Source organism: Ixodes scapularis, unplaced genomic scaffold, assembly GCF_016920785.2.
Source record: "Ixodes scapularis isolate PalLabHiFi unplaced genomic scaffold, ASM1692078v2 PGA_scaffold1__304_contigs__length_218370807, whole genome shotgun sequence".
NCBI lineage: Eukaryota > Metazoa > Arthropoda > Arachnida > Ixodida > Ixodidae > Ixodes > Ixodes scapularis.
In genome coordinates, this window is record NW_024609846.1 from 9895187 (window position 1) to 10038680 (window position 143494).

The 143494-nt window shown below is 46.6% G+C and overlaps 5 protein-coding genes across 8 annotated transcripts in view; 2 read left to right on the plus strand and 3 right to left on the minus strand.

The window, feature by feature from the left end:
• Positions 1-38635: 38635 nt before the first annotated feature.
• LOC8040410 (TAR DNA-binding protein 43) lies at positions 38636-69781 on the minus strand. Of its 2 annotated transcripts, none has more exons than XM_029970160.2 (4): positions 69443-69781; positions 49276-49466; positions 47117-47257; positions 38636-41956 (listed from the first exon to the last, which is right to left on the minus strand). In XM_029970160.2, the coding sequence occupies exons 1-4, from the start codon at positions 69678-69680 to the stop codon at positions 40985-40987; spliced, it is 1542 nt and encodes a 513-aa protein (XP_029826020.1). In that variant the 5' UTR covers positions 69681-69781; the 3' UTR covers positions 38636-40984. The 2 variants fall into 2 exon arrangements, with proteins under 2 accessions (XP_029826020.1, XP_040069869.1); XM_040213935.1 differs by having other exon boundaries at positions 47105-47257.
• A 150-nt stretch (positions 69782-69931) lies between these two features.
• On the plus strand, positions 69932-74902 carry LOC8040404. The gene has a single exon (XM_040213936.2). The coding sequence runs from the start codon at positions 70309-70311 to the stop codon at positions 72562-72564; it is 2256 nt and encodes a 751-aa protein (XP_040069870.1). The 5' UTR covers positions 69932-70308; the 3' UTR covers positions 72565-74902.
• Positions 74903-76235: 1333 nt separating this feature from the next.
• On the minus strand, positions 76236-111039 carry LOC115308186 (kelch-like protein 17). Of its 2 annotated transcripts, XM_040213938.2 has the most exons (13): positions 110577-111039; positions 109783-109900; positions 108560-108798; positions 106016-106137; positions 104387-104608; positions 102357-102473; positions 98137-98194; positions 92487-92642; positions 91433-91577; positions 89004-89260; positions 88511-88584; positions 83302-83483; positions 76236-81368 (listed from the first exon to the last, which is right to left on the minus strand). In XM_040213938.2, exons 2-13 carry the CDS (start codon positions 109896-109898, stop codon positions 81131-81133), a joined length of 1926 nt encoding a protein of 641 aa, XP_040069872.1. In that variant the 5' UTR covers positions 109899-109900; positions 110577-111039; the 3' UTR covers positions 76236-81130. The 2 variants fall into 2 exon arrangements, with proteins under 2 accessions (XP_040069872.1, XP_040069871.1); XM_040213937.2 differs by lacking the exon at positions 110577-111039 and having other exon boundaries at positions 109783-110123.
• An 876-nt stretch (positions 111040-111915) lies between these two features.
• LOC115311481 (39S ribosomal protein L47, mitochondrial) lies at positions 111916-121472 on the plus strand. Its single transcript, XM_029970156.4, has 6 exons — positions 111916-112098; positions 112246-112355; positions 113255-113315; positions 113881-113977; positions 117045-117175; positions 121138-121472. The coding sequence occupies exons 1-6, from the start codon at positions 112004-112006 to the stop codon at positions 121421-121423; spliced, it is 780 nt and encodes a 259-aa protein (XP_029826016.1). The 5' UTR covers positions 111916-112003; the 3' UTR covers positions 121424-121472.
• An 11212-nt stretch (positions 121473-132684) lies between these two features.
• LOC8040408 (tumor protein p63-regulated gene 1-like protein) overlaps positions 132685-143494 on the minus strand; it is an 11625-nt gene continuing 815 nt past the window's right edge. Inside the window, exons 3-7 of one of the 2 annotated variants that reach the window (XM_029970157.4) lie at positions 140531-140622; positions 139431-139607; positions 138232-138357; positions 137701-137764; positions 132685-136484 (exon numbers count right to left, since the gene is read on the minus strand). In XM_029970157.4, the coding sequence (XP_029826017.2) occupies positions 136191-136484; positions 137701-137764; positions 138232-138357; positions 139431-139607; positions 140531-140622 (753 nt within the window). In that variant the 3' untranslated portion in view covers positions 132685-136190. The remainder of the gene's footprint in view (positions 136485-137700; positions 137765-138231; positions 138358-139430; positions 139608-140530; positions 140623-143494) is intronic. The other variant, XM_029970158.4, reaches the window with a different exon arrangement.

The window sequence follows — 143494 nt, forward strand, 5'->3', positions numbered from 1 at the left end:
CATAAAAAAAGCTGCACCGATCAGTACTCAAGAACCAAACTAAACCCGATCGCATCGCCGCCATGTCTCCCGCAGCGACCACTCAGTGAATTCCAAGGCTGCACGTATTCGTTCAAACGGCCGGTAGCGCCTTCGCGCAGTTACCCAGAGTAGAGCTTCCTATCCGCAGCGAAGAATTTGGGAATCGCCGCCTCGTGGAATTTTTCCCAACCCAGAGTGAGGGTACTTTACTTCCTCTGCTGGTGCAAGCTCGTGCAACGCCAAGCTTCTATGCACTATGGAAATTCAAACATAACCGCGTGGGTAGCACGTGCACAACCCATAGTGAGGAAAACAGAAGCGTCCCTACCGAGCTTCCCACCGCGAATAGCGTCCGCAGTTCCTATGCATTTTTGGCTTTCATCGGCCATTTCAGCGCCGAAACGTATATCGCGAAGGGGTGTCAAGGCTGCCAACCCCCGCCTCCCAAGCGAACGAGCCGCGATTCAAGTCAGGACTCAGGACGCACCCAGGTCGGGACGTGCTACCTCAAGTCACCGGTGAGACATTGCTGCACAAAAACAATATGAGTTGCGCCGCAAAGCCCTGTAAACTAAAAGTTTATGCAAACATCGCGCTCCTGTTATTTTGTACTCATCTCCAATAAAATTTCCTACAAAGAGAGCTTTTCCCGTTTGTTTTTACGCAAAAGCATGCTCCCTAGGAGCGAGAAGTACCAGCGTTCCCACCGCCGACGAAATCTAAAGGAAAACTATGAGAGTGACGTGGAGGTTAACATTACCTTCTGAAAACGCATTTCAAGGGAACGGTAGTATGTCCCCCCTCGATGAGGTAATAACCAAGGAACCTTTACCAGATTGAGAGTGTAAAAGTTAGTTGTTCCACTTTTTTAATCACCTCTTAAAAACCTTTTTTTTTTTTTTCTTTTTTTTTTTTTTTTTAAGAGAATACAGGCTACAGCGTTCCGCAAACTAAACGACTACAAAACGAAAAACCGGACGCAGTGGACCCTTCGTTCGTCGACCGGAATTGCTCACGCCGGGCTTTTGCGCATGCGCCTGACCATCCTTTATTCTCGGCTTCTGATTGGTCAAACACTCCGCAACGCTTCGCAAAGTTGAGCGAGTCTGTAGGAAGTTTTAGAATAGCGCACGCCAAAGCTTTGCGTACGCAAAGAATAGCGTCGTCGACACTGCGCACGCGCGGAACGCTAAACACGTTTTGTGCTTTGCGTGCGCTCTTTTAGCGAACGCTATTTCTCAAAAATTGCGTGCGTACGCAGAGTCTTCGCGCTCCTCCAAGGCGGATTCGTAATGAGAAGTTGGCCAAGAAGAGCAGTTAAAGTGGCAACTCCGAGGACCATGGCTTCGGCTGCTTTGGCAGTGTCATGAGCGCGACGTCAGCGGCATCCTCGCGACTGCGATTTTCAATACGGGACGACATTGCACTCGGTTCGGAAGACCCAGTAAGGTGGGCAACGATCACCGGTAGCTTGATGCTTGCGACGCACGAACATTTTTCGGCGACGGTCAGTACACGAGACCTCTCTTGCCGAGGTGACGCAAGCGGACACGACCCGTCGACCTCTCGCGTCGTATTCTCACGTTTAAACAATTCTAAATTGTTACTCTGGACCAAAAGACTTGTTTGTTCTCAAGGGGCAGCATCTCATGTCTGAAATAAAAACCGTGACTGTAGCTTGGTGGCATTGCAAGCGCGAGATGTTTAGGCTTTTGCGTCGATGCGGAGAAACGCTATTCTAAAACTCGCTCGTGTCGCGTGCGCTAACGCAAGCGTCAAATTTAGCGCTCGCTTGCGCAAAAACGGAAAAACCTTATACGTTATTCAAAAACTTTCTTGTATTTCGCTTGCGTTGCGCTTCCGAGTGTTGCGGGACGGCGCGCGTCGTACCGCAAACTACCGCTCCTGACCGCAAGGACGTCGAAACGCACTCAAACGCGAATGTGTGTACGGGCCTTGAGACACGGGCCTACGCTTCAAAAACTGGGCACTAGCCGTTCCCGAGTTGTACCGCAGTAAGCGACTGTAGCACGCTCGCAGCACCCCACGTAGCATCCAATGTCGTGCGAACATTCCCTGGGTGTTCTGAATGTTCTAGGAACGTTCGTATGCGAACACTCTTTACAAGGTAAGCTACTCAACATCCTAGGAACGTTTGTTGGCGAACACTCGCATGCACAATATTCTTGCAACGTTCCCCTTCGAACATTTATATGCGCAAGATTTTTGGAACGTTCGCTTGCTAACATTCCTAGAAATTTCACAGGTGAAGCCAACTTTACGGAGCTCAAGCAACCTGGGGTTCGAAACACCATACCCTATATTCCGCTTTGTGCCAAAAAACATGCAAATTAAGCGGAGTTTCTTAAAACTTAGCATAAGGAATCAGTTTTGTTTTATATTAGTCTACCGAGGAATGTGATATAAGGTGTAGGAGAAAATCAATGGTTTTTGAAACTTGATGAGAAACTTGGCACTCACTGCGTATGTAGAGGGGCAGTTTTGAATAGACCCGATTTTAGCATCTGAGGTTCATAACTTTGAGAATGGTATTTCCCAGTTGTGTGGGGGACGCCATGTGTATCTGTTCTTGAGCTCGGAGTAATGGGTGATGCATTCAGCACATTTTGAATAAAAGAAGTTGACAAGTGACAGGTAGGAGTAAACTGTCGTTGGGACGTCTTCAAACTGGTGCATAAGGAAGGGGCTAGCTTGTGCTTGAGCCTTCTAAAATATATACTTCGATTAAACAATATTCGTCACCCTGTGAGGAGCTTTATCTCATCCACATACGTAGTACGACTCATTGGGGCTGAAGCCATTCGAATCCCGGCCGAGGTGCCCGCAATCTGACGGAGGCTTATTGCAGAGGAGGCGCCAAGTAACCGAGCTTTCGGTTGCACGTCAAAAAATCCCCAGGTGGTCCAAATTAATCCTCAGTCCTCCGCTGGGGCGTGCCAGATGCCCGTCGTTGGTTTGGCACGTAAGACCCCCAAATTTGACTTTGGGGGCTGTAGCCTAAGCAAGTCGTAATTGTGGAATCTTTGTAAACAGTCCTCAGAGAATGTTCCCTGAATGTAGCAATGTACCAGTGTTGGAGGTAACGCGTTACTAGTAACGACGTTACTGGTAACGCGTTACATTTTTCGCTAACGCAGTAACGTACTCGTTACTATTCTGAATGACTAACGAGTCAAGTATTTTCGTTATTTTTTTACGGTATCGGCTGTCAAATTACGTTACTCGTTACTCGTTAGTTTTGACCAAAGCTGGTGAAATACATTAGGTATTTGGGAAAAGGTCACGACGCCTGATCTAACGTTTAGAATAGCAATCTTGTGCATAAAACTGGAGACGTTAGGGCAACTAAATTTAGGCCACTAAGCTCAATGAAGGATCTAGCTTCTCTGCTCGAGGGGCAACTACTTGCGCTCGAGCACGCAATGCACAGGCAATGCCGTATCTTGCTGCTATAACTTCTGAACCTTCGATTTCCTAAAACGGTGGGTTTTCCACTTGTCAGTCTATCTATTCACCCATCCTTCTCAAAATCCTGTACAAGCTTATCGCTGCACGGAACCAGCATCCATCACAGTAAACTAAAAAAAAAAAAGAAAACCTTACTGACCAGAAGAGACATCCGTTAAAAGGCGACATTATCTCGCTTCTGGAAGGCGAAACAAACCTTCGGCTACCAGCTAATTCCGTTCGTCCTCCTTTTTTTTTTTTTTTTCATAGAGTCACCACCCACAAGGCTTGAACGAATGACTGCGTCACAGCCCCCTCCCCTCCCCACCCTCCTCTTCCCCGTCTGTTTTGCGCAGCAGAGGTTGACAGTAGGGAAGAGGGGGGGGGGGGGGGAGAGAGAGAAAGACATCCGTTTAAAACAGGGGGCAACTATAGTCAGTTACAGGTTAAGAAGGTAGCGGCAAATGCCCCTCGAAGGGAATGGGATATCCCTCCGCCACCTCCGCATCCAATAGCGTCCCACCGTTTCCGTGACGTCGCGGCCAACGCGCGAGGAGGGTCTTGCCTTTCTCTACATATTTGCTTTACCTTTTGACTTTGACTTAGCATTGTGGAAGCCACGAGAGGGAGATCCTCCCCCACCGACAGAAACAAATACTACTTTCGGGGATTAGCTTCCCCCCCGATGGATACAAAGGCTGCTTTTAGGGGCTCGGTTCCCTCTCCGATGAATACAAAGGTCGCTTTCATAAAAAATGGGATCGGAGACAATTGGGAATCCATAGAAACGGAACAAGGAGCGTTTCCAGTGAACTCTTCTTTCGACTGCGGAGAGATTTCAAACGGGCGCATCACACTTGTGGGAGGAGCTTCTCCTACCTTCTTGACTGATTCGCTCGTTTCTCTAGTTACAAAAACACACACACACACACACACACACACACACACACACACACACACACACACACCTTTTGTGGAATTTTTTACCCTCGCTCTCCTCCTTGCTCCCTGAATGTTCCTGACCCACTTTTGTACACAGAAGAATCTTTCGCTTGATTAGTCTTTACTTCACCAAGGTCATAATAAAAATTAAAAAAAGAAAGTTTTAAATCTGGAAAGAGAATTTACAAACACGAAACCTTTCTTCTTTTTTTACTGCGAAAAACTGACAGCTACTGCTGGTAAGAGGGAGCAAGTAATTATAACCAGTGTGCTGGTAACCGGTGTCCTGTTCCACATAGTGAAGTAAATCAGTCTCTGGTATAGACCATCCCATTTAGCGCTCTCTGGGCGGCACCGTTTTGTTCGACAGCAGCGCCCTCTCCATACATCCGGGAAATTCAGTGGATTCGGCGGGTTAAAACGAGAGAGAGGGCACGCACCCGACTCCGCTAGCAGACGACAAAACGGGAGGTTGCCGTTCTCCATCTTTGAGCTGTATCGGCGGGCTGTACGGAACATCGAACTCTCGCTCGTGGCTGCCGTTGTGAAGTGGTTCGCGTTCTTAGAATAGTTATGGCTACTCGAACATCAGCCTATAGCTCTTTGTTGTTCTATTTCGGTAAAAGATCAACCTAGCATATCTTTTTTCCGTAACTTAAATAGCAGTTGAGTCACCCTGCAGTACTACCCTCAACTTCTGCGTTTATTGAGGCAGGAGAGCACGTTTTATTTATTATTTCAGACTTCCAGCCATGCTCGCTAAAGGCCTACACCAGTACGAACTTTGTATAGTAAAAAAAGGTACAGCAACCGGATTTACTTTTCGCCGGAGAGACCGGCCAATCTGACACAGTTTTCTTTTTTTCTTTTTTTATTTGCACGCAGGTAACGACCGCAACGGGACCTTGTTAGTCTTTTTATCTAGCATAGTACTACACGACAACTGGCATGCCAAAATCTGCACATCTACGCTTGAAATTTCAAAAATGACGCGATTTTAAACAGAGTTTGCACCCCAGCCAGATGCCAGGTACTGCCCACTCGGCAGAGCAGACGACGTGCGGGGCGAGAGGGAGAGGGCATTTTTTCTCTCCATTACCCTCTCTGCTATGATCCTAATGGAACGGTCTCCGACTCATTCTACGTGTGAGATGAACATGAATAACCAAACTCTGTTGCTATGGCCAGGATTGAAGGAAATGTATCAACTAAAGGAGACGGAATGCGATAATTTACAGTTTCAATGCCTACACTGCACGCCGAAAATCAAGCTGCTTCGCGCATCAAACAAGTCTAGTTCTAAGTGTAAAAAAGTACATCAAGCTGAGTACGTTTCTCGATTATAGTTAGTTTTCTCTTCAGCCCGCTTTTCAGAATGTTCACAGATCGCGGGTATTCTTTTAGAACTTCCTGATGTTTCACTGCCCTCGTTGCTTTATGCCAGTGCTAGCGCTCCCAGAACTTCTTAATAAGTTCATTAACGCATTCCGCAAACATGTCGACCATGGTTATAATCTAACATATTAAGAAGATGGGCTAATATTGAATAGTTTTCTCTTTCACGAGACCGAAGGCATGTTTGTAAGCGAACACATCTCTGCCAAACATATGTACTCTAACACAAAAGTAACGTAAAAGTAACTTCGTTATTTTTGAAAAGTAACGGTAACGGTATATCGTTACGTTTGTAAAAGAGTAACGTAGCTCAATAACGCGTTAATTTTTACAAAACTAACGAGTAACGCTATTTCGTTACTTTTTTCGGTAACGGGCACAACACTGCGATGTACCCACGCCACGTTCCGAGGAGATTGAATTGATGTCCCTGCATAAATTTGCAACATTTCAAGAAAGTTGCAGTTCTTTGCATGTTCTGAGAACGTTCTTAGAACCTTGTTAAGATATTTGAACGTTGATTGAATCTCCTGGTAATGTTCTATGTCGTTCTAAAAATATCCCTTAGAAAACATTCCCCGAATGTAGCGATAAGTGCCTGCGTCACATTCTGACAACGTTGATAGAATGTTCTTACGTAAAATTGCAACATTCAAAGAATGTTTCAGAAGTTCTTTGGGTGTTCTGAGAACGTTCTTCCCATGTAGCACAAAACATTACAATAACTTTAATTTTTTGTTGTGTAAGTTGAAATAATGTTTTGTGTTAGGTGTAAATGTCACAGCAACGTTCAAATAGAACACACAAGGTTTAGGTATGTACTCTATATTAGTGTAACGTTCAAATTAAGCATACAACGATATTGTTGTTTACAAAATGTTATAACAATATTCAATACATAACTGTAAAGCAATGTTATGAGCACTAGCATTAAAGTAACATTTAGTAACATTATGCTCCTAACAATATTTTGAAGTTTACAATGAAACATTATAGTAACAGTGAATGCAGAACCGTAAAATAATGTTGCAGGAAGTAACCTCACAATAACATTTTAACATATATTTCCAATGTTATTTTGAAGTTTACAAGGAAACATAACATTCAATGCAAAATAGTGAATAAATGTTATAAATAGATAATGTATTGGTTTGATGACATATCTGTTTTTCAAACTTCGAACAATTGTTCCAAATACAAACATTCATGAAATTATTTGACAATATTGTGTTTCTAACATTATTTTGAAGTTTACAATGAAACACCACGTACAGTAACAATTTATTGGTATAATGTTTCGAAAAGAGTGACATTTTTGCAAATGTTGTAAGAAAATGTAGTACACTATTTTAGTGTCAGATTTTATTGAAATTTAGCGTGAAAGTACAAAATTGACAAGGAAAATGAAAATTTATGCTATGCTACTTTTTTGCATTTTATGTCTTTTCGATTAAGCTTTTTTGTAGCAGCTGCTAACTCTGAAAAACGCAAAAATCTTGGAAACCTAAATGTAAATGTGATTCATAGAAAGACGACCATAAATAGAATGTACTTGTTTCACTTGTTTTTTGTTTCACATGAATGGATTCATTTCCCTTTACCAGGAAGGTCTGAGGGGAGAAATGGTGATTATGTCGACTATGGAGCTTGTGGATAAGTAAAGTGATGATGTGTATCACGACAGCTCTTTCGTCCCTTCATAAACGGTCAGTCTCTTGGCTTGCCAGCTTGACCCTTCTAAGGTGTTCACTATATTTCCTTGGCCCTCTTGAAGTGACCTGCATCACGCTACGATTTGCTACAGAGATGCCCGAAGGTGGTGGATTAATTGACTGAAAGTACAGAAACATGCGCCTCCTTGAATAAAAAAAATAGCTTTTTTTTTTCTTATAAAGAAATTTACGTCATGCTTTTTTTTCAAAATGATCAAAAATGATTCTGGGCATATCTGGTGTTTATTACGACTAAATAACGTGTGGAATGGGAAAAAATAAAATTGGCAAATATAATATTCGTTTCATTCGGCCAGAATAAACGTCTCAGTGTCCCAAAATATTTTTTTTTCTTTTCCCTTGTTTGAATTAGATATATGTATGATATATTGACTGCACTTTGTATGTAGGGAATGTACATAGGGTTGCTGGTGCAGTGGGAAGGCTGGCATCCATGCAACTATGTGTCCGAGGGTCCTTTGGTATGTGAACTGAAGCGGCACAATCAGGGGAACTCCGCCCCCTCTTGACGAGTCCTTGCACTGTAAAAAATTTCCGTAATTTTACAAACACTTTGTTGTAATTCTGATGGAATCTGTGTCCGTTTCTTAGTTAACAGACATAAAACCCGTTTTTTTTTTTTTGTTAGGTTGAATAAAGTAGTACACAGTTGTGTGCCTAAGAGTAGCATAGTAGAGAATAAAAGCATTGAAAGTGATTTTATCTTTTAATCCTGCTAAAAGCAATTCCTTATAGTAAAGAGGCCAAAGACTACCAAGAAACCTACGGTACCCTGCAAAAGGAACAAATTAAAGGGATGGGGGGGAAACACTGAAGAGAAATTAAGTAAAAGTCCATAATTCACAGTAAGCAAATTGCCTGTCTACAGATGTTTTCGAGCTTGTGACGATTGTTAGGGGGGTTCTGTGTTAGTGCACATAAATGGATTGCCAGAACAGTGAAGACCACACCAAGGAGGAGTGCTGTTGCTCTACGGAAGGAAACGGTTGAAAGGCACCGGCACAATTCTTGCAAACAACTCCCTTCAGTGCTGTCTCGTGACCTTGCAGTTCCGCAACGTTGTCTAGGAGGCATAATAAGACGACCCACTAAAGAGCCACACTTGAGATCACCTCTGGCCTGCCAGTGAAGGGCCAGAATTCTGGCCAATGTCAAAGCAGTGAGTGATCGGGAGCGAGCATGGCTGCCGAAGAATAGCGTAAGCCTCCCCCTTTGCAGATCACTTTCAACTGATCTTGTAAGATCAACCTCATAGGAGTCTCATATGGAGCTGCGATACTCTAGGGGTGGCAGGCCCAGGGCTATCAGAGGCACCTAAGTGTGCTATGGATTGTTTCACTGGACACGCAAAGTACAAAACCCAGTGTTCCGCACATTTTGGACAAAACTGACGACATGCTGCGTGAAGAAACATAGCTGGTTGTTTACAGCAGCCCTTGTCGATGTTCTGCAAATCTTCGTGGTTTCTGGGGTCACTTGATAAGCGGCACCAGCATCAGGTCATCCATAACAGCAGTGGAGTCGTTTAGAGGGAGGCATTATCACGATTAATAAGCATGTTGCGAACAACTGGACTGGGCACACTGTCCCGTCACACTGGTGAGCGCTTGAGCCACTGGAAATAGTTCCATGGTATACACTGCACTCTGAGTGACTCAACTTGAAAGCTTCTAGTAGGCACACATTTAATTAATTCTAGTGTTAATGAGCACCAGTGGCTCGCTGGACAAGTCGTAGGACTCGGTCACGGAAGCCGGGCAGCACGCACAGTATAGCAGCACCTTGCTAAGCTTGTGGGAGGTTCCAGCTCCAGGTTACAGCGTCGCCAAAAGGGTAATCGGAAAAATACCACGACCAGCACAAATCGAGAGTTCTTCGCACGATCCTTTCCGTAAGTAGCGTGCTCCACGGTATCAATCGACAGGGTGACCGCCATAAACCGAATCCTGCATCCTTATTTTACATACCGATAGAACTGACGTGGGATGCGTCTCGGGGAGTGAGTGAAGGTGCAGCAGCTCATTTGGGACCAAGTGCCCATTTTGAGAATCATACTGCGAGTTGACACAACGCAGAAGGCTCGCGTCTCGCAGCGTCGCTTGTAGAAGGCCCATTCGGAGAGTCTGCACACTGTGAAGGTAAGAGCGTTCACATCGAAGAGCTCATCATTGAAGGTGGCTACTGAGATTTTAAGAGACACTGATCGTAGTAATCGCATTCCAAAGACGCCGCGTTGTCGTAGATTGTTTTTTAGCCAGCTAGGTCATGTAAGGCTGAGGCCAGGGCTGGGGGATCCGTCGCCGGAAACGTGAAGGAACCAAGCAAACGACTTGAAATTCACTGACTCGGTTCGTGGGTGCCGACGACGTCCGAGCAACCCTAGTGAAGTCCTTTCTTCCAAGAAGACTGGAGATTCTTTCTGGCGGGCCCATAATATCCAGACAGCATGCTTGTGGCTGATGCGGATCGCAGGAGGTGGATAACAGGACAACCAACGCACGAGTAAGTCGAGCACGGCCGGCACTCGAGAAAATGGTGCTCGCCGCCATGTTAAAATGATACGAAGCCAAGCTGGCCAAGCTTAAGTTTAGTACACAATGCACTACAACCTAGTTTATTGCAAATATTTATATGAATGTTAAAACAGCTCTCTGTATTTGAAAGTTTGAATTTCAGTCGACTAAAATAAGCACGTTCACGTTGCGTCAAATGAGCGTGGTCGGAACCGTCGGAACTACGGTCCAACGAGCAATGACAACGACTATCGCCGCATTTCCATCGCCATCGTATCAAAACACAAAAACAAAGTGCACGGGCGCTTCCAGACTTCCGGAAAAAACATCGAAGAACGTTCTTATGACGAATTCGCGGGTTCTTTCTGCGCGCTCTCGAGCGCTCTTTTCAGGGCGCTCGAAATCAAGTGGTTGAAAGAGAGTGCTGTGGCCTGAGCGGGTGGTTCATTCCGAGGGCGCCTCTCCCTCTCAGAGCGCTCCCTGGCACTCCGTCTGTAGCCGTCGGAGTGCGGAGCGGCGCAGGCGTCACGTGGGACTTGGACGGTGATCACGTGGTTTTGTTGACGATGGCCGGCAGTGGTCTGTGGTGGTGTGCGGGGTACGGCATGACGGCGATTGATATGTGGTTCATAAAAGTGCTTGTGCATTCGACGGTGCGAGGATTACAACGGACGGGGCGACATTCGTTTGCGACCGTAACCGGAAACGTCGACGTGTGAAGTATTCCTAGTGCCTTCACGAGATCGTTCATCTCACGGAGGTGAATCCGCTAAGCCTAACCGACGACGAAACAGCTGGACAGCTCGCCGCTGCTTTACTGGGTTTTGTGGTCGCTGCAAGAAATTTTGAGGTTTGGTAAAAGTGCGTTCAAAGGTTTGTGTTGTAAAATAAAGGGAGAGCCGAAGATAATGCACTGTGATTTGTGTCCTATTGCGATGCTTTCACGATATTTCGCCGTGAGAAAAATGCGGTTTATTAACCATTTTATATTTGCCTGCTCTGTCGTACCATAGCCGTCTGTATACAGAAGGCTTTGGTCGTACGCATGACCGCTATCGCAGCGCGATCACTGTCGAAAACGCGATGAGTTGAAAACTGTTTTCAAGCATTGGATTTCGTTCCGTTCTGCAAAAATCAATTCGCCTACTGCTGTTTTCTTTTTCTTTTTTTTTTTACGTGCCGATGCGTTATTTCACAATATGAAATAACAACAGTTATTTCATCCCGTTGCGAGCGTAAATTTTGCTCAATTGTCCACCGTACACTGTAAGGTCGTGTGTTTTTAATGCGTTACCAATGTCAAGAAATTTTCATTCCGTGACTGGTCTGAGAGTCTCGGAGCGCTCCGGAGCCAGCAGTTGTGATCGGCTGAAAAGGATCCCGAGTAGCCCTGGCGGCGAGGAGGGGGCGCTCTGCTGAATCAAGGTCAGAGGAGATAGGCGACCACCCGAATTCACCATTAGAAAAAGGAAGTGTCCTAGGTGCCGGCGTGCCCATGAAATCAGCTGTGGATTTGAGTCTAATTGATGAGTGCTCGCCCATTCGTTTTACTTTTTCTGTCCTTTCTGTTCGGAGCGTTTATGACGTGTTCTTGTGTGTGCAGTCGGCGTGAAAGCGAACGTGTCCGGTTCCTTGTCGCACACGTGCTTTCCGCATTGGATGACCCCTGAGCTTTTGCCAAGGAAGTCCCGGAACCGACCTGTCACTGAGCGAGCAGTCAGATTGCGGGAACTCGCCCAGAGGCGAAGGTCCCACCGGAGGCAGGCGGGCGGGCAAGCGAGGCACTTGGTGAGTGTATCTGGGAGCTTTATCTCGTAGATCGGTGGACAAGGCTTGATTTCTGCAAATCGTGTGGCGGCTTGGTACCACCCAGCTAGGCGGTGTGTTTTGCGGAACCCATGACCGCTAAAGGTACCCGTTAGCGTGCTGGCGCTCGTATTCGCTTCCACTGTGGGAGTTTGGATTCAAGTTCGAATTTCTTCCTCGGAAACTACTCGAAACATTGCGTGACGCGCGCCTTTAGAAGTAGAGTCTGTATTAATTATGTTGCTTGCGAAGAGTATAGAGAGTTCTTTTTCGACTGAGGCAGTGACTTTTTATACAAAATCCTGTATATGTTGCGCTTCCAACCTTCATTGTGAAGGATGAAAAAAAAGCGCACATTGAGTCGAGACAAAAGAAACACGAAAAGCGTTGAAAACTGCCTGAGGACCTATGTAGCTTCCATGGAATCCGGCAAGGTGAGTGCAGTTGTTTCCACATGACCCCGATCTCCGGCGGAAATGGGTTGCGTCCGTAAACCAAAAAGACTTTTGCCCAACGCCATCCTCTCAACTGTGCTCGGAACATTTTGTGGATGAAACGTGCACCAAACTTAACACTGTACTGTCAATGAACATTGCAAGGTGCATGCAAGTTTTCTTGTGATAATTGATGTTTCAGCTTGGAAATTTTTGTAACTGAATTTATCTTAATATTGGTATTTTGAAGTGTTGACAATGACTCAATTTTATCAGCTACAACATTTAGTTAAAAGCTGATTTCCGAAGCCGGGTGTGGCTGGCAATTGTCGAAAAGCTAGTTCGACCGGTTTTCCTGAATGGCAATCTCCTGCGCGATACCAGAGAGCTATGAACCTATGTTGATTGTCACAATGCGACTAGATTCTTCTTATATTCAAAATTAGTACATAATGCAGACGGCAAAAACCTTTAATATCTGTTGCTGAAAGTTAAAACATGCTCGTGCATCGATTTTGAATTGTTGAATCACTGATCGACTCGCTCCGGCAATCGGCCCATCTCTACTTTGCTCTTTTCAGTTCTCGACAAAAGGCACACTCGCAGCACGGAATCCTCAAATGAGACGCTTATAAACACCGATGCATGAGCATGTTTCAACGCTTATAAACATCGATGCATGAGCATGTTTCAACTTTCAGCAACATAAATTGAAGGTTTCTTTCCAGCTACATTATGTGCTAATTTTGAAAATAAGAAGAATCTAGTCGCGTTGTGACGGTCAGTTTCGCTCAGGAGATCGGGATTCAGGCAAAGCGATCGAACTATTCGACAATTTCCAGCCACACCCATCGGCGGAAATCAGACTTCAACCAAGTGCTGTAGATAATAAAATCGAGTCATTGTCACCGCTTAAAAATATTGATATGAAAATAAATTTAGTTCGAAAAAGTTACAAGCCTATAAAGGAATTATCAGGAGAACACTTGCACGCACCTTGCGAGCGTACCCCGCGTTCATCGACGGTATAGCGTTAAGTACGGTGCGCGCTCCATTCACAAAATGTTCCGAGCACAGTCGAGACGATGGCGTTGGGGAAAAGTCTTTTCGATTTAGCGATGCAAGCCACTGCCGCCGGAAATTGGGGTCATGTGGAAAGTGATGGACCTTAAAGATATTACAGCCGCACTCACCTTGCCGGATTCCGTGCAAGCTACAGGGGTCCTCAAAAAGTATTCTACACTTTCTGTCGTTATTCGTGCTCCTTATAACCGAGCAACGGTGTCCGGATGACCGGGGGACCGTCGTCATCCAAGCCCGTGCTTCTAATTAGGTTTGGGAGTTTAGAACAGAGAAGAAAACGCGAACGAAGCTCGGGCAATGCCTACACCCAACACCGGTAAAGCCTATCATCCGGGACTTTTACTCTTTCTAACGCTCCAGCAAGAAGGAAAGCGCCGGAAGCCATTTTTTCTCCCTCGCCCTCTTTCAGTAAAACGGTCTATATATGACTCTGCTCTGCTTTAGCCCTGTTGAGCACGCTTCTTACCGAGCCCTGGTGCATTGCGAAAAAGCAACACCAGCGGGAGCAAGCTCCACGGGTGTTGCTTCTCCGCAGTGCACCGGTGCTCGGAAAGAAGTGCGCTCAATGGTGCCGCGAGAACAAAAAATAAGAATTACACGAAAACGCTGTTCGAGTGAAGCGGCCTACGAATACATTGAAAAAGTAGCGGGACAATCCAGGTTTTGAAAATTGCTCGACTTACCGAGAAGTATTAAATATCCGAGTTTGAATTATAGCGAGCCTACTGTATACACGAAGGGAGATTTGGCTCAGTTTAATGTGCTTAATATCGCTGAATAGTTGTGCAATTCTAATTTGCTAGTTTTATTTCTCAAGCAATTGTTGTATGTGGTATTCAAATCAATGCAAATTTTTACTTTGGTTCAATTTATGAAAGGTGTGTTTTATATGTCATGTACAGTAGAAAGCTGGGGAGCTAGGCTAGTTGGTAAGCACGTTGCTCATTCACTTTAATCAGGTATGCCACAATTTATTGTGATTGTGTATTGATTTCACATCCTCTTCTGCTCTTTATTTCAATCTGCACTTACATGCACCATGAAGATACCGAAGAAGTCTTCAACTGAAGGACAACTATAAGCACAAGCATGGAGGGGCATCTAGATGGCCAGCGCAAAGGCAACTATTATGTAAATTTTCTCCAAAGTTAAAGCCCCAAGGCATGCCTTCTTCCAATAAAGGTATTATGGCAAGTAGGTATGCCTCAGCTTCAAGCCGTCACAATATATACCCTTGTTTGTTCATTTCTAATCACCTGCTCTAATCACCACTTCTAGTCAGTTTTAAGCTTGTTGCAGTAGTACACACAGATTTTTTTCAAATTATTGGTGAGTCATTTTAACAGCTGAGTCTAGCAGCATCCTTGCTCGTATGTATACGATTCTTATGGTTTAATTTGAAACCACAATAAATCTGTCTTCATACATGTACCTGACTGATTTCATGTTTCCAAGGGTAGTAAATTGCAATTAATTTTGTCTCATTATGTGCTGTGATGAAAAGGAGCTTGGTAATGGTCGTGCATTCTAGCGTCGTTAATAGTGTGCAGTATTGTGTCTTTCACAAACATTCTTTTCCTCAGTTAACGGACATGCTACTATCAAGCTTCTTCAAAAAGTGCATACAGTCAATTCTCTGCAGTTATGTATATAGTGCACTGGAGTCCGGTGGTTCACATCTTATGGAAAACATTGCTATGAATGCGAAAAAGGACCTCCTCGAAGACCCAGGACAGAATATTTTGCTGCAAGTCGTAGCCTTTTCAGTCCTTGGAAAAGCCATGTTTGTAGCGAAACGCTGCCTGTCGTTGGGTTTCAAGGATGTTCCTTTCCAACACCTTTCTTTCAACTTTGACTACCTACGGTTTTTTTGGTACGCAAGCTTGTAAAACATTAAATTTACATCAAAGAAAATGGTACTGCTACACTAGCAGAATGTTCGCAAAGTGTTAGAAAGAACTTTTCAGTTGACGACGACAAAATTATTGTAATCAGACGCAATTGCTACCCATGCAGTTCGCCTTGTTCACAGCAGAGGCGTAACTGCATGGGTAGCGGTTGCGTCTGATTACAATACTTTTGTCTTCGTCAACTGAAAAGTTCTTTCTAACATTTTGTGGATATTCTGCTGGTGTAGCAGTACCATTTTCTTTGATGCGAATTTAATGTTTTACAAACGTTGCATACCGCTTGTAAAAGTGCTTCTCGAATGTTAATATAATGTTTCCTTCAATGTTAGTTTAATATTTTGCAAACATTAAATTTATGTTGTAGGAACGTTTCCTGCGTGTTCAAATAACGTTTGGAAAAACATTTATCTAACGTACACATACACGTCGTGAAAACATTAAATTAAATGACATTAAGGACATTTTTCAAACGTTTGAGACAAACAAAAAAAATAACATTATAATAATGTTTTGGTGCTACCTGGGTTGGAACCTTGTTAGGATATATGAACGTTGATCGAATGTCCTGGTAATGTTCTATGTCGTTCTTAGGACGTTCTGAGAGTATCTCTTTGAAAACATTGCCCGAATGTAGCGATAAGTAGATGGGCCACATTCTAACAACGTTAATAGAATGTTCTTGCGTAAATTTGCAATATTCCAAGAATGTGGCCTATGTTCTTACATCCCCGGAATGTCTTCAGAACGTTCTCGTGCTACGTGGTACTTCTAAGTACTCCTGCCTAATCATGGTACCTCCTCCTACGAGTTGCGCATGCACCTGATGACATCATTCAGCATCGCAGTCTAGCTGCTCCACCTTTCGGCGCTTTCCGGACAAAGCCATAGACTGCAAGGCTACTTTGAAGCCGTCCCATTGGGTGGCATCGAGGAACAGTAGAGACAGTGTCCGTGCAATGCTTTCGCGCAGCTCGGCTACAGCTGCGGTCCAGAGCTGAAACTCTGGAACCGCCAGTGCCACAGTGACTGCGCTGTGATCTGTAGAGTACAGTGCGCGCGGCGGGAGAGGCAGGATATCGCAACGGGATACCGTGAAAGGAAAATCGGCGGAAAAGTAAACTTTCAAAGCGGCTAGAAGTACCGCGGCGAGACCACGTATATCCGCAGATGTTAGGGTGCAAAACCCGCCAGGCAACCCCTAGGTGAAACACCTGAATAAGGCGTTTAAGTTTCCTGGCGTCCATTAAGATCGGCTTTGCCCACACCCTTGCATATCTACATCAGAATCGACGACGCAGTTAAAGTTCCCAAGAACAAAAAACGGTTGCCGCTCGAGAAAAAAGAGGCGTCCAATGAACGAAAGAAAGAATTAGAGAATGCTGGTTCTGCAAGCGCGTACAGATAAACCGCGCAAACGCGTTGCACCTCCTCCCCCCCCCCCCCCTCAAATTGAAATGAAACGCGACAACACGCCCGTCGAGGCCAGACGTACAAAAACTGCCAGATAAGAGACACTGCCGAAAGACGATGACACAACGCTCGCGCAACGGGAGTGACGAGCTATGGGCACCCTGCAGATCTAATTTAGGGAGCCATAGTTGCGCGTTTTCCAAGTGCCGCCACGCCGAGATCCGATTACGTGAGGAGCCGGATCAAGTGTCGTGCTTCTGCCTACAGCTGCTTGCATCCGGGTTCGAGCAAACGTGGTTCTTATCGTCTTTTTGAGTCACGACATGCATGTTGCGACTTTTTAGAGCGAAGCTCTTAGGGGCCCGTTTCCAGCCTGAGCGGCGTCGCCGTCGGCGTCGGCGTAACCGGGGGAAGGTCACGTGACCCCCCCCCCCCCCCGAGGTCACGTGACCCGCCGGGGTCACGTGACTACCCGCAGGTGACGTGACCCCCCTCAGTACCCTTCCCTACTCCTCCTCAAGAGCTGCGCTCCAATTCGGCGTTACAGGGATTCGTAAACGGCTTTCATTTTTTCGGTCGTGCACCAGTCGCCTAGCTTTGGAGATTTGTGTTTGTCCTTTGTCCCCTTCTCCGCGGATTATTTTCGTCATGTAAAACTCAATGTTTAAGAAACTGGAAGTACTCTAACCAACTGGTTTAAATTGTCCGACGTTTCGCGGCCTGCAAGGAAACGCTCTAGCGGAACATGCAGAAAAAAACATCCACGTCATCGACTTCGACAGCAGTTCCGTCCTGGACACCGAAAGAAATTGGAAAAAAACGACTCTATTTAGAGTCCTGGCATATCCAGCGTACCAAGAACCTGAACCGGTCGATCGGTACCCTCCCAAGCAGCTATATTCACGAACTTCGAGGAGTCACAAAGAGAAGACGATTTTAACGGCAGCGACAAGGAGAATAGAAAGACGAACACCCAGCCAAATAAGTCACCCGTGAACAAGCGACCGAGCAGGCCGCGAAACGACGGGCAATTCAAACCAGTTGGTTAGAGTACTTCCAGTTTATTTTCTTAATACTCACCTAACCAGGCAGATTTTGCAGAAAAGTTTACTTTTCAACTCAATGTTTGGACTAAATGTACAATAATGTCTTAAACATCATTTTGGTCTATCTTCAGTCCTTTGTGCATCTAAAGGCTTGAAGGGCTGAGGGGGTGTGAAAGGTTGAAGGGTCTGATGGGCTGAGGAGTTTGAAAGTCTGAAAGGACATGTAGGACTGAGGTTTGACGGGCTTTGAAGCGCAAAGAGAATCCCATAACAGATCAGGGCTGAAGTGTTATTTTAAATATGGGAGCACCGTTTGTCATGTGATTATTTCACTTACACATAGCCTGCAAGTGTCGGCATTGCTGGGTACCGAGTTGTTTCTACTTACCTATTTCTTCTAACTACATCGGTGGTGTGCAAGTGGCACAGCGAAGCGAACGCTCGCGGCGATTAAAATATTGACATGGCCGCGAATTACGTCACATGCAAGCAGGGTTGTAAAAGTTACTTCAAAAATGGACCTAAGATAGTTACACTTACTTATACGAAAAGGTACCTAGGTACGTACATAGGTATTCACTTAAAATGTACCTAGGTACAGGTACAGATACTTAAAAGATTATTTATTTTCCCTAAATTTGTCAGAATATAATGGAAGTAAAGCTTTTTATACTAAGAATACACACAAAAACGAGTTCGATAAATGTGGTTTATTGGCGTCAATGCGTTGTCCACATCGGTGTTGAGTCCTCACGTCCCTTATCTCCACGCTCCAATTGGTTCACCGAGGCCACAGCTTCTACTGTTTAGCATGTCACACCGAAACCGCCGAAACTAGCTTGTTGACGTTCTTGTCGTCAGAGCAGGTGCTGTTGTCGACGGGCCCAGACGACGTCGGCCGTATGAAGAAACGCATGAGTCGAGTGCATAACCTTCGCGACTACGAGCGAAACGCTTCAAACTTCCTCGTTGTTTTTTTTTTTTTTTTTTGCTAGTGGGAAGAAAAACACCCCTTTTCTTTTTTCTTTCTGAACTTTTTTTGTTTTGATAACTGCAAAATTTGAGTCCGATTTATTGACTGGAAACTGTATAATATACGGGGAGCGATGTTACATTGTTTGGGATTGTAATTATAATTAATTTTCAATTATAATTTATATTGTACTTATCACAGAAGACAAGGTACAGGCAACAGAAACTGCGCACATCATCCAAGTTATCTCCTCCCTTGTATAGCTGTCAGGGGAGCTTCAAACACGCAATGAAGTCGATTTCGGTTTGAGATGAAGGACGTAGGTTGCTACTTTTTCTAAACGGTGTTCGGAAGCGATTCGATAAATTGGTGTCGCTAGAACGGCATCGCTAATCCACCGTTCGCTCAAATAAACACATGCCATTCGCTAAAGTGTCGTTCGATGAAACATCATGGACGGGGCTTTGTTCGATAAAACTTCACTCGATCAAGTCAGTGCCTCCCGGTCGTACGTTTATCACGGGACATGGTAGTGTGTTAATACTTCAAGATTAATAGTTTCTACCATTTTGACGAAGTGAATAGAAAAGTACCTGTAAAAAGTAACTTTACTTAGTTACAAGTTACTGGAAAATGTACCATGTACCTAAGATACAGCTACAGATACCGAGCAATGAAAGTACCTAGGTTTGTACCTGAGGTACAATAAAAGTAGCTAGATACCGATTTCCAGTTACTTGTACCTAGGTACTTTACAACCCTGCAAGCAAGCTATGTATATCCCTTTCACTCGGTGTTCTGCACTTAAGATCGATTAGCTGGTATTACGAACGACAGTTCTGAAGCAGCGGTCCCAAGTCTGTCGCAACAATGATCCATTGAGCGCTGTCGAGTCGTCCAGCCCGCGGTACATCGCCATGAGAATGACACAGCACATGTACTTCCTACGATCTGTTGAACAATTGCTTTTAACGTACCTGCAACCTTGAATCAAAAAAAAAATGGGTTCATAATTTCTATTTTTAATATTGAATGTGTGCCTCGGATGACCCACGGCTTTGAATATGTTTGGTACATCTTAGTTTGAACAGCACAACCATGGAAATGAGTGAGCATGCCTGAAACCGGTCAATACTCGACCAGCGGTTTTCAGGCGGAAAGAAAACTAATTTCGAGCTGCAAATTGTGTTCTGGGTAGTTGGAATAGGTCATGTTCAAATAAAAACATTGGAATGCATAAATACAATCCGTGTCCCTTTAACACAATCAACTTGCAAGGCACTTATTTGTTGGCAAATCATTTTGATATAAACTTAACAAGACAAAATTTCGGGAACATACTTTGAAGTCGGTAGTTGTACTTTCTGTAATAAGTGTGGGAAAAAAATAAACAGACGTCTGAACGTGCCAACAGTCTACATCACACTGACTTCTTTTTCCTTTAAAGGGTGTGGGGTCCTTTACTACTAATAATCGCCACCCGATCGGTATGCGCTCCGCTCGTCACCCAGGGAGTTACACACTGCAACGAGAAGACAGCGAATGGGTTAACTGTACCTCTCGGTTGCCCGTCGTCGAGAGCCGGTAGTCCAGGCCCGCCGACCTTTGTTGTCGCCCGTCGATCAGAGCTCACAGTCGGGGTCCGTGTCCAGGCCTGCGGATCGCCTTTCCCACGCCAGCACTGCGTAGGCTGGCTGTCCCGGGCTATCAATGCCCGAGTCTCGCTGCGGAACCACCCCGGGATCGTCATAGCCCAGGTCATATGGCCCGGGCTCGCCGTTTCCACCGGTCTTGCTCCAGACCTCGCTGGTGGACCGCTCCGGGGTTCGTTATGGGCCAGGCTAGGCAGCCCCGGCTCCGTCATTCTTTGTCCAGCTTCCAGCCTCGCTCAGCTCGCAATGTCTCGCGCCAGCTCGTGTCTTCTCCGCCGACCGCCTGTCACGTGCCCTCTGCCTCGTCTTTCACCCCCGGCTCCCACACTCTCCCCCCCTCAAGGCCCGGACTTCGGGGGACTTCATGAGCCTCAGGGAGCTGCTGGGCTTCATGGGCGGCCGCTGTTGCTGTTGCCGAAGTGGCCACGTTGCAGCGTCCGAAAGCGGCGTAGGTGGTGGTGGCTAGCGAAGCCGGCAGACAATGCCGACCTGTCTGTCGCTCGCTGTCCCACTCACCGCGATGCAGCAGGGGGCTTGCTCTAAGCTGGTCCGGCCGACGCAGACGGACTTACCCCGTTCCGCTTAGAGGTCACAGCGGGCTTAGAACTGCCCGCCTGAACCGTTCGTCAGGCCGAACAACTGTCAGCCACCCTGAGCACTTGGGAAAACAAATGGTCCCGTCTTCCCTCCCGGTGGGCTTCCTGGGTTACGCCGTCTGTATACGGCCGTCTTTCCAAGAAGCTATTCTGCACAGAACAAACTGTAAAAACAACACACAGCGAACAAATACTCTGCCGCAGATTGTGGCAGTGGCCATAGCCTCTACCGCCACATAGCTTGCCGACGGGTTCGTGTACCATGCGGCCAACTCAGCAAGTCTGCATTCCAGAGCTCGCTTGTGGGTCGCCAAGAACAGGGGATTTCTTGAGTCCTACCGCAACCTCATGCTATATGTCTTCCCCATCGCGACGACGGTAGTATCCTTTCAAGTCAGCGATGTGAACCGGGCAAGCCTCCTCGTTTGTATCTCGCCGCGTAAGCCTAGAAATAAGACACGAAGCTCGCGTCTTTATACCTCGGGTGCCCTTCTCACCTCGGAGCAAGCGATGCGGCAAAACCACTAGCTGCGTTGCTCAAAGCGTGAGTTTCCTTCAGAGCAGGTCACGAGGACGTAAACCTAGTCCATCTTTTGTGCAAGCGAAGGGATCCAAAGCCTGTGGCGGGATGACCAAATACCATACCCGCAATTCCGCAACGGCTACATATACCATGTGCTACTCGATGTAAGCGTCAGCGTCCCATTCCGTCCACGTGCATACGACCTCTAGGGACTGCTCGGTCCTCGGAGGGGGCGGCAGCTTAGCGAGCAAGCCCGCTTTAACCGTTCATGACTCAAGGCAAGCTAGACAGCCACAAGCCACTCGAATGTCTACTGCCTCATCCCCGGCCAGGTCGTGACGCGACATAACTTATCAAAAGTCTTGCTGTCACTGTCACGACCGGCCAGAGTGAAGCCGAAAAAGTATCCTATAAAACATTTCGTAGCTTTCTCGGAACGACCCCCCTCAAGGGAGAGTCGTCCCTCTGCCCTTCGTCGGTTGTTGGAGTGACGCGAAACAACTAGCAGTCTTGGCCCAGCGGTTACAAATCATACTGCTCCTTAACTCGCCTGCCAGCGTTCCCGGTGTCAACTGCAATTTACGCCAGTTTATCCAACACCCGCTGACAATCTCGTCCGCCAGTGTTCCCGGTGCCGACTGCAATTCCCGCAATCTTTCCGACACCCACTGACAAAACCCCATCTGCATCCCGGGCCTCGACAAGCGCTTGCTTGCCTACCGCATCACTCCAAGCCTAAATCCTAAATATGGAATAAGTCCTGGCTGTGTTCCCTCCTGCCAGTCGCTATCCTGCCTTCCAGCGAACATGCCGTGGCTCTCCTCTGCCTCCGAAGACGACTTTCTTACATCTTAACCGCGCTCCTCGTGTTCCCCCCGGTTGGGTCACCTTCTGCCAACCACTATTCTGGGGTACCCGAGAAAGCGCGTCCGCAACCTCGTCCTTCGAAACCTTTAAGTACTCGATTCGAGGAGACACCTGCTGAGCTCTGCTGTGAGACAAGTCACCAAAATTCCGAAATACTTTGTCTCAACGGGCATCGTTAGCGTTAGTGAACAACCCGCTCAACGAGTCCATGGGACTCTCTGGGGACGACTAGAAGCAGAGGCATACCGAACGGGCCCCACGTTGGATGCGCCATTTTAATGTGGGGGTTCTTTATGGGGGAGGTCCCTCTATACTAATAATCGCCACCCGATCGGTATGCGCTCCGCTCGTCACCCAGGGAGTTACACACTGCAACGAGAAGACAGCGAATGGGTTAACTGTACCTCTCGGTTGCCCGTCGTCGAGAGCCGGTAGTCCAGGCCCGCCGACCTTTGTTGTCGCCCGTCGATCAGAGCTCACAGTCGGGGTCCGTGTCCAGGCCTGCGGATCGCCTTTCCCACGCCAGCACTGCGTAGGCAGGCTCTCCCGGGCTATCAATGCCCGAGTCTCGCTGCGGAACCACCCCGGGATCGTCATAGCCCAGGTCATATGGCCCGGGCTCGCCGTTTCCACCGGTCTTGCTCCAGACCTCGCTGGTGGACCGCTCCGGGGTTCGTTATGGGCCAGGCTAGGCAGCCCCGGCTCCGTCATTCTTTGTCCAGCTTCCAGCCTCGCTCAGCTCGCAATGTCTCGCGCCAGCTCGTGTCTTCTCCGCCGACCGCCTGTCACGTGCCCTCTGCCTCGTCTTTCACCCCCGGCTCCCACAAGGGGTACGGAAACAAAAATTAAAATATTCAAATTTCGTTGGGAAATGAGTCAAGCATGACGGATAATAACCGTAAATGATAATCGCACGTTTGTATTTTGAACGATTGGCTATATTTTTCGTTCCAAACGGTGCACTCGAGCAAGCGCTCCAAGAGAAGCGAGCGGAGAGCCCGATGCGTCATGGGATGTCCGGCGCAAACAAAAACAGAAAGAAAAGATTCCCCGCGTTCGTGGAGTAGCAAGGCAGGCGTGCTTATGAGCTTTGCCCTTGGTGGCGTTGTCAGCGTTGCGCGTTACAACCGAGCCGTTCGAAGTACCCGTGGGGTGACGAGCGTTTGGCTGGCCCAAGGAGCACGTAGCTTCCACAACACTGTCAGCTTAGGGCTGAACGGCGTAGGGAAAGCAACTTTTGTTCCGAGTTTTGAGGGACGGGCTAATCTTCTAGGGGGAGAATGGCTGGGGTAGAGAAACATAAAAGTCGAAGAAACAGAACGGGACAGGACGACGTCTCGATGTTTTTCTACCCCAGTCTCAGGTATATTCAACATGGTTAACATCCACCAGCTCGCCTGCACCCTTACTATTGTATCTCTGGAGAATGGCTGTTTCGGGTTGCACGAACGAGGGTCCGAGAAAGAGGGGAGCCCTTCTTTTCCGTCTTCTTGGACCGTTTGGTACAATGCACGATTTGTGATTTGAGCTAGGAGGAAAGCTAAAAAGCGAAAATTTGAAATTCCAAAAGGCGGCGCTGCTCCGAAGGAATCTGCTACGTCACGACCACGTAGCAGATTCCACAACGTTGCTAGACTACCTCCCAAATAGGCTCCGCATGCATCCACCAGGTGCACATTGAAAGATCGTTTATTTAGCTTTAAAATTAGTTTTCTTGTGCTTTTCAACGGAAGACTGGTGTTTTTGAGGTTAGGGTGCAACATGCAACATATTAAAGCTAAAAAATGAGCGCTGAAATTTCGTTTCCCTACCCCTTTAATAATGTACTCCACCACGTTACTTACCGATGCCTAGGTGGCGGTAGCAAACTGTTAACACATCTCCCCCTTAAAATGTTGGCTCCTTGCTCACAGAGAGCGACGCTTAACAGGGGCCCTATGTTGCACTTTCTGGACTCCCACGGCGACTAGGGAGAATGAAGTGACGTCAACAACACAGCAAACCAACGTTACTAGATTACCTCAGTTGTGGAACTCCCGCGGAGGGGGTACCCACCTCACTCTCTTCAGTCCGCCTAGTGTCGTTCGAAGCGCCATCTATATTAGAGCGCAGCTCTTAGGGGCCCGTTTCCGGCTTGAGCGGCGTCGGCGTCGCCGTCGCCGTCGGCGTCGCCGTCGGCGTCGGCGTCGGCGTAACCGCGCGGTGCATCATGGGAAATGTCCCATAATGCACCGCGCGAGCCCCCCACCGGGGTCACGTGACCTCGTGGGGGGTCACGTGACCCCCCGAAGTCACGTGACTCCCCTGAGGTCACGTGGCCCCCTCCTCGAGGTCACGTGACCCCCGCCGATGTCGCGTGACCCCCCGATGACGTCATCGTCACTGATGACGTCACCGGCATCCACATCGTCATCGTCATCATCACTGATGACGTCACCGGCATCCACATCGTCATCGTCATCATCACTGATGACGTCACCGGCATCCACATCGTCATCGTCATCACTGATGACGTCACCGGCATCCGCATCGTCATCGTCATCAACACTGATGACGTCACCGGCATCCACATCGTCATCGTCATCATCACTGATGTCACCGGCATCCACATCGTCATCGTCATCATCACTGATGACGTCACCGGCATCCGCATCGTCATCGTCATCATCACTGATGACGTCACCGGCATCCACATCGTCATCGTCATCATCACTGATGACGTCACCGGCATCCACATCGTCATCGTCATCATCACTGATGACGTCACCCGCATCCACATCGTCATCATCACTGAGGACGTCACCGGCATCCACATCGTCATCGTCATCATCACTGATGACGATGACATCCGCATTGTCATCGTCATCATCACTGATGACGTCATCAGTGACGTCACTGATGTCGTCACCGGCATCCGCATCGTCATCATCACTGATGACGTCATCAGCGACGTCACTGATGACGTCACCGACATTCGCATCGTCATCGTCATCATCACTGGTGAAGTCATCAGTGACGTCACTAATGACGTCATCGGTACCCGCATCGTCATCGTCACTGATGACGTCATCAGTGACGTCAGTGATGACATCATCGGCATTGGGGGTCACGTGACCCCCAAGGTCACGTGACCCCCCCTGGTTAGTTTAACCCCCCCCGCCCCAGTGCCCTTCCCTCCTCCTCCTCAAGTGCTGCGCTCTAATTCGGCGTTACAGGGAGTTGTAAGCGGCTTTCATTTTTTTCGTTTCATAATTATGCGTTCCAAAGAGCTAAAGCGCCAAATGGCGATCACAACGCCGCCATTTATGCTGCAGCGGTCACTCAAGGAACTGAACGTAACATCTATTTTGGCTTCAATCGGCCATTTCGGAGCCGAAACAGATACAGTGGAATGGGTCACAGAAATGACCGTGCTCCCAGCGGGCGCGCCGCGAATATGCCCCGAAGATGAGCCTAGGTCGGGACGCGCTACCTAAAATCGCCGCTGAGGCATGGTTGTATGAAAACAATATTAATTGTACCGCAAAACCATGCAAACTAAAGATTTTAGAAAACATCATGCGCCCCCCATTTTGTACTAAACTCCAATAAAAGTTACTACAAAGTGTTTTATGTAATTCCTCTTATTTACATCAGCATAATTGGTCGCTGGTTCTTTTTTTTTTTCTTTTTTCGTTTTTCTCACAAAGCCTTCGAGAGAGCCAAACCCTGTAATATACGGATGGAACTCACAGAATGATGCGACTGGCAGTTTGAAACATTCGGCACTGTAACAGTAATAATGACATGTCACTTGCTTATGTAATGCTCGTTGTCGCAGATCAAACTGCTTTTTCTGTCTACACTCATTTTCTGTAGACTCATTCAGCGAACTCGCACCCTAGACTGCAGCGCTGGGTTCTGCGAAGTAATTTGTATGAATATAGATGCAACAGGTTTCTTTGAGTGTGCGTCTAACACGTATTTTTCATATTGAATCTGCTAACTGTATTCATGACCATATCCATAATTGTACCTGTATCCACATTCCACCCTATTTTTATTTTGATATTTTAGTTTTCTTCAGTACTTTTCTCAACATCTGTGCTTGTTGAGCCGTACTCAAATCCATACATCTTGTCTTTCGCTATTACATCAATATATAAAACTGTTGATGCCGAGTGAGAATTCAAGGTACCGAATCTGTCGTGCGAGTTAAATAAGAACCAATAAAAAGCTCTGCAAAGGAAATTTTGCTAAAGGAGGCTGTATGGGCATTAGAATAGCACATGCCATGCTAAAAAAAAAAAAATTCTTGTTAGGTACGCAAGGATGACAGTGCTGTGCCGTTTCCGATGTGTCACAAAGAAAAAAAAATATGTGCCATACAGTGTTCCTTATGGAAGTACAAACTGTCGAATTCGAAGCCTAGAAGTTTTATTCAAGAATGTTCTTCAATACAAATGTATTTAGAGATCTGAGCCACTGACTCATACATGACTATGTGGCAAACATTCATTTTCATGTGCATTATAGTTTACAGGGTCTAGTCTGCATTGATTTATTGCATTCATGCTGAAACTGGGAGGGGTTCTCTGGGTATGAATAAAGAGATAAACATTTCTTGAAATCAAAACATTTGAGAATGGACAAAAGGAAGGATCTGAGAACGGTATCTTAGATTCTCTTTTCTTTTTCTTATCTCTAATTTTCACTTTATTTCACTTGATGCATTTAGTTTTTAGCGCAGCTCTTAGCACCCGTTTCCGCGTTTCGCGGCGTCGCTGTCGGCGTAACCGCCCAACTAAACTTGGTAGGAAATTTAATTAATGTTGCGGTCATGTGACGTTAATATTTCCGCTAAGTCTAGCTGAGAAACTGAATTTTTTTATGTGTGACGTGACACGGTCATGCGACGTCATTTTCCCCGCTACTTTTAGCGGGGAAAATGGTCATGTGACATCAATTTCCGCGCTCAATTTAGTGGGAAACTTAACCCGCTAAATTTAGTGGGGAAATTTTCCCGCTAAATTCAGGGAAATTTCCCGCTAAATGGGAGGGCGAAGAAGAGGAGGAGGGGAGGGGGAGGAGGGGCATACCCTCCCATCCTCCTCTTCAAGATCTGCGCTCTAATTTCACATTACAGAGAATTGTAAACGTCTCATATTTCATTTCATGTTTATTCAAATTTTATATTGCAGGTACGCTTGCAGCACAAATCTGGGTTGTGCTGATCCTCTACGCACAAGTTAGGAACTCCTGAGTGGCGAGAGTGGGAGTTTGGTCTGACAGCTCAAGAGACACCATTGTTCAGTATTGAATTTTTGATTATCTTCTTTTGAGCAAACTTAAGCTTTGCTGCATGCAATTCTTCTAAAAATAAATACCTGCAACCAAATTTACCAGGTCACGACATTTTACCTCTGCTCTTAGTGCTCCTGGTGAGCCTTGGATAAAGCGCGAGACACATGCGCGAAAAATCCATCCGATCCGACGTCCGATCCGGCAATACGACTGCCTGATCCGAAAAATTTGGTCTCTAAAGCGCGAGACACATGGACGGCAGAATCGTCCGATCCGACGTCCGATCCGACAGTACGAACGCCGCTCCGAATCGCCACACGCGACAGTTTGAGACACACACTTCCGAACTTGCATGCGACACGACTATCCGTTCGGCTCCGCCCAGGAGATCCAAGCACTCCAGCGGAAGTCCGCGTTCACAGATCTCTGGTCCTAGATTGACGGTTTCGCTCACACGAGCGAAGTTAGAAGCTCGTTCTCGTTAGCGCGTGCATTCTTTGCCGAAGCCATATTTCTCGAATGGGTCAGCGGGATCCACGCTTCCGGCTTCCCCTCGCCGTTCGCTTCGTCCCGCCAGACTCAGTGCGTCATCATGACGTTCGCTCTAGCTGTGCTGTCATTGGCTGGACGCATCCGACAATCCGTCCGCCGTGCGAAACTATCTGGCGCGTTGGACGCACGTCGGATCGCCGATCCGGCGTCTGAAGCGACCAAATTTTTCGGATCAGGCAGTCGCATTGCCGGATCGGACGTCGGATCGGATGGATTTTTCGCGCATGTGTCTCGCGCTTTCAGGCGTCGGATCTGCGATCCGACGTGCGTCCAACGCGCCAGATAGTTTCGCACGGCGGACGGATTGTCGGATGCGTCTAACCAATGACAGCACAGCTAGCGCGAACTTCATGATGACGCACTGAGTCTGGCGGGACGAAGGGAACCAGCGAACGCGATAACGGGACAGGCGAGGGGAAGCCGGACGCGTGAATCCCGCTGACCAAAGCCGCTTGCGCTGACCCATTCGAGAAAGATGGCCCAGCAAAGAATGCACGCGCTATTGAAAACGAGCTCGTAATTTCGCTCGTGCGACTTGAACCGTCAATCTCGGACCAGAGATGACCTCCGGAGTCCGCTGGAGTGCTTGGATCTCCTAGGCGGAGCCGAACGGATCGTCGTGTCGCATGCAAGGTCGGAAGCGTGTGTCTCAAACTGTCGCGTGCGGGAATTCGGAGCGGCGTTCGGACTGTCGGTTCGGACGTCGGATCGGACGATTTTGCCATCCATGTGTCTCGCGCTTGACGCGACAAAATTTTTCGGATCAGGCAGTCGTATTGCCGGATCGGACGTTGGATCGGATGGATTTTTCGCGCATGTGTCTCGCGCTTAAGAGCTTCCTGGTGTGCAAACATCATGCTTGTTTGAAACTACTCACTGATGTAGAGACTCGCTGACATCCAGCATTCCAATGAAATGCTGGATGTCCACAAGTCTTTCTTGAACGATGCAAGCGGGGAAGGAATGGGAAAATGGAGCCTATTTTTGCCCGTTTTCGGTTTCTGGTTGTGGCCGCCATTTTCCCATTGAAATTTTCAGAAAATCACTTATAACGTTTGATTAAGTTATCGGATCGGGTTGTAACTTTGGCATCTGGTTGTGACCTCTAGCTCTACCTTTGGGCGGAGAATGAGCGTTCAGCGATGCCTAGTTTATTTTTGCGGTAAAAAAGACCGTGTAAATTTTCTTCTGTGACACCCTGTAGATGTTCTGCTCGGACACTCGGTCCTTGTAGGACATTGCGAGGCGTACCACACCTTGTATTGCTAGCGCCTTTCCGTCTGGTCCACGAAGTTGGCGAGGTGGATTCTGCAGTAGCGGCTGTGATTCAAGCTTGTTGAACACCGCTGGTGGGATTCCCGTTTCGTCGGCGCCTGTGTCGATCATAAATCTCACTGGCTCGGACTGGATTAACACATCAACCTCCCAACTATTACCTTGCGGAGATGTCACTATTCCAAGGAAACCGACGTTGGGACTTGGAGCTTCTACGAAATCCACTCTTTTTGGCAGGCATACCTCGGAGAAGTGTCCTTTCTTGTAGCAATTTGTGCATACTTTGGACCGCGCTGGACATGAAGTGCGTGGATGCGTGTCTCTCCCACACCACCTGCATCGTGTTCGGTTGTCTGATGGCATGGTCAGCGGACGTTATGGAGTATTTTCGCTCTGTCTTCTATCGTCAGGACCCTCGCGTTTGCTTGTACTGAGGGCCGTAGAAGCAGTTTTTTCTCTGTCCGATGACGAAATCTTGTGGACGTTCGAATTTCGATCCTGGTTCCTCCTGTTGTTTGCGCACGCTTTCTACTTGTAGGGACAGTTCCTCCTGTTGTTTGCGCACGCTTTCTACTTGTAGGGCTGTTTCCAGCGCTGTCTGAAGCGTTAGTTCGGCGTTAAGCTGTAGCTTTGCAGAGAGTTTTGAGTCTTGAATGCCGACAACGAAGCGATCCCTCACCAGTTGTTCTCGCAGATTGCTGTAGTCGCAGACCTTTGACAGGGTATGAAGTGTCGTTGCGAACTCTTCAATGGACTCTCCGTCTTGTTGGGATCTCATGTTGACGCGTGCCCGCTCGAAAATTACGTTCCGCTTTGGGATGAAGTAGCTGTCAAACCTTTGCAGTACGACGTCAAAGTTTTTGGAATCCTCCGCGGACAACTGGAAAGTGCTGAGAACGTCCTCTAACTGATCTCCCATTATATAAAGGAAGGCGTCAATTTGGTGCCCCCCAGGCTTTGCGCAAAGTCCTGATGCGGTTCGGAATTGTTCGAAGCGCTTCTTCCACTTGGGCCACTCATTTGGTGACGTAAAGCAGAAAGGTTCAGGTGGCTGAATCATAAACGATGCCATCGAAGCAGAAGGTTTGAGGCTGGCTTCAGCCATTGCTCACCTTTCTGTGCAGCAGGCAAAGAATGCTCATTGTTCCTCTATTCTGACACCATGTTTTATGTAATTCCTCTTATTTACATCAGCATAACTGGTCCCTGCTTCGATCGAGTCCAGACCCTGTCTCGTGCGAGTCCAGCTCTGTCTCTTGCCACGTGCAAGCAGTAGCACACAAAGGGTTTTTTTCCGTTGGTTTTTACGTTTCTACTAACGTTGAAACGTACGTATCCTGATTCAGTTACCAAAGCAGCCGTCTGGCGGCGCGTCGAGCGACGCTTGGCGAGTCGTGGTGAGTGAGGGGGGTACTGTTCGTGCATGCGGCGCCTATGAGCAGTTCCGAAACTGAGCTAATCTAATAACATTGCAGCAAACGCAGATCGGATGTTGATTGATGAGAGTCGCTGATCACGAATTTCTGCAGAAGAAAACAAAGCTCACTTTGTTTTTTTTTCTGCGGAAATTCGTCATCGGCGACTCTCACCAATCTGCGTTTGCTGCATTATTGACGTCACTTCCTTCTCCCTAGTTATGGGAGTCCAAAAAGTGCAACATAGGGCCCCAGGGCGTGTCTTTGTACTCAGTCTTGGAGCAACGGGACTTGAATCAACCATGGCGGCTTCTTCAACCATGGTGGATTTCTCTGGAGGGTATTTTTTCTCCGTGTGTCTAGTGTTTCTCAGGTATTGCCTGGCTCTTTGAAGTCGGCTCCGTCGGCTGGATCATGGCAGGTGGTTCTGGAGGAAGGATCTCCACCCGCGGTGACTGTTGCATAATGTTCGGTCGAAGATGGTCACCGTGCCGATGCCAAGATGTTTTGTCTGCCAGTCTGAGCTCGACAGAAGATGCACTCACTGGACCAACTGAAGCGGTCAAGGTCGGAAGTTCTAACAGTAGTGACACCCCACGGCAACCTTTATCAGCAGGCAGTTTCTGCTCGAGTTGCTTCAGCTGAACAGTAGTTTTCAGGCTTGGATGCATTATGTTCAAAGGAGTCCTGCCCATAGGAAACTCACAGGGTGCGTGGCCTGTCAGGTCATGTGGAGTCAGTCTGTACTGAAACTCTACTCTGGCCACCCGATTTTTGAAGTACCACCCGAGTTTTGAAGTCACTTGGCGCACTTTTCTTTAGCTTGTCTGATGGTTGGCACCAATCACTCTGCTGCTCCATTGAAGGCGGGGTGGAACGGTGGAACCAGCATTCGACAAATTCCGTTGCGACTTGAAAAATCAGCATATTGGCTGCTGACAAAGGCTGGCCCAGGGCCAAAACTGTCCTAAATACAGAAATGGTAGCATCTGTCGAATGATGGAACAGGATGAACCTCCACCCACTTGGAGAAAGCATACACCATGACAAGAAAGTAATGGCCCATGAAGGGGCCTCCAGTCTACCTGAAGCCTAGACCAGCTCTTGTTGGGAAGGGCCAAGGAGTAATAGGAATGAAACGGGGAGACTTTGTGATATGCTTGGCAAGTACCACTGTTCCTTACTTGGTCAGCGATGGCATTGTCAATTCCAGGCCACCATACATGCCATCTGGCAATCATCTTGGTTTTTTCCACTCCAGGGTGTCCAGCATGCAAGAGCTGAAGGACTTGCATTTGTAGAGCCTTGGGGACAACCACACGTGATCTCCACAAAAGAGTCCTCGTGCAGGCTGAGTTCATTGTACCTTGCAGCAAAGGGAGTGTAGTACCTTCCTACTGGAAGCGGAGTTCCGGTAAGGAAAGCATGGATAACCTGCGAAAGGGGTCTCCTCGTCATTCGGGAAACAGCAGCCGGTGATAATGCATCAGGATAGGCCCTCTCCAGCATGAGTACCTCAGCTGAAATTGAATTGGGCACATCGCTCATTGGAAGGGACAGCCTGCTGGGGCCATCAGCATGGCCTACCAGCATTCCAGGCCTGTAGAATGGTAGATTTTTTAAAAGGGTCAGCACCCACCTTGTAACTCATGAAAATGCTTATTTTTTTGCTTTGGCATGCCTCTGTCCAAGCTAAGCAGTCCAAGCAATAGCTTGTGGTCGGTCACTGCTGTGAACGATCTTCCCCAGATGTATTGGTGAAACACCAAAAACCAAAGCCAGGGCTTCTTGGTCGACTTGAATAGTTCTTTCAGCAGAAACTAACAGTCTTGAAGCGAATTCTACTGGTTGCTCCACTTCATCACTCCCAACGTGTGCCAGCACAGCACAAACTCCATAAGCAAAGCATCACAGGTAGGTGGTCATTCTTTGAATCGTAACGCACAAGGACCGGTGCACTTGTCAGTTTATTGTTTTCAACGAAAGCTTGCACTTTTTCCTTTTCCCACGTCCATTTCTTGCCTGCCATCAGAAGATGCACTGGCCGTAACTTTGATCAAATGTTTCGCAAAAAACGTGAATAAAAGTTGAAAAGGCCCGAGGTAGCTTTGAAGCTCTTTCACGTTGCAAGGAGCGGGAGTATGGAAGATCGCATTCAATTTGTGTTTGGAGCGAGTCCTTGTTTACTAATGATATGGCCAAGGTACTCTACTTCAGGCTTGAAAGAACTGCACTTCTCCAGCGCTTCACCTTAAAGCCATTTTGAAGCCTCTGGAAAAGGGACTTGAGGTTCTTCCAAGTGGTCTTAATCGTCAGCACCTGAGAGTGATGTCGTCGAAGTAAACAGCTACACTTGGAAGGCCAGAGACAGGCACGGATCGAAGGGGGGGGGGGGGGCCGACGGGGGCGGCCGCCCCCCCCCCCCCCCCCCAGCTAAGTCGGCCCCCTCTCCCTTTCTCGGAGGGCAATTTGACATGGGTGGACCACCCAGTGCAAACGAAAGAATAGGAGAATATCATATCTTTACAAATTTTCCGCCCCCCCCCCCCCCCCCCCCCCCACAACGGAGTTCTGAATCCGCCCCCGGCCAGAGAAACTTTCTGTTTCAAAGTTGAAGCTCCAAACAGACGTCTTATATACTGAAAAAGACCCATGTGGGTGTTGATGGCCACATACTTCCGACACTTTTCAGCCAGGGGCACTTGCTGGTAGGCATCACACACATCCAACTTTGTAAACTTGTCTCCTTCTGACAAAACAGCCCACAGTTATTCGACAAGTGGGACTGGGTGAGTCTCAAGAAGAGACAAAGGACTGACTCTCACTTTAAAATCTTCAGATATGCACTCAACCATCCTTTTGAACAGAAACAATGAAAGCTGCCCAGTCTGACGTCTTCACTGCCTCAATAACACCGTCACACTGAAGCCGCTGGAGCTCTTGGGTGACCATCACATAATGCAAATGGAAGTGGACAGGGCTTGCAGAATTTGGGAACAGCATCTGGCACCACAAGGATTTTTGCAGAAATTCCCTTGAACGTCTCCAAACTTTTTTCGGAAACAGCAGAATACCAACCTATAAGGTCCGTAACGTTAGAAAGGATATTCACTGGCCTAAGTCCTTCGAGGCTCAGGCCCAAAGCTTGAAACCAGTTGCAGCCAAGTAGCGTAGGTAAAGTTCCAGAGGTGACGAAAAGCGGAAGTACTTCATTGCGACCTTTGTACTTAACGTTGACATCTGCCTTGCCTCCGACTTGCTCGAGGCCTCCAGAAAGTTGTCGCAGAAGGATAATCGAAGAATCCAGCCTGACATTAGGAAATTCTGCTTGAAATTTGTTTGCAGGCATCACCGAAATGCTCGCTCCGGTGCCCAGCTCCATGGTAGTTGGCTTTCCGCAGAGTTCAACGGTGACCAGAAAAAGCAGTACTGTCAATGCTATACCAAGGTGCCACGTCGTACGCGCCAGTTTCCCCAACCTAACATGTGGAGTATGTTCACCTGAGCTCATGAAGGCGACTTTGGCGAACCTTGATGAGCTTTTCCAGAAACTTATGAACGGGGGTGGGTTCCCACTTTTTTCCGAGTTGCACACAGCAGACATGCGACCCCACCTTTGACAGTAATGACACGTGGAATGGATGTGTCGGCACTGCGATGCCAAGTGGCTTTTTTTTTTTTTTTGTCTGCAGCGATAACACAATGTGCCTTTGGCCGCATGCACTACCTCGTGCGTGGAGAGGACACTTGTACTAGCTTGACAGAGGTCACGAGCATCCTTCTTTGCAGATTCCATGGCGAATGCAGTTTGAACAGCAACCTCGAAGGTGAGGTCTGGAATTTCAAGAAGTCGAGTTTGAGTCGCACCATATCATTTATGCCACAAACTATTCTGTCCAAAGCATTTTCTCGAGCTCACCACCATAGTCACAGTGCTCCGATAAGCTCTTCAGTGCCGCAACGAAGTCACTGGCAGATTCGGTTTCGTAACGTGCCCTTGAATTGGCGCATGCAGTTTGAACAGCAACCTCGAAGGTGAGGTCCGGAATTTCAAGAAGTCGAGTTTAAGTCGCAGCGTCATTTATGCCACAAATATATTCTGTCCAAAGCATTCTCTCTAGCTCACCACCATAGTCACAGTGCTCCGATAAGCTTTCAGTGCCGCAATGAAGTCACCGACAGATTCGGTTTCGTAACATGCCCTTGAATTGAAATAGAAGCATTGAACACTAAATAATGGTGTAGGGGTGCAACGCTGGCCAAGAATGGCCAGGGTCTTGCTCAGTGTCTTGTCTCGTGGCGCTTCACCAGGTTCCGAAACAAGGAGTACGTCTTTGGGCCGCAGGAGCTCAGGAAGATAGATCTCTTTGCAGCGGGAACGTCGTTGGCAGAGAAAAATTCGCGAAACCGTTCCACGTATGCAGACCATTCGTCACCTCCGCCCTCGAACGCTTCAATCCTGCCGTCTGTTAGGCATGGTGTTTTTCTATGTCGCCGCCATTTTGTTAAGTGTGGGAAAAAAATGAACAGACGTCTGAACATGCTGACGGTCTACATCACACAGACTCCTTTTTCCTTTATTAATAAGTATTGTCCTCCGCCACGTTACTTATTGACGCCTAGGCGGCAGCAGCAAACTGTTAAAGGGGCACTCGTGGATTTCGAGATTGTCTAATTACCGTCCTAACTCAATCTATATGTTCTAAGCATCCTAAAAATTCCGAAATTACATTCAAGGGTGGCCGATTTCCCTATAAAAAATCCAATGAAAGATCATGCCATGTCCCGTGGTGCAGACACCAGGGGTTGCCACAGACAGGAAGCCAGCAGGGGAGGGCGTGCGACAACCAATCACGGGTGACGGCTTTCCGGCAGACTAATCTTTCGGAGACGCGTGTATTCAAAAATTTAGGCCGCCGGGAAGCCGTCACCCGTGATTGGCTGCTGTGTGCCCTCCCCTGCTGTCTTCCCATCTAGTAGCACCCACTGGTGTCTGCACCATGGCGCGGAAAAGGGGGCATGGCAGAATCTTTGGTTGGATTTTTAATAGGAAAATCGGCCGCCCTTGAATGTAACTTTGGTTTTTTTAGGATGCTTAGAGCCCATGGATTGATCTATGACGGTAAATAGACAATCTCAGAATCTACTTGAGTGCCCCTTAAACACTTTCCGCATAAAGTACCAGAAAAAAATACTTCAAGTAAAGCAGAAGTACATACTCGGAGAATGTACTTAAAGTACACGATTTCCAAACATACTTGAAGCAGTATTTTAGGTGCAATGTAATTAGGGTACTTCCCAACACTGGTAAAACCAAAGACCATGGTGGTATCTTGGCGCAATATATTACTTACATTTCCGTCGACGGAAACAGTATCAGTCCCTAAAGATATCATACCGAGTGTTAGGCCACAGCGGATGGTCGATCACAGCAAAGCTTTTGGCCAAGTACGTCGCTCTTAAGAGCACTGCAGAGAAGCTGCCATCCAGAAAGAGGCACATATGATTGAGGTGAAGCCAAATTTGGCGATAAAACCTTGCGAGCACAATGTGCATAGCACAATGTGTAGCACAAACTGCACAAAACTAAACTTCTGCTTATTGGAACGATTGGAAACACTGCAAAGCCAAAACCACTGCTAACTTCAGATATATCAAGCAATCTTGTAGTTTGAATCTGTATTACAGTCCTTGGAATTCTTTTTATTCAAAAATAGTACAAAAGATTTCTCACTATCCAAGGATTACATAAAATCTTGATGAGAAATTAAAGTTCATTTAATGCTTTAGAGAAGCACAGGCATGCAAAACTTGCTACTCATCACGTATCCAATGGGGAGTTTTAAATGCGGTAGTCTTTCACCTAGGGTAAGAAAAAATTATTTCAATTCAATATCACATCTGCTCTAGTAAGGGCTAAGTGGAGAGCAATACCACATTTTAAAGTCACAGGCGAGCAGAGTGGAAAGCAACCTGGATATCAAGAATAAAGGCAATGGTCCTCCAAACTGTACATACGTATGAACCCTGCTCTTCAGATATCAAGCAAAAACCGCAAATAAGATGTCTACAAGACGTTTTGTGCTTATGCTGCTCAAGACATTCATGCACATTCAATTTGGCATCAAAATATTTTTTTTTTCTTTCTGTACATTCCAACTGTTAACTTCTGGGCTAATTTCACATTACTTTTTATCGAATTACAAAAATACAAACAAAAATTAATGCAATTAGTTTTCTTTTCCCGAGGGGATAACACAAAATCTACCAGTTGCTGCCAAACTTATTAGCTTGGACAAGAAGGTAAGGGCATAAACTATGTGAAATCAGATATCTCCACCAGCAAGGTTGAAAAATGTTTCTCGATTTAATTGCTGGCACCAGTTTCTTCACACAAAAATAAAGGACCTGTGCTTATCTGACAATCACTGTCACTGGGCTGCAATTTCCAATCTGGAGTACACCGATACATTCAAACTGTTAATTTCTGGGCCAAATTTACACTAACTTTATTGAATTATAAAAATACAAGCATAAAAATAAATGCAATTAGTTTTCTTCCCCCAGGGAATAATACAAAAACTATGATTACCCCTGTGAGTCGATACTACAAAACTTATTAGCTTGGACCTGCAAGAAAACAAGGGCATAAACTATATACACAAACATAAGGGACCTGTGCTTACCTGAGAGTCATTGTCACTGGGCTGCAACCTCCTATCTGGGAGTAGACTGATGTCTCCAGGAAAATGACCAAACGTTCTTTGAGCACACTATGACAGTATAATGCAATTACCTGTAAAGGATCTCACTGGTATCACTAGAAATTGTACCAAGTGCATTAGCAACATCAGCATTCAGTCTCAAGATTTTCAAATAAGTTACATGGAAAACAGATCTGCAGAGCACATAATGGGCTTGTATTATATGCACTTACTTAGGTAATACACTTGCAAGGTACACGAGATTCTATACACACGTAACGACAGTCAGGTTAAAACCAATTTTTTCCGAAAAGTAAATGGCGCTTGCCAAATGGTTTAGCCATTCAGCACCCGAGCAGTACTGTTCAGTACAGGTCTCAGAAGAGTTTTGCGTAAAAAAATTATCTTTCTGTGCAATACACTTAACGTACAACAATCAGCCCACTCGTAACGAAATTTTCATTACACCTTTTAGAGGCAGTTAAGGAGCAGCTTTCAAAGATGCTGTTTTGGAAGGAGCACTCCCAATTTGTGATCATACTTTGTACACCATTGCAGCAGTTTGACAATGTTCTGAATCCAAAATTACCGTAGAATACCGTACATCTGCCCATACCACATTACGCGCCTATTCCCAAATTTGTAAGGTCTGAGAAATAATGCACAGTGCATTTATATGTGGAGTTGATGACCGGACAAGTGCCCATCCCCCATTTTTTCATAATTATCTCGAAATTTTGAGTGGGCGCTTGCCCGTTATTTCACGATATGTTTTCCATCTAGTATCCTTTTAACTCATATCTTTGTGAAAAAGCTCCCCCAATGCCGAATGCCCCAACCAGAGCGACCCATTTTTATCTGAGAGAGAAGCTGAACGTGAATGCTAAAAAGGTAAACACAAAAACATCCAATCAAGTTTTTTTTTTTTTTTTTGCACAGAACCTCAAAGCAAGCTCTCAAACTGCAAAGCCAAAAGAACGCGTTTATGATCATTCAGGCCACAACCGCAACATCCACACAGCACACTGCAAGAGTCAGATACAGAAACGGCTTTTATTCGTTTCCTTGTTCGCCGCAACACACATACAAGTCATACACAACACTCACACACTCCACCCACAGCAACAAACTAAAGATAGTATGTGGTTACTTTCACTTTACAGCAAGAGCAGCAGCGAGCCCTACGTGACTCCAGTCGGAAAGGAAAAAAAAAAAGCAAAAACAACAGGTAACCCCGCCACTCGTATTCCAAGCCTCTCCCGGGAGGGTTCCTGCGCCGGGCGGGGCTCATAAAAAGAAGCCATTTCACAAGACCAGCACGCCAAAACAGCACCTTGAAACAGAGGCCGTAGCCGCAACATTCGAGACACGTCCGACCCGTGTGTGTCGGTTTAACGAGTGCCGGCCGAGGCGAGATCAGCCTCGACAACCACGCCATTCACTCGGCCGCCCGAAAAAAAAAAAAACGGCACACTTCCACTCCGCCCGCCCGGCGAAAGAACCCACCAAAAAGCAGAGGCCGCTAAAACACAACAGCTTATAAACCCCACAAGGAAAAAAAAAAACGCATAGGAGAAAAGCACACAGCTTGCACGACGCTCTCTCCACGTCTCACATAGTGTTTCGTCACCCCGTCCTCGAAAGAAAAAGTGCTAATGCCAGGTGTTACCAGACTCCAATGAAGATGATTACATCCATCTCGCTATGTACACACCCACACACTTGTTATGCATGCCAGAAAACAACACGGGTAGAAGACCATTATATAAAAACGGGACGACCGAGAGAAAACAAAGCGTACTACGCCGACGACGCTCTTGGACAGCGGTGCGAAAAGGCCTCCCCTTCCCCCCCTCCCCAGCTCGGGCAGACGCAGGTAAGCCGTCTGCCATGTACACCAGGCGGACGTGTGTCTTTCCTCGACGTAAACTATGCAGCTAAGCAGAAGTTCCTTCTCACCAACCCCCTCAGTTCAAAGATGCACCCCAGACAGTCCCCTCAGCCCGAGCACAAGCAAGCGCAGTGATGCGGCAACAATGATGCAACACACACCCCTCCCCACCCACTCCCAAGCCATCTCCCCCTTTCTGCACGCTTGGTTGACGGAGAGACTGACAATTCGACATGAGAAAATATCTCTCCAAATGAAAAGCGTGGTTTTCAGAGCCTAAGGTGACCAGTTTAAAACAGGAACCGTCCCCACAAAAGACCACCCTGGCACAACATCCAAAACACTGTAAGAACGACCGCTTTGCTATAACATCACCATCCAGCTGCAAGGGGAGCCGAGGGGAGGAAGGTATCCTCCAGAGGGAGAAGGGAGGGACTAGCGAGAAGCCGCCGGCTGGGGCCCTGGACTCGTCAAATGCAAGGTCGGAACGTAGGTCGAGGGAGCGCACCGACTGAACTCTCGCAACAAGGACACCATGCTTTAGTCGGCCAAGTCCAATAGGTGCACTCTGCAAACTTTCGGCTCCAACTTTGCGTTTGAAGAGTCAAGAGCCCTTAAACTGCAATGTGCAGACTCGTGACCGGGAGAAAGAGGACGTGTGCGGAGAGCCATCCTGTTCCCGCGGTTCCGCGAGAGGGGCCCCAGAAAGACAGTGTTGCGTCAGGTACGGTAAAACATGCCCCGCTCGGGCCGACCTCGGTACATTCCTTTAGATGGGCTCCTCCGACCCCACGAACCGGTCGAGGAAACTGCCTTTACTCCGATCTCCCGGAGGTAAAGGCGGAGGTAAAGGCGAAACCGCCTTTACCCCTGGCCCCAACCCCTTTTGTGTCCAAGCACACCCGCTTCAATTGCGCAACGACTCCCATGCACTCGCCTACGGACGCCCTTAGTCTACTTTGTGGAAACAAACAACTGGCCGAGACGGGCCGTCGACCAAACCAGCAGAAAGGGGAAAGAGTGCCAGAAACCAACGCACCCTCCAACTAAATATGTGTATGTACAGCAGAAGAGAGAAGAGACACCTCCAGACACACACACACGCCTTAAATACACGTGACACTCGCATGGGCTTCGAAGGGGCATGCCAGGCACACTCGGGAGGAAGGTGACGGGAAGGAGGCTCAGAACCAGCACACACCACCAAGCACACCACCCACATGCCGAACACACTGCAATCGCCCCGGCAAGTAAAAGCAGGAGTGGAGAAAGGGGAAGAGCCACCGGGGAAGCGCTCCCGCCCGGGGGCCGGCCAGGCCGCCTCTGGGGCTCCGGGCATGGGGCTCGGGACGGCGAGGAAGGCGCACCGTTGCGACGCGAGGTCCCGTCCCGATAGAGGTCGGACGTTTCTGGAGCCCCCCTCGAAGCCCCGGCGGGCGTGCACCCTTCGGCCGCCCTTCCGTGACGGAGGGGCGACGGATGCCCGGGCGACTCAGGGAGACACCGACATGCCGAAGCCCTGCTTACCCTCCCGCTGGGGCCAGGGGCCCCCTCCCCCCGCGCCCCCGTCCCCAGATCCGCCCCCCTGCCCCCCTCCCCCCTGCCCCATCCAGCCCAGGAAACCCCCCGAGCCCCCGGCCACCGGTCCCCCTCCCGAGTTGGGGGGTGGGGGTCCCCCCCCGGGGGGCTCTGCTCCCCCCGCGCCCCCCTGGAAGGAGCCCCCGAAGAGGCCGAACCCGGCCGCCTGCCCCAGCGCCGCCACCACCGCAGAGCTGAGGGGCAGCGTGGCCGCCCCCAGGTTGAGGGCCCCCATGCCCAGGGTGGGGGGCGTCGTGTTGACACCGCCCGGGTTCACCCCCCCGCCCTGGCCCCCCTGACCCCCGAGGGGCCCCATGCCCAGGCTGCTGCCCAGGGCTGCCAGGTTGGGCAGCTCGGCGCCCCTCGGGTGGGCGCCGGGATGTCCCCCCGCCCCACCCTGGCCCCAGCCCCCGTGGGCGGCCAGGTGGTGCGCCCCGGGGAAGGGGCCCGGGGCCGCGTAGCCACCCCCCTGGGCCCCCGGGGGGCGTCCCACGTCCAGGTGGCCCCCCCGGTGTCCCCCCGGGCGTCCGGCTCCCGCGCTGCCGGCCAGCGGGTGGGGCCCCAGTGGGTGGTGCGGATGGTGCCCCGGGTGGCCCCCCGACGGGGCCCCCCCTCCCTGGCCGCCCCCGGGGGGCGCCTCGCTCTTGGGCACGGCGTTGCTGACGTGGATGCTCGTGCCCCGGATGATGTGGTCCTCCCCGCACAGCGACTGGGCCACGTCCGGGTCCACGAAGGTGACGAAGGCGAAAGCCCGGAAGGGCTTGGGGATGAACACGTCCGTCACCTCCCCAAACTTGGAGAAGTAGTCCCGCAGGTCGTCGGAGGTCAGGTCCTCCGTGCACCGTCCCACAAACACCTTGCGGCTCAGCTCGGACGCCTGGCCGTCCTGCGCCCACACGCAGGGCATGAACACTGCCGCGGGAACCCGTCCCCAAAACTGGCCCATGAGGTTGCGGGCGACAAATTGGATGCGGACATGGCGGACCTCGGATATTGTTCGATGCAGCCTCCAGAGCTTTTGTCGTGGATGGGACCTTGCAACACTTAAATGGTCAGAGACTCCATTACGTCAAGCAGAGACCGCATCGTATTAAAAAGCACCGGTCGCATATCGTCGAGTGGTTGCGATACCTGACTCAAAAAGTCTAAGGCATGGCTAGAGTACTTTTTTCAAACAACTTGAGAGAAGTCAAAATTTTCGGGATTGTGTCTTCCGGCTCGGAGTATTACTCTTGGTAAAATCTTTCGCTGGCCCTTTAGTTTGCAATAGCACAGCTACCTCTTTACCAACTTTTTGACTAGTATATCAATTCAGCTTTTGGTATATGCTTACTAAGACACGCAATCTATTCAAGCTCACGTTTATATACTATTTGGGAAGAGATAAACGCTCACGATCCACAGCCTTACTGGAGGAGTTTCATTGGGGAGATTTCATTTGCACAAACACAGATGCACGGAAAATGCTAATCGAGCCTAAAAAAAAATTCCAGATTACAAAGAGAAATGCACATACACACACTATCTCCAGTTATGACACTTGCTCGTACAATTTTAACTTTAATCTCATTAATAAAGAAGGGTACATACAGCCTAGACTTCACACAGGCCAGCCAATCAGCACCACTTGATGCTTCTTGATATTTCTAGCTGCCGTAATTCAAGATTTTCTCCCTGTTATAGGGTTTTTATCAACTCAAAGGAAAGTTCTCTATTACTCAAAAATGACTGAGGCCGTGGTGAGCTGACGAACACAAGGCAACATAATAAACCGGAGACACGGAAACAGAAAAGTACACAACACCGTCTCGGTGTTGTGTACGTTGTTTTTTGTTTCCATGTCTCCAGTTTGTTATCTTCTCTGTTGCAGACGCTTATTATCTCAATGTAACGGATTGCTGCGACCACTAAAAAGGATTCTTGATACAGCTAGAAACTGAGGGAGAGGAGGAGATGACAGCGCAAGAGGCAATGTGGCGAACACAAAAATTTAAAAAAAAAAAACGCAAAAGGAATTTTGGAAAACTGCTAAACTTCAGGCATAGGCCAAAAACGACTGTTATGACACTGCTTCAGCGCCTGCCCCCGACATCTCAATGGCGTCACAAGCATCATCCTTGCAACAATCTTATTGTAAGTAAGCAAAAATGCCGACCCCATGACTCTAACTTACCACAGAAACTAGGCTCTTAGAGATTGACAAATGTAAGTTGCAGGACATTTCAGACTGACAGAAAATATGCTAATGTGACTTGATAACCGCTAAAAAGCCTTGGAAACACTGATGCAGGGCCGTCTGAACACCAGGCTCTGGCTGGAATGATTAGTGGGTAGATGCAAAGCTTAAATGGTCAGAGGCTCCTTTGTGTCTACCGCTGTGCGGACGCGTTTGAAGACTGAGTTGAGACAAAGGCAGCTAGCCTTGTGTCTACCTACCAATCATTCCAACCAGAGCTCGGTGTTCCGAACTCTCCGCATGCTTTCATCTCCTTCTCTTCCTCAGTTTCTTGGCACATAAGGAGACTGCTATCAACATATTCACTATGAGATCGACAACCCAGGGTGCTAGGCGTCATTAAAGGGGCAGTGCAACGATTTTCAGACTTTGGCCAGTTAAGTGCGGAAGTTAATCTGCGTCACCTATGGAACGAAAAACCGAAAGCCGCATTTTCTTGCGAGCGCTAGTTGTTATTTAAAAAAATGAAACAAATCGAAGGTCGAAGTGCCTCTCAACTCTCCACGCCGATTTTCGAGTGACGTCTCTGGGGGTTCACGTGGTTTCCCCTTGGGCCCTCTCTTCAGAGACCCCAGCCGCTTCCTCCGCGATTGTGGACTTTCAAAGGATTAGCCTCGTCGAAGGTCGCGGCAAGCGATGGACACAAAGGACGGTTCTCTATGGGGCTGACAGCGAGTGTAGCAGCGGAGGGGGACAGGGTTTGTTGACTTCCGCGTATCCCCCAGAGACGCCGTCATTTTAGTTCCCGTAGCCGCCACAGGCGGCCGCAGATTGGCAAATAATTCGTTTTTTGCCTTGCGATTACGCAGCAGAATAGCCGTTTTTTTGGGAAAGGTGACGCGTTTTTGGTCACTTGGGCTTGTATGAACAATATAAAAAATGCAAACTGGCAATTCTTTCAACATTAAAACCGTTGCACTGCCCCTTTAAAGTGCAACACTGTTTGTTTCACCCATAGAGTTGAGTTCATTAACTTACACGCTGCTATACTCTACGTGCAAACTATGCCAACAATGGACAGCAGATAACAGTGTACAAAATGCCTCAACTTACTGGAGGTCACCATATTCTGTCTCACAGTAACTTGGCAAACGGCGAAGACCATAGCCCCAATGAGCCAGTCGGCCCGTCGGAAGGAGACACATGATTACATGAGCAACAGGCCGGCAAGAGGTGACAGCCCCTTTTGTATTGATTTTGACTGATGAACTAATCTTCTAAGGGCAGAAAAGCAATGTCTGGGACACATAAAAGAGGGTCTAGGTAAGAGGGGAGTTCTTTCCATCCCTCTTCATTCAAATCGGTGATATAGGGCACAATTAACGAGGGCAGGTGGGCAGTGGCATAGCCTCCTTTATTCCTAGAAAGGTTGTCAAATCGCGAAAGAATGTGGCCACTGTAAAGGGGAAAGGAGATCCGAGAGCAGGGCTTTCTCTGGTAACGCCAAACAAATGCCCCAGCGGTAAAATCCGGAAACATGAATGCGCTCCTTTTCGTTTTTTTTTATTTTGCGGGGAAAGGAGAATGTTTTGCGTCAACCCTCCTCTATTGCGCCCCTCTCCCGTTTCTCCATGTGCCAGTCAGCCTCCTTTCTATTTTCTCTGTTGCGGTTTGCCGCTGTTTCGCGAAAAGGCCACCACGCATATCATTGGCGCTGGCCGAAGGGTTATTCCAGCAGTGACTTTGCGCTACCACACGTGTAACCATTCGGCGCTGCTCCTCGCCTTTTTCTGGCGGCCGCACGCTCAATGCCTCCGTCGTGGAATTGACGGACTTCCTAGGATAAAGGAGGCTGTGGCGGTGGACGGGACAAGCGCTGGCCCGTCCTTGTCCGACACTCGTCCCATTTCCTGCCTGTCTCCGTCCTCGTTCGTTACGCCCTGTATAACGTGTGAGAATAAACCAACTCACCTGCATTGCCACTTTGTTTTCCCCTTCTTCCACTGCTTGGGTTACGCCCTCGCCCCTGTGCCTTTGGTAAAGGCCGTCACGTGCTTTGCCCCGATTGGCTAGAACGGGCCGTTGCGTTTGGTCTTTGCCAAGTCACGGTGAAACAAAGTATGCAACCAGTCGCAAGGGTCACATCTTTTGCTTCCCCAACACAACCCCACCGGGCTCTCCGCAGCAAGCTTCCGAATGCCGGTGCCTTCCTCCGCTCTCTCGCAGCCCCACCACCCTCTCTCCCCCCCTCTCTCACCGAAACATTCTTCTGGTACCTGGTCGGAACAACCTGATGGAAAAGGGCAGCGGGCAAAACGACCGGGGTGTCCATTTTACTCGGACGACAGGTTGGCAAGCGAAGCCCAAGTAAGGGACACGGGAGAGCCGAAAGAAGCTCGCACCAAACTTTGGTGCAGATTTTACTCCACACGTCCGCACGTGCATCCTCTCTTTGCTACGTCTATGGACCTGGCACGACCACCATTCACACGCATGTTGAAGAAAGATCGCGAGAGCCACGACGCAATGCAACAATTGGAAAAGATCTACCGAAGTGGCAGCCAGCTCAAGGTAAAGCCACACAAAGTTTTAAAATAACTCGGCAAATAATGAAGTAGAAGTTGTAGAACTTGCCGCCTTGTTGAGGAAAACGTACAACCAAAGAGTCTGACAAAACAGAACTTGGATACGAAACTCTCTTCTACTAAGAGAGCACACGTCGCAGTACTAATGGCAGCAACTGTCAAATCCAACATGCAGTAGAACTTTCCCTCTCTTCTCTTTCTACGCAGCCAAAGTTCGATTCAACTACAAAAATATTTTTGCGTAGGATGAATGCCCTAAGGAGTCCACGATTTTCCCTTGGCCCGTACCACTGAGCATCCCCCATTGTCGTTGTGTCAAATACATACCCGATACCCTTCTCTCTGCTGTGCGCCTTCTAGAAACAACCATTGAGGAATGAAGCAAAGAAATAGAGCACCTGGCTTACATAGACCTGATTGCTGCAAAAGACAAAACGGCCCGCACGCTCGACACTGCTGTCCCGGTATGTATTTCAAGGTGCACAAATTGAATAAAGCAGGAGCTACACTCTCTACTCGGATCTGCAATCAATTAAGGCATCAGGATGTTTCAAATCCTCACAAATGCCTCACATGTGAAAACCATGTGGTAGAACAGTCTTCCGACATTTTTCAGGGAGAAGCACATAATCTCTTGAGCCGGCCGAAACATATCCCGGCTAGATGTTAGAGCCATCTGAACTAGGGACAAAAATGGGTTTCAAATCGATTTACCAAATTTCACAGATAGACATTTCCAGTTTAAAAAGTCTGGTTGATAAAGCACGTCAGCTGAGTGCAAAACCACAGCTTGACATGTAGAGAAATCAATCGGTAAAGCTCAATTTAAACAAACCAATTCTTAAAAAAAAAAAAAAAAGCCGCAAATGAAAAGGAAGGGTACGATGATATATACTGCAAGGATATTATGAGTGAGAGGATTTTACACAGGACGAAATCTACAATGACAGGAGGTGAAGCGGCAGTTTGGAGAGGCGAGCTAAAACCCACGAGGCTCTGGAGGCTTTTCCCCAGAGTGCGCTCTTTGTTCTTCTGTCTTCTTAATACACATACATAGAATAGCAGTCGTAAAAAAAAAAGAGGATGAGAAGCCTTGTCCAAGCGAACCGGGTACTAGAACGTCAAGTGGCCGAAGAACGAACCGTTACGGGGCATGAAACTGAACCGTGCCCCGGTTTTCCACCTCGAGGAATGAGTGGACCCTGCCCCGGCGCCCCGACGAGAGAGGGGCTGAGAAGAGAGGGGGGAGAGAAACAGGGAGGGCTGGCCTTACTTGAGCACTCACTTTGGAGTTTGGGATCTTGACATCGCACCAGCGGCCGTCGATCAGGTGCCTCTTGGAGAGGGCACGCACTTGCGACTCGTAGCTCGAGAAGCGGATGAAGCCGAAGCCTTTCGACTGGCCCGTCTTGGGGTCCTTCTTCACCTGCGTGGCACAGACACCCGGCGTCAGCCCTGGGTGGCGCTGCACGTGCTTCACGATGCTGCGTGGAGAAGTCTGCGGAAACTGGGCTTACAAATTGCCCTGCTTTCTCCAGGCCTTCCTCCTTGAAGCAATCGGGCGAAGCAAAAATGTTTGAAGTTGTACTGTTAATAAGAGTCAATGTGCAAAGTGGTGTGCCACCGACTTCAAGGCCGATGCGAGCTTTGATTTGCATCTGGGGCAGCTCTCAAGATGAGTACGGTTCTCAACGAAGTGGTAGGCTATAATGTGGGTATCGGATCCATCGCAGAAGGAAACTACATCAAAGAATTGTGTTTTTCCACCCGATAAAGTTTTAAACCCCAGACTATGCAGTGAAGCCCTTCTGTCAACAAAGAGCAAGAGACACAACACACTGAGGCCACACCACCCCAGGGTCAGTTTGCTGATCAATGAGGGCATCTTTCCTGGCGGTTAACTCACTTACAAGAGGGATATTGAGCTCACGTGACTGGCTATGTGGGGACGAGAAACTAAGGGTACCTAGCATTCCAGACAAAAGGCTGCCTTAAGTTCATCCTCGCATTGATGAATTAAGCATGATCTCACAGTCAGAAAAACAGTTAAGAGACTCAAAACGTAAGTGAAATCAACTCCATACATGCATATCAGGAACAGCACATAGAGTTCAATCTAGGGGGCATTGTCTGAAAGGGGCCCGCAATCATATTTAAGCGTCTACCTTTTTTTGCGTTTTCCACGTCTCTTGGGGTTCGGGCAAGCCAGTGAGCACGGAGAAAGTAACTAAATATCAGTGCGTCATATTTTAACCGGACGACGCGGAAACCTCCTCCACCGACGAGGGCGACCCGCGGTACTGAAAGCGCGCAAAATGTGGCGTCTTTGGTCCTGGGCTTACTACTGGTCAGAGCCACTAAAAGCTTCTTTTTAGTCGAAATACCAAATATAAGTGTTGCGAACCGTTTCAGTTATGTATGAAAGTAGTTTTTGTTCAGTATTTTAGATCAGAAAAGAAATAAATGCAGTTTATAAAGTACGGAAACAAGAAAAGACCCGTTGACAAACCCGCCACCAAGCGGCGGAAAAAACGGCACACACTAGAAAGGGCTAGTGGGATGACGCTCCCACGAATGGCGAGCATAGAAAGGTCCCGGATGTACGCGGCAGCGCTGCGGTCGTATACCGGCTCGAGGATCTGACCGGTTCCGAGCTTTCCGAAGGCTCTCGGCGTGGGCTTGGCTGGCGATTTGGCCCTCTGGCGGTATGGCAGTGCGAAGTGGCTCCCGTTCTGAACTGATCTTTACCCCGTGTTTGCTGTCGTTTATGGCCAATGAAGTGTTATGCCGAATCAGTCTTTAATCGCGCAGCAAATGCAATGCGAGCCGCCCTGGCCGCATGCTTCATACAGCCGATCCAACACGTGCTTTAGTGGCGCCCTCTCGAGTCGTCGACACGGAGTGCGGCAGCCGTGAGCGCTAGATGAGCTCACTTCTCCTCCTCTAGTTCACGGCCACTCAAGCCAGGACCTACGACGTCATGAAGGAGGTTATTTTTTGCTTGTTTTTGTAATTCTAATTTGCCTATAACTTTTAAAATAAAACAAAATTTGAAAAAAAAAAAAAAAAAGTTTCTTTATTACGTTTAGTGAGCTCAGGTTCGGTGCAAATTAAAACCAGTCAAAAAGTTGTTGCAGGGCCCCTTTAAGCGAGAATTAAAGAAAATGACAGGCAAGTCTTACGTATGCTGAGGGAAATCGGCTGGAACACTAGGTACTTTCTGACCACAAAGCTCGTCGTATGACCTGAAAATCCCCTCTTGCGGGTGGGTTAACCGTCGACACAGATACTTGCGTTGATCAGCAAACCGGCCCACACTGATCAGTTCATTGGCCCAGGGGTTCACGCGAGTTACGAGGTCCCTCAACTTCAAAGGTAGTACCAGCTCAGCCTTTCAGTGGCCTCCGTAACCCAAACCTCCAGCCTTTCCCATGGGCAGCCCACCTGTGCCATGAGGACCTCCCCAAAGGACTCGAAGTACTGGCGCAGGTCTTGCTCCGAGGTCTTCCAGGGCAGGCCGAGCACAATCAAGTCCGAGCACTTCTGCCTATTCTCCAGCCGCTTCGTTTTGGCTGTGCTGTTCTCCAGCTGCTCGTCCGACTTGCGCTTGTTCTCAGAGTTGTGCAGGCAGGCGTCTGCACAAAGGCAGGGAAGGACAACCCCTTAAGTACATGGAACAATACACTCTGCATTGAAACTAACTGGCTACGTCGAGCAAACGGGGTAAGAAGTCTTTCCGAAAGCACTCTCTCAATTTCCCACTACGACGGCACTCCCAGAGTATGTAGCTTGTACCAGATGTGACAACATGCAGTGCCGGCGCTTACAGTTATTTATTGGTCACCAGGATGTTGTTGAGTGCACTCTTATTTTACCATGATGCCACTTACAAAGTGTGTAGCTTGTATGAGGTTATAATTATGCAGTGACAGCTCTCCTTGAAAAGAATAGTCAAAGGTAGCCCACTTTTTCCAACATTGAACAACCCGGATTCCGAAAATTTTTGCAAAGGGACAGACAATATGAATTATGATAAGAGGCAGTTCTCTGAACAATGAAGTTCTTCATTTGTCTTTTAACTAACATGATGCTCATGGCAATGTCTAACGCAGCTACTGTAGATATATAAGTGAATGACAAACCAAGTCAAACACATTTTGGCAGCAAAAATTGTTCTTTACGCATTTTTTTCCCTTAAAGGGGGACCAGCAGAAATACTCTTCCGCCTGGCGGAAAGTCCTCCTCGCCCTCTTTCTTTCTTGTATTGTAACACGGCGAGGCGAGGGGTCTGCGCCGGCTTCTTCTGAGAGGATAAGCCGAGAAAATCCCCATTCTGAGCGACGGGCGATGGGTGCGGCAGCAGCGACCTCGTGACTTACAGGTAGCTTCAGCTCCTATCGCGTAATCTGCCCCATTTTTTTTGGCGCTCACTAAGCCTAGCCCCTCGGGTGTAGGTTTTACGGAGCTGCAAGGCTCCGCCCGCGCAGTCACCGAATTTCAGCTGTCGAAGGTCTTTGGTTTAGCCCGTGGCAAAGTAAACGCATACTTGAGAGCTGCGATGCATCCCCGCACCCATTGAAGGAACGTTTCATAGATATTTTCGGTTTATCAAGGAGCTCAAAACATATGCGCGAGAAGTGGTGACTTGAATATGTAAGGATGACTTACATCTTCACAAAACATTCCATCTTCAAAAAAGCGGCTTATCACGCTCAAACCTGCCTCAAATTGGGATCGATGCAAAAGAAAATGATGTACCAGGCGCGGGGATCTTCTAGAAGGTCTCTGTTTTCTAGCAGCGAGCACAAATTATTGGAGAACTTTAGCACACTATGTTTTCAGGCCACGCTATATTTAGCGGACGCTCGCGCTGCCACTTCGATGCATTCTCTGAAGCGCGCGCCTGAAGTGGCAGCGGGCCTTTGAAAACGATTTACTAAAATGCCCTGTTTTGTGCCTAACTCGCAGAACATGATGGCCAGCAAAATGTATGAAATTCATATTTACACATTCCCAACAACCAGCTGAGGTGAGAGGGCATCAAGGGTGGATGTCAATTTTAGAAAGTTTTAGAGGGTCGCTTTTAGCCACTTGGATAAGCGTGCGGTCCGTACCCCACAACGAAATGTAAGCTAGACTCGCTGTTTACATTCTTCATCGAGTGCGGCTATGGAGCAAATAAGACAATATTAAAACCCTTTTTGGCGAGTCTAGCGTGTCGTGTTATGGTTCAACGTTGCTTGTATCGGTACCATAGCACGGGCCACCACTTCGAAGTATTTGTGGTGTCTCAAAGAAACTAAAGCAAAAGCAGACAATTTTTTTAACGTGACACAGAATTTTATTTAACATTGTAAAAAAAACTTTTAGGTACCCTACGCCACGCAGTTAGCATAAACAAACTATCGCCGGTGTTTCCCACTTTTCTTTCTTGTTAGAAGTGAATGATGTTTAGGAAACTGTTAATGCGAGTATCCAACCTAAGCAGTAGATTTTAGTGCGAGTCGATACATTGCTTAAGAAAATACCAAAAGCGCCGATGTCGTGTTTCCGCTAACAGTGTCGCGTAATGTACGCACACCGCTGCACGATCAACGCTAACAGAGTGAATCAGTAAATTTAGTGGCCCCCCAAAAAGTGGTGTTATTTTGTTTTATTTTTATGTTTGAGAAGTTGTTATTTTTAAACAAGCAATTCGGTAAAGAGTTCTTCCGTTGGGCACCAACTTACGAGGCATCAATTTGTTCTTATACACTAAATTCTGCATGGCCCTTGCGTAAAAATGTCAATATGAATTGTGTTCGTGCTATCTGTGTCACGCACAGTAAGAAAAGCAGTTCATTGCTCGAACATTTAAATAAAGCCTTTCTTACGCTTTCTTATGCCAAATAGACGTTTTGCGAGTACGCTCTATTACTTGTGGTTCATAAAATAATCTACATTGTTTATTTAAAGGAAGGAAGTGGTGGTGAGGGGAGGGGGAATTGAATACAAAAGACGACTCAGGGAACCTCGAACTTTGTAAATGTTTCGCTCAACCTATAATCCTGAGCTAATTAAATCACTTTTGCTTTGTCTGTTTTAGAACTTGTTAAAAGTCGCGCTAAACGCCAAAATGAGCGAAAAGTCAGATGCCCCTCTTTATCTGAGCAAGAAGCTTATTTATGCGAGATAGAGCTGAAAAAGCGTACGAGTGTAACCGTAGCAATCTCCGACCAAGCCTGAACATCACTTTTTCGCTATTTCATCGAAAGCCGTTTCACCAAATGACCGGACATTTCATCGAACGCCGTTTCATTGAATGCCGTTTCATCGAACGTCGTTTCATCGAACGCCGTTTCATCAAACGCCGTTTCATCGAATCGCCAAGGGCCGTTTCATCGAATTTCTCTGTTATGGCTCTGTGCCGAGTTTTGGGGCATAATAGTGCTTTATAGATGTTTCACCTTTCATTTGTGAAGACTAAAGTAGTCACTTGTGAAATTGTTTTGAAGGTGGTGTCGAATTACTAAAAAAATAAAAGCAATTGGCATAAAGAGAAATAAAAACAATTGGGTATGCGACTTACTGAAAAGCTTTAGTCATGTACATGCATGACTGAAACCACAACGTTGCAAATAAAGGACAGACACTTAAAACACTTTTAAGCGTCTGTGCTTTCTGTTTTTCTCTCATTTTTAATTGTTTCATGTCTCATGGAGAGGGGTCATTGTTTCATGGAGACTTTCTTCTCGAAGCAGGATATGTTCACGATGGAACTTATCTCGCCACTGCACCCAGTGATATAAAAACAGAAAAAAAAGAAGAAAAAAGAGAGAATTAGATGAAGTTGTGTATAAAATTAAAGTAAATTCCAAAGTATTACAGACTGTAACGTTGTTCGATGAAAAGGCGTTCGATGAAACGGCTTCTATGAAACGGCGTTCGATGAAACGGCGTTCGATGAAATGTCAGGACGCACTTGTAGCGGTACGCGTGCATTACGTGGCACTTTTAGTCCGAACGCGACATCGGCGATTTTTACTATTTCTGCCCAGCAACATGTATTGTCTAGCACTGAGCTCTGCCACTTAGGTTGGATAGTTGCATTGACAGTTTTCTGAATATCATTTATTTCTAAAAAACAAAATCAGAAAGATCGGCAATAGTTTGTCCGTGCTAGCTGTGTGGCAGTATACCTAAAATGTGTTTGCAAAGACAAATTACAAACGCGTATCATGTTAAAAAAAACGGCTACATTTGAGTTATTTTTTATTTTTAATGCCTCAAAATACTTTAAAGTGGCAGCACGTGCTGTAGCGCCGATTTAAGCAACGTTGAACTATAACACCAGACGCTTCGATAGCCGCACTCGATCAAGAATGCTCACAGAAAGGTTATAGAGCTTATATATTGTTGTAGGGTGCGGTTATCCAAGAGCTAAAGACGATCCAATAAAACTTTTTAGTATCGACACACACCATTGCTGCCTTCTCAGCTAATGTGGTTGCTGGGATGCGTAAATATAAATGTCACCTACATTCGTTGGCCATCATATAGTGTGAGTTACGCACACAATATTTGTGCTCGCTGCTAGAAAACAGAGACCTTCTAGAAGTTGCCCGCGCCTGGTACATCGTTTTCTTTTCCATCAATCCCAATTTGAGGCAAGTTTGAGCGTGATCAGCCGTTTTTTTTTTTTTTTTTTTTTGAAGATGGAATGTTTTGTGAAGATGTAAGTCATCCTTACATATTCAAGTCACCACTTCTCGCGCATGTGTTTTGAGCTCCTTGATCAACCAAAAATATCTATGAAACGTTCCTTCAATAGGTGCGGGGATGCATCGCAGCTCTCAAGTATGCGTTTACTTTGCCACGGGCTAAACCAAAGACCTTCGACAGCTGAAATTCGGTGACTGCGCGGGCGGAGCCTTGCAGCTCCGTACAACCTCCACCGGAGGGGCTAGGCTTGGTGAGCGCCAAAAAATGGGGCAGATTACGCGATAGGAGCTGAAGCTACCTGTAAGTCACGAGGTCGCTGCTGCCGCACCCATCGCCCGTCGCCCAAAATGGGGATTTTCTCGGTTTATCCTCTCAAAAGAAGCCGGCGCAAAAGGAGACCTTTCCCCTCTCCTCGCCGTGCTACAGTACAAGAAAGAAAGAGGGCGAGGAGGACTTTCCGCCAGGCGGAAGAATATTTCTGCTGGTCCCTCTTTAACAGGGAATATGCTGGAACATATGTTAGAAGTACAGTTCTTTTCTGATATTCAGACCAGCCCCATCAAAGGCTATCACCATTTGAGTATACTAGAGGCAGTTCAGGTCCCTATATTCGTGACTCCAATTCACTATAGGTGGCGCCACTCATTTTCCAAAATGGAGGTTTTAGCGAGGGTTGGAGATGCGTGCCGCTACTGAGCCTGTCTAGTATGCTGGCTTCACTGAGCGACACAAATTATTTCTGGTAATACTAGGAAGCTAGGGTGTTGTGAGTGCAAGTGACCTCTTTATCCTGAAAACAAAAATGGTATTTAGCTTAATGTTTACGCCAGGAGGCACGTTTTAATTCTGGAGCGAAACCGAAACTAACCTTTATTTTGGATTTAATTTCTCGGTATAGGTTTTAATTTCAGATTCTTTCATAACTCAACATGTGTCTCACACCGCAATTATTTATTTAAAGAAGTTGTTTACGGACACTTTTGTCCCTTAAAAACAGGGTCTTTGATACGCCTTAGAGGTAACACAGAATATTATTATTTGTTGAAAAAATCAATGCCGATATTTGTGCGTTCTCGCTGCCTTTTTCAATTGGTTTTTGGGTATTTCGATGATTAATTGCTTTAACATTTTACCCAGTACAAGAATAACAGAATAAATCCAATTTACTTATACAATATGTTCACAAAACATATGAATTAAGAAACGCTGTTCTTACTAGAAAAATTCTGAGACAAAATCCAAGTCAGGCAGCCGAAGTGTGCGCGTTTTTTAAAGCAATGCGTGACACATAGGAGTTTATATTGCATCCAGTGTTTGACTGTTTGTCTATCTTAATAACGATGTCAGAGGTTTTCATGTGCTAAAAAGAAAACGTAATGTTACCTTTCTGGAAAGACTATTATGGTTAAATGGCATACTTAAATCAAAATCAAGATATCTTAATACGCAGGTTTTCAAGCTCTAAAATATTTAGTTGCTTATGATTTAATTTTAAACATGTGAACAAGTATGACAATCTAAATCAGGGGTGGCCAAACCGCGGCTCGCGAGCCGCATGAGGCTCTTTGCTGGTCCAAGTGCGGCTCGCAGATCCCTCATAACGCGACCCCCCCCCCCCCTTTCCCGCATTTTCCCAGGAAAAAAGAAGGGATTTCAGGCAGAATGAAGTACGGCTCGCGGTTTGGCAGCCTTGTACCTCCATACATACTGTCGTTCAGCCTTGTGCACTCATACGTACAGTCAGACTCTGAACAAAATTTAAACTTGCCCCCCCCCCCCCCCCCCCCCCGTGGCTCTTAGAAGTTTCGTGGTTTCATTTGCGGCTCTTAGGCCTGGTCGGCCTGGCCACCCCTGACCTAAAGTGTGCTAATTGTCATCACTGGTGCCAATAGCAGCATCTTCAAGCACCAAGTTATAAAGTAAATATAGTCTAAAATCAATTAAAAACATTCTAGCTAATGTGAGAAATTCATGTAAAATTAGATTAATTGAGGGTGCTACCAAAGTAGCTACTTTTGACAGTCAGCAAACAAAACTTCCAAAGTCGCCACCAATATCCTTCCAGACCAAATCCCCCCCCCCCCTTCCCACCAAAACAAAAACAAACTCATTCTTTTTTTTATTATTAATCTGTTTTTAACATTTATTTACTTTCGTATTTAAGCGCCGTCATTTTGCCAATCTCAGCCTTTCCAATTCGAAAAAACGCCTACCTGCTAACGCCCGTCTGCTCGCTGCAGCACGTTTCGTAGGCGTTGGAAGCCGGTGAAACAGTTGTGAGTTTTAGTATTGCGTAAAAGAGCGAACTCAAGCGCTGTGTGTTTGCGTGAGCTACGTGTACGCAGAGCCCAATATCGGGGTCTTGGATCACGGCAACGACGCGCTCGAGCAACGTGGAGCACGCCACCCTAACACAAACGCAAAGCGCTTGCGTTTGCTTCTATACGCAATACTAAAACTCTCTAATAAGGAACAATCCCATATTGGCTGCAGCACTACGTTGAGACAGTGAAGAGTGTTGTTTGCGTTCGGAAATGACATTTCGCAAGCCATGATCACGGGGCAGTTCCGCCGTGCCCGCTGAGCAGGAGAATCGGGGGACCCTCACTAGAGCGCTTCCAGTTTCTGCCACGGGAGGACGAGCAACAAGCTGGAGACGCGAATACTGAAAGGTAGCGCAAACCATTGTCTGAAATGGGGAAGAGAAATTCCACTTTGCACATGCCCTTTCCCTCTAAAAATTTATCTTTCCCCCTCACTTCAACTGGAACGGTCACGACACGTGACTGTTGCCTTCCCATGATCCCACGCGATTCCATCGTCTCCCTGAACTGGCGCCATTTTCGTGCGAGGTATGGCGTGACTCCGGTGCTTACAAACCGGCCACAAGTTTTTTTGCTCTTTTTTTTTTTTTTTTTTTTTTTGTACCACAATTTTGGCGGTAGTGCAATGCAGTCTTGCTGTGCTGTGGAATGTACAACCAGCGCAGCAAAAGGGAAGAAGCTTTTAACTGTCTTGACGGGAAAAAAAAATCTTCAGCGACAAAGACAATGGTTCCACTGGATTGGTCTGAAAAGTTTATAGACTGCGTCCAAGGGGGATGAGTGTATTTGATGGGTAGTTAAATGCACGAGGCATGTAAATAGCAAACGTTGCATGTTCCTCCGTGCGCGTGTGCACAGTTGCAGGTAGTATTCAATGTTTATCAAATGTGTTTGAAGTAAACCAAGCTGCTGGTTTGTCAAAACGATCGGTAATGCTAAAAATTATCAAAAAGTCCTGAATTTGCACGCATTGTGCTGTTTTTTATTCGCTTAAGTCGAGTGATGCCAGTTTGTAAATGCACTCTGTTCGCGATATTATACTTCACCTGATGAGCTGCATGTAGCAGAGGCAAAAGCACAGGCGAGAGCGTGGCTTTCAGATTTGCTTTTTATTTTCACGAGCACTCGCGAAAGGAAAGCAAATTTGAAAGCCATGTGCCTGCGCCTATGCCTTTGCTGCACCCAGCTACTGAGATAGAGTATAGAAAGTTTTAGTACACCGTATGCTAAGAATTGCGGGCCTTGCGAGAGCGTGCTCCATCCATCCATTCATGCTCAAAGCGACGGCACGAACGCCCGCTAGCAACGCAGTCCTTGCCTCTGATCCACAAAAACTGTGCATTTACATGCAGGAAGAGGTGCATTTTATTATGTGCCTGCTCTCAGCCTTTGCTGCAATAAACGGCTAAATGCAATATATTTTTGCAGTGAATGTCGATGTTGCCAAATACTTGAGACTACATTGGCATTTTTTTCTTTTTTAATCGTCTGTGTTCAGCAGAATCGGAAAAAGCTTGTCTTCACACCCGAATTACACCAACTCTGCTTGCATTATTACATTTGCACATAGAGACGTTTTCACGTGCTTTAGAACTCCAACGAATCTGCACGAACGCTAGTTTCTTTACGTTAAAAAACAAGTCTTCATATTTAAAAAAAAATTAAAAAATTATTTACTGTAAAGTTTTGAAAGAATGCCCACCGAAAATGAACAGATAAATGATGAAAAACATGGGGTGGGCTATCTTTGGGGATGCCACAGCAAAACTTTATCAAAAATTAATGATAAACACCCTGGCACCAGTTACAGACCATGTGACGTAGGAAATGATACCGAAGGTCGCACGCGATCTTCGGTATCAAAAATTAAGATAAACACGCGGGAATTCGCTACAAACTCCTGTGTCACGGCAAAGGATACCGCAGGTTGCAGACGCAGCAGATTTGCATTTCACGGTGCGAAGGATCCATGGAAATCCGCCGAGAACACGCATCTCATGGGAACAAATACCACAAATCGCAGACGCAGCAGATGCAAGTTTTATGGTGCAATAAACATGCGGGAACCTGTGACAAATTTGTCCGTCACGGGCACTGATATTGTGCAAGCAGATCGCGGACAAAAACGCAGGAATCCGCGACAAGCTCACATGTTAAGGGAATGGATACCGCAGATTCGCATTTCACTGTGCAACACACGCGCGGGAACAACTCGGGTGTTATGGGCGGGAACAACTCGGGTGTTATGGGCGCCAATATCGCGCGTGCATTCACGGACAAAACCGTGCAAACCTGCTATGGACTTGCTTGTCAGACGTGCTGGTACAGCAAATTGCACAATAGATGCAATTCCGGCCGCACATTGCGTGATGTCTGACGGGAATCGGGGGGTGGGTGATGTTTCTCTGTTACAGATATTCAGCCAGAAAAACTGGAGGGGCAATCTCTCAAGGGCGGGCATTCTCTCAGAACTTTACGGCAGTCCATTGCATGCAATAGCAAACAAGCGCTGCCCGGCACAAAAATCGCAACGAGGGAGGGGGGCAGGGGGCACGGAAGAAGGGCAAGAAGGATTGCCCTCGATGAAAAGGAGGAAAACGAGGGGAAAGGGGGAATTGCGCTACCTTTCAGTACATAGGGACCTTATAGTAGTATGTCAGTAGCATAATCAGATGCTCAACTACATGCTACTGGCAGTTTTTGATGGCTAATATAAAAAAAAGGCATTCGACGAAGCAGGTAATACTAAGCCCACACCCTCTAGATATTAGCACAGTGAAAAGCATGAATCGGATACAAGCATCGAGTCAGTGGTCAATCCGAACATACATCTAACCAATCCCTTGGTACGTGCCCAGCCCACGAGCCCATAAATGTGGTGAAGTTTATCTACTCAGGTCAGACAACGAATTCATCTCATTTACATTACGGCGCGATGGTGGCGCGTTGGGTGCACTTCCAACGTGGGGCTGTGGGCAGAAGTCACCATGTTGGACGTGCATTCCAGTATTATTTTGAAACAAAAAGGTATGAAGGTCAGTTTTCATGTGTTTTCCGTCTGCTCGGTTCGTCGTAAAACATGAATAGGTGTCTTGAAAAAGAAAAACTAGATGCCGTAGCACCACGGTTGCTTGTGCGGGAAGCACCTTGGGTTGAATTCATGGATACTTATGGTCGTCAAACTTATTTGTGTTGTTCCAACATGAAAGTGGGAAAACCATTAAGTTGTACAAACCACTGGCAGACTACGTTCGGTGCATCTTCAAGTTCAAACGGTCACCTGATTGTTCTAACTGTCGTCTGCTTTAAAACTTTTATGCTTGTTGTTGTCTGTTCAATCAAACGATAGCGGTCTGTATACCAAACGTTGACTCAATAATTGCGATAAGTAAGTGCAGGCCTCAAAAGGCTTTCAAGTTTGATGATTGGTTGGGATAAGTAGGCTCAGTGTAAACAGTAGATAGATGTTCATCATTGTTACCAGTGGCCATCACTGGCTTGTTATGCTCGACTCACTTGATCTGATTTTGCTTGCAATTTTCAGTATTGACTGTCAACCATCGCAGCTACGGTTCACACTTTCGCAGTCCAAGCAATGTCACGACAGAAAGCAGCCAGCAGAGTGTCATCATGGTTTTAGCGTTGATTCTGTGGCGTTCACGCGAATGAATTGCCGCATGTCACATTATTTATACATACGTGCCAACCTAGCAACATGAAAATTCAGGAGACCGCCGTGCCGGGAGGGGGGTCAAAGCATTATTTTTTATTTTTTAGTTTGACAAAGAAACCTTGTGAAGATACACTCGGCGCGAATCACACTGTCTTCGCAGTTGTTTTCGAGTAAACTGCCAATGGTGTCCTGCCCTTCTACGGCACGAACATGGTTCTGATGCATTCATGAAGCGAAATGCATCTTGATGTCAAGCTAGCTGTCGTGCGAAACGCTCACACATCACAGGCATGTATGGTACAGAATCCTTACTTGTCAGCTTTCTGCAAAGCGACAAAGCACGAAAGCTCAGTCGCGTATGATCTCAAAAATACTTGCAAGTACTTCTTGGCTTTTGAAAGCGCCATCTATCGTTCCAACTAAGCTCGGGGAAACACAAATAGTAGTTTGGCGTTCCGCACCTCACTCAAAGACCTGACAAAACCAACTGAAGCCTAGCCCACCCATGATCATATAAGTGTTCCAAAACGCGCTCGTACTTACTCAGGAGTACAGGTTTCACAGCTTGGCATTTGAAAATCTACCCTCGTTTTATGCTGCTGCTCTGAGTTGTCACGTGGTAACCCGCCGGAGTAACTTAAACCTACTCTGGAGTAACTCGCACTGACACACGCGTGATCATTATAGCAATAGGGCGTCATAAAAAAATTAGAATAAACCTACGGCGGCCATTCTTCGGGCGTTCTGAGGTGGCATCCGTACAATCAGGAGATGCTATCAAGATTTGGGAGGCTTCCGGACAATTCGGGAGAGTTGGCAGGTACGTTTACATGAAGTTTTAGGGTGTAACGAGCCTTGTTATACTTCGCTCAGGCCACTAAAGTGGCAAGACATGGCTAGGAAGACGTAAAATCAACAATTCCAAAGCGAAAAAAGAGCATGAGGACTCGCACCAATGCCGACAACGCCACATTCCAATGGTTTGTTGATGCGGGACTCGGCGCTTCTTGCCCACACCCCACCACATGCCGGTGGCGTGCCACATGGGGCGCTCCGGTTTGTTTCTAAACATGAGTTGGTGTATACCGACAGTCGCTCTGTCACCCTCAAAACTGAACAGGACTGTGAAGAAAAACTGTGGAACGAAGAACAGAGGAAAGTAACAGTGCCAAATAACATACTACATTTTGCTGTCATTACCATGCAGACTAAGGACAAGGAATCTAGCATGACCTTTTATAATATTCAATGTGTCACTTCTGCTATTATTGCTGCCGATGCATAAACTAGTAGAAAGCCTGCTTATTTTGGCTCCACGTAACAGCCGATATTCATAAAACGAGTACTGGTTGATGATGTCTTTTTGTCACCGACTCTCCTGGCTGGCACGACCAATTTCACCTAAACGAACTGGCTGAGCCTGAAATCTCTACTTCCAATCATAGAAAACATGAGGGCTATGGTTCACACAGTGTTTTCAGATCAAAACACTCAGCTCTAGAACTTTTCACCCGACAGGGATTTATCTGTGTTTATCTGAGAGAGGGCACACATTCTATCTTAGATTTTGGACCACTTTTTGGGAGCAGGAGAACTCACATTTTGGAGTAGCTTAGGAGCAGAAAAATCTGCAGTTTTGGTTAGTAAGCATACAAAGGGAGTATTTAGCCAGTTGTTTCATGAGTTCGACATTCAGGCAGACCTGGTTCATACTATGTGTTGGAAGGTACAAAACCGAACTTCACAGTAAAGTCTTATTCGATAATTCACACAAAAAGATGTTTGATTTTAGGAACAAACTTTGTTTAAAATAAAGGGGCATGAGTCGGGAAACGTTAAAGGGACACTGACACCCCCAAAAATGTTTTTTTCATTTTTTCCAGGCGATTCATTATGGTTGTTGGAAGACTACCCAATTAATATTTTGCTGCAGAGTTGCGTATTATGGTAGCTGCGAAAAAACGCAACTGCTCGAAACCGAAACCTCCGCACGGAGGTCGGAGAAATATAGAGGATGAGAGAGAGCCGGAAGTCACATAACTACACCCAATCGTGCACTTTTCCTCTTTTTTTTTTTTTTTGCGCACAGCAGACGAAATGCGTTGTGGGAATTGTTTGTTGTGTGATTCCTTTGCAGTTATGTTTGTTCCGCTCGCTGTTCTGTACTTCAAGATGAGTTATTTTGTGCATTGAACAGTTGGAAATGAGTAGCGAGTGCCCGTGATGCATTCCTGTGACCAGATCCGAAAAGAATACCCCCAGATGTTGCGTGAAGACCCGCCTCACATGTCCTGCATCTGAAAGTGGAATTGTGCGGCAGAATCTGCACAAGTTTCCGAAAAATCAACGAGATTGGGTGCAATTCCTGAAGCACAGTTACGGGCACCTAAGAAAGCGGACACTACCCGATTCATATGCACCTAGCAGTTTGTGGAAAGTGACAACATTGAGTTCGCAGGTGTCAGAAAGGGAATCCCATACCATTTAGTTCAGCTGCGTATCGTCCACAATATATATATATATCTTTTTTTTCAGTGATAACTGTAAAAAAAGATATGCAAATATTGCGAAATGTTTGACAAAAAAAAAAAAAAGGTATGCTTACACTAGGGGTTGAACCTGGGCCCGCTGTGTATGAAGTGGACATCTTTCCACTGAGTTGTTAGGAGGAACTCTTCGGAGTAAAGCAGCCGGTCTACTGTAGTTTCGAAAGTTTGCTGCCAATTTCTCTCCAGCAAAGGCTCTCCCGGCTCGAAGTCGGACAGCATCATGCATTGGCCACATTCGGACCTAGTAAAAAAAATTATATACGTGCACATTCAACTTGAAGTATGCACTTCGTGCTTGACGTTTGCACAAGCGATGGCTTCAGCCACGAGAAGGGGCAACGGCTCGGCGACGTCTTTGTGCAAATCGGCTTAGTGGTCGGGCGTGTCGTACGGGATGAATACCAATTATTTTGATTGGTTCAAAATGAACAACAGTTCTGAAGTGAAGTCCCACAACGATCATCCACTGCCATCTTCGTCCAGCCCGCGAGACCCACGATACGAAGCCATGTTAAAAATTATGCAGTGAACGCGCAAAATGCTAGCGGTTCTCTGTGCAACTTTTTTTTCAATCAACGTATTTGCAGCTTTCTGGAAGCCACAAAAAAAATGGCTTTCATATTTATTTCTGTTTTTAATATTGAATGTGTGCTTTCAATGACCCACGACTTTGATTAAATTTGGTGGCTGTGTCTCAACCTTAGAAAACGGCCCGTGACCACAAAGAAGAGAGTGAGCGCGACTTAAACCGGCCAGTTCTCGATCGGCGGTTTTTGGGCGGAAACAAACTGAATTTCAAACCGCAAATTCTGTTCTGGGTAGTTGGGCTCTCATATGTCACATACAACTAAAAACCTCGACGAGCATAAATACCCTATCACATACCTGCCAACCTAGCAACAGAAAAATTCGGAAGACCGCCGCGCGAAGGTTTTTTTTTTTGTTTTTTTGTATTAGTTTGACAAGAAACCCCGTGAAGAGGCACTCTGTGCGTATCGCACTGTCTTCGCAGTTGTTTTCGAGTAACCTACCGGTGGTGCCCCGCCCTTCTACGGCACGAGCATGAATCTCATGCTTTTGTGAAGCGATGTGTATCTTGATGTCAAGCTTGCCGCCTGTGCGAGACGCTCGCACGTCACAGGCGCACATGATACAGAATTCATACTTGTCAGCTTTCCGCGAAACGACAAAGCACGGAAACTCAGTCGCGCATGATCTTAGAAATACTTGCAAGCACTTCTTCCTGGCTTTTGAAGTGCCATCGATTGTTCCAACAGATCAGTGGTTCCAACTAAACTCGGGGAAACACGAAGAGTAGTTCGGCATTCCGCACCTCACCCGACGACCTGACAAAGCCAACTGAAGCCTAGCGCACCCATGGTCATATAAGCCGTGTTCCAAAATGCGCTCTAACTTCAGGAGTAGAGGTTTCGTACCTTGGCGTTTGAAAATCTACCCTCGTTTTACGCTACTGCTCCGAGTTGTTTCGTGGTAACCCGCCGGAGTAACCTAAACCTACTCTTGAGTAACTCGCACTGACACACGCGTGACCATTATAGCAATAGGGCGTCATAAAAATTTTAAAAAAATGCGGCGGACATTTTCAGGAGATCTGAGGTCGCATCCGTACAATCGGGAAATGTGATCAAAATTCGGGAGGCTCCCGGAAACTTCGGGAGAGTTGGCCGGTATGCTATCAGCGTCCCTTCAACACATTGACTTCTTACTCCCCTGCTTGTTCAGTTCCCCAAGCTTTCCGAGTGTGTACTCGAAACTAGTTTCCTTCAGCAAGAACTATGTGGTCACTTCGTACCTTGTCCATATCTTTGTACTTCACAGCCCATGTAATTAGTTCTTTTCACTAAACAACGATGGCCCGCTTGCCGCCATCTTGTCTTCCACTTCTGCTAGCTTGCATTGCTCCAGATCACTTTCTCCTGAAGGCTCATACCTTTTTGCGCCGCTGATCATCCACGCATATTTTGATTGAGACTGTCGGATGTTTCTGATTAGGTGAAGAGGGGAGGCCCTTTAGTGGTATCGTCTTTATAGTATAAATGATAAGCTTTGATGCAGTGTCACCACAAATTTACATAGTCTTCAACATACATGTGCACAGTGTGGTGCAATTGATCCACTTTAAAATCCAGTGCCACCTGGCTCAGCAAAACAGTTTACCTTTTGAGAAACTAATAGCAGTAATGGAACTTTCATCAGGCACCGTCGCTTTCACACGCCAATGGCAGATGAGAATTGGTCCTTCGATCACCTCACTCTTCTTTCTTCGTATGTTTAAGTTTCGATGGCGTGAACGTAAGAACCGACCAGCACAAAGCGGCAATCCACAAGCGTCTTGATTAAATTTCACCATCAAATGGCTTAAGAGCCAAACCCGTGCCAAGAAATTGATTGGAAAACACTCCAAAGTAAACGCTTAAAGGGCAACTCCGCTTCATTTTTGGTTTTGAAAAAACAATGCAGTCCTCTTCAGTATCGCCTAGGAAGACCACACGTCAAATATCACAACGCAGTTCTGTCTAAATGTTTCTTAAACGGTCCGGCAAACTTTGCAACTCGCCAAGTTGCCGATCGGCTGACTCGAGCGGGCGAATTCAGGTGCAACCAACAGCGCAGTCAAGGCTATGGCATGAACGGAGCCAACATTGAGCTAAACGTCATCATCAAGGCCCCCTTTTGCTTGTTTTCACTTCTCCGATCGAGTGTAGCGCATGACGTCAGCAACGTTGCCTCTCGGCGCTCAGCGGTGTCCACGTGATTGGCGTACGCGCCTGCGCAGCGCGCTTCTTGGGAGCAGATTAACTGCCCGCCGTGGTCCCGCCGTTACCGCCGTCTTCCGCGTCACAACCACCGTTTGTGATTATTGCCTCTCAAAGTTTCATCCACAGTCGCAGACTTATGCCGCAGTTGTACAGACATCGTCGAATGCCGTAGACACCAAAACGTGGCGAAGAGTCGATGCAGACGACACTCGCGCCTGCCGCACGCCCGCCCCCATCCCGCCCGTCGTTCGGCCGAGGATCACGTGACATATCGTACCATGTGATGGCCATGTACTTGGCGGTCCGAGGCCAATGTTGCCGGACGGAGCCGAAGTTTCGGTTTCGATTTCCGCTCGTGTTTAAAATTAGATTTAAAAATATATATCCCATTTTTCGCGAAGCAAACGATGTAGTGTCTTTTACTAAGACTTTTTAATTCTAAATCACTCATTATCCCGAAATCTTCGGAATTGAGCGGAGTTGCCCTTTAAGCAGATGTTGAATCTAACTTGTGTGTGGTGCTGTACTGATGTCTCAAACGAGGCCTCATGTACCTTCTGCCTGGCGGAATCTTCGATTTCTTTCTTCGTCAGCCTCAAGAAAACTGCCATTGGTTTGGCAAAAATGGCGTACATTGAGAATGGACGGATGGATGGTAGTGATCAAAGTTGCAAGACTTTATTTTGGAAAGGGTCTATTATGGTGGATTTTATGCATTTGATGCAACTAGGCACAGAAAACTCTGCATGTATCCTGAGAGGTGCAACTGGAACAGCAGTCACAAACCTGCCAACAGCCCTATGCTGTGCTTCCAATAGTGACACACGAAATGCAAAATGCTGTCTTCAACAGTTTTTGTGATGGCATGTGTAGAAATACTTTGCCTTTTATCAACAACTGGCTTTTGAACTTCTGCTGGAAGCACCAAAAACATTTCTAATACTTGCTTGGTTGCACAAGCGACATGCATACAGTAGAATCACCAAGCTGTCTTTCTGGTCTCCTAAAGAAATATATCCACATTTAAATCCCTTTTAGAGGTTTACAGCAAATAGTTTGGTTTATAGCCCTTGTCGAGAAAGCCCGAAAAGCAGAAAAAAATGTTTGAATCCGTCAACAGCACAACCGCCGCAAAAGGATTGACACGCCAACCGTGTGCGGTTACCAAAACGAATGTCACTTGAAAAAAAGGCCCCGGAAAAGTGGCTTCAAGTAAAAAGTAGGAAAAAATGACCACAAGGGATAAGCAGAAGAAATATTTCACCCGGGAGCAATTTGGAAATGAGAGGTGTAGCAACTTTGCAAACTTTTCCACAACACAGTAATCACTTTCTTGTGTGAAGCACAGGAATTACTTTTGATTTTGTCATGAAAAGAAACAGGGAGATGCACTTGGACACACTAGCGTGAAACGTGGAACGAAATGTTTGCAAGCACTGTCAGTCACAGCCATGAGCCATCGAACAGCGTGGAAGGCAATCGAGCCCTACGCACAGAGGACTCGACCATAACCATAAAGAGGGCCGAAGACTTGCTCCTCCTTAAAGGGATGGTGAACCGAACTTTGGATTTCAGAAAAAAACAATGCAGGAGATGTAGGCGGGGCGCTACAATTCCTACAACACTACTCGTAGGGCGATATCACGAATGGACGGCCATATTTTTGGAAAAAGAGGTCGAGATTGAACCAGGCCGACGAGGCGCGTGACGTCAAGATACCTAGTTTCCTCCACTCTTCGCTTCGCTCCTTCAAGGCCACGAGGGGGGGGGAGACGCGAGGCTGTTCCCTCTCCTTCTCAGAAAAACATGACGTGAACATTTCTGTCAAACGTGCCTCCTTTTCTTAAAAAATATGGTCATCCGTTCGAGATATTGTTGTATAAGTGATGCTTTAGTGTTTGTAGCATCCCGTTGCATGCTTTTGCCTTGCTCTTGTTGCATGCTTTTGACTTGCTCCACTTTAAAAGGGATGCTGAACCTTTTGGTTCAGCATCCCTTTAAAGTGGAGCAAGTCAGCGCGTGTCAAAGAGCAATGCAGTCTCAAGAACCTCTGTGAAGAGTATCATAAGCCACTGAGATGAAAACAGTTGACTTCCTGCGTGCAGTCCGCCATGCAATTTGATCCTAACGTTCCTGAATGTACTTAGAATGCTCACATCAGCGTGTTGAAGTGCATCTCCTAGTTTCTTTTTATTTCAAATTAAAAATGAGACGTTTCCGATTTTATGTAATGCCGAATAGAGCGCAGCTCTCGAGGAGGAGGAGGGGAGGGTATGCCCCTGCTTCCCCTCCTATTTAGTGAAAATTTTTCGCTAAATTTATTTTGAAATTTTTTTGTTAAGTTTGGTGGGAAAATTTTACGCTAAATTTAGCGGCAGATTCTTTCCGCTAAAATTAGCGGGGAAATTTTTCCGCTACATTTAGTGAGGAATTTTTTACGCTAAATTCAGCGGAGAAATGTTACCACTAAGTATAGCGGCAAAATTTCCCTGCCAAATTTAGCAGGAATATTTCCTCGCTAAATCTTGCGGCAAAATTTAGCGAAAATCTTCACGCTAAATTTAGCGGGGAAGTTTTCCCATAATGCAACACGCAGTTACGCCTGCTAGCAATATTCCCATAATGCAAGGCGTGCGGTTATGCCGACGCTCAGCCGGGAACGGGCGCCTAAGAGCTGCGCTCTAAAGAAAAGGTCAGAAAAGGAAAACTGAAAAACTAAATATGATTAGTTTGGTGAGAACTTGGCAAGGCAGGCATGTAGCCGGGGGGGGGGGGGGGGGGGGGGGGGGGGGGCATGGGGCCGCCCTCCCCCTCCACATTCTTTCATTTTGCTGGGACCTCCTCCCCCCCTCCCCCTCATACAGCATTTTGTCATGGGCAGGGCCCCCCCCCCCCTCCCCCCCCCCCCCCCCCCCGAAACAAAATTCTGGCGACGTGCCTCTGACAAGGTTGTTATTTCCGATTTCAAAATGGTTTCCGTGGCAAATATTTTGTCTTTACCACTTGGGACCCTTTTTTCCTACTTTCCATTTGGGGCAATTTTTTTCTATACCCCCGTTGTGCAGCTACAAACATTTCTGCAACTGAGGACAGCTAATAAAGCTAGGTCACCCGTGTCGATGCAACAAAAACAATAAAAACCAACGTGTTCTAAAACTCCATGCTCAATTACAGCATTTCAATCGTGCTGCTCCAAGAAAAAAGCTGCCCTCAATTATAACAAAATGCACATCTGAATCTCTCCCACCACATTTTTGAAGGAATAAATAAAAAAAAAGAAAGTCATCAAAACTGCAGATTGACAGAACCTGATAGCTCGATCAGCTGTTCTGCAAGCCAAGAAAAAACTCTGGACTTTCACAATTAAGTGACATCAAGACCACCAGAACACTATGAAAGTTTTAGGGGTGTACCCAGACGTGGACATAAAAGGGAAAACCAGCAACAAATCCAGTGTCTACGAATAGCGTGTTACGCGGATTTTCCTCGTTGCCGCGGAGGCAGTGGGGAAAATAACAAAAATAAAAAGAACAACTGTGAGGACTGCATTGCTCGCGGTGCTCCCATTCCTTTTAAAAAAGGAAGCTGAGTTCGACTGCTTTCCAACGAACGTGTGGATTAACAAGGGCGGGCTCTCGCCGAGGGTAGAGTAGCCGACTTGATTGCAACAACGCGTCGCAATTAGTGCAAATGGTCTGGCGGCGCTGCCGCCGCCGTCTGCTCCGACGTTCTCTCCGCCGACGGGAACCGAGCAGGGCGACCCAACGAGGAGAGAGTTCAGCGAACGCGGTCTCGATTGAAACTGTGTCAGCTCGGCTCGAGGAAGGGAAGCCAGGCAGCATCTTTCCGACGCGGACGGACCACCCGCCAAAGAAAACAAAAAAAAAAAAAAAAACGAAAGAAGTATGAACCCGCCTTCGCCAAAATCTCGGCTTCCGGCTGGCTCGCCACAACCAAGGGCATTTGAGGCGAGATCTACACTGCCCAAACGTCCTTTCGTTCTGGTTTTTCTCTCTTGGACAGGTTTTATCTGCCGAACCAGCTGCCCGAACCTAACACCACGATTTGCAAAAGACGACCATTCAAAAGCGACACGAAAGAGTGCTTCCGTTAGCTCGTTGACCACATTTCCCGAGCGTCTTCGGGAGATTTCGGGGGACGGTCTGACGTTCAGGTCTGGCCGAGACTGTTTCTACATTAGAAATCGGACGAGCAGCGGTTCGGCCACAGAAGATTAGGAGGCGGGGGTGCCCCCGTTTGAAAGCATTTGCAATCGTAAGATACCAGGCGAGCGAGCACGGGGCACAGTTTATAAACACGTTGACGTCAGACGTCCCACACTGCCGGGTTCAGCGGTTTTAAAGGTGGAGACGGGGAGTGCTATTACGGCAGGACATCGGGAACGCGTCGAAGACCGAGGTCGGCACAATCCTGCTTCGAAATACGAAAGGACGACGAGTCACGGATCGCCAGAGCGCTGGACACTTGGCAGATTAGGCCTAGCAGTGCCCGCTGTGTTCCCGCGACACTGCGAGCGTTGTGACGCCCTGGGAATCGGTCGGGTCCGCGTGCGTGGCGACTCACCTTTGGGGAACACACAGTAATACACAACATTTCCCCAGCCGTTGTCGGGAGGATGGAATCGTCCGTCGACGAGGCGCACTCCACGCATCGTCCCGGAGTCCGGGTTTCTGTATTTGAGCCCGCATGTGGCCGGGAACTGCGCCGATAACGTTGTCAGTAACAGGGTGCCATCGTCTTCGCACGGAAGTTCAATGGGTTCTTCACTTTCATCCTCTGCAACTTGAATAAAACAGCTCATTCTTGAAACTTTATATAAACAAACACACAAGCATACACTTACACCACAACACACATCAAACTTTGGATACTCTCGCGCCTCAACGAGAGAACGCGAGATTCGAAATGTTATGGAAATAAGCGACGTCTGGTGGCCGAGCCACAAGGGTGCGCGACTGGTTCTTCTTTTGGAACTTGGAAGAACGAAGAAGAACGAATCGCCTTGCAATATTTTGTTTCGCGGTTTCGTCGGTTTCGTCGTTTCGTCAGTTTCGTCGGTTCCGTGGTTGGTTCAACCAACCAGTTCAACTCTTCTTCTAAGCGTTCCGAAAGATGGTGGGGGGGGAGGAGAGGGCCAATAGTGGTTGCGCACCGAACCAGTTCAACGGTTCAACTTGGTTTTGCGCTTTGCAACAGCGGCGAATGGGCGCAACTCACGCGCAGGTTTGATGGCGGGAAATACTCCGCAAGTCAGAAGACACGTCATGGGTGCAGTGCGTGGTCTTTGTTGTTACCAGTAGAGATGCTGTTTCAGCTGTGTTTCTACACATTCGCATAAGCTGCTGCCTCTGAATTCGATTTCTGGCGCGTCTCGGCGCGTGTCAGCAAACCGCGGCAGCTGACAAGCGGTTCGAAGTCTTCCCCGAGCGATGGCCAACGTCGTCACGCATAGCCGAAATCTCTTCACCCGTTACGACGGCGGTCCCATGTGCTTCTCGCTCATTCCGTGCGCGGAGCGGAAAGAGATTCGAGAGATGATCGAGTACGGTGGTGGGATGCTCGTGCAGCCTGGCGTGAACCCGCGAGCCATCAGACTGGTGCCCGCCGGCGTCACGGTATCCGTGGATGACCGCGACCCAGTCTTCTCGACCGAGTTCATCAGGGAGTGCTCCAAACGCGACCTGCTACTCCCGCTCAGGAACTTCGCAGTCGAAGCGCGGAGTTCCTCTCTGGAGGACGGCGTCGAGGACATCGACGACGAAGGGGAGGCTGCGCACCGGGTCAGAGGCCTGCGGTCAATACGGTTGAGGAGAGACTTCTCCCTGGGCGAAGACATCAGCCTCGCTAAGTTCATGGCCAAAGAACCCGGGCCTATAGGAGGCAACGAAGTCTACAAGCGCCTGGAAAGGTCCGGCCTTGCCGGTAAGCACAGCTGGCAGGCCCTCAAGGAGCGCTACCGGAAGAAAATCTACCCGATGAGGCACCTGTTCGAGTCTCCAGCGATCACGAAACCGCAGAGGCTTCGTGGTACGCTCGCTCACCCGCACGACAAAAATCGGGCATGCCCGCCCCCGGAGTCGTGGAACGTCCCGGGCACTTCTGGCTCAGCGGTGCCAACGCCTCGCGCAGCCGCCGACGCGAATGAACAGAACTCGCCCGCCACTTCGACTTGCAGTTCGCACGTTGTGCCAGAAACTGATTATGATGCGCTTTGCGACGAGTCTCCGCGCCTGCGAAACAGCTCCAACGAATTGGGCACCACACAGCCTTTCGTCCCATCATTGTCTGGCAGCGTCGATGACGTCTTGCGCGGCAAGCCTCCAGAGTCTCAAGAGGCTGTTCATGATCACAGCACAGAGACCTTTGTCCCCAGACTGTCTTTGGAAGGAAGCATTTCAACCAAGTTACCCGACACTCCTGGCTTTGATCTCTACGGTGACTCGGAGCCTTTTGATGTCACCAGTTTAGAAGGACAAGCTGCATCGCCGAGCGACTCGCTAGAAGTCCCGGAGGAGACGTCTTCCGGAACCGTCGTAAACGAGACGCCAACCGACGGCTCCTCCGAACATTCCAGCATGTTTGCACCTTTGGCAACGGCCCCAAGGGTCTCTTCGAGTCAAGCTCTGCATTTGCATAGAGAAGGTGGTGGGCCCTCGCTTTCGGAGCTTTGCTGCAGCCCGGGCGACCTCGAACTCCTGCGGGGGAAACTTTCGGAGCTTGCATCCCACGACATGCCAGAAAGCCAAGGGAACCCACACTTGGCGTCATTTCCAGACTTTCCTTCCGGCACCCAAGGCCGTCGACCGACCCCGGAGCCGGACCCAAAGTTGCTGGACGCTCAGGTCTTTGCGGGAGAAGATTCCAGCAGCGTCCTGCCAAGGGCATTACAATGTGGAAGCGAGCGCCCTAGGACCGCCGTCGTCTTAGGGCAGAGAAGGCCTCTGGGCTTTCCTGAGGATGGCGCCGAACAAGAGCCGAGCGTAAGGAAAACAAGTATGGCCTGTTCTCGGGCGGCCCTAGCACCAAGTAGTCAGATTCCGAGTTCCAGCGGCCAAGCATGGTCGCAGCCTACCCCTGACCGGACGTACCAGTCGAGCGGCGAGTATGAGACCGCGTCCAGCAAAAGTGCGTCACCATCTCGCGCCGCAATTGAGTCGCTGTTGGACTTGTTGACCGGGGAGAACTCTCCTCCTTCGAGCCTCAGGCAGAAAGTGAAAGTCGTCAGCCCCATCGCGTCATCGAGACTGCAACAGTTCTCCCTGCATCCCCTGCACGCTACAACCGGCAAGAAAGACTGGAGCCCTTCGTTACTGAACGATAAGGACCGCGAGATGGAAGTGGATCCGCTACCACCAACCGCGGGGTCATCGTCGGACATGTCCCTCACCCTCGGGTCAGAGGCCAATGATATCTGGGACCGGTCCCGCGATGTGGGACGGCGTGAAAGCCCTCGTCGGGCGGTCCGCCGGAGCGTCTCGCCTCCGGGGGCCGTGCTCGAGCGGGAGGGTTCCCCAGTGGAGTGCGAACAGCCTGGTCCCAGTGGAGCGTCGGTTCCAGACGGTGCTGCAGTGTCTTCCGGCGAAGACGACGACTTGGACAGCTGCGACAGTGTCATTGTCCGAAAGGGAAAGACTGGCAAGGTGAGTTCCGTCAGTTTTTTTCCTTGCCCGCTTTTACGGTGGTAGCCGTATATGGCCCGCAATACCAGCCGGTAGGCGCTGTGCAACCGTTGTGGCTGAGAGGCTCGATTCGGCGGGGAAATATAAGGGGTGGATGGTGGCCACGTGACGAAAAAGACATGGTATGTGGCACCAGGACCTCGCTCAACATCGTGACGTCTTGTGACACCTTAACGTCTTGCGTGACATTGTCGCCGCACGTGATACCACCATACGAGGTGGCGCTGTTGTCGCATGATGTCTTGGCGTCACGTCGTCCCGTGGCACTTCCCACTAAATTTATCGGAGGATGCTTCCCATTAAATTTAGCGGGGCGCATCCCTAACTGGAAACACTTCCCCAGATCAGACAATCCAAATGTACACTGGGAGTATTCACGGGTTTTGCCGTATTGCCAACTGCACCTTCTTGACCTTGCACTAAAGGGGTATGATGGTTGTAGCGTTCTACTAAAGAAACAAAACAGTTGGCTCGTGTCTCCCCTGCATGCTTGATTTTCGTTTTTTTTTTGTCTCAGTTTGAACGGTATGGCAATCTGCTTTGAAAATTAGGTAAACGTGCAGGGACTACCTTAAGCATGGAGTCACTGGCAGGGTGTGCAAAAACCGCATTGACTGGCTCACACCCTCGGACCGCATGACACCCTCTCACACCCTCGGACCGCATGACGGACCCTCTTCAAGAGTCCATCGAGCAACATTGACGGTTGTCGTTTCGAAGCGCGCGATTGAATCCGAGTTTGCGCCGAACGCCGATGCAGCCCCTCGTGTCCAATGCTCACTTGGAGCACGTGCCCACACGACGGCGGACTCGCATAATTGGCACAGTAGTCGCTAGACGGCGCACACTTTTGAAAAAGCGTCTATTCGAGTTTGCGAAGTATGTCGCATTGTACCTCGTCACAAAAATGTATGTGAGCTTTGTTTCTTTTATTCTCGCTTTTAATATTTGAAGTAGATTCTGTATTTGTCACTGGGTGTCCGGATAATCCACAGCGGCGCAAAAGCAACATCTTTGGTCGTGAACTCGACGGAAAGGCCAATGTAGCCGAATCACTCGCCACAGTCGGGGAAACTACAGTCGGCCGTTTTCTCGTTTCCACGCGCAGTTCGGCCTCCGAGCAAATCTTTGACCGAAGTAAAAAAAGAATATATAGGTTGTGCCGCAAGTCATTGTTTACACACTTGTGTTTGCTTACCACAGAATTCTTGTGATCTTAGCTTACCTCATTGATCACGCCAGCAAGAGAATGTGCCATCTACGAGGCGACCGTGAAACGGCATTTCACTAGAGCAAAGGTTTTGGAGTATTTGTGATATCAAGTGTATGTTCATCCCTTGTAGCATTAATACCAAAATCTATCACATGCTAGCCCACATTGTCATTCCTAGATTATTTTTTGTGATTGAGTCTTACAAGGGGCACTGTGCTCCTAATACTTTATTTTCTAAATGGATGAAAAAGATTACGCAATACATACCTCACTCGTTGCTTTTCTAATTTAAAGCAAGTTCGTCGGCATTTAGCTCTTTATCGTATGCAGAGGGGATTGTGTTCTTCGCCGTTTTTTTTTTTCTCGGCTTGTTTCGATGTTAGTGACGGCATAGAATTTACCATTCTTTGCAAAGTCCAGAATTTCGGAAACGACGCATGCGGTCTTTCCCAGTTAAGGATTACGGACGGTACGGTGTTATCAGCGAACGCCGTGTCGTTTCTTTCCAGTCGTGGAGAGCGGTTATAGACGTGAGCAGCAGCAGTGACGACGACGAGGGTGCAGCTTCCAGACAGCAGCAACCGTTGGACAAAGAAGTGCTTAAGCAGCACCAAAGAAACCTCCAGTTGATGTTGGATGCCAAAAAGAAGACGGAGCAGAAGTGGCGCAAGCAGCGCCCCCACAGGAGGTGTCCTCCGAACTGCTCGTGTCCGCAAAGTGCCCACCATGCCGAGCTGCTGCGACTGCTCACTCGCACGCACGCCATACTCGCGTTTCACGATTCCCTCGATGCCGACCCAGAAGCGTGTGCGTCCGCTCTCTTGTCGGAACTGATCGAGCGACGGCGTACCAACGTTCCTGCTCCGATTTCCGCCCGTTTGGAAAGGGCGCCAACGAGTTCTCGGCGGTCCAAGAAATAGAGAACTTTTGCGTTGACAACCGAAACAAGAAAAACGAACAAATCTTGAAGTTTGTCGATCGAATTGTGTTCTCCTTGCATGCCTGGCACGCCGTTTGTCTTTTGTCGGTGAAATGAACAAGCGTCTGCTTCGTTGTAGCTTTTTTGTTTATTAATGCTTTATTTATTTACCCGTATGAATTTGGTAATAAACGTTTGTTTGCTTCTTTTGCTGTGGGCGTCGAGGAAACTCTCAATTAGTTCCCAGGTGACGCTTAAAGGGCCCCTGAAAAGAAAAAAAAATCTAGAGCGATGAACGAAACTTTCAATCTATCCGAGTCAAAAGCAGTCCAACTGTACATAAGGTAGCAAGCAGTAGCTCAAGACTACCAAACCGCTACCTGTCTTTCGATTTAAAATGCGTTCCATTTCTCTTTTTGGGGAAGTGCTCGTGTGACCGGGAGGGTGGTAGGGGAGGGAGCCGCACAACATGCGAAGAGCCGCTGCTTGGCCACCCGTTCTAACCAATCGGACGCAATATCGTCACTTTCGTTTCTTTTTAGGAGAAACTAAACCCTGGTTTGCATTTTGAGCAGCTGAAAGCCACTCAGAAAATATCAAGGACACTATCTGCAGAAACACATGGTACTTGCTTTTTGGCTCTCATGAAGGTTTACAAAGTATCAAGTTTTCACATTTGTTACACTGTTATCCCATCTACCTAGGTCCCTAACCACTCGTGTTCATCTGTGTTACTAAGCACAATAAAAATTGCTCCCGTGCTTGTCTAAGACACAAGCTGAAGTGCAATGAAAGCTGATCTGAGCTGCTCCTAGCCTGCTCCAAAATGTAGTTTAAGCTGCTCCCAACCTGCTCCAAAACAGCTGTTTCAGCTGCTCCCGTGGCTGCTCCCAAGTACATTTGATGAGTTCCACCCCTGAAGTTAGTGAATTCTTTCAAGCAGCATTTTGTAACAAAATCAAGAAAAAGGCTGTTTCATGATCTCTTTAGGCAGCTTAGTATTGCTATGAAATGATTTGTCCCATTGCAATAAGGGGTGTGGGACTTGACCTTCAGTTTTTAGGACAAAATGGCTATTTCATTCGTCCCATTGCGATAAGGGGTGTGGCGCTTGACCTTCAGTTTTTAAGACAAAATGGCTATTTGAAGAATTAAAATTTGAGTCTCATAAATCCACCTTTTTCGAAGCCACTATTTATTCCAAGTTCTTCGGATACAAAGTGGCCATTCTGAGTATTAGTTAATCGGAGGTAAAATCGTGCTGAAGACTCCTTAGTTCTGTTATGCATAGTCAATGCACTGTTGCATGGTCGACACCTTTTTTGCAGGTTACAGTTCATCTAATTCACTCGTTTGTGACCTGTCATGATCTCCATTCGTCAAGCCATTTTCGAATATGAGAAGTGTCATTCACTGTAAAGTAATTCACCACAACCTGCAAAGCTCCTAGGCACCTCTAAAGCACAATGTGTTATAGAACCAACTCGGTTCTTGCAATGCCTGTGGCAGAGACATGCAATGCATCAGTTAGACGAGTTATTTCTGTGTGGTCCAGTTTTAATATTTTATTGAAAAACGGCCAGTTTGCCAGTAGCCACGTGTGACCTCTAAATGCCATACAAAAGTCAAATTGTGGAAACAAGTTCAGCAAACTCGTTATGTAAAAGACTGTCCATGCAAGGGCTCAACCCCAGAAAGTTTGACAGGTGGCACCATTTGCATAGGTAGTGCAATATCCAATTTATTTTTGTCACCAGTGTGCAGACATTTTGTATGGGAAAAGACTCGCAGCCCTGTGCAGTTCCACAAACAATGTTTTTCATCGTGCAATATGGCTGTCTTGCCGAAGTGTTGATAGCTCGTCTTGTAGCGCAGCAAGGTTAAGGCTTCATTATTAAAACGTGCCGTGGCAGACAGTGCTACAAATGGAATATGTGACATGCATTTGCTTCAAGTGAGTTAAGGCTTCGTTAATGAACACGGAGGCTGATTGCAGACAAAGAAAGCATTTACTGTTTGTCAGGCATCTGTGTCCACTAAAATTGTGCCTTGCAGATGGTGGCACACACTCTAAGTGGTTCACAAGATTTTGCAAAGACGGCGCCAACCGTAAAATACCTGGGGAGCGCCTACCCCACTTTTACTGGAAACTGGGTTAATCTAGGCATGGGCGCCTGTCCGGTCAGGTCAGGCGCTTAACATATAATTTGCAGGATTTCCAAGTTTAGAAAATGTCAACACCGGGCACTTGAACGAAGTGGGCACTTCCGCAGTATTTTATGGTAGTAAACACTGCGACACGCATGCTGAGCTTTGTTTTCTGTCTATAGACCAACACGCTGTTTACAAACAAGCCCGCGTTTGCCCACACCAGGTGTGGGCACTGCGCATGCGCAGAAACCGAATTCGAGTGAACTGAAACTTCTGCGCATGCGCAGTGCCGTCGACAGCGCCACCGCAGCTGCGTGACATCGGGGACGCGTGTTGGTCTGTAGAACTTGCACTCTCTCAAAGAGCAGCCACTGCTAATGCAGAGGAATGCGTAAGCATAGCTCAGCCTTTCTTATGCAAGTTTTTACCACTGCGTACATCAAACCAAAATCTTGGCGAGTTGGGCAAATTATTTTACACTGCATGTTGGCGTCTGGGCCATTTGCTTCATTCGTTTGCGGTATTGCTTTACCAAAGTTAAAAAGCATTCAGCAATAAAACGCGGAACACCTTACACATTTGAATGTAAAAGTTTCTCGGTCGCACTGACAAAGGTAACCCGTAGCCAGCCTATATGGTTTGCACACGTTCCAGCAAGCAGAACAATGTATCGCATTCCGTGCACTCCAGACTCGCAGTTATTGCCTTCCAGCAAAACGTACACTTATTCTTTGCCGAAGCTTAGTACAAGACATGTTCTCGACCAACACCATTTGAAGGTTGAACAGAGGCTAGTAGTCCGACCGCATCTGCTTGCTTAGACAGTGTTCAATTGTTGAATGTTTCACGGGCTTTGTGGAGGCACATTGCGCAAAGTGTGCATTTGGTACGAAGAGGTCTAATACTGTAGGGCGTAAAAATGTGTTGTGGCATGTACAGAGTGTGACGAATCAAGGGGCTCGCTGTAAAATGAGCCAGAAAGACAGACGCCTGCACACAAGGAGGTCGCATTTCAATCAATTATGTATTTTATAGTGTATTTTATCTTGTAAAGTTTCAAGGTGCATCTCTGTATCTGCGAAAAACTGGAGCATTCTTGACATTTTCAACTGCAGGTGGTGACTTTGCCGACCGAGGATCGTGTTTGTGGAGCCATCTCCCAATGGGTGCAGCAAGTACTCTGTCAAAAGCAGGTGACTTATTGAGTGCTTGCTGCACCTACCGGGAGATGGCGCTACAAGCAGGATTCTCTGAGAACCTCTTTCTTCTGCGTTGGCATCTGCGATTGAAAATGTCAAGGGTACTGGTCCAATTTTCCCCGGGAATCAAGAAATACCTTGAAATTTCACAATATAAGGACTACCACTAGGTGACACCTTTGGTGAAAGTTTGAATTTGTTACATAATCCCCTATTTTTGTGGCTCGTTTTACAGCGAATACATGAAGCCTGTTAGAGGTATTTACAATGTCCATGGGCAGGATATATGCAGAGATGATGATGGTAAATGTCTGTGCCCACCATACCATTGTTTTTTTTTGTAACATGAAACTTGTTATGCAGGAGGGTGTGTATGAGAAGACTAACATTAAAAGCGACCTCATCAGCATCTCATGGCCATGTTACGTGGCATGTTGTAATGCGTCGCATGACCACATGGACCATGCGACAATATGCGGCAGAAGTCTGCAAGTCTCGGTATAAACACTCTTACACCAACATGAACAATTCTACAACATATATGTACAAGAAGCTTGTCAAGAATTACCAAAACGGTCTGCAAGTTTTTTGCTCTGCATGGAATGGGCATGTCTAAAAAATGTGAAGCAGTTGCACAAGGAGACAGAGGACAGATGGGATGAAATGGTTGGTTCAGCAAATGGAGCACCAGTTGGAGAAGCGACTAATCCGCAATGTGAAATGCAGCGTTGCTCTTGATAGAGACTCATTCTAATACTGGCTATTATCGGCTTTCAGAAAACACACATTCTCACTCAAACCCGCTAGAAGTGAGAAAAAAGGACTGGAAGATTTTACCGTCAATTCTGGTAACCCATGAAGCTTGACGGTGCAAAGGCATTGAAAAGTTCAGCTTGTGACTGTCTGCAATGCAGAAATCTACTACTGCAGACTGAAATACACTCGTGTTAATCTGGTGATATATATTTGGCCTTTTTTTTTTTTTGTAATGTCTCTGTGCACGAAAGTGAAAATGCAGCATGCACATTTACAAAGTCCTACTTTTCAAAGCGTATTGTATCAGCCTAAATTGAAAGCTTCACTGATGAAACACGTAATTCCAATGGGGCTGCCTTCAGTACATTTTTATAAGCGACATATGCCCATTTGCACAAACAGGATTATAGTGAGATCTGCTTCAAATACACCAACACACACTACACACACAATGTTTCATTTAGGCAAACATGTCCTGCTTTTTGGTAGACAATTCACTGCAGTATGCTCAAATCAAAACTGATTTGTTGCTTAGAAAAGCCCGATTTCTCACCGATTCCTCACAGAAAATACAAAGGTAGCTTTTTAGGCCTCCGAGATACTAGTTACTGGAGTTTCTCGTGGTGGAACAAGCATTTTTACTGACGCTTGGAATGTAACATCGGTTATGTAAATGCGGTGGGACGGTCGCAAGGTACAACATCAAATAGTCTCTTGCGGCTCCTGTCGAAGCAACGAGATATTGGGTCTTGGATATAAAATTGGATCCTCCGCATTTAACAGCAGACGAGGACCACGGGCACCGGTAATCTTCATGAGAGGCATTCACGAGGCCTTCAGAGTCTCAGCTCACTGCTACCCGCAAGGAGGCACATTGAAACGCGAGAGGAAAAACAACCCGCCACAGTCATCACCAACGCACTCGAAAGACTGAGCACATTTACCTGTCACTCCACCTCTAATGCGGACGTGCTACCTGGACCGGTGAAGTGCAGTTATGCACTCAACAAACAATGTCCATCCTATGAAGAGGTTTCATATCATGCCAGACTAGTGGAGTGTACGACAAACGGAACGAGAAGGCTATGGGTGTGCCCATTCAAAAGAGGTGCCAACAAGCGTTACGGCCTGGACCAGCCAGGTGTCAATGACAGAACAACAAACTGCTTGAAAAATTCTAAATGTATTAAGCTAGCACTAGCTTTGTCCTTTCATTCAAATTTGCAATCAAACACAATAAATACACATACTGCAACCCTTCGGCTTCAGGAAAGGAGCTGCAACAGCAGCTGTCGCCCAGTTTCGATATACTTGCGAGAGATAATACTAGAGGTAAGGACGTGCCTTAAACGCGACAAGCGACACGACGGAACAACCGTAATGCGTCCATTGTCAGACTCATGTCCACCAATGAAACAAAACAACCACAGTACAAACAGGCGTGCAAGTGCCAATATTTGCGGGAAGCCATCGGGTAACATAAGCACCATTGCAGAAACCTGGAATGTAGAGAGACTAGTCTGTGCCCTTGCTCTTAGGCACAGCCCCAGAGTGCCATTTGTCGAAGACACGTCTCACCAATAGTGACACATACCCAACTTCAGGGAGACTTACCTGTATCACCATTTGACTTTTGTGGCCTTAGTAGAACGCTGACAATCACCGGTGACAACCATCTGCCATCAGCAGAAATGCAGGATTGCGGCGAAACGCTAGCCACAGTTGTACTACTACTTCCTCGCACTACAGCAATATTCGGGACAGGATGAGTTCAGCGAGGTCTGGCAAAACTGTTGGTCCTAGTGTATAACTTGCCACCGGAGCAGATCTTGCTGCCTGCAGCCGTTCGAAAGTATCCACGACGCCGAAGGCAATGCAAGATATGTGGCAAACAAAGAAAGTCGCAGTAAGGTATGTTCCTGGGACCACACTTTCACTGCTACACATTGGTTTGGTCAAGCACAGCTGCAGTGGTGAGTCTACTGATCATAAACCAAATTAGAATCTGAACTTCGCGCTCATATGTGCGAGCGGTTCGCCTCGCCTATGCCAGGCTGTTGGGGATCGAATTGAGCAGTGCCTGAAATAGTCTTGTGCCGAGCGGCGCTCAACATCGCCAGGCTCTAGCATAAAGTTTGTCATATTTGATCCACCAAAGATGCCCGTCTGCAACCCTCTTCTGGGGCTAAGATGTTAAAAAAAAATGCACTCCAACAATATCGGGTATTTGCACGATTTGACATCCATTTGCAGAGGAGTTGCGAAAGCACCATTTGCAGGAAAGTCCTGTCGTCTAGTTGTCACAGAACAAAGGTTCTAGCAGCTGTGGAGTGGTTAGGGTTCGCTGCTGGCAGTGCTAGTTGAGTAGGAGCGCTCTTGAGCAGAGCGCTCCAGCACGGGGCAGTCCAGGACGGCAGCTCCGACGCTGCTCCGGCGGAGCATCATGGCTGTGACGAGCATCCACTTGTTGTGGCGTGGGTCGTAGCGCTCCACCGTGTTGAGGCTCGAGCTCCCGTCGTTGCCACCCACCGCATAGAGGAAGCCGTCTGCCTGAACCACTTCGTGCGTCGTCCTGAATGGCAGAAAGCAGCATCTGCCGGTCAGAGCTGGGCCACCCGCCACATCTATTCGCTGAGCAGACAGCTGGCAGGGACGACTAAATGGGTTCCAGACTGCAGCGGAACATCTAACAAGCACAGGGTTTTTGCTCTTGTTTGATACATACATTTTATGTTTGCAGAATTCCGTCGATCCAAAAATTTAGTTATCCAAAAACAAAGTGCAGTCCTCCCCAATAGGAAAGGCCCATTTGCCGAGGCAGTTTAGATGGTGGTGCTAAGTACAATTTGGATGGAGGCACTTTATTTCTAGGAAGAGTAAATAGAACAGGTTCATTTAGTTCTTCACCCCAAGAAACCTAGGCCTGGCCCAAACGAATCCCACACAGCTGCCCGAAATAGTGATGCGAAAGCATTAACTATCCCATGGAGCGCAGCCGGCGGCATCTGTAAGCGCGAAAGAAATGCCAATTCTCCCATTGGGTGAGCGAAACGTTTCCTAGATAGCCATTGCGGCCGCTTCACGAGAGCGCACGCTCGGCTGCCGCTCTCATGTGAGACGTTGCCGGTTGGTGGTGGGTGGTAGTGGGGGGGGTTGCTGCGGCCGTTGCTTCTGCTCCTCTAGGCGCCGAGGAACATGGCAGCACCTGAGGAATTTATATCGGCGGCGGCCGTAACCCTAGCAGTAGCGAAATGTGGCCGCCCATGCCAGTGCACCACAGACGAACTAAGGGAGCGGAAGAACGACATTCATGCTTTCGCATTCACAACTCATAAGATGTGCTTGGGTGTCCTCGGAATTTTTTTAATGTTTCTTTCGTATGGGTGATGACTGTACATGCACATGATCACAATAGTTCTAGCTGCCAGCGAGCACGCATGATATCTTGCATGCATTTTCACTGAGTAGCTCGTACATACATAGATGCTTTTCAAAAGCCCCAGTGCACAAGGTGAGCTACAAATTCATCTTGTGAATAGGTGGCGTCATTCAGAATATATTGCATCTACATTCTCTCTCTGGTGCGATACATTGGTCCTGAAAAATGTGATACGCCTGTATGCCTGATATGTGATACGCCTGTACAAGAAACACTACAAAATGCAAATAGGACATAGCTCCTAAGTCGGCGTCTCAGATAAGCAGATTCCACCACATTTTGGTGAGTGTTTTTTGGTTGTGAGAAAAAGACTGAAAACTGATGATCACTAACTTTGTTGCGCTCCATACTTTTTATCAGCATCACAAACGCTCTGGCGTATCGGAAATGTTCCAAGCATACTTGGGGTGTCCTCTCACGTGAGCGATAATTCATTTTTCGAGAAACTGATTTCCTAAAAAACTTTTTTTTAGTTATGTGCTTGGAAAGGATACGTACATCACAAGGCGGATTTTCCCCGGAAAAACAAGGCTTAGCTTTCAGAGCAAAATGTATTCCGCGAGACTTGTTTTGGCAATTCGGAATAGGCTTCTATTCTGAGGCGTCGACCCTGAAACAGAAGCGTGTTTCCGAGTCGCTCCTAACTCACGAGTTTCATAACAAACATTGCTCATCTTATCGTTTACGTACAAATCTTATCCAGGCACCTGAAACAAAAATACAATGCCCTTTTGATAGCTCAGCGTTCCTTTCAGGTGAATACAGTAAAACCTCGTTATAACAAAGTTGAAGGAGCGGTCATAATTAATTTGTTATAACCATTAGTTTGTTATAGCCAATGTCCATTTCTTCCCACTATAGCAAGCAAGGGGAATTATGATTGCTTTGTTATATCCATTAGTTTGTTATATCCCATTTTGTTATAATGAGGTTTTACTGTACAAGGTTGGGAAACACTAGTACGTCAACGGGCACGCTACTTCCTGTACCGACCCTTTGGGGAGCGAAGGTACTGAGAGAATGCGGACACACGGGGGTGTTCCGCAAAAGGTTGAGGACAGGGTACCTGCGGGAGTGCATGGAGCTGACGTGGTCCCACATGTTGGCGGCCAGGTCGAAGCGCTCGGCGCTGTTGAGGCAGAGGCTGCCATCGTTCCCGCCCACGGCGTACAGGGACCGCTCCAGGATGGCCACCCCGCAGCTGTTGCGTCGGCTGTGCATCGACGGCAGCAGCCGCCAGCGGCCCTCCTGCAATTTTAAGCGGGGGGCGCCACTTTTCGGACCCACGCGCTGCCCACAAGGGGCTCGTAGCATTTGGCCACTCCCAACTATTAGAGGGGGCTTGCTACTGCTGAATTGAGAGCAGTACCAGTAGCAACCATTTCGAAAATTACCTTCTGTGCACTGCCATCTTTGCATATTGGGCTGTGCTTTCACAGCCCAGTGACTAATTTCTTAGAGAGCAGCTTTTAGGCGCCCGTTTCCGGCTTGAGTTATGTCGCCGTCGGCATAACCACGCGTTGCATTATGGGACGTTTCCCATAATGACGTCACGAGGGTCACTAGAGTCACAAGTGACGTTACGAAGGTCACAAGTGAGGGTTACGACCTTCACAGTGGCCTTCATGAGTGACGTCACGAGGGGGGGGCAGGAGGGTATAGAGGGGAGGAGAGGATATATATCCTCCTCTCCATACCCTCCCCTACCTTCAAGGGGTTATGACACGTCAAAAATAAAATATTACATAACTATACTGCTAGGACCCATTGTATGTTCCTATAATCCTGCTAAATTTGTTTTGAAAAAGGCGCAATAATTTCGTGGATAAATCGATTTATATGCGGGCCCCTCGGAGGGGCAGATCCGGGCGGACCTGGAGGCTGATGACGTAGCCAGTCTCCAGCGCGGTGTCTCCTTGCACGCCTCACAGTCTTGGCTCTCTTGGCGTATCGAGCCTCAGCTTCCTCGTTTACCTTCCACGTTTCGAGCATGCGGTCCGTGACGATTACGTCTACGGCATCGCTCACCTTGTCGAAGTGTTCAACATTGATCGCAGCAGCGATGAGTATGATTGCTATCAAGAGATGTTGAAAGCTGTTCATTTTGACTGCGACCCGCTGGCGACCAGCTCCAGCGACGACGAGTAACGGACGAACTCGCCGTGGTCACCGTCGTCCGGGAATATCTCGCAGGCGCATGCAGGGTGGAAGGTCAACGGGCTGGGGGGGGGAGAGCGAGAATAGCTTTCGCGTTACCGAGTTGTGTGAGCGGTTTTGATCGTACCGCGACGAGGAGAGCTTGAGCAATCATGGGGGCGCCTAGAATGAGAGAGTGTTCATGGTCACGTGGTTTATGGACACCATGGTGTGACTAACTTGGGCAGTGTTGCCTGGTCGCCAGAGGAAAATGATAAAAATTCGTAAATTGAATATTGCTATTACCAGAGCTCTAAAAATCGCGTAACTTGGTGTATATACTAAGTAGCCTATGAGCATTCTATTTCAAGAATAATCTATCCGTCTAATTTTCATGTCATAACCCCTTTAAGAGCTGCACTCTAATTCTGCATTACAGGGACTTGTAAACGCCTTTCTTTTTTTTCGGTGGTAAGCACTGGAAAAATGTATACATTGATGTCTGATTAAGGCAAGACACTGGTTCTAAAATCAACGTTTTTGTTTATTAATGGATTATAATGAAAATCAGTGTGTATATGTGTTTTAGCTTCATCTTTCCAAAAATTCAATTAGTTCTGCAATATCTCAATTACTTTTTGAGTTACGAAGAAAATAATGAAGCCTAATTAGGTCATTTCTTACGACTCATTAAGGAACTTTCTAATACTAATTTTTTTGCAAAAGTGATATGGATTTGTAGCTAAAGACCTGCCATGCAAGATGATGCTATTTATATTTTTGTAAAGATAGATCATTGTATAAAACTAGTCTAATTAGGTCAAGTACACTATTTACAAAGCCTAACAAGGTCACATTATCACTAATATTAAAATTTCGGGCCCATACTGTCATACAAAAATAGCATCACCCTGCAGTTCACTTCTTTCTGAATTCAATGGTATAAAGTTTTCAGAAATCCTTGAAGAATAATCTCATGAAAACAACCGTAAGGCTAGGCATGTAGACGAAAAATGCGAAGCTGAGAAAATTGCAGTTGAAGTTTTGACACTCATTGCATAAAATTGAGTAAGGGATCCCTTACAGTAATGTTCCGCAATATGAAGCATAGTTCTATCTGAACAAATTGAGATGAAAAATTCTGCAATCCATTCACAAGAACCTTTAAAAAATAATATAAAACTGAGAAATAATGTCTGCAATGTAAAATAAAGTTATAAAAGAATGAGTAGACTCTATAAGGGACAACGGGAGGAGGCACCAAGGGTTGCACGTTCCGAAAGCGGTTTTTGTATGGCCCTGAAAAGGCCCTTTGTTCGTGTAGCACTTGAAAGGGTGGCCCCCTCACAGCTGTCCAGGACTGTAGTCCCCAGCTTTTCCAGTTTCCGCGGCTTCCGCACTTCGCCTGCGCGAAGAGGTCGTTGAGAGCTTTCATGTCCACTACATTGAACTGTGTCCCAGCGTCGCGCATCTGGCCTCCTGTGGTGACGCCGAGAAGGTCGAATTTGCGCTGGGTCGCCGACTTTTCCGATAGCGCACGCTTGCATTCGTCCGATCGTGCGACTCGTTGCGCCTGCTCGGCCGTGGAGTAGTATGCGGTGTCAACACGAACCGCGCTCGCAAAGCTCGACAAACCGCCGCTGCTGAATGGAGTCGCGATGTCTCCGGCTGATGTTTCCGGAAGATCCAAGGCATCCGGCGGTGCCGATCGCGGTGGCGCACTTGCAGCAGACAGCTTCGGCTTCTTGTTCCACGGTCGCTTCCTCTTCCTTCCGAACGCTTGCCGCGTGCTCGATTTCAACCGAGCGTCGTCCGGCATCTCGAGAACTCGAAGCGAAACAAAACAAAACACGCGCGACATCGTAGGAAAACGAACCAACAATGTTCAACGCAAGCGCGCAAACGGGAACTAAAACGTGCGCTCGACCACGGAAGAAACAAAGCAGACAGGCCTAAGGAGACGGGCGGAGACGGGCCCAGGAGCAGACGACGCACCTCTCGCCAGCGCGGGAACGGAAAGGAGGAAAGGAGAAAAAGAGCGGAGGGGCGCGTTGAGGCCAATAGCAGGGGCGCTAGGCGCCGCGCGTGCTCTGACGTACGGGCACTTTGCTAGCCGGCCAATGAGCGATCACAATTAGGGCCTTCGAAACCCGCGGAATGCGGACGTTTCCCGATGTTGTCGCGATAACGAATGGCATGGGGGCGTGGGGAAAATAAGCGGCTTTCCAACAAGACCAAGATGGCCGCGATCCGACGAGCGATTGCGAAACGCGCGGGGCGCGAAGTTCCACTTGTTTTCATTGAACTCGCTGTGTTAGGGCTCTGCGGGGACATCGTAAATATAATTTTTTTCATGCTTAGACATTGAATTCGACATTGAAACTTTGCAGGCAGGTACCTTAGACTACAATTAATCCAAATATGTGAATTTTGAAAAACGTGAAATTTCGCGTTTTTTGACCATTTTAAGACCCGCGTCTCCCCTTAATATAAATACCTCCATTCCCCCCAAGAAAGTCCACAATGCGGGTTGTTCGTAATGACGAGACAAAAATGCCTGTATTTACCATGGTTGTGTATGAAAATGTCCTCTGTATGGCGGGATATCCATGTTAACGGGGTCCGTATTACAAAGACACAATTGTACCAGGGGTTCTCACATTTCAATCTTGAGGAACACCTGTCTCTTTTGATTGATAGCCGAGAAACCCCTTTGGGTCTTGGCACGTTAGGCTCGCTCAATTGACCTGCACCTTTTGCACTCGTGCAGGAAAGTATACAGTGGTGAACTTCCAATCATATCTCAATACAGATAGAGAAACTGCACTGCTCTGCACTTTTCCGCACCAGTGCAGCAGGTACGGTAAATCAAACGAGCCTAGTGATGCACATGTACTAGGAAGCATTTGGAACATACTTATGCATTGGTGGATGGCTTAGCTTTTAAAATATAGAGCTTGCACTGGAGAACAGGGGAACTAAATACAGAAATAACCATAACGTTAATACTATAATAATCGAGGGGGTAAGGTCCCAAAAGGCCCCTTGCATTGCGGCCACTTCCGAACAGCAGGGCATGGACGTGACTGCCGGTGGTGACAAGCGACGCTTCAACATACGCAAAGAAGCTGGAAAATCTCACTTGCAAAGTTTATACTCATTGTTTTTCTAGCTTTTTGCTTTGTTTTGCACTTGGCGAAAAACACTGGCGTCACACATTAGTATACAAAAGGAAAGAAATCTGATAGGTGCCCGAACAACTTCATGTAGTCACTTTATGTAGTCGCGGAAAAACGAGTACGTCCAGCCTATCGTCTGTTTTCTTTTCCCGCTCTTCTGTCGCTCTCTTGTTTTTTCTCTCGTGACCAGCGATGCGAGCGCTCAAGATTTGCCACAATCTGCTCCCATCTTTACTCCCCTGGGAACGACGGAGCAAATTTTGGAACTCGAGAGACCCTCGTGGATTGAACCCACGATGCGTTCCGTAAAATAACCGAGCGCGCACCCACGTCACAATGAGCACACACCCGCCACACTTCTGGAACAGAAAAATGCGCGTCATATGCACACCCCACATTTCTGAGCCTGCCTGGCTAACAGAGACGCTCCTCCCCATCAGCCACTTCTCCAAACGTGCCGGTGCAAAGCAGTCAAGATCGCCCTATCATGTGTCACTTCTTCATTCTTGCTCTCTTGACCACAGCCCATCTCCCAGTTTTACAAGATTGTCTTAAAATTTAGGGTGAGCATTTGCCCAGTATTCTACGGTGTATCGGTGGTTCTCGACCATCCATATTTTGACACCCTTTGGGGACCAGCAGAAGCGATTGAGAAACCCATCTATGTCGAAGGGGGAGTGTGGTAGAAGGACGATGAGATAAACAAACACAGCTAATTGCTACTGTGAAATAGACTTCTTTTGCCGTGTCACATAGAGAAGAGATGTAACACTAATGTGCGACGATTTTTGTGTGTGTCTGACACACAATTGAAAGTTTGATTACTTGGTTTGATTGACGAGCAAAGGCTTTGCAAACCCCCATTTGAGAACCACCGATTCGCCTTATTTACTTGATTAATGCACCGCTTACGAACAAAGGTCAGAACACCGCACAGAGCCGTATATCAGCCGCGCTCACCCTTGGGTCCAGCCTCTCGACAGAAGATTGGTAGCTGGCGCCATCGTGACCTCCCACAGCGTATAAGCAGTCCTCTGTCCAAGAAACATGAGAGAAACGTCGCAATGTTACGAGTGCACTGCGAGGCATGCTCGATCGAAAAAGAGTTGCGGGACAGGATTCAACGTTGTTTCGATCAAAACCTAATTTCCCGTATAAAAGCACAAAGATTAATTTCAATTCATTTCCAAATTAAGGCAATTGTAGTGCACAGCATTTGGTAGGTGTTTCTCATCTACTCCAATCCAGCATCAATGAAAAAAAAAAAAGGTTTTTGCTCGGCTTGGTTGATGACCAAAGGTTTCAGGGACCGTTGCCCTACAGTATATTCAAACCTCGACTCAAGAGAAGTATGACATCTGAAGACCAACCCCGGCACGATTCGTGAGGAGGTCCGTAAAGGGGCAAGCGGCCCAGAGCACAAAAGAAAGGCAATGGGGAGCGAACGACCTACCGAGCACGGCGAGCCTGCAGTAGCGTCTGCGGTACTCCATGCCAGCGAGGGAGGTCCAGGTGCCCACCAGGGGGTCGAACTGCTCCACGCTGCTCAGGCAGGAGGCCCCGTCGTAGCCCCCCGCCACGTACACCAGGCCCCGCAGGGACCCCACCCCCAGGCAGCTGCGCCGGCTGCCCAGCCCCGGCAGCAGCGACCACGCATTCCGCACGGGGTCGTAGCACTCCACTGACGACAGGTCGCGCGTCCCATCGAATCTGTGGCACGGAGGACAATGCGACGTCTCCTCGCATTACGAGCCGTACGGTTTTAAAGCGTGGAAGTGTATGAAGCAATAATCTGGCGCAATAAAGTACTCTATTTTCCAACGTATAAGTCGCATATTTTCTTCCAAAATTTCCGTTGGCACATCTTGTACGAGGATGCGACTTGTACACATTTTTGTTGGACGAATATGGAGCTTACGGTAACTGTGCAAATTTGCCGCAGGGGTTATATATTTCTCGTTGAACTCGTTGATGAGAGTATTGAAAATCGCTCTTGCTTGCACATATTTGGCGATTATAATGCACATATGCGGGCTTTTCAATGTAATGCATTAACCTTTTTATGAAAACAGCCATTTATATGGGGGGGTACGACTTACAGACCAGAAAATATGGCACCTTTCAAGCCGCTGTGCCAGACACAGCGAATGAGGACTTGGTGACCTCCTAAATAACGAGGCGTGGGGATGTGTTTTCTGTCGCCTAAAGGGCGAGACGTGGGGCACGGACTGGACGCGAGTGCTGGGTCTGCGTTTAGCAGCTGCAAGGGAAAAAGGTGATCGTCACCGTCTGAGCCCAAGTCAATGGGCCGAGCTTGTGCATGTTCGTTCTTCTGAGAGCTGGTAACCTACAAGTTGGCCATGCCCCTTCAGTGTGCTGTACTGTGGGGAACAATTAAATAGTAACTGCCTCGCTGGATTACTACGTCGGCTGGCACTCTTGTCCTCGCTGATTGAAGACGAGTCCCGACTGAAGGCTGATGCAGCACTCGTGTCCCCTGGCCCGTTTGCTTCTTTAGGTTACGTAGAAACTTTGGCCTTGTAACTATAGAAAGGTGTTTACGAACAATTTGTATAGATATTCATGATGTTGGCATGAGGAAGATAGTACTAGAAAGGGAAGAAACTTAACATGATACATCTCATTTACAAAAAGAAAAAAAAGAGCACAGCTCTGATACCAAGGCTGTCAGATGCCCTCGTTATGCATTATGAAGTTCCGTATGGTCGTCATTTAGTTTGTCTTTTCGTTGAACTAAATGCGAAATGCAACTGGTACAGCACTCTTGGCATGAAGTGCAAGGAGCCACTGGTCCCTCCAACTAGGGACGATTGCGATTAAGCTGTTGACGGCACAAGAGCGAACCTCAAACAAAGGAAAATGGGGTGAACACTGAAAAGGAAACAATGCTGCATTGCTGCTCTACTGGGTGACCCAAGGGGCAGCGAGGCTCTTCAAATCGACTGCAAAAATCGGTTTCTTAACTTATATATCGCATTCCGATTTTGTACAGCGTTGGCCACAGATGGTGCATATTTTTTGTAAAATTTGCAAAGAGCAAACTTACCTGAGGAAAAAATAAAGAGAAAAAGGCTCAGCTCCTATGGAAACGTATCGAAGCCACCGGTCTTCAAACAATAGGGCACCGTTTCGCACAGGAGACAAGAGGTGGCGCAAGCGGTCCCGACGCCAACTGCCGCCAATTAACGAACGAGCATACGATGTCAAGAGCCAGCGTCTTTAAAGACAATCTTTTTGACTCAAAAGCGGCACGAGCTTTTCTGATATCAGTTGCCAATGCTTTATTTTATCATCCTTACTAATATAAAACATATTGAATGGACACATAACCGATTAAAATAATGGTTTGTCGGGTTATTTTGACTGTTTTTTTAGTGGTACTTATGTTGTCTGCTTTCCAGTTCCTTGTTCCCGGGCCCATGTTTGTTCCTGCGACTGTTGCCGCCTGCAAAACGCCGGCCGCTTTTGAGTCGAAAAGATTGTCTGCTAAAGACGCCGGCTCTCGGCGTCGTATGCTCGTTCGTTGGCAGCAGTTGGCGTCGCGACCGCGTGTGCCATCTCTTGTCTCCCGTGCGAAACGGTGCTGCATTGTTTGAAGACCGGTGGTTTTGCTGCGTTTCCATAGGAGCTAAGCCTTTTTCTTTCTTTACTTTTTCCTCAAATAAGTTTGCTCTTTGCAAATTTTAGAAAAAAATGCACCATCTGTGGCCAACGCTGTGCATAATCGGAACGCGATCTGTTAAGAAACTGAATTTCGTGGTCGATTTAAAGAGCCTGGTCGCTCTTTGGGTCACCCAGTAGTCAGTACTTTGTTTTTTTTTATTAAGACAACAGTTGCTGCACGTGCGAGCGTTCACTGACCCTCCGATGGCGTAGAGCATCCTGTTGAGGGCCGTGATGCCTGCACGAGACCGACGATGAATCGTGGGAGCAAAGGAACACCACCGGTCGGTCCTGGGATTGTAGTACTCGCACTCGCTGTGGATCGCAAACAGCGAGCCCCCTCCTGCATCCGGAACAATTGTCCAATCAGCAAGCTCCATATCCAGAACTCTAGAACATCCCAACTAATCCGGCCAGTAGCGGCACTATGTTAAAGCCTCGTTACTAGGTACGTTCTCGGTTGAAACGTTTTCCCGCCTGTTACGTTCACGAGCGCCAGTCTTGAACTCCCACGAGAATGTGCGCAGAATTTTCCGTTTGCTGCGTTTGTGTTTTCAATAGTCGCAACATCCAAAACTTGCAACCCGTCATGGCCGTCGCAACGCCTTGGGCCACGGCCACTCTCTTTTGCCCTTCTCCCCTTCTTTCTCGGCTCTTTATGCCGTGCCTCTTGGCCCCGCAGGCACGACCTCGCACTTTGCTTGAAAGGGTTTCGCGCCCTTCGCTATAACCCATCCATCGCTTCGTTTCCTTCAACGGTGCACGTGTGTGCTTTCGGCCTGCTTGGTCCCCCTTGTACCGTCTGCTTCCTTTCGAGCAAAGTTCAAAGTTCGTAACAGCGCACCACCATCATTGCTTCACCGTTCTGTGCTGTCGTGTGTCGAGCATCACCACTTTGCACCAAAGCGCTAGGAGCACTGGTTAATGGGGGAGCAACTGAACTCAATGGGCTCAAAAGTTTTGCTCCCTTCTAGGTCAACGCTTTTTGGTCACAACTGTGGGTTGAACCCAAATCATAAAGAACAGTTCATCAAAGCAAAAGGAATGACCACTTGCATTTAGATAAACATGGTTATTGCACACACCCGTGCAATTTCACACAAACTTAATTGTTGCGCGAAAGTTGTTTGCTCTCTGGTCTACGGGCTCCCAACAGTGTTACCGGTTGTAAAGTTTCTTTACTGCAGTCCCCCGAAAAACGTAGCAGTGGGATTCAACTGCAGTCTACAAAGCGTCTGGTAGGATAACCGACCGACGGCGAAGAGGTAGGAGCGCAATCCGTCGGGCCTCCTCTGGCTGGTGCGCGTGCCCGCCATGGCGCTGCGCCGCTCGGGCATCAGATGGTACCGCATGGCCTCGATCAGAAGGTCCTTGCTCTCTTCGCTGCTCTGCACCAGAGGCTCCTCCCCTACCTGCCGGCCACGCACGAGGTAAGGCAATGTATGAAGCGTGGCAGAGGTCCTTTTTTTTTTCTTTGGCAATTATTGAACTGCACTTCAAAGGATTTCTGTATTCTCCGGTTTATAACTGTCGCGGCTTTCTTCCAAAATACTATTCTGTCGGCTCATCATGAAAAACAGTGCGACTTGTGTGCATATTGTTTTCTTTAAGTATGGGGAAATTGGCCACGAAGGTTATATTTCTCGTTTGATTCGTTAACAAGAATATTGAAACTTGCTCTCGCTTGCACATGTACTTTGATCATACTCATATGCAAGCTTTTCAATGCAATTTTGCCACGTCGACCGTACAAATGTAGGTGCGACTTATACAGAGGTGCAACTTATATACCCACTTTCTCCTGAAAACAGTCATTTATAGGCGTGACTTTTTGACCGGGAAATACAGTACTTATAAACGACACTGGGACTAAGATGATAATGCACACAAGAAAGCTAATATAATTGTGTATATCATGTCATCTTCCTAGTCCCAGTGTCATTTATTGGTAATCTTTTAAAGCACAGTTCAATCAAAGCATGAAACACAATTAGCTACCCCAATCCCAAGCACGGTTGAAAGGTCTTTTTGCTTATTGAATTGAATTGAATTGGTTTTATTCAGACACAAGGTCTCGGATGACAAGGCAAAAGGCAGATGGGTTCTGCCTGACTTGGCCCTATCACCAGTTTACATTGCTCAGCGTATAGTACGACACGTTGTAATATAAACACAGAAACCACGGGGAAACAGAACGGCCCACAAATAAAGATCAAAACAACATAACTTATACAGTAGTCATGTCATAACAATTTTCGGGGACATAGGACGCACTAGAATAAATGAAGCTCAACCATTGGATACAATGGTTTTATTGCTCTTTTCTGTCTTGTCCTTCTTCTTTCTACTTTGTGCGCTAAATACCTTAATATATCATTGGATACAAACACTTTTAAAAACATTCATTCAATGGGACATAATAGAAGGTACCGTTTTATATTTCTTTTAAAGGTATGCTTTGAGCCGCATTCATGAATCATTTCTCTTACGGCCGAATGTTTATTTAAGAAATCAGGAGTTAAGTACGCTAATTGAGTATGTCCGTAATTCGTCCTTGACCAAGGTATTTTATAAGAGTCATACCGAAGATTGTATTGTATATTTCTAGGAAGGAATGCGTCAAAAAAAGTGGACTGGTCACGATTGAACTCATTAAAAATGTGGATTGAAAGTTTAAGCTGGAATAACTGGCTAATATTAAGGAAGCTATGTTTTAGAAAAAACGGCGTTGTGTGGTCGGTGCGCTGAAGATTTTCAATACAACGTACTGCTTTTTTTTGCAAAACAAACAGCCTATCAATATATTTGTCTTAGTCGTTGAACCCCAGACTAGTAGACAGTAATGAAGGTGGGAATGAACTAGGGAATAATACAACTGACGTCTTAACCAGCCTGGGACAAGTGTTCTTATTTTGTATAAAATGCCAATAGATCTAGAGATGCTTGCATGAATTTTATTTACATGTGGAGTCCAGCTTAAATTTTCTTCGAAGAGAATTCCCAAAAATTTGTAGATAGTGACACGCTCTATCGGAGAGTCTTGGAATTTTAAAATAGTTTCGCAGTCATCCGGTTTACTTCGCGGCTTAAAAATTATATATTTAGTTTTTGTAACATTTAACTGAAGCTGATTGGAGTCTAGCCAGGACGATAACTCGCTCAGCCATGTATCAGCAGAAATTTCAAGATCACGCAGACATGGGCCAGAGAAAAATAAGCTAGTGTCGTCGGCATACAAAACTATTTCAGGAGTTCTAGGTATACGTACGATATCATTAATATAAATAATACAAAAAAAGAGGACCTAAAATAGACCCTTGTGGGACACCGTACGAAATTTGTTCTAACTTGGACCTGTAGCCATTAAGACTAGTATATTGTAGTCGACAAGATAAGTAGCTACGAACTAAATCTAAAGCAACACCTCTTATTCCATAAAACGGTAATTTATAGAACAAAATATCATGTTTAATCGAATCAAAGGCCTTTCTGAAATCCAGAAACATTCCAATAGTGAAATGTTTGTTTTCAAAATTATTAAGTATTTTTTCTTTGATGCTAAGTAGAGCCATTTCAGTTGACTTATTCTCCGTAAAACCGTATTGCTGAGTAGCAAAAGCATTTCTTTCACTGAGAAACTTTGAAAACCGTTTCTTTATAAGAAATTCTAGAACCTTTGAAAACAAAGGAAGTACAGAAATAGGCCTATAGTTGTTAATGTTGTCAAAGGAGCCTCCTTTGTGTAGAACAGCCACTCTTGCAATTTTCATGCCATCAGGAAAAATGCCCGTTGCTAATGCGTTATTGCATATATGCTGCAGAGGAAAACACAAGAGGTCTGCGACAGCTATAATTGGTATAGCCTTGATGTCATCCTCTCCAGCTGCGGTATTTGTAGATAAAGATTTAAGGATTGAATATATTTCTTGTTCATTGCTTGGAGCCAAGAAAATAGTGTCGACAGCTACAGATGAAATATATTTGTCTAAGCTTTCGTTCGGACCATGTGGCTGCAATGACGCACCTGCGTTTAAAAAATGGGAGTTAAATTTGTCTGCCAGTAAGGCATTGTTATACTCAATACCATTTAGAGTTAATGTATCGGGAATCTTACTCTTGTGTTTTCCAATTAGACTTCCTACTGCACCCCAAAGTTTTTTTTGGTTCATTCGAAATAGATGCAAACTTGTGTTTATAGTACTCAACACGTGCTTTCTTGAGGTCCTTATTTAATTTATTTCTTATTTGTTTATATTTAATTAATATTGTCTGGTCCCTTAGTCGAATAAATTTATCGTAGAGTTTGTTATGTTCATTAATCCTTTTATACAGCTCGCGAGTAACCCACGGCTTCCTAGACTTCTTGTGATTTATTATAGGTCGAAGAGGAAACGCCTCATTGTAAATGTGCTTAATTTTATGCAAAAATATGTCGTAACACGAATTTGGGTTTTCTTCATTATAAACGTCATCAAAACTGGTATTTTCTATCATGTCCCGGAAAAGAGCAAGAGCATTCACGCCGAAATTGCGTCGCAGTACAGGAGGGTCACGGATGTTACACTTTTTCTTTTTGACCAGAGGAAAAAAACAATATATTGGCAAAAGATCACTTAGATCGAATGTAAGAATACCCGAGACAACATCCTTTGGGTCATAGCTAGTAACACACAAGTCGATCAAAGTTTCACTTTCAGACGCTAGTCTTGTTGGTGAATGAATGACGTTTGAGCAACCAAAAGATTCAATGACATCAAGAAAACGTCGGCAGGAACGAGTAGATGAAAGCAAATCAATGTTGAAGTCACCAACTAAGACAGTTGGCAAATTGAGACATGACACGTAGTCTAGAATTTCATTTACAAACTCAAAAAATTCATTTATATCGCCCGATGGGGGCCGATAAACTGAAGCAATCAGTGACCCAAGGCACTTTACAACAACCGACTCATAGTGGTCACTCATCTGCGTAAATTCGGGCAAGACTACATACTCAAGGTTATTTTTAAAATAAAGCGAGGTCCCTCCTCCCTTGCGATTTCTTCTGTAAACCCCTTCAGATTTATATCCTGCGAAATTGACTACGTCGTGTTCACTCGAAAACCACGTTTCAGTAAATGCCAATAAATCGAATCTGTGATCTAAAGAATCCAAGGCTGTTTCTATTTCAAACCATTTATTTTGTAAGCTTCTTATGTTGATATGAAAGATTGACATCTTATCACTTCGAAGCAGAAAAGGATCGTGCACAACAGAGTTAAATGACGTGCTGTCAAGATAAACAGTTACTGGTGGTTCTGCCATCACAAAAATACAAATAAATGAAGCTTCTAACTTTCACTGATTCAGCAGATCTTATCTAAATCAGCCTCACACTCAATGACGATTGCGCGTTCGCCCGCTGCCTTACGCACAAACAAGAGACCATTCTTCTGCCAGGCAAACTGGTACTGTTTTTCCTCAGCCTTAACCCTCATCAGCCAAAGCAACTTCTTATTCTGCGGTGTCAGTTTATCGAGGAAATACACGTTGGATTCGATATTCTTTAGAAGACCCCTTTTTGCCATCCACTGGTCACGTGTAATGCGCGACACGAAGCGAATGAGTACGGCCGGAGTTTTGCCTGGCTTTGAAAACAGCCTGTGAACGCCTTCTAGTTCGTTTTGTGACAGTTCTGGTAGTTGCAGTTCAGTTGCTAGCTCGTTTATCTTATTGAGTAGGTTTTCGTTGTCAGTTTGTGGCAATCCATGTATTTCGAGATTCTGTCGCCTACTGTACTGCTCCATGCTGTTGACTTGTATTCTTAGTTTCTGAATTTCTTGGCCAGCATTATCAGCCTCGATCTTCTCCACTTTTTTTTTCAGGGTTGCAATCTCAGTGGATTGGCGTTTCATTTCTTTAAGGGGGGACATGGGCCTAAATTTTAAATTTTTTTGAAAAAATTCATTTTTTAATTTTGAGGTTTTCAGTTTAAGAAACTAATTATACATCCTTACACCAAATTTGATGACCATACGCCAAATAGTTACGCTGATATAAAATATTATCAACACATTGTGAGGCAGTAACAAAGTAAAGGAGTTCAATGTTTGAATGCATTTTTCTCAGTTCCACTTTTTGCTGCAAATTTCACACGAAGGAATCTTTTGTTTGAAGGTGAAAGTATTCTGTTACCACAATCAAGATGTTTCTGAACTGAAATTTACTCAGGAATCGGGCTATCTACTTTATTTTGTTTTAAGTTGAAGTCCTCAGTGAAAAAAAACTAAGTTTTCAAATATTGACAGATGACAGATATGCATCTCATAGTTTGAAGTAATAACTCTTCCTGAAATATTTACATTTAAGTTATTAAAACTAGATAGCCCGAGGTCCCATATCCCCCACTTTATATTCAAGCAGTCAAATTGGTGCTTAATAGCTTCATTTGCATATCATAGATTTCTTAATGAAAAGTGACACATCATCTTATGCAGGTATGCAAATTTGTCCTAGAGAGCTGAAAGTTTGCACAGTACACCTACATTTGAAGCTAAATCTCCCCTGCAAATTTCAATTCGATCAGTTGAGTAGTTCAAAAATTTGACCTCTAGCCAGTGTCCCCCCTTAAGAACTTCGTCGTACTGTTCAGACATATGTTGAACGGACTGTTCCAGCTTGTTGACGGTCTCTTTTACCAACATCTTTGAAGTACCGTGAAATGCAAAAGCATGCTTGTAATAGGCTTAGATATGCTTGATGTCTATCAGTGGAGGCGTATTGAATTAGTACTCGACATTGCAAACCATCTAATTCTTGCACCTAGCCTTTATAATTGTTAAATTAGTGAGAAACATGCAGATTGCTGTTGAAACATTTTTCATTGTGGGGTCCCATACATAAGCACTTGAATCTATAGGCACCCACCTTGGAGAGCAAGAAGTCCCGCCGTGTTAGTGGCAGTCGGCAGTGCTGCAAAAGCTGAATCAAGAAAATTAAAATGTATATGTAGCAGAAAATGGCACAAATCCTGAATCATGCCTTCTCTATGGGCAATTAATCTTTAGAAATAAAGTACAGTATGGCAGAAACACAAAGATGGCTGCTCTACAATGCATATAAGTCAATTCTAATGAAACGTCATTTCAACACGGAAACTTAATTGATACCGAAGAAAAGATAACGGGACAACACACACAAAGATCGAGGACTCAGCTGCGCCATACATTTTCCCTTATGGTTCATAAGGAAGACCTACAACTGACCATGAGATGTGCAAAGTCTGCCGTTCGTAACACCAAAACACTTAAGGGGACACTGACAGCCCCTAAAATGTGTTTCAAACTTTTTGCCAGGCAATTTATTGTGGTGCCAAAAGACCACAATCTAAGCTCGTTATAACAGACCTTGATTTTGACCAAGACTTCGGTCTGTTGTAAGAGGAGTATGTTTATGCAGGTATGAAGTTGAATCAATTGTATGTAAAGCAAAAACAACCAAACTTCACAAATCAGTATGTTATATCCAAATGTCTGTTGTAACCAGGTCTTATGTAATGAGCTCAGACTGTATTCAATCAATATTTTGCTTAAGAATCACATATATTTTTAAATATGTTAAAAAACGCAACTGCTCGAAACCGAAGCCAAAACTGAACAGGGCAGGAAAAAGAAATATAGAAAAGGAGAATGTTACCGGAAGTCACGTGGCTGTGCAACGTTTTTTTCTTCACTCAACATATTTGCAGCTTTTTAGAAGCCACAAATAATGGGAATCATATTTCTTTTCTATTTTTAATATTGAGCGTGTGCCTTTGATGACCCACGACTTTGATTATACTTGGTGGTTGTGTCTAAACGATAGAAAACGACACGTGACCACGGAGAAGAGAGCACGACTCAAACCGGCCAGTTCTCGATCAGCGGATTTAGGGCAAAAAGGAAACGAATTTTGAGCCGCAAACTGTGCTCTGGGTAGGAATGTCGCGAACCACCCTAAATTCGACTTCGAAAGATTTCGATATTTGCGAAGCGAACTGAGGTTCGATTTTGAAAAATTTCGATATTTTAATACCGACCGAGGTTCGAATTCGAAAAATTCGCAACTTTCGGTCAGAGTGGAGTTTCGAATTCGAAAAGTTTGAAGCTTTCACGGTCTCTAAAATTTCGGATTCGAATATTTCGAATATTTTTTTACTTCAGGTTCGATAAATTCGAAGATTTCGAAATTCTTTGGAAATAAAATTCGAAAACTTTGAACGCTTCGAATTTTTATAGATATGAAGTTCAAACAATTCGAATATTTCGAATTTCTTTCTGCATAAAGTTCGAAAAGTTCAAAGGTTTCAATTTTCTTTTAACGCTAATTAAAAAAAAAACAAAGATTTTGATTTTCTTTTTAGTCCAAGTTTTCAAAGTTCGAAGTCCGGTTTTCAAGTTCCTCCACAGTTTCAGTTTCAAATAACGTTTTCACGACTCACTGGTTTTCAAAAAATCAAGTTCAGAAAAGTTAGGGTGTGATATCTAGATTCTACGAAGTTGGTCAGGCAATTAAATAAGACGACGAGTGTCCCGGATGTGCTGGAATATTTGCCAGTGCAGAGTGACGTGTGACCATAGATCAGTAATTGCGACCGCCAGCCGGTCGGGGGGGGGGGGGGGGGTCTTTAACCTCCATCACGCAGTAGTGATCACACGAACACACTCTTTAACGAGACTCATCCAGTTCGAAACGGCAGGGGCGAACAGGAGGTTGGGGCTCAGTAAAACCTTGAAGCGACCTGGCAAACTACCTCGCCACCCCTTGCACGCTGCTAGTAATCCGATCGAACGCCACCCGAGTGACGCTGGCATTTAGTAAGTAGTAAGTTAAGTTTGTAATTGTCCTGGAGGTTTATTTTCTGGGGCGGAAGAATCACCTCGCAAAAAGCCGACACTACTCGAGGTCGAGGAGCGTTCAACCATACAAGTGGCGTCAGAAGACGAAAAACGGGGGGAAAGAGGGTAGCGCGGGGGGGGGGGGCTTCAGCCTCCTTTCCCCCCCCCCCCCCCCCCCCCTTCCAGATATTTCGGACTGTTAAAGAAAACAATACGGGGAAAGAGGGCGTTGTCGAGCTTATTTTAATCGGAAATTATTGATTCATATGTATAGCTACTGTCGCTCTTCACTGCATAAAAGAGTGCGTAGATGGTCATTGTTAGAAACTCGCTGTCAGAAGGCACTATTCGTCACGTGCTTAGTGGTTCGGAAGTTCAAAGCTATGTCTTTTCAACCTAAATACCTGTGCCAATGGTAAAAAAAAAAAAAAAGATGAATAATTGCGGGGATAAAAAGCTCGAAACAAGTTTCTTTTACCAAAATGTGCACAGGCTAAAAGAAACACGTCCCAGGAACGTGAAGCGAAAAAAAAAAAGTGTTTTTTTAATGATGTGCTGAACTTGAACACTATTAGAAATCTTCTCCCTTGAGTTAATTTATTCCTTAACGTGAAAAAACAATAAATACATTATTTTGTATTCTGCAGATGGCAATGATATGTACTGTCTGTGGTGTTAATTTAAATGCGATACCTCAAACAACTTCGACGAAAATAAATATCAACTTTAGGGCATACTTGCATGTATATACATGTTTGGACATTTCTTCGAAACTCACGTTGAATTACCTAGGCTATATATAGATCATTGTTTAAAAGTATAACATCTCTACCATAAACAGCGCGCTTCAAATCTGGCACTAACGATAATCGTCAATAACCCGTCGTCCTTCTTCGCCCCTTCGGGAATTTATTTCTCTAAAACTAAGCATGCCAGAACATTGAAACAAACGGCATTGTCTTTCGTAAGGAACGCAGCACCGCGTGTGAAAGTTCGAAAAAAAAAAATTACGATTGTACCTCACTACTTGAATTCAAATGAAACCGTTCGCCGGTCTTTCGAAGTTCGACGAACGTCGAACTTTTAGCCTCAAAGTTCGAAGTTCGTCGAACTTCTGACTTTTCAGGATTCGAAAGTTCGAAACTTTTCGAATTCTTTTGATAAAAAAGTTCGAAAGTTCGAAATTCATCAAATTTTTTGGTCAGACAAGTTCGGAAGTTCGACAAGCATCGAACTTTCCAGCGCAATAAGTTCGAAAGTTCGAAAAAGATCGAATTTTTTAGCGTAATAAGTTCGACGGTTCGAAAAGCGTCGAACTTCTTAGCTTAACAAGTTCGAAAATTCGACTTCCGTCGAATTTTACGATATAGACAATTCGAAAAATCGAAATCTTTCGAGCCTTTCGAACCGCTTGATTCGATCATCGAAACTTCGATTCGAAAAAAGTTCGCGGCATCCCTAGCTCTGGGTAGTTCGGCTGTCTTATGTCATGTACAAATAAAAACCTTGGCGAGCATAAGTACCCTGTTAGTGTCCCTTTAAGATGTCTGCACCCACCACCTCTCCATCGTTCACAGCCTTGAAATGTACACGGAGCCAGCCGACTGACCCAGCTCAGCCTAATCCCCACCCCCCATGGTCATCCCTTCCAGAACAAAACCACAATGACAGGCACTGTCATCTAGAAAGCCTTCTCTCTTTGCTACCCACCAAAACATCCTGCCAGTCCTGCCTATGTTTACTCACTTTTCTACAACAGCAGTTTAAGTCAAGTGCCTATACACCATAACAAACCTAAAAAAATCCAAGTATTACTATGAATTTTAACTACCTGGCAAACTTCGAAATCGAAATAACTGCCCAAGCCGCCGAAATACTACCCAGAATCAAAACTCGGTGAAAGAGAAGGATGTGGATTTTTGACAGACGTGTTCGCACGGTAGAAAGTCTTGTTTGCAGCACAGTTTTTTTCTTGGGTTATACAGTAAAACCTCGTTATAACAAAGTTGAAGGAGCGGTCGTAATTATTTCGTCATAATCATTAGTTTGTTATAGCATACATTGTCCATTTCTTCCCACTATTAGCAAGCAAGGGGAATTATGATTGCTTTGTTATATCCATTAGTTTGTTATATCACACTTTGTTATAGCGAGGTTTTACTGTATTTGATTCTAATTGCAAAAATAGGTTCATCCTGGCCAATAAAGACGAAGTAGAGTCCAGCAGGCCCGTAAGACGGGGGCCTTGTCAGTGGTGCATAATTTACCTTTCCTACGTATTTCTGCCGTTCGGAAAGGTCGTGCTTGATCCACGCAACCGTAGCCTCGTAAACCAGTTCCTCCGAGGACACGTTCAGTTCATCGCTAGAGATGAGGTCTTCCACCTGGAAAAGGCAGGTAACACAATGGCTTTTAGACGCGTCAGAAAGCAAACAAAAGTGGGTGGACTTTAGGTACAGCAGTGACTAATGAGAACAGGTACTTCATAGTTTTGTAACATTTTCTCGTGTCAATGCAACAAGGTGTTCAGGCATGTGCAACTTGAGAGCTTTGAGTTTGTCTCGCTCTGGCAAGAAATGTTGAAAGATATTAAGCTTGTGGCCCTGATGACATGATGTTAAACAGTGCACTTTGAACTTTCAGAAACGTGAAAAGGTGCACTTGTATTTGTAAACCGCTTGTCAAGATAGTGTGCCGAGCAAGTCATTTTTGCGACAGCATTATGCTAAGTGTTAGGAACAAACCTACCTTATTCCTGTAACTCGAGACAGCCAACACACAGTTCACTCCAATAATGTATCACCCATGGTGTGCTTCAAAGAAACCTTGCAATGTTTTGAAATGTTTTCTCCTAGAAACTTTGCATTTACCAAAGCAGCTTGAGAAGATATTGTGGGATAAGCAGAATGTCAGGCTAAAGTGATAAGTATAAAAAAACTTGCAACGAGTATATCTACTTGAGCGGGGACACTGGCTAGAGGTCGAACTTCTGAACTACTGAAGTGATTAGAATGAAATTTGCAGGGGAGATTTAACTTCAGACGTAGGTGTACTGTGCAAACTTTCAGCTCTCTAGGTCAAACTTACATACCTGCATAAGATGATGTGTCACTTTTAATTAAGAAATCTATGATATGCAAATGAAGCTATTAAGCACCATTTTGACTGCTTGAATATAAAGTGGGGGATATGAGACTTTAGGCTATCTAGTTTAAATAACTTAAATGTAAATTTTTCAGGAAGAGTTATTACCTCAAAAAAATAAAAAGCATTTTCTGCCCTGTGTCAATTTTTGAAAACTTAGTTTTTTATCACTGAGGACTTCAACTTAAAACGAAATAGTAGATAGCCCGATTCCCCAGTAAATTTCAGTTCAGAAACATCTTGATTGTGGTGTCAGAATACTTTTAACTTCGAACAAAAGATTCCTTCATATGAAATTTGCAGGAAAAAGTGGAACTGAGAAAAATGCATTCAAACATTGAACTCCTCTACTTTGTTACTGCTTCACAATGTGTTGAAAATATTTTATATCAACGTAAATATTTGGTGTATGGTTATCAAATTTGGTGTAAGAGTGTATAATTAGTTTCTAAAACCAAAAACCTCAAAACTGAAAAATGAATTTTTTTTTTTAATATTTTAAATTTAGGCCGATGTCCCTCCCCCCTTGGTGCACCGTTCAAGTTGCCATATATAAAACTATTTAAGATAATTTGGAACAATCTCAAAACTTGTTACGAATCTTCCAACGGTCTCTATTAGCTTCATAAAATAATGATGTTTAGAGTTGGGCTATTTGGTTTGACATTGATGGTGTGCTGCGCTGCGTAGTTACGCAGAAAAAAAACACTGGAGAAAATGAAGTTAAAGCAGAAGCACATACAAAACATGCATGAGTTGGTGCAGAACTGTGCCAATTCATGCATGTTTTGTATGTCCTTCTGCTTTAACTTCATTTTCTCCAGTGTTTTTTTTCGCGTAACTACGCAGCGCAGCACACCATCAAAGCTTCATAGAAGTCACTTTTCCTATGGCAAAAGTGCCAAGGCAACAAAGCAACTCCAGCAAGGGCAGTTTCATGGGAGCTGCTTTCCCAGAGTGCAGCAGAGCACATAGGGAAAGACCGCTTCTAGGTGGGATTGTGCACACGAAGAGGGGGAAAAAGTTTTACCGTGCTAATATTACAAACGGCCTCCTCTCGAAAGTAAAAGCAGAATCGAGGCACTTATTAGGGTATCAGAGAAGCTCTGTTGCACCAATCCTTTACAAAGATCTGTTTCTGGTAATGCCCTACCTGTGAAAGAGGCAGCATGAGAAACTCGTCTGTGTGGGCCACCTCCCTGAAGTGGTGTAGCGCGTAGCGATGCGACTTGCACAAGAGGTCCCTGCAGGCGTGGGTGTCGGCAAAGCTGCGGATGCCCAGGCAGTTGGAGGGGTGCAGCTGACGTAGCAAGAAGGAGCAGCATGCATCACGCACGCTCCCCACTTGCACCAGGCTAGCCGCCGGAAGCAGGCCCTGCACAAAAAGTTTAGCTGCAGGTAGACTCTTGGGACCAGTTTCACTGGCTGGAACTGGAACCACTTTAACTGGGTTGAGCTCAGGCTGAGAACAGTTCTATGTGGGGCCAGTTTTAAGGCTGCAAGTTGGGCTAGGTGGTTCTGATCCTGATGGGCCAGTTTTAACTAAGGCTGGTTCCATCAGGAATGAGTTCTAATAGGGCCAGTTTTAACTAAGGTCAGTTCCATCCGGGACCAGTTCTATCTGGGGCCAGTTTTAATTGAGGCCACTTCCATCAGGGACCAGTTCTATCTGGGGCCAGTTTTAACCAAAGCCGGTTCCATCTGGGCAGTTCTAACTGAAGCTGGTTCCATCAAACCAGTTCTATCTGGGGCCAGTTTTAATCGAGACCGGTCCCAACAGGGACCAGATACATCTGGGGCCAGCTTTAACTGAGGCCAGTCCCATCAGGCATGGGTTAAAACTGGCCCCAGATAGAACTGTTCCCATCAGGGACCAGTTCTATCTGGAGCCAGTTTATACTGAGGCCGCTTTCATCAGGGATCAGTTCTATCTGGGGCCGGATCCACATTTGGGACTGGATCCACCTCGGACCGTTTTCACATCTGGAACCGGTTTCACATTTGGGACCGGTTCCACATCTGGGAACGGCTCCATATCTAGGAATGGTCTTACATATGGATCCGGTGCCAGATGTGGAACCGTTCCCAGATATAGAACCGTTTTCAGCTGTAAATGTGATCCCAGATGTGGATCCAGTCCCAGGCCAGGAATTGGTCCCAGATCAGAACTGGTCCCAGTTCATTTATAACGACTTTGGACATACTTCTATAACTGAACTTTTAACCAGAACTAACTTACCATCTTTATCTAAAAAAAAATTGGCGTTCTCGACTAAAGAGTTTGTATAAAATAATTTATAGGCATTATAGGGTAGACCTGTCTGAACTAATCACTTTCTCCTCTGGATATGCTACTCAGTAAAGGCATGACCTAACTATAAATCCTTTTTTCTCGGGTAATAACTGCTTTATGTAATCCTCCTTTCCGCGAAGAGTAAACAACTGGATGAACCTTACTAACAGTACAGTCACGCAGCCATCGTTGTCATTATTTGCCTCCCATCTAAATTAGTTCCATCATGATGTAAATATCTTTTTTTTTTATTGTTCTGCAACTTGTTTGGATTGTTTGTGTTTTGCCAGCCTGTTTTACTTGCAGCACTGTACCCACCTGCTAAAATCCCGGCTGGAGATTGTAGTATTAACAAATAAATAAATAAAAGATGTGGAAGCGGTCCCAAATCAGGAACCACTTTCCCAAACCAGGAACCAGTCCCAGATGTGCAACTGGAACTAAAGCCGGAACCGGTCCCAGATAAAGAAGTTGCTTTTCGCAGCTCACCTGGACGTTGGCTTCTGTAATGACGACTTCGCCTGTGTAGGCAAACTCTACCAGAAGTTGCAGTGCCATGAAGGAGATGTCATGCAATACCACTTCCCCTTTGCTCTTCTCACACATGTCACCTGCATTCAACATGTCACGATTAATGAGATATTGCTTCGCATGTCAGCAGTTACGAATGCATATGACACTATCCCTCAGAGCAATTATATTTTAGAAAGAAAGGAGCATGTTTTTCAGTGCCAAATAAACTCAGTTTTTACTATGCTATTCTAGATTATCGTTCAGTAAAATATTGCGCAATTCATTGTATTTGTTCTGGCAGTTTGCCAACCCATCTGACACATTTTATATCATGCTTTTTTTTTGTTCCAGTGCATGTTGCTTTTCTTTTTTTGTTATCTTGCCAGAAAGTGTATATGCTCATTCCATTCATAGTCCATGAGGGACTGATAGTATTTTGAAATAAATAAATAAAATAACCAACCTTAAAGTGAGACTTTTAAAGGGGCGCTGACACATCAAAATCATATTTTTTTATTACCCGAAACGATTGAAAACAATGCCGGGACATTACCCTCAAAATTCGAAACTTGGGAATTCAGTATTTGTGAATTAAAAAAACAATTTCCAAATGCCGAATTGAGGTTCCCGCGCGATCCGCACCAGTGGAGTGACGTCAACTTGTGCGGTCTCCTGTGAGTCGACTTTCTTTCGGACCTCCGCTCCACGCTACAAGTCAAAGCGCTGTTGCCACCGCGACCCGAAGCGAGGAGGGAGAGAAGGGTGCGAGGCATACCGGTTTCTTCCCCCAATTCGCCGATGATCCTCTGCTCGAGCGCCGCCAAGTTTTCCGAGGGAGGATACAAATCCAGGAAGCGACATCACACCGAACTCCGATTTTTGATATTTCAAAAAGAGGGGCCGTAGTGTGTTCGCAATTGAGTTAAAAAAACACGTTTTACGATTGCTGTTATTAAATGTTATAGAAATGCCGGCTACAAAACTTCGAAATTTCATGATTTTTGAAGTCGCCAAGCAAAAGAAGCGGGGAGGTGAGCAGAGGGGGAGAAAAACGGCAAAAATAAAAAAGCGCGCAATGCGTTTTTTTTTTTTGTGTTTCTGTGACTACAACTTGCATCGTTTTAGACAATAAAAAAAAACGACCTTTGGGTTGTCAGTGCCCCTTTGAGATTGGGTATTTGTTTATAACAAAACATACATGCTCATATGCAAAAAGTATTCTTTTCTTTTCACGACCAACTCTTTTAAAGGGAAGCTGAAGCAGTTTTGTATTTGAGGAAACATGCTTCGGTAAATCATCTTCATTTAACCTCCAAAATCTCGAATATCGAAATTAATTTTTAATTTGGTGCATGGAGGCTGAAAATTATTTTCATGACAACCACTGAATGCCCTCTTTCACGAAGTGTGACGTCGCAAAAGGAATTTTTGGAATCTCTGCTCTTGCGTATGTTCAGCACCTATCAAAGCTATATGCATGCGCACTCTTGCTAGTTTTGAAAAGGGAAAAAAAAAAAAGATGTCACGACTGGTACCAGTGCAGGGGAATATACCTGGCAAGCTTGCAATTGCATGCGCGACCTTTGAGTGACATGTGCTTGGTGGCCGAAAGACCGTTTTATGACGTCACGACTGGTTGGAGGTTTTTTGTGTTTTCTCGCGTTTAGTTACATCTTAATTATGAATGTGATATTCAGATTCACGGGACATAACTACACTAGAATCAACCTCTGTTTAATTTTTTAAAAGAAGTGTTTCACCTTCCCTTCAGGAGCTACCTCATGCAGTGTATGAATACTCGGGATAGGAAATTTGCTGGAGAAAAGTTGGAGGCCCGAGAAATGCTTAGGGGCAGACAAGGAATTCCAGTTTGAGAACTGATGCATTATATGCTAGGCATTACTTCATCTCGCCCTATGATAAACTGCAGCTAAAGCTATGGATCACTAGTTCCAATAAGGAGTGAAACAGAAACCACGTATATACCTTGATTTAATGCACATATTGGTGTGCATACCTCGACGCACAGACGTCAGAGCCATTAGGTTTCTAATTGGCTTGTTACTGAACACTAACTCATTGTAGCCCACCGTAGGGCGAGATGGGCCACAATCCTAGTGAAGCCTTTATGCTACCAGATGAAACTTGGGTCCTAAAACTCGCGAGATTATCTTCACTGCCTAAATAAATGTACTTGGTTATCTCTTTTTTTTTTTTTTGTCAAATGTTTTGTTTATTAGTTGTTCTTTGAGGTCCTCTGTAGACTAAAAGATGTGTCTTGTAATATGTTTGCTCTTTTTAATATTTTTTCTTGGCATCCTACTTATGCTAGTTTAGGTTTCATTTGTACGCAGTTGTGTTTAGCAGTCACACTTTCAAATCGTGCAAAGCGGGAGCCCGATTTGTTTCTGCCTTTGAGAAACGCCGTCGGCCGTTCTGCTGATTTTGAAGTTTTTTATTTTCATTTCGCTCCCATATGTCTTTTGACTGGCGAATGCATTGCTTGCAAATAAAGCTCACTGTTGAACATGGCGTGGAAGTAGGGGCTGGACGCTGCCAGCACCAGGCGGTGTGCCCTGAGCTGCTGGCCCCCGGCCGTGAGTTGCACGTCGCAGAGCTGTCCTTTGAGGCGCATGCAGTTCATGGCCAGGAAGGCCTCCGACAGGTGGTTCCCCTGCACGTGCTGTGCCTCCAGGCCGCTACTGCCCCTGTCTCCGCCGGACAGTGCCTCCCCGTCCGGCAGCTGCGAGCTGGCCACCCTGTGCCAGCACACGAGCGTCGAGTTACGACGAGAACACAATCTGCGACACCTAGTTAAGTGTCCTAAAAATATAGAACTACAACCGTGTGCGACCTCCTCCCTTCATTAAACGCATGACCAAACGTTGCATCACGCCCCTCTTTCAGAAATTTATCTCGGAAAAGAAGCCTGATGCGATATGTTTGTTCACAGTTTTTTTAATAGAGCAAGAAGCTGTGCGTTTTTGTTTTTTAGGACGCTTGGGGTGTGTCGACCAAATTGACCCCATAAAAAGACAAACTCAAAATCCACTTCAGTGTCCTTTTGAACAGCACGCCCGCTGCAATTACGTTTGATCAAAGAAAATTTGTCTAGAACCGTGAAAAAAGTGCAGTAGATGTCTCGTTGATACGGACAGCCCCCCAAAATCGTCTATAACATGAGTTGTCCACAATACCGAGAACAAAAGTGCACTTGTTTTTTCAGTTCGTACCCCCAAAAATGGTGCCCACAGCGGGGTATCAATATTAACGAGACGTGAGTGTATGCCATCAAAAGTGAATCGGTGACCTTGATCGGCGCAAAAGACCGATGGTCTTTTGCATTCGTGCAGCAGCTGCCATGTGAATATTTGCTAACATTTATAACACAATGATGGTGATGTCCAGTAACAAGGGTGACAGGTATACATACATTTGAAGCATCCCCTTGCTATATGATATTGTATGATTTGCCTGGTCGGAAGTATTATGGTTGAATTAAGTGGGAAAATAAAATATTATTTAATCTTAAATCATAAAATAAACTGCACGTGGCTCTTTGCATCTTAGCTCAGCTATTTTGCTAAAAAGAGCAGCTGAATAAAACAAAAAAAATTATATTTCTTATATAAGGATACTAATTAGCACAATTTTATGTAGAATATAAATTTCAAGAAAGCTCCAAGCTACCTTCGCCGCGTAAACTGTCCAACAAATTAATATAAAAAAAGAACTATGCAAACCTGGTCGCTCCATCGGAGGAGCTCTTGAGGCCGCCAACCGTTGTGAGGGAAGCCTGTCGCAACATGATGCCGCCTTCACCGCTCGCTCTCGGGATGTTGGGCGGCGTCAGCCTCATGCCTAGCCGGAACCCGAACAGAGACATATGTCACCAGCGTGCAGCACTCAGCAAAATGTGTAGAAAACTCATTCACGCGACGCGGGCGCACTGCACCGAGAAGCTACGTAAGCCGACCCTGAACTGTCTGAACCTTCGCGTGCCTTTGTGCGCTGCGCTCTAAATCGGGCGCGCGCCACAACCTCGGAACGCATAAACCAAAGAGAGGTTATTACCACGCGCTGTTCGCGGCAATCACAATTTGCCTTTCTTTTCTTTTTTTTTTTTTTCTGTTTTTGTTTGTAAAGAAACAGATAGCGCGCCACGCCTCAGTCACTCAGGTGACTGGCGCAAATAAACTAAAAACACAATTGTGCGTAAAAAAAAATAATTTTCCTGTTGGTTTTAGCGCACACGGCGACACGCTCATAAAAAGCATCGGTCAATCGTGCAGAGTACACAAGAACGTTCCAGCGGGAGTACGCGGCGAAGACGCTCAAGCGCGGGACGCGCGAGTTCATACACAAACGAAACGAAACCAGAAACAAAAAAGAGCAACCCGTTCATTGAACTCGGAGGAGATAGAGCAGACGAACAGGCGACTGGTCTTCTGCGCCCAGGACGCAGAGACGTCGGCAGTAGGAACGCATATTGGAGACTGAAATACGATACGGACGGTAAAACCTCTTACGCTCTTACCTCGACGAAGGTTTGGGCAGGAGGCCGGAGCGAGAAGGAGGTCCCGAGTCCTTCGTTCGAGCAGAAGGCGGAAGCGGGGCTAGCGTTTCGGTTGAACGGCCGCCGACGTCGTCCTGCTGGTCGTTGGACGACACCTGTTCTCGTGCCTCCGACACCGCCCAGCGGCCCCATCGATCGGGCTTTGCCACAATGCGATCAACTTTTATGCCCGAATCCCGCCTTCGTAATCCTCGGTGGCCACTATGCCCGTGGCGCTGCGGCCGGTGCTATGTTGCGGGTGTCATTATGTGGCGGCGCTCGAGTTCATTGCACGGGCGGCCGTCGGACATACGGACCGCGTTACGAACAGACACGCACACGATCGAGCCGTCGGAGACTTTCGGTGTATCCGGCCCGCACGGTCTGCGTGCGCTACCGTACCGCCGCGTCGGTCGTGCTCGCGCGGGCGCTTATTGCGCGAGGCATCGCCATCGCGTCTCGTTCGTTCGTGAGCGGCATTTCGCTCCCGTGAGCTTCCGCTAGAGCTGTCACGCTTGAGCAGTTTCCGACAGGTGTCGGCGGTATTCTGTGTCATATTCATTTACGCGTCGCTTTTATTGGAGCCTTTGGTTTGATTTGTTTTGTTCGTTGGGCTGGGGCGGATAAAGGTGAAGGCGCGCTCTTTCGAGAAGGTCGGAGTCACGGCCGAAGTGCTGCTAAAAATTCCAGTCGTTGCATCATAGTGTGTGCGCGCGACAGCAGGTAAAGGTAGTACAACTCCGACGAGGGGAAACGAATGGGACGATAGCGCCGATATCATCAGCACGGTCTCTTGAACATTCGATCGGCATGGTTATGCAAATATCGGTTAGATTTCGTCTCGCTCCTCGGCAACCACTCCTACGTTCCCCTATACCAAGCTCAAGCCTCTGTAGTCCCGCGGTTCTGGCGTCATTTTGAGCCTCAACATGGTGGGTATCGTTGCATGAATTGCAAATAGCATTATTTGCTGAAGGATGCGTACATGACGTTCATAACCGAAACCGAAACTGAGCAGCTGATGGGGAGCGCAATAAAGAAAGGGGTAATTTATTATTTGATTTGAAAGAATGGTTTTATTCAAGTTATATTAGTTTCGTAAGAAATATGGCATTCGGTACTGTTTTTGCACTAAAGTCGTATGTAAACCGAGCGTCGCCTGGATGATGGATGGATGGATGAATACGGCTGAGCCCTTTGGATCGGGCGGTAGCTTACGCCACCTAGCCATTTTGTTTTACCATTTAAGCTTGTACGACTACGTGGCGCTACCTACCGTTCAAAAGAGAGTCACTAAGTTACTATCTCTATTCGTTCGTATAGTCCGTCCGGTCGTGTAGTGCGGAGAAGTGTGCTAGCGTACTCACGGAGTTTCGAGTGGGTTTTGTTACACGCGAATATACAGTAAAATGAGTATAATTAATAAGTGCCTTGGCCTATGTAGGACCGTTTTAAAGAGAAGAATCCTGGCAAGTGGTTGGTGTCACTTAAACGTCGCGGAAAGGTGTGTAGCCTCGTAGAAATGACTCTTCGACCTCGGCGTGTGTAGCTATGTCGAGATTATTGCATTCGGTGTGTTTGGAGGCACGAGTAATGGTTTACAGAGTTTGTGTTGGTGCAAATAACTTTTCTTCTCATTAATTCGTCTTAGGCACGCCGAGGACAGATGCTCCCCCGCCATTCACACGTCGTGCGCACGGAGAGACCTCATGGAGTTTTTCGAGCCAAAGGATAACTGGGGAGCTCAGGAAGTCAAGTCGGGTGAGTTTGCCGTTGGCGCAGTTATTTGTGATCCGATCTTGTCCGAAATCGATATTAAAGTCCACGTAAGATGAAACCAGTTACAATCGGCGGTGGTGTAAACGATGGCGAAGAAGCTCAAATTGGTGCTAGTAGTATTTCTCAATATTTAGAAAATCCAGCAATGTTGTATAAATTTGATCCCGCACGATGAACGTTCGGAACTTCCAGTCTCTTTATTAATCAACTTAAGCCGGATTTGATGTTGCTAGGAGTAGAGACATTGTTAGCCGGCAAAAACATACACTCCTAATCAAAGCACTGTCTCAACATTTTTAGTAACTTGATCCAAATTGTATTGCATTGGTTAAATTGCTCATCAGCGATTGAGAGACAAATCGCCAGTTGAGGCAGACTAACTTGAGGCTGTAGAAACATTCACTCAAACACAATAACTCCTAAGCGGTCTTTCGTCGACAAATCACAAACAATTCGCTTATACATCTTTGTATATTCTTCTAGTTTGTTTGGTTGCCTTGGTGTTCGAAGTAGCAGGTCATGCTGGTAAGCAGGTGGCTATCCAGCTCTACGTGCTAGCATTCTGTTCGCTTTTTTCAAGTGTGTGAGCGATGGAGACTTCCTTGGCAGTGCTCTTCTGCGGCTCAAGTAAACCTTCCGATGCTAAACCACTTCTAGCTCTGGTGTGAAAACGAGCTTAGAGTAAGACGTGGGACAATTCTTTCTTAAATTATTGGGAACGGCTTGGCTCAAGCTGCGAGCATGAAATGATAAATAGTATTGCAGTGGTCATGCTTCCAATAAGACTGCAAATGAATGAGGCTGTGTTATCAGCGGTCTCGATGTCTACGGCAGCCCGATTGTGGCACGACCTAAATGGTTGAAATCATTTTCATGCGCAGGTAAATCTTGGAGCACAGATGAACTGAGGATCAAGAGCAACAGCGACCTTCACAAGCTCTGGTACTGCTACAATTGCTACTCTCAAACTGCCATTTGAAAGGGTCAAGGTAGTTCAGAAATCGACAAGCAACCGCTAAGTTATTTTGATAATAGCGAAAGTGTTCATGCATTCTCCTTCAGTACACTTATATTTATTTCTTTGCTATTACACCACCCAACGTCCGTTGGTGACACGTCTGCATTCATCGCAATAGCCGACTAGCAACAGAAAAATAAAAAGGTGGCGGACGTGTCCAGGGGAAAAGAAAGGAAGGCGATTGCGATTGGAAGAAATGTCTGGCTTTTTGTAAAATGGCAAATATATGGTCAACAAAATCGATCTGTCATGCATCCCTGAATTTCACATTTAATTTTAGCTCTTAGCCACTCTTGAAACAGCCTGCTGGCATTCTTTCTGCTGAATCGGGCGCATTTCCAGCAAGTCCTACCCTTTACGCTAGAGCGTCTCAAGAAAGACGAGAGAGCACAGGTGGCCAGATAACTTCACTTCCGCTGCCCATTGCGACGCAGAGCCTACCTCCGAAGCGGCGCATTGCTGCAACCTGAAAAAGGGTGTCTCGTGCAGGTATGTGCTACTGAAGGAGCTCAACATGCTCCTCACCATGGAGGAAGCCGCAAAGGAAGCCTGCGAGTACTTCCCCAGCCCAGAACGAATAGACAAGGTTAGTGGTCCATTGCTTTAAGCATTTTGAAGACAGAATCGGTAGGTTGAACGTCTTTGCAAGTATAATGAAGTTAATGAACAGAAAGTCGGGGCACAAACGAGGTGAAGATCAGATAATACAAGGACGAGACTGCAGGATGAAAAGTCTCAAACACAGCTGAATTTTATTTCACTTGATGAGTCTCGGCCACAAACTCACTCTGGACACAAAAGATAAGAAACCATGCTCCCCATTTACCTGCACCGATTCCCCACAGACCAAAACAATGATGATGTGGGGTGGGAGGAGGCTAGTTAGGGACAAACACCAGGGTTCAGGTTTATGCAAGGATGGTTTCTTATCTTTCGTGTTCGGAGTTTCTGGCTGTTGTGTATAGAGGGTGGTTTCTTTCCTTCTCTCTTCTACGGTGTTTTTTTTCTTTGTGGCATTTCCTATTTAAGCACTTTTCGAGGGAAATAATATTAGACTGACACTTTTCGTGTATTCGTCATCCTTCCCTTACCTGCAGTCTCGGGGTTGCGATATGTGCAACGGTGTTCTCACAAGGCCCAGTGCACTCTTGCTGGTAGTAGCCTTAATGGAGAAAGTGTCGACGTACTTGTTGCCATTTTTACTTTCCACTGCGAGACCACTTTGTCTGGGCTCGTCCGCAGGATGCCAAGGACAATAAGAGTGTTGTGCAAATAATCAATGTTTAAATACAGTGCAATCCACTTATAACGATACCGCACATAATGATCTATTGCTTATAACTATCAGTTTCTATAGTTTGTGATCTAGAAACAATCAGATTCTAGTTCAGATGCGATAATCGGTTATAACGATTCAAATTTCGGGTTTTCTCATTATTGTTATACCGTAGAATACCGTGCATCTGCCCATTCCACATTAAGTGCCCATATCCAAATTTTTAAGATCTGAGAAAATATGTACAGTACATTTATATGTAAAATTGATGACTGGACAAGCGCCCATTCCCCATCTTTTTGCGATTATCTCTAAATTTTGAGTGGGCGCTTGCTCGGTATTTTACAGTAAGTGGATTGCACCCTGTAGTGGTTTAAAATAATACCCTATTCGATATTCGCTTCGAGATGAACTGTGATATTAATATTTTTCAAAGTGTCGATCGCGGCGGGTTCGCACCGATGCAGAGCGCTTCTTGCCGAGCACCGGTGCACTGCGGAAAAGCAACACCCGCGGGAGCGAGCTCTTCAGGTGTTGCTTCTCTGCAGTGCACCGGCGCTCGGTGAGAAGTGCGCTGACCAGAGCTAAAACCGCCTCAATCAACGTTTCAAAAAGCACAAACATCGCAGTCGCGCGTTAAGGGATCAATGGGCAAGCATGATAACGCATCGCAGCACAAAGCGCATGAAGGGAAAGCTCGCGCTGAACCCAGGTATCCTGGGTTCAATCCCCACCACTGCTTTTCTCGATCCAGAAGACCATCCTAGTGCAGAGTGCAGACTGGCAGTTGTTCTGCACTGGCTGGATTTTTCATCTATGGCTGAAGTACCAGATGCCCGCTGAGGCTGACTAACTTCCGGTTGTCTAAACGTACAACGTAATTACAGTGACTTGCATAGGAGGAAAGCACACTTTCATAGCAGGATGGTGCATACGCGCACCTAGCATATTTAGAAAGAAACGGAAACTTTGTGGATGTTGATACCTTCATTGCAGTAAAATGTTCAAAATTAGACTGCAGCAATTAAGCGAGAGTATATGTTATGCAGAGGTGTCCTGACAATCTGCACTCACCATTGAAGATTCTTTTTTTTTATACTTTTGATTTTCAAATTCGAGATTGTGGAATTTATATTTGCATATAGCAGGATTTATAAATCCCCTTGATTTGGTGTAGCGGCATCTCTACAGGTTTTATTTTATGTCAAATTTGTCGGTTCCTTGCCATCACAATGTAGGCATTGGACTTTCTGAAGCCACAGTTGATAAATATAGTTAGATTAAAATTAGCTTAGAAATAGACAAGTGGAAGCTTGAGAACAACCTTCGTGAGTTTAGCTGGGTTTTTGTTTAAGCATGGTGCAACAATAGTGAAAGACTTGGGGAAACTATTCAATATTTGATTCAAAAATATTCGGCCAAAACCACTACATTAGTTTAGAATTCACTTCAAACTCAAAATTCACCATTCGCACGTTACAAGGTCACGATAAACATGATTTTGTATTTAATAATATTGATGAGTTCAACGTCTCCGATTTACAGCGATGTCGGTTCCCACACGTATGCAACACGTTGATGTCGTAAACATATTTCAATGGGGTTGTCTGTGGATCCAGTCAAATCAAATAATTTATTTCGCATCTGCATACCTACCGTAAAATACCGTGCATCCGCCCATTCCACATTAAGAGCCCATACCCAAATTTGTAAAATCTGAGAAAATATGCACAGTACATTGATATGTAGAACTGATGAGCGGACAAGCGCCCATCCCCCATTTTTTCATGATTATCTCAAAATTTTGAGTGGGCGCTTGCCCGGTATTTTACGGTATACAGATGCCGGTGCCAAGGACAGAAAAGCCAATCTTTGTTGGCTTGACGGGGTCTGAGTTCCGAGTGCTTGGCAGGTGACGGAGGTGCGTAAATGAAAATCAAAGTAACATATATATATATATATATATATATATATATATATATACACACACAAAAAACATAACCTAAGTGGCTTTAAGTAAAAGAATACATACTCTACAAAAAGTAGGTACAGTGATTTGCGATCTAAACTATAAATGTCAGTGCTGTCTATGCAATATTAATCGAGTAATTTGGGTAGGTTATAATGGAGGGGTTGCAAGCTCTAATTGGTATGGTAATTGGAGACCTTCCATTCCTCCGAGCGGCTGGTGCAGATGGTGGTTATATTTTGGGTTATATATGCTTCAAGGAGCTAATCACTTCGGTGGATGAAAAACAAACTGACCTATAAGGTTGTTTGAAAATGCACAGTAATGGCAAGTTTGAGACGTGCTGGACTAGATTTTTAAATGGTTTCGAAAAAATCAAACGTAAAGCTGGAGCCCCACTTTCGACAGGTCCGGGAGAGTATGGACAACCTGGAGACCGTGGTGCGGGAGCGCAATGAAGCCTACTTCCTCCTCGAGACTGGGGAGACCGGGGAACAGCCGTGGATCCTCAGGGAAAACATCTTTGGCCTCGTCACAAAGTGGGTCGCCATCCGCAGAATGACGCCAGCCTTGTGACGCATGCCTTGTTCTGCTACATTGCTTGCGTGCCCAGCTAGTGCAGCCTTACTGAAATTAATTGACGGGCTAGTTGGTTAAAAGTAGGAAACGAAAAATAGCGCAAGAACACGGTAGGAAGGAAACCGGGAGAGGAAAGAGTGCTACTAACAACCGACTTTTTAATGATCTAGGGACGGAGAAGCACAAAGGTTTGCAGTGGTGGTAGTTAGAGAAGAAAACATCGAGAAAATATTACACATCAAAATAGGAAAAGAAATATTTTTAAGCTTATAATGAAAGAAGGAGCTGTGTACATAAATACAAAGTATCTTGATTTCACTAAGGAATAAACAAACAAAATGGAAAAGAAAAAAGAAGAAAAGAAAGGGCGAATACTCTGGTGTGAGCTTGTAAACAAAACAAAAAAATTGTTCAGTTTTTCCACTTTCGTGAAGAAGGAAGACCAGCGGAGCTGTACTCGATACACTGTGTGTTTCTTCTTTGTCATCGTCTGTTTTTCGCGCTGTTTCCTACGATGAATTCCTACGAACGCGCCCAACTATCCATTCTTCTATTATAACTGGAAAAGTTGGCGCCATCTACGAGCGACGGCGGAAACCGTACTGGTTATGTGCTTGCCGCCGTCGCTTATGGATGGCGGTAGCTGTCCAGGTAGGTTTGTGTCGACATACACGGACACGATGCGGGGGACCAAGCCCTTAACAGCTCCGCTGTAAAAAAAGGAACTAGACATTCCTATTTATAAGTCTCGGGAAGCAAGGCTTGAATACTTACAAGTCTATGTAGGACAGTCCGGGCGGTGTGTGAATACAAGACTCGGAGAACACGCACTGTCCCTACAACACATACACAGACACGATCCTGGGGAACCTAGCCCTTAACAGCTCCGCTGTGAAAAAGGAACAAGTCATTTCTATTTACAAGTCTCAGGAAGCAAGGCTTGAATACTTACAAGTCTATGTAGGACAATCTGGGCGGTGTGTGAATACAAGACTCGGAGAACACGCACTGTCCCTACAACACATACACAGACACGATCCTGGGGAACCTAGCCCTTAACAGCTCCGCTGTGAAAAAGGAACAAGTCATTTCTATTTACAAGTCTCAGGAAGCAAGGCTTCAATACTTACAAGTCTATGTAGGACAATCTGGGCGGTGTGTGAATACGAGACTCGGAGAACACGCACTGTCCCTACAACACATACACAGACACGATCCTGGGGAACCTAGCCCTTAACAGCTCCGCTGTGAAAAAGGAACAAGACATTTCTATTTACAAGTCTCAGGAAGCAAGGCTTCAATACTTACAAGTCTATATGTAGGACAATCTAGGTGGTGTGTGAATACAAGATTCGGAGAACACGCACTGTCCCTACAACCATCACCTTCTGGGCATCTTGCAATACACATTCACAACTGCCGAGCGGTTTCACTACAAGCGAGCGGGAAAACGTTTTGAAGCGCAAGTCGTAATATCCGAAGGCGAAAATTGTGTTAGTGCACCTTCGGTGGTCCTGTCGACGAAGGAACTACAGTATTTGAGCCTTGCCTCCCGAGACTTGTAAAAAGCAATGTCTTCACCCTGTTCTTTTCTTTTTGTTAACAAGCTCACACCCGGGGTATTTGCCCTTTCTTTAGCCTTTTCTTCTTCTTTCTTTTCCATTTTGTTTGTTTACGCCTTAGTGAAAGCAAGATACTTGCTTATGTGCACAGCTTTCTTTTACAAGTATTTCTTTTCCTGTATTGATGTACGTTATTTTCTCAATGTTTTCTTCTCTATCTATCACTACTGCAAACTTCATCCTTCTCCCTCCCAAGATCATTAAAAAATCAGTTGTTAGTAGCGCACTTTCCTGTCCCTGTCTTCTTCCTACCATGTTCTGGCACTATTTTTTGTTTAATAGTGCAGCACGGTTTTTGGCTTCTAATGTTTGCCCAAAAGCTCAATTTTCAGCCTGTAAAAGAACTTCCAGTTTGCAAGTATTAGGGCTCGTAACTGTGTAAACTATTCTACGAACATGTGTAAAAAAGGAGTCCTCGTTTCTATAAACCAACTGTTTCACCTTTTTATTCACGGACCAACAAGCATCGAGCGATAATGTTCAACTGGCCTAAATGTTCTCGAGACTTTTTCCTCTTGGCTTCACTTTTGCAACACAATTTATTCGAGGAAAGGACCGACGAAATTGTAGCACACCAAAGCGAGCGCAATGTCTCGTCCGAAAGTGGGGGCTTATTTTTCTGACTTACATTTTTTTTGCGTGCCTCTGGAGTTTTAGTCAAGGGCCGAGGTGGCTTGCAGCACTTTTAGTTGAAAATGTTTTTCCATTGGAGTTGTACATTTATTTCAGTGTAAGCTGGATGGGTAGTTCAGTTTTGAAAGGGTAAATCAGGTTGGAGCCACTCGTGTTAGGTGCAAGTGCAGAGTCTAACCAATCGAGAGGCACACTGCAAGACACTGCTGGCACAAACAGCACATTGGCGCTTTTTCTCGTTTTACTTTTAAAGGGTTTTACGCAGATTTTGTCGCCCCAGGTGAGCACTTTTCTCCCAGCCACTAGTTTTTGACGACAACCTTTCGATTCTAAGAAGAAAACAGGAAAACACAGCTCTTGCTTGTTTGTGCTTAGAGTGTTGCACTATGCACATGCTTTACAAGCATTACTCCTGTGGATTTCTGGACAGCAATCCTGCTTGAGAAATTTGATAATCTGACAACTTGGTTTTTTAATAATGGTACTCTGACAAATCGCATCCAGATACGCACAAAATACTGTTGCATATTTACAGTGAGAGCTGCTCCACTGCAAATAGAAAACGCATGAATTGAAAATTTGTTTTATCCACTAATCTTTGCTGCTAAGGACCACGAGGAAATATCTTAAAACTTAGTTGCAACAAAGAGTTCCACCTCCTTGACTAAGGGAGCGTTCTTACTCACACTCGCTCATTGTTTGATTATGAATGGCTTCTAACAACTTGAAACTCGGGAGGGCTCATCACGTGACAGCGAGCGACTTGTGAACTCTAGGAAGATTTTATGATGTGATGGTGAGTGACTCTCGAAGAACTCGGGACATACCTTGGCAAACTCTCTGTAGAACCTGTTACCTGACGTTCACTCGCAGGGCAACTACTATGAATGTCTCTTAGTGGCTTGAACTCGGAAAGAGTTCACCATGAGATGGGGACAGACTAGTGAACACTTGAAAAGCTCAAGATGTGATGGTGAGCGACTTTTGTAGAACTTGCAACGTTCCTTGGCAAACTCAGTGCAGAACTTGTTCACTCACATCCAGTTGTGACGCAATTTTCATGAATGGCTCTTAATAAATTGAACTTGGAAGAGTTTACCACATGATGGCTAGCAACTCAAACTATTAAAAAACTCGCGATGTGATGGTGAGCGAGTTCTAAAGGACTCACGATGTAATGGCGAGTGACTCTTGGACTACTCAAGATGTTATGGTGAGTGACCCTTGAAGAACTCACAATGTAATGGAGACTTTTGAAGAACCTACGTTGCGATTGTGTGCGATTTCTTGAAGCGACACGACAGCGAGGATCACTGCATGAGAACCGGTCGAGTGAGGATACACGAAAGCGAGGAATACAAAGCATGGCTCCAGGGGCAAGCAGCCGGGGGCAGATTTTAAAGGGAGGGCACTCCAAGCCTTCTAAGGACAATTTCTCTAATAAATAAATTACATACTCCAGCTTTCTTTTAAAAATGTCTAGTTTCTTTTTTTTTTTTGGTGAAATAGCAATTACAAGGGCAACGAAATAGGCTCGGGCAATGCTTCACCTGTGACCTCAAATCCATTTGCGACAACAGATCTCTCTGCAGAGCCCCTCCCCCCTAAAGCCTCACCATTAATCTGCCCCTGCAAGCCGATTGAAATGTGCCGTCGTCGTTTTTCAGGTACGCCAAGCGTGAGCACCTGGTGCCTCGGAACTCGAACCCCAAGGGCTACTTCCTGCTGTGGCGCAACAAGGACCTGGCCGACTTCCTGCGGCTGTATCGAGAGAAGGCCCTGAACAGGGAGGAGAACTTTGCTCGGAGGGACCGCCTCAAGGTCATGAGCCTGCTGAAGCGCTTCCCGCACACGGACAGGGCGGTGCTCGCCCAGCAGTACCCGGGCGTGGACCTGGACAAGGTCGAGGAGCTGCTGTCCCTGAACATCTTCACTGGGTACGCCCAGCACTGACCGGCTGGGGACACTCCGGACGTGCCTAGATAAAGGATTTGCAACAGTTCCCCTGCTGTGGGCATCTGCCGCATTTTTCGTCTGTTTGGCACGGTTTCAGTCACTCTTTCACTCCATCAGTCCCTCCACTCCACCACTCCACTCCATCCACTCCATCACAGTCACTCCATCTAGAAGCCTTTTCTGGGTTCGGGGAGGAGGACCCAATGTGTGCTACTCACCCGCCTGCAAAACTTTGTGCCATTTTCATTGTCTGTCCGAAACAAAAATGCTGTGGAGCTAGAAAAAGGGCAGAAAGAAACACGGGGACGAAAACTGAACAAGGTGCACAAGACACCGTTGCAAGGCACACAATGATCTCGCTGTGCCACACCACCACTTCGCTACACCAGGAATTGTTTTGAACAAACGAAGCTTGCATCAGCGGATAAAACAGAAACCATTTTGATTCTTGTTGCAAGCCTCTTGCGTGTCAAAGAGGGAGGCTGAGTCTGTAGCAGGGTGTAAGATAGACAGGTGGGGAAACGGCCCATAGAAACCTACCGCAGCGCCGTGACCGGATTGTGTACTCGTCTGCTCGCGGGTACTTCCGATTTGCGACAGATGGCGCTGCAGCGAGAGGCAAAAAAGTCGGAATCGGATTTGCGTGGAACTCTATGGCAGAGTGCGCAAAATAAACCGAGAGCACGACAGTCCTCCATTAAAAATCCACGAGAAACTATCTCCGTCAGTTTAGCCAATCGCCACCGGTCGCCCACCCGGAGTGAGAGTTCGCGATGCTCCACATAGATGGCGCCACAGATAAAGAGAAAACCGAGGGGGACAGAATCCGGTCGCTCATTTGGCTCTCGTTTCCCCACCTGTCTATCTTACACCCTGGTCTGTAGCAGCCTTTGTCTTGCTTACTGGTCGTAGTAACAAGTGGGAAAACTCCCACTTTTCCGGTATATGGTCCTTGCAAATATGGTCACAACCGGATAAACTAATCGTCATGAAGCAAGAATGCCATACCTTATTTACTGCCATAATCAACACACCCCCCACAACAGGCATCAATATTTTGACTTTTTTTTTTCCCTCGCATAATGAACTCACTTCCAATTTTTGGCTCCGCAAGTCTAGAACTGCATCCAACTTAGCTAGCCACCAAGCCAATTTTCTTTGCCGCCTGGCGGCCTGGCCAAGCCAAGTCGCTTTCGTAATGGCTGCAAGTGCATAGTTGCAGAAGTGATCAATCGTGGAACGGAGCGGAGCGCACACTCAACGAAGCTGGGGTCCAGGAATTGGCCATTCCCGGACATGCTTCGTCGATCGGATGCATTGATGTCAACAAACACGCCGTCCTCTGTGGTCCGCTTTCAGAGAACTTGTGAAAGTGGTTAGGCCTAAGAACGGTCGTGTCTCTCTGCGTGCTAAGTGAGCTTCATAAGGCGCTTTTCATTGCAAACCTAAAAAGGGTTCGCAATTTATAGAGCATGGTTACTGTGGTACGCTCACGACCAGCCGTGGGTGCATACCCGTCGGCGGGGGTGTGCCACGGTACCCTGCCGTGTCATATTGGCACCTAAAATTACATTTCCGCAAAGTGCGTAAATGCAAAAATTTTACCCCCGCATACTAAACACAATTTTCAAATATGTGAAAATTTTTTGGGAAAAAAAAGTGTTCATTATAGGGGTAAATACGGTATTTAACAGAAGTTGGCTGTGTAAAATAGTACTCTATTCGCTCTTAATTTATCCCGCAGGCAACGAAGGTTACAGGTACGAGATTGCGGCTTTAGAACGTGCTTTCGCGGCATGAGCCCTTGCACTGGAAGGGCACCAACCCTTCTGTATCGAGAAGGTTAGACACGAGATGTGGCGCAAAGATAGCTTTATTCGAGGCTGAGCCAAATGCACAGAGCAAGTTCCCTCGTCAACACTTGGCAGTTCTCTCGTAAACCGAGATGAACATTGGACGACGAGATATGTGTCTGAATAGACCACAAACAAGAAAACGGCTTAATTTTTTTTTCTTTCCCGTCATCAGGTTGATTTGTCACATCCGCCAAAATGCACGTCTCTCTGGGAAAGCGGAACAGCTTTATAACATCCACCAGAAAACATTGCGCATGATACTGGAACATGCTTATACTCATCCACGAGTTTCATATGGTAACAAGAGGCACTGTCATCATTAAAAATACATTTCAATCACCGGTTGCATGGGACGACCGCAGTGGTAACGGTCTCTCTTGCATTTTGCTAAAGCCAACAAAATGAGATTTGCCATTCCATTATCACCAACATCACACAAAGTCAATGTTCTCCCAGTTTAGCACATCAGAAATTGACTTCACTGTAGATGAATCAATTTGCATAAAAATAAAATGAAAAATTATGTCAGTAGTTTAACCAGAGCAGTAGTACTTCAAGTGTCTGCACCAGTATCACGAGCCAACCCCAGCTTAAAATAAAAGTTGTCCTAAGCCTGTGATGCTGGTGGTATTATATTGAAACAAAGGAACTTGATTTACTATAGAGATGTTCTCCTGTACCATAAAAATAGTAACATCATAAAGAAGGGTAACCAGTCATAAGGCGAGTACAGGCATTTGAAGCAACTGGTGCTACTATATGGTAAAAAATACTGACATAGCATTTACTATTTTGTTTTCTTGTATATTGACTTTGCCACAAAAAGCACTGCAACACTTGCATGGAACATTCAGATGAAATGTACAATTTCTGCCAAACTGGCGCATTTAACGTTATGCTTAACACTGGACAGCATTTAGCCACAAAGAACAACATTTAAATTTGACGCGGCACGGTTGTAGTATAGCAGCCATGCACAACTTCGGCAACAACGTAAAAATCCAAATTCACTTTCGTGGTATTTTAGCTAGCCAATAGCCATTCAATATCAAATTTCAATTAAGCTAGCACTCTAGTCAAACACTAGACATTCACATTCAGCATTGTGACATTTAGTAAAACCAACACTCAAATTAGATGTCTTTTGGGGAGGCAAACAACAAATATAGCTATTACCACATATTAGGCATGCTAGATGTGTACAAAAACACGGGGGGGGGGGGGGGGGGGGGGGGCGGTTAGATTAATAGGTTTTGTTGAACAAGTAAAAAATAAGGTGCCAGCAGTTGGCATACGGCCTCGGAGATTGGTCGACAGCGAGGTTTGAGGAGTTCCAAGCGGTCGTGGCAATTCTTTCACAAAAATCACCACAGGTGAGAAGGGGCCACCAACAGACACGAATGCTAGATACTACTAGAAAGCACCTGGGGCTGTACCTGGCAGCTTCAGAAAAGGACTCTGGGCTGACACCAATGACTAGTTTAGACTGGGAAATATTGCAGAATGCTGGTGAAACTTTTGAACTCATTCCAAAAGAGTGAACCAAGATCCAGTCGTCGGAGCAATCAACAGACTTCTCGTATTTCCAAGACAACGCGCTTACGACGGTGCCCACCCTCAAGTCCTGCGGGTATGGAATGCATTTCCAGAAGGTGGGTAGATGTCGCCACAAGCGTGTAGATCTTCTCTACGCGCCTGTCACGAACTGCACCACAGTCTCTCGAGCCTTTAGCACGGGGTCGTTGCCTTTCACCGTGCATTGGCTGCACATGCACACTCAAGGTTTATGAGATACCGAAGGATCATTGAAGGTAGGAAGCTTGGGGCGGGACAACTGGAACTACTCCCTCGTTACATCAGTCATTAGGGCAAACCAAGTCCGACAAGCCTGGAGAAGCTGCACGGTGATCCTTCCTTCGCAAGTACAGCACCCAAGCTCCAAGAGAAAATCCGACAGCAGGATGCGAAAACACGTCCAGTAAAGGGCACCGACAGCTGGTTGAGTAGAGGTAGAACAGAGTACTTGAGTCGCAAAAGACTGCGTCGTATGGCAAATTGTAACGGCTACATATTGGAAGTTTGTTGTTATAAGTCGACGAACACGCTCGACTTTGTCACGAGTCCCTCGATTTTTCTTGGGCGTTTCAACGAGGCAGGAAAGGCTGCAAAGGGGTCAAGTGCGAGGGGATCCCCGACAATTCTCGGAACAGCGGTTGATGTTGTTCCGGGGGCAGGTTTGTCATAACTGAAGCTGGCACGGTGTACTGTACATACCTAAGCACCACTGTACAATCGTCGAATCAACTTAGGATTTGAAATGCATATTCCGATGTATACCGAGAAACTGTTGCTACACCGTACGATGGATGGGTTCATCCACGTAGATAGGACGGTCCCACGAAACAGCCGTTGCTTCAGGATCCTCAATTGTATGTATATACCGCACACGTTTGCTTAAAACAGAGCACCAATTCTTAAGGAAGTGGTCGAAATCTGAGAGATTCTTTGTCGATGAGATCGAACCCGTACTTTACAAAACATTTGAGTACTCCCCTGGGAACAATGAACAAACTTCCCTTTAATATCCGGCTTGCAGACTGCAGAGAAGTGTAGCAGTACACGTTGCTCACCAACACCATGTGTTTCTTTCGAGTAACCAAAGGCAAATGACAACATCAGTAACATATCAAAGACTTCACAAGGAACATACCTGGTATGTGGATACAGTAGACTACAGTACTACTATTACGATAGTTTTAATCGAAGTCGCCTCTGGATGGGTACACGAGTCGTAGCTAGCAATGCGGAGTGTGCTTGCAGCCTTTTCAACGGGTTTGCCACGTGTAAATGACAATCCACCCTTTGCCAGATTCCCGGTTTGAGAATTTTTCGCCATGAAGCTGCATAGGCATGGCACGAGTGGGTGCGAATGCTCCGAGTGGGGAGGCAAGATCCTCTTAGCTCCACTGAGCTACGGTAACATAGAATTGGCTTCGAAGACATCGTTTTTATGCACATTGTGGCTTGTCTTTCATCCCCAAGTTAGTACAGAGATGCTTCTCCCCTTTCTACTGGCGCCTTTTCTTTCCTCAGGTTTCCTACCAAGAAATCCTCGAACGAAGTCTCCAACAGGGGGCACCAATTCTGCCAAAAGAGGTGGATTGAGTTGCAACGAAACTATCGAAGAAAACAACAGAGTTGACAAAATGGTTGTGTTGTTCCAAAAAAGCATAGAGATTTGGGATATTGTTTTAGCTTTTTATTGGAGCCCTAATACTCTTTGTCTTGGGCAATTTTCCAAAAGGCATACTTTACGGTTTCTTTCTTTGGTAATGTTTCTGTCGGGGTCTCGAGGAACAAAAGGATCTGTCTACTATACTACGCTTCACAATGCCTAGCTTGGTGAACTGTAAAGGCCGCGGCCCCTGCTACCCAGTAAGAGCGATGGAGCGAGGCACGTAACGCTGCATCGCAAGAGCGTTTGTGTTGACGACAGAGCGGTCATGTGCCGTGCTCCGACGCTCTTATTGGGTCGCGGGGGCCGCAGCGTCTAGTTTGCCAAGCCATCGTGAAACGTAGTACATCGTATTTACTCAAGTAATAGCCACAATGCTTATGAAGAAAACCTGAGGGTTCGCTTTTCCGCGGAGCACGCGGCTTGCCAATCATTGCGATCGACAGCATGATTTCAACGGTTTACAGGACAGAGATAATGTCTTCACGCGAAGATACCATCTGCAAAGATTGCATTTTTATGGAGAATCGTGTTCTCGATTTAGTTATTTGCTATGTTATTTATGCGCAACACAATGATTGGCTGTATGTGTGTTCTGCGGTAAAGTACACACAAGGGCCTTGTTCATAAACAGTGCGGCTATTACTCGAGTAAATACGGTAGTATTTCGTTTGTTTGCATTCACTGTTAAATTCTGCATTCCCAAGCACTGTAAGCTGTCGAGTGATCCACAGTGATGTAGAGAGTGGCGCGGAAACTATATTTGGAACATGGACAACACGGAGAGACGGTCTGAGAAAGAAGCTTTTCAAGCTTCTTTCTCAGTTCCATTTCAGCTCAGTTTGGCTGGCCCATCTCTCCACAGCAAGTTTTGGAGCTCTTCTAGCACGAATGCATGAGCGATTCTCAACGAAAGTTTCCTCTTTGACAATCGCATGAAAAGGCCTTCTTTTCTTCTGCGGCTGATCTGAGACTCCCTAACTCCCATTCATGCAACTTTTGCAGCCATTTTCCCGCACATCTTTCCCTGGTACTCAAGACGCCCAAAGGAAAAACAAATAGGATGTTGGTGCAGTCTTTAAAAACTGTCAGGATGGCTCGAAACAATTGTTAGAAATTACTTTTGGAAAACTACCTCCGCATCATTGACCTCTTATTTCAGATGGAACTGAAATGCCAAAAGAACTAGTTGGGCTCATCCTAGCAACATTGCAACAACCACCCGGCCTTTGGTCATTTGACAATGGCAGAGCCGTTTTTTTTTTTGGCTATAGCATTCAGTTTTGTTGTACGCTGGAGTCGCTCGGCGAGGAGGGTTAACCGCCATAACCCAATACTATTCACTTATAGATCCACGAGGCACACCGGCTCTCGCTCACTGGGGGCCAGGGGTGTCATGCAACAGTCGGAAGGACAAATGCATACTTTCATCGCACATAGCAAGTCAAGTTTCAATGGAGGCTTGCACTGGTGGGAGCACTGTGTTGTTAGGACGGACAGTCACATAGGCGATCCAGCACCTCTTTGCCCTAGAGGCTCGAAGCAAACTCATAAAACAGGAGCAGGACAAACACTGTGCAGGGTATCTGGGGACATACTTCACTGTTCTTCCGGATCAGGTAGCTGCCAACACTTGTTTTCACCTCAAGATCCATAGTAAACAAAAGTCCGGCTCCTCGCGGAGCATCACTCCATTTCTTGTTTTATGCGGAGAACTGAGATATGTGTAGGTGCCTTTCAGATTGATATATATATAAGGTGGTCCAAGTCACCAGGCTCAATCTAAAATAGACCGTAAAAATCGACACCTGCACGTAGCAATTTAAACTCTTCGTCAAAGGTGTACTTCACAGGTCGGTTTTTTCTTGTAAAATTACCAAGCATAGTTCTCTTTCTGTAAAAAATAAGGCCGAGAAACTTGCCAAGGTCTATGGCGGGCAGCGACGCAGACGACGGGGGTTCAGAGCGGGATGTGTTTGGCGTTTGTATTGATAGATGGCGTCGGGAGCAACGTCCAAGGGTGCAGCTGACCAGCGAAAGAAAGCAGACGACACGCGGACGAAATTTGTTGGCAGCAAAAGTGCCGCCGTTATGCAGACGTGTCTTTTCACTTTAAGTTTTGCTTTTATTGTCCGCATTTATTTTTTAACCGAAGGTACATTTTAAAAAGATTATGTTCATTTTAATAAACCATGGTGGTAGTGAGTTGTCGCGATAAGGAGGTAGCGCCATCTATCAATACAAACGCTAAACACACCCCGCTACTGAACCCGTTGTCTGCGTCGCTGCCCGACGTAGACCCTGGCAAGTTTCTTGGCCTTATTTTTTACAGAAAGAGAAGTACTCTTTATAATTTTACAAGAAAAAATTGTTCAGCCTTTCCACTCTCGTGAAGAAGGAAGACCAGCGGAGCTGTACTTGATACTCTGTTTGCTTCTTCTTCTTCGTGATCTTTTTTTCGCGCTGTTTCCTACAATGAATTTCCACCAACGCGCCCAACTATCCATTCTTCTATTATAGTAGCTGGAAAGGTTGCCACCATCTACGAGCGACGGCAGAAACCATACTGGTTGTGTGCTTGTCGCCGTCGCTTATAGATGGCGGTAGCTGTCCAGGTAGGTTTGTGTCGACATACACGGACATAATTCTGGGGAACCTAGCCCTTAACAGCTTCGCTGTAAAAACCGACCTGTGAAATACACCTTTGACGAAAAGTTTAGACTGCTACGTGCAGGCGTCGATTTTTACGGTCCATTTTAGATCGATCCTGGTGACTTGAACCACCCAATAAGTTATCTTATCAATACGTACACGTTTTGTGGGCACCCTGGCGGCTCCCAAGCCAAGTTGCCCGACTGCGAGGCTCAAGCCGAACTTTTCCCGCGTGGCGGCGACGTCACGCCAGCCACGCGCACATCGGATGCGCCGCCTTGATAAGGCAGATCAGAGGCGGCGCACGGGGAGTCGCTGCCTGGACTCAGGCGCCGCTGGTAACCATGTTAATCGTCTCGTCCATGTCCCATTAAATGTAGTTTCTTGTTGTTGAAACCGTTGGCTCCGTGTTATTCCTCCGGGTCGGGTATGCAGCAAGGCAAACCGACCACAATGGCGCCCAACGTGGGGCCACCTCCTCCTGGGGTCACCTCCTAAAAAAAGGCGTCAAGTGGTGTTGGGCCGAACAACAACAATGCGCATTCGCAGCCCTTTCAAAAGCCGTGACTGACAACGCTTGTTTACAGCTCCCAGACTTGAACAAGCCGTTCGTTCTGCAGACAGATGCAAGCGACTGTGGCCTGGGTGCTGTATTGCTGCAGGAGTATGGCGGTGTGCTTCGGCCAGTTGCTTTCACGAGCCACACGCTAACTTCAGCCGAGCGCAACTACAGTGTCGCAGAACGTGAATGTCTCGCCATTATTCATGCTTTGAAGCGCTTCGATATGTACCTAGATGGCGCAACGTTCCAGATTCAATCTGATCACTTAGCGCTATCATGGCTAAGGGGACTTAAGAATCCAGCTGGACGTCTTGCTCGTTGGGCGCTTACGCTACAACAGTACGACTACTCCATTGTGTACCGCCCGGGGTCAACTAACAAAGTTGCTGATGCGCTTTCTCGTGCTCCACTTCCTGAGGAACACTTGCAGGATACCCATGGCTTGGTGACCGTCGCGGCCACGACACGAGGATCCCCAGATTCACGGTGGGGTACATTGGTGAGCCGCGAGGAGCTTCGCAAGGCGCAGCTGGATGACGGACTCTGCCAACGCGTGTCCGCTTGGCTGGCAGCAAGAGGTCCAGTTGACCGCCCAAGTGACGAGGAGTTCGACTCCTACTTGATGAGCGACGACGGCCTCCTGCTGCGCTACATCCCCCAGGCCGACGACGATCCGGATGGCTCGGCGTTCCGGACCGTGATACCCCGCAAGCTACGTAAGCTTTTCATCCGATACATGCATGACTCTGCCTTGGCAGGACACAGCAGTGGGAGCAAGACTTACGAAAAGTTATCCCAAATTGCTACCTGGCCAGGCATGAGGCAGGATGTGCTCCGATACGCTCGTAGCTGCTCGGTGTGCCAGAAGGCAAAACCACGTGGTGGCCAGCCCCCCGGTCTCATGCAACCAATCGCGAGTCAGAGCCCTTGGCAGATTTGTTGCTGTGACGTCATGGGCCCCTTCCCACGTAGTACCCGGGGCAATCAGTACTTGTTCGTGGTAACCGACCACTTCACGAAGTGGGTTGAGTTATTTCCATTGCGGAAGCTAGATTCGCAAAAAATCTGGGAGTGTCTACTCGAAACATTCGCTAGGTTTGGCTTTCCTGCACAGCTTGTAAGCGATAATGCCTCCTATTTCACGAGTAAGGTGTTTGTGGACGCATGCGCGGTACTGGGAATCAAACACAAAAGAACTTCCCCGTACCACCCGCAAGCAAACATCACGGAAAGGGTAAATCGAAACCTTAAGATGATGCTAGTGGCCTACACAGAGCACCACAAGGACTGGGACGCGAAACTGCCCGAGCTGGCATTCGCGACCCGTACAACCACTAATCGGTCAACGGGTCTCACTCCTGCCCAATTAAATTTCGGCAAGGAGCTCGCATTCCCGCTTTCTAACAGCCTCCTTTCTACAGAGTCTGGAGGAAGGCCTCGCCCCTACGTCAAGTTCGCAGAGGACCTGCGAAAGCGCTTCTCCGATAACCTTCGAGAGGCCAGAGAAAATCTCGACGTCGCCCGGGTACAGCAGGCTGAACAGTACAACCGGGGGCGACGTGACTTGCAGTTCGAGGTGGGAGATTTTGTACTCCGGCGTACTCACCCACTGAGTGACGCCGCTCGAGGCTTCGCAGCCACCCTCGCCAACAGGTGGGAAGGTCCGTTTCGCGTGCGTGAAAAGTGCTCGCCACTCACTTACAAACTAGTTAACTGTGAGTCTAGTGAGGAAACCGGACCTGTTCATGTCACCGACCTTAAACGATTTTTCCAAGCAGAAGACGAAGATTCCTCGCAGGACCGGAACGACACTGACGGCAGTCCCGTTCCGGAAACCCCCTTGTCTCCACCAAGGCGGCGGTATAACCTGCGACGTCGGTGACACCAAAGAGAGAGGAACCTTTTTTTTTTTCTCCTTGGCTTTGCCTCTCTCGCATTTTGGGGGTAGTTTTCTACTTCCACGGATCTGCCCCTTTTTCAAGAGAGGGGGGAGAGGATTGTGTGCCCACCTCAGATCCGTTATTTCAAACTTTCTGGAAGGGGTCCGAAGATAACGTCAGGCTCAGCCCTCAACTGAGTCCCATGTCGTCTGCTTCTATGTTTTCTACGAAGCTGACTCGTGGACGAAACCGTCGCCACACCCGCCATCTGAACGACACGGCGGCCGGTTTCATCGTGGACCGCGGCCACCCTCTACAGGACGGAGCAGCAGCTGGCTAGGATCAAGGACCACGTGCAAAGCAGCCACCTGGTGGAGCCCTGATCCCGGACAAGCGACAAGCTGGAGCTGACCGAGCCGCCGCGCTCGTCAGCAGCCGCCGCGCTCGTCCAGCAGGCGCCGGCCGGACTTACAACGTCAGTCCGCCCAACAGCGCCATCCACCCCTGACGCCCACAACGTCTCCGTCATCGACATGCCGGACGAAGCTTGAGGGGGGGGAAGTGTGGGCACCCTGGCGGCTCCCAAGCCAAGTTGCCCGACTGCGAGGCTCAAGCCGAACTTTTCCCGCGTGGCGGCGACGTCACGCCAGCCACGCGCACATCGGATGCGCCGCCTTGATAAGGCAGATCAGAGGCGGCGCACGGGGAGTCGCTGCCTGGACTCAGGCGCCGCTGGTAACCATGTTAATCGTCTCGTCCATGTCCCATTAAATGTAGTTTCTTGTTGTTGAAACCGTTGGCTCCGTGTTATTCCTCCGGGTCGGGTATGCAGCAAGGCAAACCGACCACAGTTTCAAACACCAAAAAGCATTGTTTCTTCCTCCGACAACCAAATCTTGTAAGACCTACTTTGCACAGTGTATCAACAATGCGCAAAACTTCCTTTTTTTCATGAGCTGAAAACGGGCTTTGTACATTAGAAAGACCTACGTTATCTGCATACTCTAAGCTACAGACATCTGTTATCTTTTATGGGACAAACAGTAATGTTTGTCCACCCACTTTCACCCACTTTAAGTAGCCATATCTCAGTATATATACAGCAGAACCTCAGTGATATGTTTTCCAGGGGACCGCGAAAAAAAAATGTATCATCCGGGAAAATGTAACCACCGATAACGCACTTAGGGGGCTCTACATGACAGAGAAAGCAACTCTTATACAATGGTTTATTTTATGTGCACTTACAGAACTGTTGAGGACTCAGACACCCCAACTTTGCCTGTTTTGCCCCTTGAGGCTGTTTGAAGGCTGGATGATGAAAAGGAGCTTTTGCCTCGATCTCCTTTCGTTTGGTGACGATGCTGTTCAAAGTTGACGGCGCGGGTCCGAGGTCTCTTGCGATGTCAGATCTCTTCCGGCTGGGATTACGATCCACCGTCCAAAGTATATCAAATTTCTCTTTAAAAGAGAGTGCCTTCCTTTTTCGTGATGCCATGACCGTTGTCAATGGGCGCAAAGTGCAGATACTCCGAAACACCACGGTTCACACAATCGAGCGGAACAGAAACTAGAAGCACAGCGTGCATGTGAGTGCATCTTGTGCCAGAGAAAGAGAAGGACAGGTGAAGGAGAGAGCAAGAGAGAATGAGCGTTTGCCGCCTCGCCAGCCTCACTCCCCGTCTGAACAGTGCTCCAAGGCCACACTCGGGCAAGATGGGAAGCTGTGGCAGAGCTCAGCAAAGCCCATCGAGGAGACAGAAGGAAAAGAGGGGGAAAGGAATAAAGGGGAGATGGGCGTCTACGTGCCCACGCGTGCCATGCAACCCGCATTGCATGGTTCGGCTTTGCTCCGCTAGCTCCACTTCAAAGCCAGCGTGGCAGCCTGGCGCCTGGTGCACCGAGGCACCACGATGCCGACACTTTTGGACGCAAAAAGCGGAAAAGCAAACGTAACAAGCAGGAAAATAATACATGTATCTCTATGGAAGTAAAACGGAACCGGCATTTTTGAACGTAAAAGCCGGGAAAACGTATCAACAAGGTTCTACTGTATATTAAAGCGCCACTCAAACTGTTCATAAACTACTGGTTTCGTAGTCATCTCTGCTCACCCAGCAGTTTAACAATACCCAAGACATTTCACTGCCTACTGTATCGACAAGTATGTTATCACAGAGACCCACTACTCAACTAGAAAACATCTACATAAGTGCAATTTTCCCCCCAGCCCTAATAAACAGGCAAAGATTTTGCGTTCAGATAGCACTAATATTCTTAACGAAAGCTGATGGGCTTTCGTTAAGCACTACAGCAAAAATATTAGAGATGCCGACGCTGTCTCCAAGCTAATATAAATGCAACTTTCCTGGTGTGCAATGATTCAAGGGTCTTACAAAACCCGACAGAAAAAACAAAATAGCAAAAAATAACATACAAGTGGAGTTACAACACCGGTTTCTGGAGATTTTGTTTGATACTAAACCATAGAGTGAAGACGTCGCAATCAACAAGATCTCCGTGAAATTCTGGCCCTACAGGATATAAAGAGCCTTGAAAAGATGAGTTGATACTGATAACCGCGTTCGTCAACTCTGCATGCACGTAAACATGCCAACCAGCCTTAGCGCTTTTGCTTTTATTAACTATTTTGTTTTCTCGCTGCTTTTACACCTTCTGCAGCCCATGTCGCTGCTTCAAAATGTGGCTTCACGAGTCCATCATTTCATTCTCGTCATTACAACACAAAACCTAGAGGCAACTGAATGTCAGTTGCACAAACAATGAACGAAAAAATGAATAAAAATGCAACATCTCTTATTGTGTGACTGCCCCTTTATCTTTACCCAGCTCTGCAACTTAATTTCTCTCGTGCAATTTAATGCAACCACACGCCTTGAGCGACATTGAGAACTGTCGATCAAACTTAACCAGCAATATTGCAACAACATCTGGACAATGGGGAAGTAACGTAGGCTCATTCAGCGATAGGGAATTGAGTGGCACCAGTGATCAGTCGGGGCTTTCGGATCAAAAACTTGGAACAGACGCCCTTCCAAAACCTGCCATTCAATCCAGTAGTGCGCAACTGCTTGAAAATCAAAAGCTCTCTTGTCAAGTCAATCAATGAATCAATGCTCGTGCAAAGACACCTCGACACCGACAGACCGTTCTCGAAAGCCAAGGACTACAGGATCAAGCTGTACAACATAGCCCCTTCTTTTAATTCCCCGGTACTGTAACTAAAAAGGACTAGGTCATACAGTGGAGACAATATGGTCTATAACCATAAAAAATAGGACAGTGGTGCATAGTAGATGGAAACCACTTTTTTTTTTTTTTTTTTTTTTTTGTCTTGAGCTCAAAACATACAAAACTTATGTTTGACTCTTTGCTTTCTTTTGAACACTTAAACCACGACCAGCATTACAAACTTCTTGACACAACTAGAACCTGATATACTCTAAGTATACAATAGAGTAACATCCATTCACATATTTTCTTCAGATTCTTGCTATGTTTCAAAATTTTTTATAATTATAAGTTTACCATTTTCCTAACAATTTCACGTCCCCTAGGTCTCAGCTGTTAGTACTAGACATTGTCAAAATGTGTGGACCGCATTTCAGTACCAAAATATCCACGATATCTAAGGAAACAAATATCCACTGTAATTTTTTTGACTAGTTTACTTAATTTCAGTAATGATAACCTCAGGTAATCAATGAAGAAAAAGTAAGCACTGGCACTCTAAGAGGTGACTAGAACATTTGATTTTCCACAGTGATGCGATCCTCTCAAACTCGGAGGACAAAACCAGCGTTTATTTCGTACGGGCCAAATGGCTAGCTATGAAAGCCACTTTTTCGCTCACTTTCAGCCCTATATTCAACAGTAATAAAAATGGTCTCCAAAAAGGAATAAGGCTATAATAGTATGCCTGTATTGTTGTTTTTTTGCAGATGGAGGAAGCACTGTACAGTGGTACATTGCTTAACGCAAATTTCGAGGAAAGTCTAGCCATAGTATCAAAAGTGCAAGAAATCTTAATTACACCGAGTAACCCTGCATGGCAGACACAACTCGAACATCGGGCCCAACCTTGGTTCGGTCATGGAATCATAAAAAGCGAATGGCAAGCACCGGAACGTAAGACAAATTCCCAAAGTCCACGATTCAAGATTCAACGCTCGTACACCAACAAAAGAAATCTGTACAAACAGAACACGCTCGTTCCCAACAGTTCACGCACCTTTTTTTTTTTCCAGTATCGACGCTAGGAGCTGTATTAAAAGAGCACAATGCACTCCGTTTCGCCCGAATACGAAAGAGGGGACAGAAGGCTGCAAGTGCAAGAGTGCAGCCTTTGGGCCAGCTTCCACTGGCTGCACACGTGTGCACCGACTCCCCTCAAAACTGCACCCTTGCGCCCTGGCCACGCACTGCAGACTCGTTTCAAATCGAACCGAAGTATGGTCGCTCCCAAGTAAACGCTGGGACTGCAACGGCAACTTCTTGACGACTAGCATTGCGGCAACGGTCGCGCTCACTGGCGCAGGCTAAACCCCGGGGCCTGTCCTCAGAAGCTGACCTTTCCCCGTGCTTTGAAGAAGCCCAAGTGGTTGATGTTGTGGAATGCCGCGGCCAGTCCCACATAGCTGGTCACCACCAGGGGTTCGTGCACCACCTGGCAGGGGGTGCTGCGGGTCAGGTGCGGCGGGGGCGCGGTGGACGGATCCAGCGCGGCCATGGTCTGGGCCAGGGCCCTCGAGAACCCGTCGACGTCGTGCTGGGGTGCCCCCGCCGGCGTGGAGCACAGGTGGTGCGAGGTGAAGGTCACCCAGGGGATCTCGCGGCACCAGGGGTTCCACTCCTGCATTTGGCAGGAAAGACGGTTTCCTTGTGTGTAGCATTATTATGGCCAACTCTCGGTGCATTCGTGTCCGTGGCACGTGGCCTCCATAGTTAAGTCGTGCTGATGATGTCACGGTGTTCATCTGACGTCGTCAGTGCGACAGTTGCCAGGTGACACCAAGTGACCCCATGATGTCGCATGACACCAGAAAGACAGCGACGTCGCATTACCTGATCGCGTGACACCATGATGTCGCCGAGGAACTACAAATACTAGCGTCGTGCAAATATTTAAATTTTCAAATAGTGGTTTCGAATAATGTACTATTCAATATTTGCTTCGAGATGAACTGCGATATTTCTACTTTTTGGAGTGTTGACCGATCGGGGTGGGCGAGCTCTATTTATGAGCTTCTCATCGAGCGCCTGAGCACTGCAGGGAAGCAATACCTGCGGAACTTGCGGGCAGGTCCCCGCAGTGCACAGTTGCTCGGTAAGAAGCACACTCAATGGGGCTAACCCGCTGCCATTATGCAAAAGTACATTTTACGCAGCGGTCTTGACAACCTGCGTTTATCATGCATGTTGTTTGTTTTTTTTGTCCAATATGAAATTTGAAAAAAAAATATGCGTATAGCAAGCAGCTCTACAAATCTCCCTGTACAAAAAGACTGCCTAGTTAAGTCATCAAACGCTGCCGTTTGTCGCATTCCTCTGTGGCAAACTGAAATGTGTGGCTCTATTTGGCCACTCGTTGCCATGGTCACCACTGCCGTACACTTCCTTGAGCTGGCAATGTAAAGCGGCTGCCAATGGTATCCATGACAACAGAAGACCATAGCATTACACATGTCTCCAAGCGAGACCAGTTTCCCGGCCGTGGTGCCACGTTATATTTTGTCGCTCCTCGACTCCTACTCTGAGCACAAGTTAAATTATGCGATTCTGAATCCTTGGTTGAATGTATGTTAAGTGATTGATGCAAGTTTTAAATGAGTTAGGTGCCTTAATGACAGGGCTCGTGAAATTCTTTCTCAATCGTCTCTCGTACAAAAACAGGATATGACAGATTAAAGGCGGCGGCCTTGCTGTGGATGTGCGCAGGCTGCATTAGGAGAGCCTATTAGGAAGACGCGAGCCCATGCTTGCAGCTTTCGTTGGGGTGCAAACGGCGTAGGATCGTCAACAGTGGGAGGACCACGTTCTCCGCCGACCGTGTTTGTGAGCACACTTGCCTTGCGAGCCGGCAGAACAGTCCCCTGATTCCAGGAGCAGCGTACGCCTTCCTGGTTGCGGGGGCTGCAAACAAAACGAAACAAATTTGGTCTGGAAACTTCGGCGTCATTCCCCTCTTTAACGGGACATGGCGCTTCGTTTTACCTTCGAAGCATGCGTCAAAGGTTTGAAACGTTTGGACAGGGTTCGAACTGCTCCGGTTTCGTCGGTCGACTAGCGCACCGAAGTTGCGGCAGACAAACCCACTTGTGCGCCCCCCAAATTGGGAGACCCTCACCCCGGAAAATAGCAGGCAGTGAAGGAACGAACAGACAGTGAAGAGCAGGCAGTGATGCAACAGAGAGCAACACCTCCTAGATCGCACGGCGGTAGTGCTGCGATTTCTATGTCACTTGGGGGACCAACGGGGGTGCCGGCGCTTTGCCTCAGAGTCGCTGGGGCGGCCGGCTTCCGGTACGCGACATAGAAAACTCGGCACTATGGCACTGCCATCTAGGAGATGTTGCAGAAAGAGAGAAGGAGGGAGAGACCTTGAGAGAGGAGAGAGAAGGGGGGTGACAGCCTCGAAGGCCCCACAGTTAGCCATCCGAGCCAGACTCCGGCCCCGGGGGTGCAGCAGCCGGTCCCTGACCGTATCCAGAGCTACGCCAATCTTCCTGTGTGGGGGGGCGGGATGGGGGGTTTAGACCCGTCCGATGTCTGCGGTTGTTTCGCTATCAATCGCGACAACTGACTCGTGTGGCAGTCCTCACCTAAAACATCTGCCGCGCGTTAGCGACTGTTACGCGGTTGTTACCGTACAATGGAACGGACGTTCGCCCCATTATCCCACGTTTAGAACAGAGAGCACAGGCTTCGGGGATTCCTACTTAGGCTCATATATTTGTCCGCGTGATGGCTAGTAGGTCTGCCCCTCATGTGGGACCCCCTCAGTTCGAGCGGCGAGGTGCACAAAAGTTTGAAGATCGTCGACTGAGAGAGGGACTCGACACGCGACTCTCGTCGGCGACGGACAGCTTGGTGCGTGTGTGCAAACGACACTATCTGTAGCCATGGAACCATCTGTAATTCTAATGCTCGCGTATTAAACAGTTACAATTACATACTACCTGACACCTCCTCGTTAGGAAGGGAAAAATAACTCTTACGCATGCTGACATCTAAACATTTCAAAGCTTTCTTTGTTGTCAGGTTTACTAGGGAGTCAAACGTCGAGCTGATGGCTCCTCATCGGCTCGGATGAATCGAGACTCCGAGAACACTGCGGACCATCTCCTGTTCTCGAACACTTCGGAAAACTGACAGGTTTCCGCACATTTCAAGTTGCAAGCAATTTCAGATTTTGGAACCTTTTTCCTTTTTGGTGCATTCCTGCCTCATCCACATCGGCGCCAGAGTTCTTATCCTTCCTGGCCCTTGGCAGGGGGCCGCAAACTCGAGAACTAGAATTGTCGACAGAAGCTGAATTGCCTTCCCTTCCTTGCGCAGTTGCCGCTGGAACTGTATCTTGTTCCCCAGAGCCTTTTGGCTCTGGGAAGAAAAACATATCTCAGTGGATTGCAGAAAAAAGCTATAGGCACCACAATACGCATTTATATAAGTCTATGCCTTCCCCCCCCCCCCCCCCGATTCTCCATTGCCCTAGAAGGATGGATGCTTAGCAGCATGCAATGTAGTTTCGGGTGCTGATATAGAAGACCAGAGATCATGAAATGAAGACGGCACTCACGGCATGAACGACTTGTCCGGGTAGGTGAGCAGCCCAATCTGAACCTTGTCGAAGGACTTGAGGTGCAGCCTTCGGTACTCCAGGAGCCGCAGCGTGATGAAGTCATACTTGAGCACGATCAAGCTGAAGTCGGTGAGAAACACCAGGCGCTCCTTCTCCGTGTCCCAGTGGTCAATCCTGCAAGGTACAGTCAATTGCGAATGAAGAGTGCTAGGAACCGCGAGTCCTTCAGAAAATGAGTCGGGAAGATTAGGCGTGGCCAACACTTTTAAAAAGTCTGGCGCCATTCTTCATCTGCTTTATTCATTCGTTACTATATGAATGTGGAAGGAAGAAGCATGCAACACATGGTATTCTCACTTGGAAAGTGAATGGAATAGTGTCAAAACTTTGCCCAACTTTAAGCGGTTCATAAATTTTGTCTGTAACACACATCGTTTTTGCTACGTAGGATGCAACGCTGACGTTCATCTTCGAAATGATTTCCGGCGACACTATAATCTTGCTGGCCAAGGTTTATAAATTGTCACGCGCCCTTTTTCTTTTTCTTCTGCTGGAAACATATAATTAACATTTGCTCATTCATACGAAAATTCTTCACATTTGACAGCAACAACCTACTATTTGGTGCATATCAGGAAATAACTTATAGATCTTCATTTTCTTGAAAATGAGGGCACTTTGCTCTTCTCTATCAAACTTACTGTTACAAACCAATCTGAAAGCATTTTCCCCCCCCATCCTCCATAAGAATTTTTACATGCATGTCCATTACACCTGCCAAATTGCTTCCAAAACAATGCATCAACAGTTTCCTTTGCCATATCTGCTATGCTGTCAGCAATCAATGAATGGAATGTTCTTTAAGATTATATGGTCACTATAACTAGCCATTTTCAAAATGCCTAGCGACTGCTATAGTATATTGTTTTTTTTTGTAAATTGGAATAACTTTTATGGGTGTTTTCCATTTTTTTTTTCAATTGTTTTTTTGATAGCAGCACTTGCTCTGATAACATTAATTTTATGACTGACTAGCAGTATCCTTTTTGTGAAGGGACCTGCAAGGTACAGAAAGAGAGATGAAATGAGAGACTCACTCCGTGAGCAGCCAGACTCCTCTGAGCTCTCCATCGATGTGCTTAAGCAAGACGGGACTGCACTCATCTGCCGCTCTCTCAATGGCACCCTCCTGTGGGTCACAGCAAAAAGAACAGCGGAATTTGGCGACCACATAAATTAACTTTTTGGCAACCATCGCTACCAGAGAATGTTTGGACTTGGGTGCGTGCATAGTTAATTTCTGCATTGCTGCGATCAACAGTGCAGTATGCAGACTTTTATGTGCCCGGTAGTTTGGCAAAGCCCTTTGCTTGATGAAGTGAACAAATGTCTTGCATGTGCCTTACACTAAGCTGCGTGGTTGAACACACTGTGAAATGCATGAAGACCACAAAAAGTTAATGAATAGCAACTCGAAGCTCAAAACAGCAGCTTTCAGTAGAAACAGATAGGCTGCAAGTTCAATTCTCATTAGTGCAGATTTCAGTTAAGGTGAACAATGCACCGAAAATTGTGTTGTAGGTATGTTCAGACGGCCAGAAGTTGAAGGGATACCGAACCGAAATTTGAATTTCGAAAAATAAAGCCACAGAAGCATTGAACGGGATGCTACTAACTCCAAAACATCACTCGTACATCATATCTCAAATGGATGGCTGCATTTTTGGAAATGAAGGGAACAATCAAGCGAGGACAATGAAATCATAATCCTACTGGAACGTTGAGAATGAGGGGAAGCAGCTTGGTTCTCTCCTCCTCGAGTCGGTTCACCGGCTCGAGGAGACAAAGCGAAGAGGAGAGGAAATGAGAATCGCGACGTCACATGACTCGTCGGCAGTGTTCAATCGCGCACTCCTTTTCTAGAAATATGGCCATCCGTTAGAGATATCGCTGTATGAGAGATGTTTTTAAGTTTTGCACCATCCCACCTATTGCTCCAGCCTTGTTTTGTGAGCTTGAAATTTCGGTTCAGTATCCCTTGAAGTCATCCCCAGTGGGCATCTGCTGTCTCGGCTGTAGACGAGAAATTCAGCCAGGTCAGTACAACCGCTAGCCTGGGGTCTTTAGCGTGCGCCACGCAGTAGTGATGCACAACCGCAAGCCGGTACGATGCTCATCCTGGTCGCAACAGGCAGGGGTGAGGGTTGAGCCCAGGATCCCTCGGTTTTGCAGTGCGAGCTTTCGCTCGAGCTGGTGTGCGCTAGCCCCTTGGCCACCGATCCCCCTAATCCACCCGCGCGTTCTTGAGTAGTTATTACCATGTGACGTGTCTTTTATACCTCAGATTAACGATCACACTGCAATGACCAAATAGAGTCTCTGCAGTGGCAAAACAAAGTCTTGTACTTGTTTTGTTGGTTCTGTAAGTCTAGAAAGACTTACAGAATCAATTCTACGACCTGCAACTGTTTTCAAATGAGTCCAGATACAATATTAAAAGTTGCCAAGAAATTCGAAGCATTGTAAAGTTGCGAGGAGCCATCCAATGCCTTCAGAGAACAGCAGTGTATCTACGACTTCGGTAACCAGACAAGAGCTCACCCGTTTTTTCAAAGACCCGGACAAAAGCTAACCTCTTTTTTTTCTTCTGCTACCCGGGCAAAGGACGGGCTGGGATAAAGTGCGGACACAATGGGCATTGCAACATTTTTAGGAGAACTGGCATCCCACCCCATGGAAAGGTGTGGACAGATAAGCCATAACAGGCAGAGAAGTAACAATTTGGGACCAAAATTTAGGTCACTGAAACTGAGCGGAGCTGATAAGATCAAGCTTGCTTGACTCAATGTATGCCGGAGCACCTTTGTGCCACGCCCCTGAAACTTAGTGAACCGAAATTTTTGGCCCCGAAGAGTGACCGGAGAAGCGAAGTCACCCTTCGGTGACCTTGCTTTTTCATTGCGCTTATGTCATGCTAAACGCGCGCATAAAGGTTAGGCACAATGCCTCTTCATTACTAATGCATTGGTTTTCTTGGGGTTCGGTAATATTTGAAGTGAATGGCAAGGAAAATTAAATTCTTTCCGCCATTGAGCGTCGTAGATGTATTTGAAATCAAGACTTATCTCAGGGTGATGAGAAAGAAAAACTGAAGTAAAACTGTAATATACAAAACCGCTGAGGTTTTTTTTAAATATTTTGAATTAATGGGAGTTGGGCCTTCTGGAGAAGTACAAGACAGATCACCAATTTAGAAAGCTGTGCAGGATTTTGGATAGGCTGGCGTTCCTTCCACCATAGCTTCTGCCCGAAGGACTAACCTACATCGGGGAAAAGTCTGCCGGTGACATCGGCGACCTGCTGGACTACTTTGATTGCACGTATGTCAACGGCCCCTTCCGTTATGCTTCTGCTCCTTCTGCGGCGGCACCCAGAGCGAATTCTTCCCTTTGCTGACGCACCTAAGTTGTCCGCACTCGTGTTAAGACCAACATGAAAGTATCTCCTGGTGAGCTTTTGTACGGGTCGGTGAAAAAATGGGTGAGCTTTTGTCCGGGATTCTACGACTTCAGTAGGTAGCAAATTTCACCGAGCTTTGTTTTCCAATTACGGCAGCATCAAAATTATAGTTTGATTTCTCTAGTTGTCTGGAAGCACGACTGATGTATTGTTAAATGGCATGGACGATAACGGCTTCTTTAGACATATTCTTACACAAATGGTGAAAGGTCGCTTGCAGATGTCTCAGAAATGCTTAGACTAGATGTATTTGACGACATGCACTGCCTGGAAATCTCGCAACGCTTCACTCCAGGTGCTCAAAGTACAATTCCCCGGAAACACTTTGTTTTGGCTATCAAAACGATGGCTACAGCGATCCTCGCGCCCGGAAAAATGCGGGTGACCTAATTTCTGTAAACCGTTGGAAGAACGTGCTCGTGCCACGTGAGAGGCTTACAGATACCAAAGCAGTAGTTACAGCACTTAAACAAGTGCAAATGTATACATGAACGCGCGCACAAAATAACAACAAGCACTGGACAGATGATAGGGCAGTGAAG

Bases quoted from the DNA above. Each gene is read 5' to 3' on its own strand.
- LOC8040410 (XM_040213935.1), bottom strand. From the start codon at position 69,680: ATGAGCTGTTTTATTCAAGTTGCAGAGGATGAAAGTGAAGAACCCATT. The intron at 49,467-69,442 runs GTGAGTCGCCAC...GCCTTTGTGCAG, and splicing joins TTACTGTGTGTTCCCCAAAG to ACGCCTGCCTGCACAACTCT. The intron at 47,258-49,275 runs GTGGGCTGCCCA...TGTGCCACGCAG, and splicing joins GGGAGGTCCTCATGGCACAG to GTGAAGAAGGACCCCAAGAC.
- LOC115308186 (XM_040213937.2), bottom strand. From the start codon at position 109,925: ATGTCTCTGTTCGGGTTCCGGCTAGGCATGAGGCTGACGCCGCCCAAC. The intron at 92,643-98,136 runs GTGCCTATAGAT...GCCGGCAGGTAG, and splicing joins CTTCTTGCTCTCCAAGGTGG to GGGAGGAGCCTCTGGTGCAG. The intron at 91,578-92,486 runs GTCGGTTATCCT...TTCCGGATGCAG, and splicing joins CTCCTACCTCTTCGCCGTCG to GAGGGGGCTCGCTGTTTGCG.
- LOC115311481 (XM_029970156.4), top strand. From the start codon at position 112,004: ATGAGTATAATTAATAAGTGCCTTGGCCTATGTAGGACCGTTTTAAAG. The intron at 112,356-113,254 runs GTGAGTTTGCCG...TTTCATGCGCAG, and splicing joins AGCTCAGGAAGTCAAGTCGG to GTAAATCTTGGAGCACAGAT. The intron at 117,176-121,137 runs GTGGGTCGCCAT...GTCGTTTTTCAG, and splicing joins ATCTTTGGCCTCGTCACAAA to GTACGCCAAGCGTGAGCACC.
- LOC8040404 (XM_040213936.2), top strand. From the start codon at position 70,309: ATGGCCAACGTCGTCACGCATAGCCGAAATCTCTTCACCCGTTACGAC.